General features: G+C 45.1%; 1 protein-coding gene across 2 annotated transcripts; it reads right to left on the reverse strand.

Annotated features, from left to right (window-relative positions):
* Positions 1 to 38,417: 38,417 nt before the first annotated feature.
* On the reverse strand, positions 38,418 to 109,229 carry RAP1B (RAP1B, member of RAS oncogene family). Of its 2 annotated transcripts, XM_040409633.1 has the most exons (9): positions 109,073 to 109,229; positions 100,329 to 100,508; positions 73,937 to 74,020; positions 53,879 to 53,947; positions 48,958 to 49,014; positions 48,524 to 48,664; positions 44,117 to 44,260; positions 42,523 to 42,638; positions 38,418 to 40,404 (listed from the first exon to the last, which is right to left on the reverse strand). In XM_040409633.1, the coding sequence occupies exons 3-8, from the start codon at positions 73,991 to 73,993 to the stop codon at positions 42,552 to 42,554; spliced, it is 555 nt and encodes a 184-aa protein (XP_040265567.1). In that variant the 5' UTR covers positions 73,994 to 74,020; positions 100,329 to 100,508; positions 109,073 to 109,229; the 3' UTR covers positions 38,418 to 40,404; positions 42,523 to 42,551. The 2 variants fall into 2 exon arrangements, with proteins under 2 accessions (XP_040265567.1, XP_040265560.1); XM_040409626.1 differs by lacking the exon at positions 100,329 to 100,508 and having other exon boundaries at positions 109,073 to 109,223.
* Positions 109,230 to 144,179: the final 34,950 nt, after the last annotated feature.

Raw genomic sequence — 144,179 nt, forward strand, 5'->3', positions numbered from 1 at the left:
TGTGGTCAGTGGGGTTAAACATTTTCAACTGTTTCTGTTCTACAGACTTCACTTTCATTGTATTTGCAGACTATTTTGCTTCCTGTTTTACAGAGAATTCAGAGCATTAAGGAGTCAGAAGAGATTACTGTAGGCCAAACAGGCATTCTGCCGGCATCTTTCTTTAGAGTATGGCCAGGCTAAGAGCAAATAAATCTATGTAACTCCATGTTGCCTAGGTGCAGTAAAGAAACCTCCCTCTATTGTAGTCTGACAGTGATGATTCAGTCAACGTAAATGCAAACATCCATCAGGGGAAATAATTTAGCATTTTCAGAGAATGACAGCAAAAATTTCAGATTACAAGGGTGACATGATAATGAATTCATAGGGTTTGGGAGAACAAATTCACCCCCTTATTTCCCATTTACCGTTTTCAGTGCATGCATATACATTACAGTTCATGATATCTCCTCAGCTTTTGGACCCCTGGAGAGAGGTTATGTAAATAGAGACCACCAAATAGGGAGGATTTACTTCTACACGCATATCCAACCCAATTATAACAGTAGTACATGAGAAATCAATACCCATTAACTGAATCTATCATAAAACATACATGTAGAAATTGAAGTAGATACTGTCACATCACATGAGCCTGCATAAACCCAAGAGGAAAAAGACACATGTAACATGAAATCAAACAGAGCACCGTCTCATGCAGATTGTCTGATGCTGATTCATTTTAATAAGTATGGGAGGGATCTGTGGCTGTGCGAGAGTCAATGTAGTTAACCTATGCGGCATCATTTTTATTAGTTCCCTAGAGGCTTAGACATTTTATTTCTCTTCCATTTGCTGCAGTGACTGGAGCAGTTTCGCCCACTATGATGCATGAAGGATTTAGCTCTGGGTTTCAAGATACTACCTCCTCTGAAGTAAAAATATGGCATTTAACTATGCTGCCCTAACATAGGAGAATCAATGTGGTGTTAATTGATTGGGAGTAATTCATAAATCATCCAGCGACACTAAATAATTTATTAAACCCTGACAGGTGGTGGAAACAAATAGCAAATAACTTAGAAGCTGGAAATACACACACGTGTTATCCTAGAACACATATTGAAGAACAATTATCAAGACTGGTGTTCTCACTCTCGATCCTGGAGTGAGATACCCCTAGTTTATGCCTCCTAATAAATTTGTCATATCTTTGGCAGTCCGGGCGCCAGAAACTGCAGTCTGTGGCAGCTAGCGGTTGGTAGAGATGTCGCGAACATAAAATTTTCAGTTCGCGAACGGCGAACGCGAATTTCCGCAAATGTTCGTTAACCGCCATAGACTTCAATAGGCAGGCGAATTTTAAAACCCACAGGGACTCTTTCTGGCCACAATAGTGATGGAAAAGTTGTTTCAAGGGGACTAACACCTGGACTGTGGCATGCCGGAGGGGGATCCATGGCAAAACTCCCATGGAAAATTACGTAGTTGACGCAGAGTCGGGTTTTAATCCATAAAGGGCATAAATCACCTAACATTCCTAAATTGCTTGGAATAACGTGCTTTAAAACATCCAGTGTGTGTATACGATCAGGTATGATGTTGTATCGATCAGGTAGTGTAAGGGTTACGCCCGCTTCACAGTGACAGACCAAACTCCCCGTTTAACGCACCGCAAACAACCGCAAACAGTCCATTTGCACAACCGCAAACTCCCCATTTGCACAAGGTTGGGACGCCTGCTGTGGTTGGTCTTCCACCTCCTCAAAGCCACCTTCCTCCTCTGACTCCTCTTCTTCAGACTCCTCTCTCTGCGTTGCCGCAGGTCCAGCAATCGACGACGACAAGGCTGCTTCTGGTGGTGATGGTGACCACAACTCTTCCTCTTCATGCTCATCTACGGCCTGATCCAGCACTCTTCGCAGGGCACGCTCCAGAAAAAACGCATATGGGATGAGGTCGATGATGTTGCCTTGGGTTTGACTGACCAGGTTTGTCACCTCCGCAAAAGGACGCATGAGCCTACAGCCATTGTGCATGAGCGTTCAGTAACGCGGCCAAAAAATACCCAGCTCCACAGAGGCTGTCCTCTTTTTTTTTAATTAAAAAAATCTGTTGTTACCAGTTTAATCTCTGTTTTGTCCCCTATCAGGGGCCGGTGTATGGAATAGATTTTAGGAACCGGGAGATGGAAAAAGATGGTTGGTCGGTCCTCTTACTTCCAATTTGGGGCACTGCGCGTGCGCCGTGCAATGTACTGTGCCACCCTATATGAGTGGTGGGCACTGGCAGTGGGCACAGTACAGTCAGTGGGCCTGACACACACTGTCAGGCAACTGCAATTATATTACAGAGAAAAAATTAAATGACTTTTTTATCTGCAAGGTACTGTGCCACCCGATATGAGTGATGGGCAGTGGGCACAGTACAGTCTGTGGGCCTGACACTCAATGGCAGGCAACTGCAATTATATTACAGAGAAAAAATGTAATTACTTTTTTTTATCTGCAAGGTACTGTGCCACCCGATATGAGTGGTGGGCACTGGCAGTGGGCACAGTACAGTCTGTGGGCCTGACACACACTGGCAGGCAACTGCAATTATATTACAGAGAAAAAATTAAATGACTTTTTTATCTGCAAGGTACTGTGCCACCCGATATGAGTGGTGGGCACTGGCAGTGGGCACAGTACAGTCAGTGGGCCTGACACACACTGGCAGGCAACTGCAATTATATTACAGAGAAAAAATTTAATGACTTTTTTATCTGCAAGGTACTGTGCCACCCGATATGAGTGGTGGGCACAGGCAGTGGGCACAGTACAGTCAGTGGGCCTGACACACACTGGCAGGTAACTGCAATTATATTAAAGGGTAAAAATGTAATGACTTTTTTATCTGCAAGGTACTTGTGCCACCCGATATGAGTGGTGGGCACTGGCAGTGGGCACAGTACAGTCTGTGGGCCTAACACACACTGGCAGGCAACTGCAATTATATTAAAGGGTAAAAATTTAATGATTTTTTTATCTGCAAGGTACTGTGCCTCCCGATATGAGTGGTGGGCAGTGGGCACAGTACAGTCTGTGGGCCTGACACTCACTGGCAGGCAACTGCAATTATATTACAGAGAAAAAATTAAATGACTTTTTTATCTGCAAGGTACTGTGCCACCCGATATGAGTGGTGGGCAGTGGGCACAGTACAGTCTGTGGGCCTGACACTCACTGGCAGGCAACTGCAATTATATTACAGAGAAAAAATTAAATGACTTTTTTATCTGCAAGGTACTGTGCCACCCGATATGAGTGGTGGGCAGTGGGCACAGTACAGTCTGTGGGCCTGACACTCACTGGCAGACAACTGCAATTATATTACAGAGGAAAAATGAAATGACTTTTTTTATCTGCAAGGTACTGTGCCACCCGATATGAGTGGTGGGCACTGGCAGTGGGCACTGTACAGTCAGTGGGCCTGACACACACTGGCAGGCAACTGCAATTATATTACAGAGAAAAAATTAAATGACTTTTTTATCTGCAAGGTACTGTGCCACCCAATATGAGTGGTGTGCACACAGTACAGTCTGTGGGCCTTGTGGCCTCTCACACACGGGCAGGCAACTGCAATATATATATATATATATATATATATAAATAAAAAATAAAGCAGACTGATGTACCAGCCCTAAAAAGGGCTTTTTGGGGTGTTGTCAGGACGCTGTCCTTACAGCAGATGAGTCTTTGAGGACTGGAGTGGACACAGAACACTGGCCTAGCTAACGATTTCCCTATTAATTCAGCAGCAGCAGCAGCACTCTCCCTGCTCTAACACTGCAGCTTCAGAATGAATCTAAGATGGATGCTGTCCTTGCTTTTTGATAGGAGGTGGGAGGGTCTGCAGATTGGCCGGAATGTGTCTGCTGACTGTGAGGTAGGGGGCAGACCGAACATCGCATATGTTCGCCCGCCGCGGCGAACGCGAACAAGCGATGTTTGCCGGGAACTGTTTGCCGGCGAATAGTTCGGGACATCTCTAGCGGTTGGCATAGACTTCAGCTATAACTTACATCAGTTTCTGGTGTAAGTTGCAGTAAATCTGGCGGGCCACACAAAGCCTCCCCCCCCCCCAATTAGCCACTCCCCTTTGCTCGCTACTTATAGAAAAGTGTTGAGAAGCTCAAAAAGTCACAAGTCATGTTGCTAATATGGCGTGTGCTTTAATTTGTTACTTTTATATGCTTATTGGTGTAAACACTTTAGTACATGCTCCTCATCAGTTATACATATTCATTACGTACACGCATTGAACCACATTTACTAATCCTAAAGATGGCGTAAGCTTAAACAAGCTGGATGATACATGTAGGGCAGGGATAGACACTTTTATCTGACTCTATACAAACTATTGGTTGGCTTACTTTGAGACAGGTTTATATGCCAGAATAGTAGTTCAATCTTGGTGCAAAATGGCTCATCTTAGGCCCTTCCCCTTTCTCTTAAAGCTCCACTTCCTTCTGCTAAGCCCCACCCCTTGTGGAGCACGTTGTAAAAAAAAAAGTTTACAAATTTGCCACTTTAGACAGATTTTTGGTGCAGACACACCCAGATAGAAATGTCGGATATGTTTCAGGCATAAAAGTGCTTCACCGCTTCTCTATAAAAAGGCTCTCAGAGGCTACTTTTTGGTAGTGTACCTACCTCTTGGTGAGAGATCATTGACTGCTCGACATACCTTTATGACAAAGACATTTTGCCCATTTGACAGACTTTGAGAGGGAATACATCAATGGACTGAGAGAAGCAGGATATTTGGTTTGATGAAATGTGCGCCATTTAGGCTGTTGTGACCTAGCGTTAGATAGTGTTGGGAGCAGTGGTTACATGAGAGCAGGCTCTGGATGGTCCAGACAGTAGAGAGGATCATTTGATCCGATGACAAGCACGAGCAGTTCCCAGTTTTGTTGGACCATTTCCAGGTACTTAGAAGAAGAAAATTTGGTGTCATTGTGCCCATTACGTGTCCTGCTATTAACAGCCAGCCACCGTACCTTTCATTTGCAGTGGTGTCATGAACGAGAAACCTGGACTGCTACTGACTGGAACCATATCGTCTTCAGTGACAAATCTAAGTTCGGTTTGGGATCCCACGACATTCGGGTTTAAAGGGAACCTGTCACCAGTTTTATGGTGTCCTAACTAAGGGCAACATAAATAAGTGACTGATTCTCTTAGCACAATGCTGGGTCACTTTCTTTAATTGACCCAGTCAATCTGCCAACATCTTGTATTGAAAAGCTCCAGCTGATAATGATGAGTCATGAATATTCATGAGCTCCTGACTCTCCCCGCCTACCTGCTGCTGATTGACAGTTATTTTCCATATGAATCAGCAGCAGGTGGGCAGGGGAGTGGCTATAGCTCTGAATTAAATATACGCTGGACTCCATGACATCACGCTGGACTCAAATCAGCTCATTAGCATGCGGCATCTTTGTATGTATATTATGAGATAACCATCTGTCACACCAGTAAGTGAATACATCTAAGGTACTTTTTAGTAGTTAATGATTGTATATAATTAGTTAGATTATAATCAAATATCCACATGACAGGTTTCCTTTAAGTATGGAGGCCTTGTGGTGAGCACTTCAATTTTGCCATTGCTCTGGAGTGACACACTGCCCCACCTGTGTGTGATGTTGATATGGAAGCCATCGCAGATGTCAGTCAGTCACCCCTAGTACTGAAATAAGGTTAATGCTCGCCCAAAGGGTGGGACCACGTGGGATGCCAGCTTCGGCAACCTGCGAGTGTATAGGGTACGGGGCCCCAAGTCTCGTGATCCTGTGGACAAGAGATAACTTGTTAGAAATTGAATTCCCTTTTAAGGACAGGTACAACCTTTCCTCTTTTTTGAATCCATGTCTGATTTTGGCTTCATAAAATGTATTAAAAAAATTGGAACCTGTGGCTGTACCCTAACAGGCAGTTGGATAGTTAGTACTCCTCATTTGTGAATCCACACCTGGTTTTAGCTTTGAAACTGTATCAGAAAACCTGAACAAAGCCTTCTCAAACCCTGAACGTGTACAGGCATGCTTACAGATCTTACACAGTTATCATTACTGTTAAATAAACTAGCATTGAAGTCAATTTACAGATCTTTAATTAGTGAGTCCCATGAATGATCTTATACTATCAAGAGCTAGTAAAAATGAATACATTAATGCAGTTTTGTTTGTTGGCAATATGATTTAGAAATTGCTTTACCAAAGCTTAATTAGAAAGATGTTTAATGTTTTACTGGTTTTACAATTGCTTATATTACTAAATGTGTCTGTGGCCGCTATATTTCTGAAAAAAAAATAAACCACTCATTGATATATGTTACAGTGGTCCCCTTCATAAATTAACAAATATATATACACAGCTCGGGGGACATGTCCTTTCTGCTGCAGCTGTAACTGCCACAGTGTCTATCAGTAGATACACCTGGTGACAGTAGGATGGAACTGAGCATGTGCATCCACATATTACTGAGACAGACAAATAAGGAAAAGAAAAAACAGCAGGTGGAGCTATACCAATTAATTTTTAGTGAATAATTCAGTGGCTAAGTATTCAGATCCAGGTGCTACTTTGAAAAAAATGAAGAATATTTTTCCTGGGACAACCCCTTTATGACCAGGAAATTTTCAAATTTTTAATTTTCATTTTTTACTCCCAGCCATCCCAAAGCCATAACGTTTCTTATTTTTCCATTCACATAGTCGTATGAGGACAAGTTGTACTTTCTATTGGTGCCATTTACTTTTGCATACAATGTAGTGGGAAGCAGAAAATAATTCCAAATTGGATTTTGTTTAAACAGTGTTTCCTATGTGGTAAAACTGACCAGTTATTTTCATTCTCTGTGTCAGTATGATTACACATGTATAGTTTTTCTTGTGTTTTAATACCCAAAAAAATAAAAACTGGAAAAAAATCTTTTTTTCTTTGCATCACCATCTCCATACACCCATAACTTGTTTACTTTTAATTGTACAATGCTGTGTGAGGGCTTATTTTTTGCAGGGCAATCTGTACTTTTTATTAATACAGTGTTGGGGTGTGTATGACTTTTTGATCACTTTTTATTAAATTTTCCGTTTTTTTTCTGTTCTGCCATTTTCCGTATGGAATAAATATTTGTATATGGGCATTTTCGCATGCAGCAATGCACATGATGTTTATTTTTTGTTTATGTACTTTTATTTTAATTTTGGGGAAAGAAAGGTGATTTTAACCCCTTAAGGACCGGGCTCATTTTCACCTTAAGGACCAGGCCATTTTTTGGAAATCTGACCAGTGTCACTTTAAGTGCTCATAACTTTAAAACGCTTTGACTTATCCAGGCCATTCTGAGATTGTTTTTTCGTCACATATTGTACTTCATGACACTGGTAAAATGAAGTCAAAAAAATTATTTTTTTTGCACAAAAAAAATACCTAATTTACCAAAAATTTGAAAAAAATTAGCAAATTTCAAAGTTTCAGTTTCTCTACTTCTGTAATACATAGTAATACCCCAAAAAATTGTGATGACTTTACATTCCCCATATGTCTACTTCATGTTTGAATTGTTTTGGGAATGATATTTTATTTTTTGGGGATGTTATAAGGCTTAGAAGTTTAGAAGCAAATCTTGAAATTTTTCAGAAATTTACAAAAACTCAATTTTTAGCGACCAGTTCAGGTCTGAAGTCACTTTGCGAGGCTTACATAATAGAAACCACCCAAAAATGACCCCATCTAAGAAACTAAACCCCTCAAGGTATTTAAAACTGATTTTGCATACATTGTTAACCCTTTAGGTGTTGCACAAGAGTTATTGGCAAATGGGGAGGAAATTTGAGAATTTCATATTTTTGTCAAATTTTTCATTTTAACCCATTTTTTCCACTAACAAAGCAAGGGTTAACAGCCAAACAAGATTGTATCTTTATTGCCCTGACTCTGCCGTTTACAGAAACACCCAATATGTGGCCGTAAACTACTGTACGGCCACACAGCGGGGCGTAGAGTGAAAGGTGCGCCGTTTGGTTTTTGGAAGGCTGATTTTTATGGACTGGTTTTTTGACACCATGTCGCATTTGAAGCCCCCTGATGCACCCCTAGAGGAGAAACTCCCTAAAAGGGACCCCATCTAAGAAACTACACCCCTCACGGTATTCAAAACTGATTTTACATACGTCGTTAACCCTTTAGGTGTTGCACAAGAGTTATTGGCAAATGGGGATGAAATTTGAGAATTTTATTTTTTTGCCTAATTTTCAATTTTAACCCATTTTTTCCACTAACAAAGCAAGGGTTAACAGCCAAACAAGATTGTATCTTTATTGCCCTGACTCTGCCGTTTACAGAAACACCCCATATGTGGCCGTAAACTACTGTACGGGCACACAGTAGGGCGTAGAGTGAAAGGTGCGTGGTTTGGTTTTTGGAAGCCAGATTTTGCTGGACTGGTTTTTTGACACCATGTCCCATTTGAAGCCCCCCTGATGCACCCCTAGATTAGAAATTCCATAAAAGTGACCCCATCTAAGAAACTACACCCCTCAAGCTATTCAAAACTGATTTTACAAACTTTGTTAACCCTTTAGGTGTTGCACAAGATTTAATGGAAAATAGAGACACAATTTCAAAATTTCATATTTTTGGCAGATTTTCCATTTTAATATTTTTTTTCCAGTTACAAAGCAAGGGTTAACAGCCAAACAAAACTCAATATTTATGGCCCTTATTCTGTAGTTTACAGAAACACCCCATATGTGGTTGTAAACCGCTGTACGGGCACACGGCAGAGCGCAGAAGGAAAGGAATTCCATACGGTTTTTGGAAGGCAGGTTTTGCTGGACTGTTTTTTTTTACACTATGTCCCATTTGAAGCCCCCCTGATGCACCCCAAGAGTAGAAACTCCAAAAAAGTGACTCCATTTTAGAAACTACGGGATAGGGTGGCAGTTTTGTTGGTACTAGTTTAGGGTACATATGATTTTTGGTTGCTCTATATTACACTTTTTGTGCAGCAAGGTAACAAGAAATAGCTTTTTTTTTTTTTTTTTTTTTTTTTTTTTTTTTTTTTTTTTTTTTTTTTGTTTGAAATCTCTTTTTTATTAGATAAGCAAATAAAATAAACAATCATCATGTCGCATGTAGCGCAGTACAGCGTATGTCACATCACATCAAGTCTAGTCATAGATCGTCAAAGGCAATGCCTAACAATACAGGTTAGGGTGTGACAACCACTTTCCTAGGGCTAAGGGCCCTTAAAATGATTGATCTTACAATGCGTCTGGGTAACGTTCATCACATAACACAACAGTAAGAGGGAGGGGAAGAAGGGAAATAACAGACCCAACAGTGTGTCGACCCAAAGCGGCATTTACATTCTGCTCGGGAATAGCTATAAAGGCAATATTGTTTACAATGCCAAAGGCATGGTATAGCATATCCGAACCCAATCGCCAGCAATGATCAGATTGAATGACGAATGGAAAACGAATGGAAAGAGAAGGGGGGAGGTGGAAGGAGTATTGTCTAGCTATTGTAAGGGGTGGCCATCTACCTGCATTTCTAATCAGATTCCCACAGTTGGGAATTGAGAAGGTTTGATCTATAATCTAGCCATGGTTGCCAAACCTGCAGAAATCTATTTCTGCTATGGTAAGTCCAGCCTATCAGCTCCTCCATCTGACATATTTGATGAACCCTGTTGCGCCACATCTTCAGTGTTGGTGGATCAACTGCTCTCCATTTAACTGGAATTAAAAGCTTTGCAGCCATAAGTAAGTGAGTAGCCAGATTATTTTTCCCGGGGCGAAAGTTGGGGGTTGGCATCCAGAGTAGTACTAACTGAGCTGAAAGCTTTAGGGTCAATGTACAGATCCTGTTAATGGCAGATTCTACATCTGCCCAGAAGGATTTGATGGCATGGCAAGACCACCAGATATGGGATATGGAACCTGTGGCAGCCGAACATCTCCAACAGAGATCCGTGGATAGCAGATGTATTTTAAAGAGGTACTCAGGGGTTCTATACCATCGCATCGCTGTTTTAACAGAATTTTCCTGGATTTTAATGCACTTGGAAAAACCGTGCGAGGATTTTTGAATCCAATTACTTTCAGCATTATTAAATTCAAGTTGGAGCTCTCTTCCCCACTCAGCGACCCATGGTGGTATGCTAGAGTCTCTCGCTTTTAGAATCTGTCTATAAATGAGGGTGGTACATTTATGGGGTAGGTGTGGGAGTAATACATAGTTCTCTAACCATGACGGGTCAGGCAATGGAATATACTTAGATGACATAAATTGTTTACAGGTATTCTCAAAGTCATTAATTTGGATAAAGTCTTTACCAAGAGCAGGTTCACCCGAGAGGGCAGAATAGAAGTTGGATGAGGGCTGTATCCCCTTCATGTCTCCTAATCTGTGATGTGACATTGATAACCAGATGTCTGATGGAGATTTAATTCGTGGAAATAATAATGTGGGGATGACTGAGATAGGGGCTAGTGGGGAAATCTTATCTTGAGTAGAAGTTGACCCCAAGAATTTATGGCAGATATGAAGCATTGCTTTGGTAAGCTCACTTACAATTTTGACTTCTTCTCCTGCTCTCTCGGGTGTCCACAGCCTATGAAATAGCTCCCTACCCAACAAGGCTAATTCAAGGTCTATATGCATACAGTGTATTTCTTTTCTGGCAAGTTTAAGCCATCTTTCCAAGCTAATGGCCTGTATGTAAGTCAATAGGTCAGGGAGGGAAATACCCCCACATTTTTTCCTTCGGGAAAGGAGGCGAAAGGACATTCTGGGGCGCTTCTTGTCCCATAAGTACCTGCTCATGATAGATTGTAGTTTATTGATAAAACTAATAGGTATCGAGATGGGTAAGGCTCTCAAAGTGTAGAGTATCAACGGCAGGATGTAGGTGGTGAGCACATTTTTCCTGCCTAGCCAGGTCAGGAATGGAGAACTGCTTCTGGAAAGGATTGAGGTAACTTTGGAGAGCAGTGGGGGAAAATTAAGACTGAACAGCAGCTTGGGATTCGTCGGAATCATCACTCCCAGATATTTTATCGCTTGCGCTGGCCACTTAAAGGGTGTGAGGGCTTTGACTTTAGTGCGCAGGGCAGTAGAAAGGGAGATTCCAAGGGCCTCCGACTTATCAAAGTTTATCTTAAAATTTGAGATGACCCCAAAAGACTCAAAAACCTGCATAACCTCCGGCAACGCCTCTACAGGATTAGATAGTAGGAGCAGCAAATCATCCGCAAAAGCGGCCATCTTGTGGACGAAATTTCCTAGCTTCACCCCTTGGATCACAGAGGATTGGCGGAATTTAAGCAGAAGTGTCTCTAGGGTGAGGACAAATAAGGTGGGAGATAATGGACATCCCTGACGGGTACCATTTCTAATTTGGAAGGCGTTCGACAGGGTGCCGTTGACTAATATTCTCGCTGATGGTGCAGAATAAAGTGTAAAAATAGCTCTGATAAAGTCCTCTGGGAAACCAAAGGCTTGTAATACTTTACCCATATAGGCCCAGCTGACCCTGTCGAACGCCTTTTCCGCATCAGTACCTAAAAGCACAAGGGGAGAATTGGATTTAATGGAGTGGGTAATCGTATGTATAACTCTACTGATGTTATGCCTGCCCTCTCTTCCTGCAACGAATCCTACCTGTTCTTCTCCCACAAGCCCAGGAAGCAACGCCGACATCCTACTGTTAAGCAATTTAGCCCACCATTTCAGGTCGGTATTCAACAGCGATATTGGCCTGTAACTTCCACAAGCCTCTTTATCCTTCCCTTCTTTATGGATAATCGTAATATGTGCTTCCTGAGCCTGTGGGGTCAGAGAGCCACCCCCAAGGAGGAGATTACAAGCTGAAGCAAAGTGTGGGATTAATATGTCTTTATACTTTTTATAATAAGAAATAGGAAACCCGTCAGGCCCCGGGCTCCTGCCTGAAGGGATGGACATAAGAACCTTTTCCACTTCTTCTATTGTGAATGGCTGAAGTAGCCGATGTATATTATCCGCAGTTAACCTTGGGATGTTGATGGAGCTGAGGAACTCAGATGAACGAGTCTCGATCTGCTGGCTAGTGAGGGGTACCGGGAGGTTATACAAGTTCGAATAAAAGGAGCAAAACTCCTGGGCTATCGCCGGGGTGTTGATGAGTCGGAGGCCCGAGGCGGATTTAATGGCTTGAATAAAGGATTTGTTCCTTTGGTTCTTAATAAGGTTGGAGACTAGTTTAGAACCTCTATTACCATGAAGATATTGTTTGAAGCGCAACCTCTTCAAGGCCCCAGCTGCCCTAATGTTCAAAAGGTCAATGACCTTATGCCTTAAACACTTAAGTGATACTAGGTCCTCCTCTGTTTTTGTTTTCTTGTGGAGAATTTCAAGTGTGGAGATTTGCTGAAGGAGGGAGTCTAATTGTTTCTGTCTCCGTTTCTTTGCATTAGAGCCTAGACTAATGAGTTCCCCTCTGATTACAACCTTATGAGCCTCCCATAGTAACGTCTCCTTAGTAAGGTCACTAGTGTTCTCTAGGAAGTAGTTTTTGAGGCACTGTTCAATGGCTTTTTTATGGGATTCCTCCTCTAGGAGCGTCTCATTCAACCTCCAGACCCAGGATCTCGGAGGCAGCTCATTGATTCTCACCCTCACACTCACCGGCGCATGGTCGGAAATGGTTATGTTACCGATCTTAGCCTCAGTGACTGAGGACAATAGGTGGTTTGCAAAGAAAATGTAGTCTAAGCGCTGATATGAATTGTGCGTCAGTGAGTGGAAAGTGTAATCCTTTCCCTCAGGATGGAGAATGCGCCAGACGTCCGAGACCCCTAAGTCCCTTAGAGTAATAAGTAATTTCCTCAGCTGTCTTCTTGAGGTAGGGCGACCTGTAGAGGTCGAGTCTATAGAAGGATCGAGTGTGAGGTTAAGATCCCCTCCCAGAATGAGGAATCCCTCTTTAAATGTTTTTAGGGCCTCCAGGGTGTGGAGCAACCAGGTGACCTGCTTGCTGTTTGGGGCATACAGGTTGGCTATAGTAAACATGGTGTTTGCAACTTTGCCTTTTAAGAAAAGAAAACGGCCATCAGGATCCGCTAGTTTGGCCCCTAGAGCAAAGGGAAAGCTCTGTCCTAGGGCTATAGAGGCGCCTCTGGCAGCCGAGGAATAAGAGGCATGATACCAAATAGGAAAATGTTTATTTTCTGTTTTGGGTATATGTAGGTGTCTAAAATGGGTCTCCTGCAACAGGACTAAGTCAGCTCCTTCTTTTCGGAGTGTATGGTATATTTGGCTCCTTTTCTGTGGTGTGTTCATGCCATTCACATTGAGGGATAGCACCTTTATGTCAGTCATGGTGAGAGTGAGCGGGCCTAAGCAGTAAAGCTAAGTGACCAAATGAGGGCGACACAGGGTAACAGTAGAACAATGAATATAAACATAACATTTAGAGAAGGGATTAAAGGTAAGTACTATACAGGTAACAATTACCTAGAGGGTCAGGGACCCCGGCGGGGGAAAACTAGTGTGTAAACACCCCAGAGCCAGAGCCCACACCCCAAACCCAACGTATTGAAATAAACAGTGGATTTGCATAGACCCTAAGGAAAGCATAATCAGCAGATTCTATATCATAAAAAACAACCAGACGGTGGCTTATAGACAAGGTGAGGGTAAGGGAAGAAAGCAAAAGGAGGAAAGGGAAGAGGCAAGACAAATAAGTAATGTAAAGTATACTAATGGCCCTTATGCCAGGTTAAGCAAGTTGAAGAGACAGTTATTAGATGCATTGGCACAATAATATAATAATCAGGTAGAGGGCATAAAACCTGAGTCCTGTATAACTGGAACACAGCAACAGTGGAGACCCAAAACAAAGGGCTCCGGTGATCCGGAACAATGTGAAATCCCAGGAAATGTCTCACAGGAGCAGGTTAGGGGATTCTTTTCTTTGGAGACTTCTTCTTTTGCGCCAAGCGCCAGCCCTCTGACTGCGGCAGATTTGGAAGCTCTGAAGTTGGATCGCAGGGGAGCCATGATTGTATATCAAGAGCTTCTGTACCTAGGGCCTCCCAAATAGGTGGCAGATCTTCAGGGAGTCTGACGGTGAATTGTTTACCTCCTATGGCGGTGCTGAGGCCGAAAGGGAACAGCCATCTGACAGGTAGCTTCTTTTCTCTGAGCATTGTGGTCAGTGGGCGCAGGTTTCTGCGCTTAGCTAACGTGCTAGCCGCCAGGTCTTGAAATAAAAGCACTTTATGGCCGTCTAAGGAGGCATCCCCCTTCTCCCTTGCTGCTCTCAAGACAGCAGCGGTATCTAGAAAGTTCATGAGGGCGCAAACCACATCTCTAGGCGGCTCACCTGCGGGCGGTTTTGGCCTGAGCGCTCTATGCGCTCTTTCTATAACAATGGCGGCGGCCTGTTCTTCTCCTATGAGGGAGGCAAATATACCGCGAACGGTGTCTGTCAGGTCCTCTGCTTGAACCATCTCAGGTATGCCTCTCAGACGGACGTTTTTCCTCCGACCCCTATTTTCCTGGTCTTCCAGGTTCAGGAAGGCTGTGTTAATCATTTTGGATACCATCTTCAGATGGTCTTGAACACCTGCTTCCCGCTGGATCATTTGATCATGGCTATCCTCCAGGCTTTCCACTCGATGGCCAAGTTGTAGAAACTCGGCCTTAATGTCCGATAGTTCCCTCATGACCGGAGTGAGGGCCTGAGTCAGAGATTTCTGGAGAAAGCTACGGGTGAGAGGTAGGGAGTCCGACTCACTTTTGCTGTATGTTTCGGCATCAGAGCTGTCTGCGTCCGAATCGGCTCCTTCCCGCTCAGAGAGGTTACGCGCCTCACGCGCCATCTTGCCACCATCGGGGTGCGACGTAGATCTCCTGTTAAGGAACTTATTCAAGTCCCCCTGGGTTTTCTTCGTCTTCAAAGTGGCCCCGGAGGCATTGTCTTTGTCTCTGAGAGTTTTCCCCATTTTGGGATCAGTTTCCACTGAATAAAGCTGAAGTAGCTGGGCTAGTGGTGTGGAGCTCAGGTGAAGACGTCCTACACCATGGCTTGCTGGCTCCGCCCCCTCGAAATAGCTTTTTTGCCACGTTTTTTTTTTTGTTATTTACAACATTCATCTGACAGGTTTTATCATGTGGTAATTTTATAGAGCAGGTTGTTACGGACGCGGCGATACCTAATATGTATACAATTTTTTTTATTTATGTAAGTTTTATACAATAACTTCATTTTTAAAACCAAAAAAATGTTTTAGTGTCTCCATAGTCTAAGAGCCATAGTTTTTTCAGTTTGTGGGCGATTATCTTGAGTAGGGTCTCATTTTTTGTGGGAGGAGATGACGGTTTGATTGGCACTATTTTGGGGTGCATATAACTTTTTGATCGCTCGCTATTACACTTTTTGTGACGTAAGATGGCAAAAAATGGCTTTTTTTACACCGTTTTTGTTTTTATTTTTTTACGGTGGTCACCTGATGGGTTAGGTCATGTTATATTTTTATAGAGCCGGTCAATACGGACGCGGCGATACCTAATATGTATACTTTTTATTTTATTTATGTAAGTTTTACACAATGATTTCATTTTTGAAACAAAAAAAATCATGTTTTAGTGTTTCCATAGTCTAAGAGCCATAGTTTTTTCAGTTTTTGGGTGATTATCTTGAGTAGGGTATGATTTTTTGCGGGATGAGATGACGGTTTGATTGGTACTATTTTGGCGTACATGCAACTTTTTTGATCACTTTTATTACCTTTTTTGGGAAGTAAGGTGGGCAAAATTTCAATTTTCTCATAGTTTTTATTTTTTTTATTTTTATGGCGTTCACCGTGCGAGGAAAGTAACATGACCGTTTTATAGATCAGGTCGTTACGGATGCGGCGATACCTAATATGTGTAGTGTATTTTATTTTTTTAATTTTTATTCAGTGATAAATGTTTTTTTTTTATCTTAACTTTTTTCACTTTTTTTTTACATTTTTGTGACCCAGACCCACTTGGTTCTTGAAGATCCAGTGGGTCTGATGTCTGTATAATACAGTACAGTACAATATATATTGTTCTGTACTGTATTTTACTTACACTGAACAGATCTATGCTTTTAGCACAGATCTGTTCAGCACCATGGACAGCAGGACGCCTGAGGCGTCCTGTTGCCATGGGAACCTTCCCCGTCTGCTCAGAACTTCGCAGACGGGGAAGGGTAAGCACGGGGCTGAGGGGGGCTCTCTGGGGGCTCTCTCCCTCTCCATCGGGGGGCTGCAAAGGCACAGCAGCCCCCCGATGGAGAGGGAGGGAGCTCCCTGACCGATGACAGTTAACTTTTTCCATACAGCGGTCCGTACGGACCGCGGTATGGAAAGGGTTAAACGGCTGACATCTTCACAGATGTCAGCCGTTTATACCAGGGTGCCAGCAATGTGCTGGCACCCTGGTATAACCACTAGAAGCCAACGATCATTCATGGGGAGGCGGGCGGGGGATCGCGATCCCGCCTGCCGCACCGCCCGCCTCCCGCAACGCCCCCACCGCATGCGACACCCCCCCCCGCACCACCCTCCGGCATAAAATCGTGCAGGGGTGCAGGGGGGGGGTGAAAAATATTTATTTTAGCCACTCTAAAGTTTCTGATCCCCGCGGTCAGGGACCGCGGCGATCAGAAACTGCAAAAAGCGCAGCAAACCGCAGGTCTGAATTGACCTGCGGTTTGCTGCGATCGCCGATACGGGGGGGTCAAATGACCCCCCCCTGCATTGTTACGGGATGCCGGCTGAATGATTTCAGCCGAAATCCCGTTCCAATTAACCCCTGGGGCGCCGGAATACAGATTTTAAGTCAGGACGTACCGGTACGTCCTGGGTCCTTAAGGACTCGGGAAATAGGGCGTACCGGTACGTCCTGGGTCCTTAAGGGGTTAATTTAAATATTTTTTTGTTTTTATTTTTAACCCCTTCCCGATTTTCCTACAATTTGACGTAATAGTACGAAGCGGTGAACGCGCGATCACTGCAGGGGCCCGGCAGTCCGTAGTAGCCGGGCCCCTGCTATATAAGCCGGCATCGCTGTAAAAGCCGGCTAAATTTTAGCATATAATTCATTCGTCCGTAGGACCTGCAGTACTTGTCTGACATGCACCTCATGTGTTCTCAGATCAGACGAATAAATTAAAATATCATCTAGGTATATTACCACAAACTTGCCGATTAGATGACTAAAAATGTCATTAACGAAATGTTGAAAGACGGCAGGAGCATTGGTCAGACCGAAAGGCATAACTAGATTTTCATAATGCCCCTCAGGGGTGTTAAAAGCTGTCTTCCACTCATCCCCCTCCTTGATACGAATCAGATTGTAGGCCCCCCTAAGATCGAGTTTGGAGAACCACCTAGCACCCGCAATCTGGTTAAACAGGTCAGGAATGAGAGGAAGAGGGTATGGGTCTCGGATGGTTATCCGATTTAATTCGTGAAAATCTAGGCAAGGACGCAGGCCCCATCTTTCTTTTTAACGAAGAAAAACCCTGCAGCCACGGGTGAAGAAGAGGGTCTGATGTGTCCTTTAGCCAAGCTCTCGGAGATATAATCCTTCATGGCTTGTCTCTCTGGACCCGAAAGATTATATAACCTGGTCTTGGGTAATTTTGCGCCGGGAATAAGGTTAACCGGGCAATCATAAGGACGGTGAGGTGGTAACTTCTGACAACCCTTTTCAGAAAAAACTTCCTCAAAGTCCGAAATAAATGTAGGTAGGGTAGTTATGGAGGCGACTAAGCAATTGCTATTTAAGCAATTTTCTCTGCAATGCTCACTCCATTCCGATATCTCCCTGGCCTGCCAATCCACCACTGGATTGTGCGCTACCAACCAGGGAAGGCCCAGCACTACCGGAGTGGGAAGCCCCTCCAGAACATAACATGAAAGCATCTCGTTATGGTGGTCCCCTACCCGAAGGTGTAAATTATGAACAATGTGGGTGAGGTTTCTCTGAGACAGAGGAGCAGAATCAATAGTGAATATGGGAATAGGTCTCTGTAGCGTACAGAGAGACCAAACCCATAGTGCGGGCAAAATGGGCATCTATCAAATTTACCCCTGCTCCACTGTCTAGAAAGAAAGAAATAGTCTCCGTCTTAACACCAAAAACAATAACTGCTGGCAACACAAATTGCGATGTACGTATGGAGGAAACATATACCCCCTGGCTGACATCCTCCACACAGCCTGGGGTTAGTAGTTTTCCGACGGTCTTTTGTTTCTGAGGAAAGAAGGACAGACATTAATGAAATGACCCCTCTCCCCACAAAAAAAACAAACCCCACGCCTACGGCGAGCCTCAGGAGGACGGACCTGACGAGTAGTTCCTCCTAGCTGCATAGGCTCATCTAAGTCTGTACAGACTAACTGCTGCTTGGAAGGGGTTACCAATTGCTCCGGTTTTTTCAACCTGTCCCTAAGGCGTCTGTCTATCTATTCGGATAGAAAGGGACATAACCGCATCAAGGGAAAAGGGGGTCTCATATAATGCAAGCGCATCCTTAACCCTTTCGGATAACCCAGAGCAGAACTGACTCCTGAGAGCCGGGTCGTTCCATTGGGTATCCGTAGCCCACCTACGGAAGTCAGAGCAATACTCCTCTACCGGCCGCTCTCCTTGTAGGAGTCTCCGTAAACTTGATTCAGCCAGTGCGACTCGGTCAGGGTCGTCATATATGAGACCCAAGGCCCCGAAAAACTCATCCACTGACCGAAGAGCCTGGGAATCAGAGGGTAAAGAGAATGACCAGGACTGCGGGTCCCCCTGCAGCAGGGAAATAACAACCCCCACCCGCTGTTCTTCATTACCAGAGGAGTAAGTGCGCAGTTTAAAATATAATTTACAGGCCTCACGGAATGTCAAAAACTTGTCCCTTCCCCCAGAAAATCTGTCAGGGAGAGGGACCTTGGGTTCCGCAACAACCTGGTTACCAGTAGCAACCGCTGGGCTTGCAGTCAGTTGTAATTGCTGCTGTTGCTGGAGGACCGACGCCTTCAATCCTGCCACCTCCAAAGACAGGCCATGAAAGTGTTTGGACAGAGCAGCAATTGGATCCATACTGGATTCTAAGTAGGTAAAAATTTTATTAGTTTTTTTACCTACACAAAATAAAGGTGGTGACCCCTGACTCAAATTGCGGCTGGCACCTGACTGCCCTGACGTCCCGAGACGGGTTCCTTACCCGTGCGGCGATCACGTGCCTAAACCCTGGCTTTCCCTAGAATGAGCCCTAGATAGTGAACGGGCCGGTGGGATCGCTAGTCCGCACCACTGACTCTAAGAGGGAAACACCAGGGAGAGGACAGACAATACAGACAAACACATACACCCAGGTGGGCAACCACAGCAGACCACAAAGGTCCAACAGGGATCCGGAGGGTAACGTTCTGGACCAACTACCAGAGAACGCAGCAACACAGCTCCAGAGGGTCAGTATAGAGTCCAGGCAGGAAGCTCTATATCTGGCAACCAGAGAAGTGTGAGAGGGGAATATAAGGAGGTTGGGAGTGCTGGACAAGGAACAGCTGAGGAGAAGGAGCTACGGATCCCTGAGTGAGCCAAAAAGGGTTGCAAAGCAAACCCAGAAAGCTACCATAAGGAAACAGCCCTATCTTACATAGAGCGCGCAGCCAACCGCCTTGACTTCCTGACCCCGGGTATAACGGAGTCAGGCGTGGGTCTTGACACCCTCGTGACAGCACGGCATCAGGAACTGCCTTCTACGGGAGCCGAGGAGATCCAGCCTCAGGCTGGGTCTCCTAGGCAACCTGTTAGTGTATGACTCAGTGTCATACACTAACAGGCAATGCATTACATTACAGATGTATTGTAATGCATTGCAGAGGGGATCAGACCCCCAAAAGTGAATGTCATAAATAAAGTAAAGTAAAAAAAAGTAAAGTGGTTTTAATCAAATTAATAAAGTAATAAAATTAATAAAGTAAAAAAGAAAAAAAGCCCCTTTCCCCTTATTTTATAATTAAAAACTGAAAAAAAAACTAAAAAAACACACATATTAGGTATTGCTGCGTCCGTAATGACCGGCTCTATAAATATATCACATCAGCCACCCTGTACAATAAACACCATAAAAAAGTAAAATAAAAAGAGTGTAAAAAAAAGCCATTTTTGTCACCTTACATCACAAAAAGTGCAACACCAAGCGATCAAAAAGGCGTATGCCCCCCAAAATGGTATCAATAAAACCGTCACCTCATCCCGCCACAAATGAGCCCCTACCTAAGACAATCGCCCAAAAAATAAAAAAACTATAGCTCTCAGAACATGGAGACACTAAAACATCATTTTTTTTGTCTCAAAACTGTGTGCTAAAGTGAAAAAAATAAAAAAAAGTATACATATTAGGTATCGCCACGTCCGTAACAAACAGCTCTATAAAAATATCACATGACCTAACCACTCAGGTGAATACCGTAAAAAAAAAATGTGTAAAAAAAAAGGCGTATGCCCACCAAACTAGTACCAATCAGACCGTCACCTCATCCTGCAAAAAATGAGACCCTACCTGAGAGAATTGGTCAAAAAATAAAAAAGCTATGGCTCTCAAACTATGAGACACTAAAATATTATTATTTCGGTTTCAAAAAAAGTATTGTGTAAAACTTAAATAAATAAGAAAAATTAGACATATTAGGTATTGCCACATGCGTAACGATCTGCTCTATAAAAGTCACATGACCTAATCCCTCGGTTAAACGCTGTAAAAATTTAAAAATTAAAACTGTGCCAAAACATCCATTTTTTTTGTTACCTTGCCTCACAAAAAACGTAATATAGAGCAATAAAAAATCATATGTACCCCAAAATAGTACCAATAAAACTGGCACGTTATCCCGTAGTTTCCAAAATGTGGTCACTTTTTTGAGTTTCTACTGTAGGGGTGCATCAGGGGAGCTTCAAATGGGACATGGCATCTAAAAACCAGTTCAGCTAAATTTGCCTTCCAAAAAACATATGGCGTTCCTTTCCTTCTGCGCCCTGCCGTGTGCCCGTACAGCAGTTTACGATCACATGTGGGGTGTTTTCTGTAAACCGCAGAATCAGGGTAATAAATATTGAGTTTTATTTGGTTGTTAACCCTTACTTTGCTACTGGAAAAAATGGATTAAAATGTAAAATCTGCCAAAAAAGTGAAATTCTTAAATTTCATCTCCATTTTCCATCAATTCTTGTGGAACACCTAAAAGGTTTAGAAAGTTTTGTATACCTTGAGGGGTGTAGTTTCTAAAATGGGGTCATTTTTGGGTGGTTTCTATTATATAAGCCTCACAAAGTGACTTCAGATCTGAACTGGTCCTTAAAAAGTGGGTTTTGGAAATTTTCCTAAAAATTTCAGGATTTGCTTCTATACTTCTAAGCCATCTAAATAAAATGTCATTTTAAAAATGATCCAAACATGAAGTAGACATATGGGGAATGTAAAGTAATTACTATTTTTGAAGGTATTACTATCTATTATAAAAGTAGAGAAATAGAAATTTGCAAATTTGCAAATTTTTCAAAATTTGGTAAATTTGGTATTTTATGAATACAAATGTTTTTTTTTTAACTTATTTTTACCACTGTCATGAAGTACAATATGTGACGAGAAAACAATCTTAGAATGACCTGTATAAGTAAAAGGGTTTTAAAGTTATCACCACATAAAGTGACACATGTCAGATTTGCAAACAATGGCCTGGGCAGGAAGGTGAAAACAGGCCCGGGGTTGAAGGGGTTAAAAACCATTTTTGTTTGTTTTTTACAGTTTTCCTAGGGAGCTATAGCAAGCAATCAGATTGCATTTCTCATCACCGGATCTGCAGAAAAAGCTGAAGCATGAAATGTTCAGATGCTCAACTCAGAGGGGCTGCCTTTAAGCTGTATAACCAAATAGAGTGGGTTGCACAGACTGGTACAGTGGTCATAAGGGGATATTCGAACTTCCCAGATATTGACTGGGGTCATGGTTCTGCCTCAACTGCAAAGGGGAGTACTGTGCAATCTGTGGAACATTTCCAAAAGCTACAAGCTGACTTGGACACTCTGAGTGTTTGGGCATCAACTTGGCAAATTAGGTTCAATGTGGATAAGTGTAAAGGTATGCTTTTGGGTACTAATAATCTCCATGCATCATATTTCCTAGGGGATGTAACACTGGGGGAGTCACTTGTAGAAAAGGATTTAGGTGTCCTTATAGATTATAGATAAATAACAGCATACAATGTCAATCAGCTAGTTCTATAGCTACCAGGATACTGTCGTACGTTAAACGAGCATGGATTCGTGGGGCAGGGATGTAATACTACCACTTTACAAAGCGTTGGTGTGGCCTCATCTGGAATATACAGTTCAGTTCTGGGCACCAGTCCATAAAATGCATGCCCCAGAGCTGGAAAAAGTACAAAGGAGAGCAACTAAACTGATAAGGGGCATGGAGGGTCTTAGTTATGAGGAAAGATTCAAATAATTAAATTTATGTAGTCTTGAGAAGAGACATCTAAGGGAGCACATGATTGACCTATCCACATATATAAATGGGTCAAACAAAAAATATGGCGCAAAGCGGTTCCATGTAAAATCCCCTCAATAGACAAGGGGGCACTGCTTCCATCTGGAGAAGAAAAAGTTCAGTCTCCAGAAGTCAAAGCTTCTTTATTGTAAGAACTGTAAATCTGTGGTATAGTCTACCTCAGCACGTGGTCACAGCTGGAGCGGAGGACAGTTTTAGATGAATTCTTAAAAGTAAATGACATTAATGCTTATAAAAATGTGTAGAAATCTGGGTCTTTTTTTCAACCGTATTAACTATAACATAGCAAGATATCATCGGTTTTGATTGTGGGGGGTCTGAATGCTAAGACCCACCTATCGCTAGAATGAGGAGAGAGAACCGCTCACATAGGGTGTTGTCTCTTCTTGCTGCAGGAGACAGAATCTAGATGGACCTATAGACTTTTTATAAAGCCCATCTCCTGCAGCGAGGAGAAACAATGCACTATGTGAGCACCTCTCTTCAGTCTAGCGATCGGAAGAGGTATCAGCGCTCAGACCCCCATCGATCAAAACCTTTTATATTTTGCTGATTTATCAAAAGTTTTTTCAAAGTGCATAGACACTTTAAGGATGCAGTTTTGTTGTTTTTTCATCTCCATTTCAAAAGCCCAAATTGTTTTTATTTTAACAGCCATATAAGCACTTGTTTTTCTTGCGGGATGAGTTGTATTTTTAATGGCACTGTTATGGGGCACCTCTTTGTATTGTATAAAAAAAAATTAAATTGGGGGGTGATGGTTTGAAAAAACACAATGCAGCCATTGTTTTTAGGGTTTTGTTTTTATGGTGTTCACTGCGCAGTATAAAAGGGATTATCTAATCTCAGACATTACTAGCATATGCCACCAATGTCAGATAGGTGCGAGTCTCATCTCTGGTACCCACTCCTATCTCCAGACTGGAACCCCTAAAGTGAAGGAGAGCACTCCACACAAGTAGGAGTTCTATAAATAGCAGAGTACCTGCTCAGCTATTTCCGGCAGTTCCATAGCAGTGAATGGAGAGGTGGCTGTGCATGCCTGGTGGGCTCTCCATTCACTTCTATGGGACTTCCAAAAATAGCTGAGTGAGCTTGCTCAACTGTTTTCAGAATTCACTTTAGAAGTTAATGGAGAGCATGCGCAGTGCGCTCTCATTCAATTCAGGGTCCCCATTCTGGAGGTGGAACCCGCACCTGACATTGGTGGTATATCCTAGCAATATGCCACCAATATCTGAGATGAGACAAGCCTTTTAACTTTATTCTACACGTCAGTGTTATTATGGAGATGCCAAGTTCATATGTTTTTTTTTTCTCATGCTTTATGCTTTTAAAATAAATTTGCCATCACTATATTCTGACAGCCATAACATAATAATAGTTTACTGCCAACAGAGCTTCTGTATGAGGGCTAGGATTTGGAGATACACGACTCACAAATAGTAAGGGATATTTGGCTTGAGGGTGAAATTTCATAATGAACCTAAAATGCACTCTAACCTTTATAGGTCATAGTATTGTGACCTTCTCTAAACCTTTGAATGCACATGTCCAACTGTTCGATGTTTCAGTACTTTTTGCACAACTTGCTGTTCTCTAACAAGGAGCTTAACGGCAAAATTGATAACAGGTGTTTGATCCATGAATTGCCCAATACATTTCCTAGTTCAATTAGAATTGGTATTTAAACTGTCCTCCTCATCATGCTGTTCACATTTTGACATCATGAGACCAAGACAACACCTAACAAATGATCAACAGTACCTCACCATTGTGAGGCATTAAGCAGGATGTTCTCAGACGAAAGTGGCCACTGAGCTTAGTGTGTCATCAGCAGGTTGCAACAGAGAAACAGAGACTGGAAGAGTCACAGAAATGCATCCTTTGGTCAAATCCCACAGTGATGACCTCTTCATTGTGAACAATGTCCTGCGGAACCAGATAATGAATGCCATACAACTCCAAGCACATTTAAGGGAGGCGAGAGGTAATGTCAGACCATTCCAAACTGTTTACATCAGAGTGCTCTGTGTGCTAGATGACCTGCAAGGGTACCTGACAACACCACCAGGCACAGGCGTCATGGTCTTGCATGGGACAGGGAGCATTCACGCTGGACGAAGGACCAGTGGGCCTCAGTGATGTTCACAGATGAAAGTCGATTCATGCTGAGCAGAAATTTTTATTGTTTGAGACATCATGAGGATGCATCAGCCACAGACGAGCCTTTGGTGGTGGTGTTACAGTGTGAACAGGTGTGTCTAGTCAATACAGAACTGCCCTACACTTTGTGAATGGTACAGTGACAAGCCAATACTACTTGAATAACATCATTAATCCAGTCATTGTGGAATGTGTCATCTTCATGGATGACAATGATCCAGCTCATCAAGGTCACATCATTAGGGAACCATTGCTGGAGACTGGGGTACCTCAAATGGAGTGGCCTGCACTTTCTCCAGACCCGAATCCCATTGAAAACCTATGGAATCAGCTGAGTCGCTGTGTAGAGGCTCGTAACTCTGTACCCCAGAACCTCAATGACCTGAGGGCCGCCCTTCAAGAAGAGTGGGATGCTATGCCTCAGCAAACAATAGGTCAACTTCTGAACAGCATGAGAGGTCGTTGTCAAGATGTAATTGATGCTCAAGGCCACAGGTCAAGATATTGAGACATTGACATTTTTTGTGGAGGTATACCCACCACTGTTGTTGGCTTTTGTTTCAATAAATTGTTTGAGATAAGGAAGTCACCATTGCATGCTTCTACCTAAATGTCCAACTTTCATGATATAATATCACTTTAGCAGGAAATTTTTACGTTTTCCATAAATTTCACCTGAAAGCTTTTTGGGAGGCGTGACCTCAAAACAACAAATCTGGCATTGAGGGTTCTTTTTTTATATGGCATTTACCATGTGACATAAATAACATGATGTTTTAATAATGTAGACATTTAAAAATGTGGAAATATGTTGAGGAAGGGTTGAGACATAGGCATATATATATATATATATATATATATATATATACAGTACAGACCAAAAGTTTGGACACACCTTCTCATTCAAAGAGTTTTCTTTATTTTCATGACTATGAAGGCATCAAAACTATGACTTAACACATGTGGAATTATATACATAACAAACAAGTGTGAAACAACTGAAAATATGTCATATTCTAGGTTCTTCAAAGTAGCCACCTTTTGCTTTGATTACTGCTTTGCACACTCTTGGCATTCTCTTGATGAGCTTCAAGAGGTAGTCCCCTGAAATGGTTTTCACTTCACAGGTGTGCCCTGTCAGGTTTAATAAGTGGGATTTCTTGCCTTATAAATGGGGTTGGGACTATCAGTTGCGTTGAGGAGAAGTCAGGTCCTACTGAATAGACTGTTAGAATTTGTATTATGGCAAGAAAAATGCAGCTAAGTAAGGAAAAACGAGTGGCCATCATTACTTTAAGAAATGAAGGTCAGTCAGTCAGCTGAAAAATTAGGAAAACTTTGAAAGTAAGGGCTATTTGACCATGAAGGAGAGTGATGGGGTGCTGTGCCAGATGACCTGGCCTCCACAGTCACCGGACCTGAACCCAATCGAGATGGTTTGGGTTGAGCTGGACCGCAGAGTGAAGGCAAAAGGGCCAACAAGTGCTAAGCATCTCTGGGAACTCCTTCAAGACTGTTGGAAGACCATTTCAGGGGACTACCTCTTGAAGCTCATCAAGAGAATGCCAAGAGTGTGCAAAGCAGTAATCAAAGCAAAAGGTGGCTACTTTGAAGAACCTAGAATATGACATATTTTCAGTTGTTTCACACTTGTTTGTTATGTATATAATTCCACATGTGATAATTCATAGTTTTGATGCCTTCATAGTCATGAAAATAAAGAAAACTCTTTGAATGAGAAGGTGTGTCCAAACTTTTGGTCTCTACTGTATATATACATTCAAAACACGTGCATGCATGTATAATATATATATGCATGCATTAACAGGCACATTATAGGATGATGTGCGCAGATGTGCTAAGCATCTGCGCACATCTGCACTTAGTAGTCCACAGGGGCTCATTGTGGCCCCTGTGGGGTATATGTGCCCCCTAATATGTATATATGTGCACCCATATGTGTCCCCTTATACTATATGTCCCCTTATAATCATTATCTCCTCATCAATAGGCCCCATTGATGGTAAATATGTCACCTAAAACCAGAGGTATCAGTGTGAATGTGACCCAAGCATTCACACTGATGCTGTCACAGCTGAGGATGGGGAAAACCCTCAGCCGTGTGATGGAAGAAGATGATGGTCGCTACTAGGCCAGGACAGGAATGTCACTTCCTATTACGTCCATAATTCTGACCCTGACTCCTAGCTGTATGAGCCGACCCTGATGGTAGGAGCGCTCATACTCCGGAACCTTGGGGTCCCTACTAGCCCTCAGGGTGGCCCTGAACTAGGAGCTGGGTAAGACGACCTATTCCTCCTGGAACCCATGTACAAGTGCTGCTGTCCACAACAATACAAACGGACACAGCACACAACACACATCACACAGGAACCCAAGAAACCATAGCTGCAATAAACAAAGAGACCAGAGAAACATCTTCAATACATCATAAATAACATAAACTTATGACCACAAGGGTGGCCCTCACTGGCAGATGGTATATACCTAGGAGGATGACTCCAGCTAACCATGGCTGAAGTACCCCTCAGAGTCTGGCATCCAACCGGAGCTAAATAGCCCCAAGTGGCCACACCAACACACAGACACACCCAGTGTGCACACACTAAGAAGGGAGTTAACCCTTCCTACACCAGGCCGGGTAGTGAAGCCACTTAAAGGGAAAAGCACATAAACAACACACTCACCTGTTACCGCCGGCAACGGCATGCGTGGCAACCATGTCCTGGGGAACAGCCAGCAGGCAGAGATACTACCACCACATGCACACAACACCACACGTTGCCGCGGACAACTGCAAGTAAAGGGAGGTGTCACAATGCATACAAACATAACCTCGTGCACAACAAACCCGGAAAATGCACACATACCGAGAGAGGTTGCCAGGTGAAACCGCATGCACTTGACAGCAAGCTGCCTAGCAACAGCTCAGGCTGCTATGCTGCCAAATACAAACATGTTGCCAGCGGCAACCACACATGAGGCAACATACAAGCAGCCCTCACCATGTGGTTGACAACAAAACCAAAACCGCAGGCAACTGCATGCGGATAAGGAGTCACAACCATAACCATGGTCGTGACAGATGCCATCTGGTTAATTGCATCAGAATGACCGGACAAGAGTCCGGTCATCCTGCATGCTTCAGCGCCGCTGGAGATAATTATGCATAATAGGAAGAGGGGAGAAACCTCCCCTCCTTCTATTATGTGCATTCCGGCAGCGCGATTACTATCGCACTGTCCGGAATGCAAAGTGTTACAGGCGGGAGATAAAAGGCTTCTCCCGCCTGTCAGGAAGTGGCGCGGCCCCAACGCGCTCGTGCAGGGGTGCGGGGGCTGGCGCAGTGACGTCATCTCACTGCACCGGCCCACGTGTCCCAGATGGTCCCAGACATAAATATCCGGCGGCCCCTGCACTGGGAAGAAGAGCCGAGCCCCCCCCCCCCCCCCCCGAAGAGGATCCCCCCTTGGACAACGAGCAATTCTCTGGATGGGCTGAGTATCCACTACCCCACCAACGATTAACCCCTACTACTTCCCCATATTACCCTATATACCTGTAGCCCCTACGGACCCCTATATTACCTGATTCATTAACCCTCCCTATACCCTATACCACCAACGATTTAACCCTCCCTATACCATACCCCTACCCCACCAACATACCCCTATAATCATCCCTCCATCACTCCCTGCTACACCCCTATCTATTAACCCCTACAATACTCCATTACTCCCTGCTACACCCCTATCCCACCGACGTACCCCTACAACCCCTATATCCTACCCTAACCCTGTAGGAGCATCCCTGCTCCCTATTCTGTACCCCAGTACCCTGTGTCTGTGGCCTGCATTTACCCTTGCAGTGCCACCGTTAACCCTTCATTTCCCTGTAGGGATAGTTTTTAGTCCAGGTTGGGTGGGCTGCTAATGTATGTGTGTGTGTACTGTATAGTTAGTTTGTGGGTGGAACTTAGGATTGAATAGTGTATTTAGTGCTGTATTTATGGTGCTGTATTGTGTGTATTGTGTACTGTAGGTTGCTAATAAATACTGTGTGTTATTTGTACTTACTGTGTAACGTGTGTTTACTAGCGGTAGTTAGTTCAGTAAGGTGCATGCAGATAGTTTAGTGATTAGCGTAAGGCAAGGTGAAAGTGTTATTCTTTACTTAAGGTATAAATAGGCGGAGTCATCACTAGACGATTCCTCCTATTTATGAATATTAATTATTGATATTTGCATAAATATTGGTAATTAATATTCTCCCTTTACATTGTCGAGCCAGGCCCACTGCTTAGATTTTGAAATCTGTATTTGGTCTTGAGGCTAGAGATCGCTTATACTGTGAATTGTCAGGCAAGAGAGACGCGGTCTACGGTCTGAGCGTCTCGGACCTGATAATTCGGACAGGTAACGCGATTCTTCCTTATAGTACCAAACGCAGATCAAAATCTCTAGCAGAGAATCTATAATCTATCTGTGTACTAATATTTTGCTGTTTGCTTTACACGGTCACTGCACCGCTCGAGTGTTGCAAGGGAGAAGAGGACACGTCACTGGAGGAGATCCATCTTCGTTGGAGCAGCGTACAAGTCCGGCTGGTCGGGAAGAATCGATCCGGGAGAAAAAGGACTTCTTCCAAGCAGCTGCGTAGGACGAAAAGGTACGGCATCAATGAGAAGATGGACGCTCAGCAAAAAGTGAGTATGGACTTCTCCACACTGCAACACTTGAGCAGACACAGCACTTTCAATCCCATCCTCCCCACCACATACAAGTCAGCAGAAATGCTGTGGTCCGATTTGTAGCTATGACAAGCTATGTGTTAACAAACGGACGGTGTTAAATAAATCCACAAAGCGACTTCAGATGCTAGCCAAACTGGTTCATACGTTTGAGGCTAGCATCTGCAAGCCAAAGTTAGTTGCGCTGGTGTCTCAGTCAACTGAGACAATTCCTCCGACCATTCACTGCCAGTGCTGTGCCAGTAATTCGAACCAGGTTTCGGCATTGCGGGCACAACTGGCAGAGAATGTACAGTCTACCGTTGACCAAGATGCGCAGGTGGCTAGGTTCGAGTCACAGTTAGTAGAGCTGCAGAGGCAGAAGGAGGAAATTGAGGCTAAATTGACTAAGTCTTATAGTGAGGTCAAGGCCTTCAAGGAGCGGACTGCCTCTACTGATGTGACGGTAGCCAAATTGAAAGCTCAGGTTGCTGTAAGCTCCCAGATAATGACTGGCATTCAACAGGTCATCACCAATTTGGTGCCGGCCCTTTCTTTTTCCGTAAAGTCAGGGCCGGAATCTCCCAAAACTTTGCCCTGTCTAGGGCAAAAAGAGGGGAGAGTAGTCTGTGACAGGCCAAATCACCAGACCAAGCCTGTCCAGACTAACAGAGATTTTTCCCTGACTTTAGGAAAAAGAAATATTGTGAAAAGTGCCTCCCTGAGGATGGAACAAATCAGGGAGCGCGGTTGCAGTGTGGACGGACCTAAGCCATGCCGAGCAAACATCAGATGCTTTGCATGTGGTGGCTTGGGTCATATAGCGAAGTACTGCAAAACAGGTAAGGAAAAAACACGAAGGATAGGAAGCCAGGTCAGGTGCTTCAGGTGTGGGAACAAGGGACACATTGCAAAGAACTGCCCTTGTGCAAGTAATTGCAATGTGTCCGATAGTGTTTGCCAGGTAACAAATCGTGCAGTGGGGTCTAGTCAGATTGGCCATAAAGGGGTTACCTCTCAGCGACACATGCCTCACCAGGCGCTGAGGGGTCAGAATGGCCAATCTAGGCTGGGCAACATTTGAAACCCCTGTACTATCTGTTACACCGTTTGTTCCCCGTGTATGTCCATGTTGTGTGTTTGTTACCTGTTTCTATGTTTTTTATGTGTACGGCAGAGGTCCTTGTCTATGAATGTGTCTCACCCTGCTGATTATTGTAGTTTACATTCCCCGCTGTGGGTCCGGTCGCTGCTGTTTTGTTTAATTCTTGTGTCCCCTTGGAGTGGGACAGTGTTATACTGTGGATCGGGAACATATAGGTTCGCGAGCAGATAATTTCACATGGGAATTCCTGCTGGTCGGGAGAAGGCGTTCCGGATTAAAGGACCTTCTCCATGCAGCACACAAAGGATGGTGTGATATTATTCTGGGCAACCAGGGTCTCAGATCGATACAGATAACACTGTTGTGCTCAAGGTTTTCGGTGGGGCTGTGCTATACTGGGGACTAGGGCGGACAGGCAACATTGGTGTAATGTTGCGCTGCGCACTTAATTCTGGTCCGATCAGGTGGCACAGCTCTGATTGGGATTGGGCGCAGGGTGATTGGCAGCGGAGTGTGGACTGTGTTCTTGTGTTGTGGAGTCCTGAAGAGTCTAGGCAGGACTTATGCCATGGATTCTGCTGGCCTCCACAAAACAGGATGACAGGGGGAAATCAGCTTGAGTACACATGAGTGGACAGGGATACAGGGCCATCAATTACTAGATGGTGCTTCATCCGCAGCTCCCCTCAGATGTCCTAACTTAGTAAGGTACCCATCCTGATCTGTTGGTGCAGAGGGATAGGGAGGTGCGGTAGGGTGTTCTCACACCAGTGTTAGGATAACGAGGGGTCCTGGGAGATGGAGGTCAGCCCAATGCCTTTCTCTTCTTGGGTCAAAGGTTTAGGGGCTGGGGTAGTGCAACTAACTGCACCGGAGGGGAGAAATCCCCCAAGAGCGCCTGGTATTTTCTTCTGTCATAGGTATATTTACTATGGAGCAGAGGAAAAACCCAGATGCCACAGAAGATACAGTCATCCGCCCCGACACTTGTGAGGTTCCTGAGGTAGAGGTGTTCGGGTGGAAGAACCTGCCCGGATCCACATGTTAATACTTAGAGGGGTTCGGGTGGAAGAACCGGTCCGGATCCACATTAGGTGTTCGGGTGGAAGAACCTGTCCGGATCCATCTCCGGGTTCTGGTCATCGTTATCCACATGGGACTATGCACCGGAGGGTCTAGAGACTGGTTGACCAACTGAACCAGACGGCACCTTACGAACTCAACCGCCGGAGGCTCAGGACTTAAACTCACCAAAGTCCTGAAGCCTAAGATCCAAGGGACATGTCAGTTCGTGTGGGAGTTCAGGATGAAAAATCAAATTATCCTGAGACCCCATGAAATGGATATTGAACTGGTTCATATGAGGTTTTGGGAGGTACATCCTATGCCTTCCTGAGACCTCATACTATTGTGTCATAAATGTTCTCGTGTTTAGGTGGGTTGGGGGAGGGGAACTGTGTAAATAGGATGTATTTTGTGTGAAAGGGGATAAGATTAGGGCACGATAGGGACAGGCCCCCTCTGTTTGCCATTTGCCACCTTGAACGGTGAAGTTCATAAGGGAAGGGCTGGATGAGTAGTGTGGCGGAAGTGTTCCCGCAGTTAGAATTTAGGTACCATGACATCACCACGCTTAAGGAAAAATCTGACCTGCCTTGTAAAGACCTATTCATCTGTCCATGGGAGAACCGTACTCACCCTTCAATCAAGTCGGAACAAGAGATGTCGGACGAAAGTCTTGCTTAAAGAAAGGTGGCACAGATGGAAAATTGAGACTGCGAGGGTGAACCCGTTCCAGGTTCCTTGGGGGTGGACGACACCTGAAGATCGGCATTAATACCGAGAGACTGTGGGGGTGGCCGACACCGGAAGATGGTTCCCTGAAAGAAAGGCCTGTCCTGTGAGGGTCAAGGCGCTCCAGAAGTCAGGAAACGACAGTAGGAGGGGCTGATACCGAAAGATGGAAGCAAAACATGTCAAGAAAGTTCCCGCGAGAAGAAGACTGTGTATCCTGTGGATGGAGGAGTGGGTTACGATGAAGGGCAGGTTGGAGGAAGCTGGATGGGGATGTCTAGGTACCTAAAGATCAGTGTGCACTACAGTTCTTCCTGAACTTCCACCAAGGATGGGGTTGAGGGGGACAAATATGTCTCAACCTTTTCCCCCAAAATATTGTCGTGTTTCCGACAACAGGGAGATTGTAGAGGAAGGGTTGATATATATATATATATATATATATATATATATATACACATACATGCATGCATGTATAATATATATGCATGCATTAACAGGCACATTATAGGATGTGCGCAGATGTGCCTAGCATCTGCCCTTAGTAGTCCACAGAGGCTCATTGTGGCCCCTTATAGTATATGTCCCCTTATAATCATTATCCCCCTCATCCATAGGCCCCATTGATGGGAAATGTCACCTAAAACCAGAGGTATCAGTGTGAATGTGCCCCAAGCATTCACACTGATGCCATCTGGTTAATTGTATCAGAATGACCGGTCATCCTGCATGCTTCAAAGAATTACGATTCAATAGAATCAGAGTCCTTTGTATTAATTATCTCCAGCGCCGCTGGAGATAATTAAGAGGGGAGAAACCTCCCCTCCTTCTATTATGTGCATTTCGGCAGCGCGATTACTATCGCACTGTCCGGAATGCAAAGTGTCACATGCGGGAGATCAAAGGCTTCTCCCGCCTGTCAGGAAGTGGCGCGGGCTGGCGCAGTGACGTCATCTCACTGCGCCGGCTCGCGCGCCACAGTGTGGGCGGTGCGGGCTGCCGGACATAAATATCCGACGGCCCCTGCACTGGGAAGAGCCGAGCCGAGCCGCCCCCTCCCCCCGAAGAGGATCCCCCCTTGGACAACGAGCAATTCCCTGGATGGGCTGAGTATTCACTACCCCACCAACGATTAACCCCTACTACTTCCCCATATTACCCTACATACCTGTAGCCCCTACGGACCCCTATATTACCTCTGATTCATTAAACCTCCCTTTACCATACCCCTACAATCATCCCACCATCACTCCCTGCTACACCCCTATCTATTATTAACCCCTACAATACTCCATCACTCCCTGCTACACCCCTATACCCTACCCTAACCCTGTAGGAGCATCCCTGCTCCCTATTCTGTACCCCAGTACCCTGTGGCCTGCATTTATCCTTACAGCGCCACCGTTAACCCTTCATTTCCCTGTAGGGATAGTTTTTAGTCCAGGTTGGGTGGGCTGCTAATGTATGTGTGTGTGTGTGTGTGTGTGTACTGTATAGTTAGTTTGTGGGTGGAACTTGGGATTGAATAGTGTATTTAGTGCTGTATTTATGGTGCTGTATTGTGTACTGTAGGTTGCTAATAAATACTGTGTTATTTGTACCTACTGTGTAACGTGTGGTTACTAGCGGTAGTTAGTTCAGTAAGGCGCATGCAGCTAGTTTAGTGATTAGCGTAAGGCAAGGTGAAAGTGTTATTCTTTACTTAAGGTATAAATAGGCAAAGTCATCACTAGACGATTCCTCCTATTTATGAATATTAATTATTGCTATTTGCATAAATATTGAAAATATTCCCACTTTACACAATACCAATTATTGTTTGCTTTTTTTATATCTATGAGTAATGAGGAAAGTGTTAAGAAGTTTTAATTTTCAAAAACTTTATTCAACTATTTATCTTTTTTTTTTTTAAGTCCATTCTGGAGACTTGTAATCATTTTATCTCCTGTACTATGCACTGCAATACCTCTGAATAGTTATTACTAGCAGCACATACAGGTGAAACTTGAAAAATGTGAATATCGTGCAAAAGTTCATTTATTTCAGTAATGAAACTTAAAAGGAGTTACATTAATGCAACTCAATATTAGAATATTGTGAAAAGGTTCAATATTCTAGCCTCAAAGTGTGACACTCTAGTCAGCTAATTAATCCATATCCCCTGAGCAAAGGGTACCTGAGATTGTGACTCTGGAGTTTGCATAAACTGTAAGCCATAATCATCCAAATTATAACAAATAAAGGCTTGAAATATCTTGCTTTGCATGTAATGAGTCTATCTCATATTAGTTTCACCTTTTAAGTTGCATTACTGAAATAAATGAACTTTGCATGATATTCAAATTTTTGGAGTTTCACCTGTACATACTAACATGGCATGTACACCTTGCTGCTCTGTTCATTTCTCACACCACCACCACATGGGCAACATTTGATGGAGGCTGGGTTGAAGACAAATCTGTGTCACTCTTCCTGATCTTGACACCACTCAGATGCATTATTATAAAGCTTTATCAGAATTAGCATACAGGGACATGTTTAGGAACTTTATGACTTAAAGGGTAACGTCACGTTTTCACCAAAAAATCTATTTTAGCAGATGTTACTGCTGCAGCAGCATTATGAATAAAACAATCTTTGGTTTCTTCACATATCCACTGTTTTCCTTGAGTTTTTCCCTTAGTTACGGCTTTTTAAACATTTACAATATGAGGACCTTCTCAAGATGGCTCCTCTGCCAGTTCTCTGAGGCCAAAACTGCTTCCCCTCACTTCCCATACACACTTGCTGTAGCCAGCAGCTCCCTGCCAGCCAATCAGATTGGATTACTGAGAGACACGCCTCCTCACTCTGAAGCCAAATGCAGGTATGCAGTGTGAAGGACTGTCCCTCAGTCTTCCTAGGCTAGTTTCACACTAGTTGCAAGGAACTCCGGCAGGCTGTTCTGGCATGTCGTACTTTTATTCCGGCCGCCTCTCGGCATGTTTGCCGTGCTACCGCCGGAACTCCGGCCCGCCCCCATTATAGTCAATGGGGCTGGAGCGGTAGTCCGGGGGCACGCGTGCACTAGCGGCAGCACGGATCCGACAGGCTGTTCACCTGCCAGAGTTCCTTGCCGCTAGTGTGAAAGTACCCTTAGCCAGAGACAGACAAGCCATAGCAACTGTCTTTTAAGGGAGCATTGGAAAGAGACAGAGAACATTAATGAAAGCCGTTATTACCGTATAAGGTAATTACAGATCTTTTGACAATCGTTGATAGACTAACTCAGGTATACATGCCTAGCTCTAATAAATGATCAAAAAAAAAAAATGACAGTTACACTTTAATGTAAAAGGGTATGGTGGGAGTTTAGGGGCAAAAGCAAAGCCGACAGTTTCCCTTTAATGTTCACGCAGATTTTATGCAGTGATAAAGTCACTACTATAACAGATTTCTGACAGCTCTGCAATGTGACTGGGTACAGTATGTTCATGTGTTTTTTGTACAATGCTAATTTTACACAAAGCACAATTAAAAGCACAAAAATCTAAACTGGAAAAAGACTACGGGCGAACATGCCCTGAAACCTCATGCAAGCATCTATATTAGGCTCCATCCACGCGTCAGTGGTGTGTTGCGAATCCGCAACACACCCGCCCGGCACCCCTATAGAAATGCCTATTCTTGTCCGCAAACTGCGGACAAGAATAGGACATGTTCTATCTTTTGCGGAGCTGCGGACCTGAAGATCGGGGCCGCACTCCGCAAATGCTGACACCACACTCTGTGCTGTCCGCATGCATTTCGTCCTCATAGAAAATGAATGGCTCTGCATCCGTTCCGCAAAATTGCGGAACGGATGCGGACCCATTTGCGGACGTGTGTATGGAGCCTTACAGTTCCCTTTTGTGTTGAGCCATAATAGGGCTTCCATAGAGGTGCATAATCCTTGGCAGTACCTTCTTAGGACTCCATTTTTTATGGAGTCACATGGAAGTTTCTTCTCTTAGATTCTGTGTAAATCTGACAAACAAATTGGACTCTGTCTCCATCCATGTGCACTCTATGCCGACAGAACCTGCATGACAGTGCATGGAAGCTCTACCACTCTGTACTAAAGGAGCTGTGCTTCGAGTGTACATGAACCCTTACAAAGAGTATTAGGTTATACTTGCCATTTTTTAGGAAAGACCATCAGGAAGATTCTGAAGCGGGGCATACAAAGCAGCGAGCTACTTCTGTCGCAACAAATTTTTGGCCTCATGTCCCCACCCATTTATATAGGATACATCTCCAACCTACAGCATTTGAATCACAAATAGTACATATGATTCTTTACATTAATGTTGCCCAAACTTTCTCTCTAGCTGATGCAAAATTAGAGCGGCAATCATGCCCTGACAGCTGACAACAGAACATAATGGAAGTTCTAGTTTTGCAACCGCTGGAAATCCACAAGTTGGAGATCTCTGCCTTACATCATACCTTAAAATGAATACAGTCAACACCTACTAAACAAATACAAACCTCACAAATACAGAACCCCATTTCAGACCTCACTTAAAGGGATTGTCTCACTTCAGCAAATAGCATTTATCATGTAGAGAAAGTTAATACAAGGCACTTACTAAATGTATGGTGATTGTCCATATTGCTTTCATTGCTGGCTTGATTAATTTTCCCATCAGATTATACACTGCTCATTCCAGGGGTTATGACCACCACTGCAGAGCAGATACGAGGTGGCCGGGACAGCAGTTGCTGCGCATACGTGCCCATGCTCGCTACAATGCTCCTGGCCTGTAGTGTACAAGCACGGCCACTGCTCCTGGATTGCAGGGTGATCGTAATCCCCGGATATGATCAGTGTATAATGTGATGGAAAAATGGATCAAGCCAGCAAAGGAGGCAATATGGACAATATATCAGTAAGTGTATTATGTGAAAGGGCATTTAGGCAGTTATTTTCTACACCGTTGTTTCTAAGTTCCAGTCCTCAGGCCCACCTGCCGATCATTATTTGAGAGTATCCCACAGAATGAATACCTGTGGTAAGTCCTGCTGCATTGACAATAACAATGTTACCTGCTCGATACTAAGGAAATCCTGAAAACATGACATGCTGGGGGGTCATGAGGACTGGGGTTGAGAAACACTGCTCTATACCATCTGAAAAATTCACCATCTAATCAGCTATTTTTTCCTCTTTCTATAAGGTATAAGCTCAAATGAGCAAAAAAAAAAAAAAAACTCCATTACTTCAAACGGCAGGAATTTACCTGGCTAGAAAGGAAATATTGCCACAAAACAGGACCACACAAGGCCGGCGATGCACAGAAAACGCCTATGGTCTATTTTTTTTTATTTTTTATGAATGTGTCTACACCCGATGCCGATTTGCGACTTTTTAAATGGCACTTTTGCAAAAATTGTGTGATCTTAAAAAAAAAAAAAAAGGCATAGTGAGGCGCGCCTGGTTAATATAGACCGGCGTACACCACCGAGTTATGATAAATCTGCCCCCTTGTCTGCAATGAAGGATTTAGAAATCTACATTTATGGTGATATTATACCACTATTTTTTATAGCAATTAAACCGATTGTGAAACCTATTTTTTTGCTGTTATTTGTACATGATTATGGAGGCTGCCAACGGTAGATGCAACAGACTGGAGAGGAATCATTGAGTACTGGATAGTTTTCTAGATACACTCTGTGACCTATGCAGAGGTCAATGTGCAGGGAGGGGGAGTAGATGATGAATGCTGACCATCATCTATTATGAATGGTGGATCCTGAAGTTATCTACACAGAGGTTTTATCAGTCACTGTAATCCTGCCTGTGATTTATTTTTATATTTTTTTTTTTAAGTGATCTTAAAACTACCCATGTGATCACTATACATTGTTCATGTTCAGGGGTTCATGTAGAGATTATAGACTGATATTTCCACCGATCCTGGTGTATCATAAATAAATTGCACATTAAATCCAAATGCATTTTATTTTGGTAGACAAGAGACTCTTTGCTTAGATGCTACAGATTTAGACATATGTTGTGGCTAGTTATCAGCAGATCTCAGAGGATAATGAAACAGATTTGCATACAAGAAAGTACAGCATTTTATTTCTGCCTGTGTATATTCAGAGTTCAATTCGCAAGGGGGGGGGGGGGGGGGGGGGAGAATAAACACAATCTGTAAGCAATGGGAAAAAAGGCGTTTGAGAACAGACTGCCACTGTGGCAAAGCAAATACAAGTCACATGAAATGGCGTTTGTCCTCAGCTGACTATAGCCTTCAGTTTGCTGCCTGAACAAAATAAGCAGAAGGAAAAGGATGAGATAATTAACCTTTAATGCACAATGTGAACAAAAACACCTGTAAGTAAACTCAAGAAAGTCATTTAACGGTTTATGCTTTCATTGCTATTTGTGATGGATTTCATACTGCTGTACGCATCTTCCAGAGCAAAGAATTAAATTGACTTTCACAAAATGTTCATGTATCATTCTGTAGAACCGGCCGTGACGCTCGAGGGCCCTATACGAAGTGTCTCCTAATTGGCACATAAGAGGGGAAGGCTGCAGGGTGTTTATGCAGTGATGCCGGAGCTAACAAGTGCTTTTAGTAGAAAGCACTAAAGTGGCAGATACTCATAACGAGAGCCCTTGCATGGCAATGCAAATTTATTGAATTGATGCTAAATTATACAAAATTGCACCACTTTATTTAAGGCTTTTAAGTTTTACATTTGGCCACCATAAAGCAGTTGTAGCATTAGGTTGGTCAATTGAATTACTGTGGTTCCCTGCTGGATATATACACAATTTGTACACCCTAACGTTAATGCATACAAAGCAACAAGGCATTGATAAATAAACCGGCAAAAAAAAAAAAAAAAAGATAATTACTGCAACGCAGGGCTTGTGACTGATAACACAGGATTTCAAATTACGTCCAACATTCACATCCACTGGACTCTTCCACCATTTAACAACGCAACCAAAACAATACACATGGGAAACAACCACTGACAGGAAAAAAGGGACTAAATCGGGATTATTTGGTATTGCAAATACACAAATGCATGAGCAAGCAAGGGGAAAGACAAGGGCTCACAGTGAGATTCTACAGTAGCAGAAGCCTGGAAATGATTTACAAAATATTGATAAATCATTAAAAAAAAAGAAAAAAAAAAGAAGAACTCTTAAAATATACACTTCTCATTGTAGACCCCCACTGTATACACATCTATAAACATTTGTCCCTATGTAAACGGACTGGGGAAATGGAAATACTTGACAACTCAGGAACGTCCCTTGAAAATGACATCAAAGGCAGACTGGTCAACCAAGACAGACTATAAGAAATAAATTTATTGTAATGACTCCTTTGCCTCCAGAAGGGTGCAATACAAGTCTCCACAGGATTCCCTAAAAATGAAGGAAGGAAGGAAGAAAGGCAAAAATCAGTTGTGAGAAGCACTTTGTACAACGCAATAGATGTTGCTCTTGTATTTCTTTTAAAGGAAGGGGAAAAAAATAGTTACAAGAAGCTACAAATACCAAAGATGCAAGGTCATCGGGAGTAGTCTATAGAGGAGCTCTTTGGACTTTCTCGTTTAGTAAGCTAAAATAGTGGTGCTATTCATTGTACACTCCGATAGAAGGGAAGGGCTTGTGAAAGAATACAGTACACGTTTTTTGGACGCATGAAAACATTGCTGAGTGAACAATGTCTCTGTTAGCAGTAATACTGGATGTGGGCTCTGTTCCCAGTTGCATACGTGAAGGACTTCTCAAAGCAGGAGTCTTTCTTGTGACTTTAGGAGGGGATCTGATGGTGCACAATCTGAGTTTGCAACTTCCATCCATATTGTAACGGGTACCACCACAGGAAAGTCCATTGGAGTTGTTGACGGGATAATTGGAGTTGGAATGCTGGCACTGTTGTTAAACAGTTCTTCAGACCTGCATTAAGGAACAGAACGACTGTTACTCTGAGATCTGTAACTGGTTATGCAGATTCTTTGCTATTACAGTCTAAGTTATTTATAATCTGAAAAAAGCAGAACACAAATTGGCTTCTTATACAAAACTATAGCATCCGTTCTAACCTGCACTGAACATATTTACATCTGGACTGCTTGGTTGTCATAACTAGGGATGAGCGAATAGACTTCAGATGCTTCATCCGAAGTCGATTCGCATCAAACTTCGTTGTAATACTGTACAGAGCGGGAACTCCGTACAGTGTTAAAATGTATTAGCTCCCATGAGCCAAAGTTGAGACTTTGTGTAATAACTTTGTGAATTAATTATTACTGTAAAAAAAAAACTTTATACCGAACCACCAGCTTTACTGCCCCCAGCTTTAATAATGCCCCTATGTAGGCCCACAGCTAAAATAATGTCCCCCACAGTGTAGGATTTTTTTTTTTGCTGCCCCCAGCTTTAATAATGCCCCAATGTAGAGCCCCATCTTAAATAATGTCCCCCATAGTGTGTTTTATTTAAAAAAAAAATTTTTTAGGGCCCCCATAGGTCCCACAGCCAAAAAAAAATGCTCACCTTATCCACTTGCTCGCGCTGCAGCAGTCTCTTCACAGAACGGGACCTGCCGAAGGTGCGCAATGACGTCACTGCGCGCTCCCACGTGGTTACGTCACCACGCAGATTGCAGGTCCCGCTCAATGAAAAGAGAAGAGACTGCTGCTCCGCAAGTGGATGAGGGGAGTTTATTTTTTTTAACCCCTAAATGGCCTGTGTACCCGTTTCTAACGGCCGTTAGACGGGTGCACTCCTGTCAATGGGCCGTTAAAAACGGTCCCATTGATTTCAATTGGGTCCGTCCGGCCGTGAAAACGGCCAAAGATAGGACATGTCCTATTTTTGGGCGGACACTATTCACCGGCTGTTAAAAAGAACGGCCATGTGAATAGCCCCACAGACTTTCACTGGTGCTAAAAAATAGCCGTGTGACGGTCGTTACTTAGACAGCTGTCACACGGCGATTTTTTTCCACTGTCGTGTGCATGTAGCCTTAAAGAGGACCTTTAACAGCTCCTGACATGCCTGTTTTAATAGCTTCATGCATTCCCGATGTTGGGGGGTGTACCTGCACAGACTCACTCTAGCCAAACAGTGCTGCCATTGTCAGACTGGGCAGGGACACACCTCCATCTGGTTACCACCCCTCGGCACCCTTACTGCTGACTGCTAGCAGTTCATTCATAACTTTTTATAGAAATAATAAATGAATGGCACAAGAGTCATAGAAATAGATGCTCCAGACTTGTTAGTACGTCGGGAATGCATGTAGATATTAAAACAGGCATGTGAGGAGTGGTGAGAGGTCCTTTTTAATGCTATTAAAGGGTTTCTGTCACCTGAAAAATGGGTATTAAGCTGGCTGACATTAGTGATGTGCTGATGTCAGCTGAACATAACTATATTAGTGCCATCTCACTGCCTGAAGCCTTTATTGTGAAAAAAAAAATTATATAATATGCTAATTAGCCTCTAGGAGCGGGGGGGAAGGCATTGCACCTGCTCCTGGAGGCTCTGTTTGCCCACCTCTTTTCACGCCCTTCTTCTCTTGATTGACAGGGCAGCGCTGCTCTTCTCCCACCGGCCATGTCTACTGCGAAAATCTCGCCTTCCCGTTCAGTATTTGGCGCAGTGAGGGCAGGACGCTCGGCGGCTGCTGGCTTCCACACTGCGCCGGTGCTGAATACGTCACAATGAGGAAGCCGGCTGCTGGAGAACTTCCTTCCCTCACTGCGCCAAATACTGAACGGGACAGCGCAGGTGCGAGATTTTCTTAATAGACAAGGCCGGCGGGAGGAGAGCAGCGCTGCCCTGTCAATCAAGAGAAGAAGAGCGTGAAAAGAGGTGGGCAAACGGAGCCTCTAGAAGCAGGTGCAACGCCCCCCTTCTCCCAGAGGCTAATTATCATATTATACATATTATCATATTATTTCTACAAAAGGAAGCAAATTACTGTGAAGTCAAATTTGGCAGGCATAGCTATGTAAATGGCTGAAATTGGTGGTGGTATATAGACTCATCAAATATCATGCTTGTTACCTGGCTCAGAGCTACAGCACATCTGTGTATTAAAGCAGCTGACATGTTGACTTTTTACGTGCCTTGCCCGGTACAGGAGTTTTTCTGTTTATTTGTCGCACAAGATCATAAAAAATCTGCAAATTAAAACATTCTAAATGTAAGGAAAATATAAACACATTGATAGGAAAAGATTGGATTGCGTTTACAATACGCCTATCTGGTTTAAAAGGAATCTAAAACTATAAAGATCACCAAAGGCTGGAAAACGTGGACCAAGCAGGTTTATTACAAAAATAATTTAAGATAATGGGGGGACATTTATCATTGTTTCTACGCCACAATTGTGGCGTAAAAAGGGCACAAATTAAGGTACACGGCATTCGTGCACCATAATTTGCGACTTTTTGAGGTTCTCTGCACTTTTCCGAAGCCCGCCGCATTTACTATAACTTTTACCAGAAAGTGGCGGAAGTCATAGCTGAAGTCTACACCAGCCTGTGGCTGGCGCAGACTTCAGTTTTTGGCGCACAGCAGGGCAGAAGTGCGCCTGATTTGTTAAGAGGCTTCTGCACATCTCACGCCAGTGCAGGGAGATCAAGGCTGACGGATGGATCTGCCAGCCTTGATACATCTTCCCCTACAGTGTGTAATGCTAGTGGATATATTGAAATGTAACACATAGACTGGAATACAAGCACGTTTGGTAAGTTTATTTTACATGTGAACAGAAGCCAACCATTATAAGTGGTGGCCTAACTGGAAGCTTATCAGATGAGTTCATACATTAACTGACCCTGTTCTCTTATAAACAGATTCTGGTCCTGGGTCACCCTGGACCCCCGCCAATCAGCAGTTAGAAGAGGCTGGGCTCTTCATCAGCGCGAAGGCCTCTTCCTAGGCCATGTGACATCACAATACATCAGTCACATAGCCTAGTTGCAGCCCAGCCCTATTCACTTCAATGGGCTGAGCTGCCATACCATACTGTATATACCATAATATACGATATATGGTACTGTGCTTGGTGAGGTGCCGGGAGCCTGCTGCAATCACCAGCGCTCCGGTAAGTACGTCGGCTCTCTGGTACAGCTGATTAGTGGGGGTGCCGGGACTCGGACCCCCGCCGATGTGATAATCATGATCTATCCTGACGATAGGTCATCATTATCAATTCCTGGAGGCCCCTATGCCAACAGCACTCCTCCTAAACATCCACCTGCCCCAAATGCCGAAGATCAATCAACAACTGATCCTTATGGACGAACTCCAGATCCTCTACCAAGTTCACTGCTTTGCACATGAAAACATCTCCATCTAATTTGAAACAATAGATGTCTGTCATCCCACCATTCCCTTCCCCTCTGTCTCCCTACCCTCTACCTCCACATACTTTATCTTCAGGTTCATTTTATTAATCCGTAACATATCCACAGTGCATATTCTTTAAAATGCTTGCAAAACCTTAACAATAAACATGGCCGACCAAAGCTAAATTGGTCATTTGATTCCTGTAATCATAGTAATTTTGTTCTTACGATCGTATAAACATTTTTTAATAAAAAGAAAATAGGTGAAAAAAAGAAAAATTTAAAAATAGTGATTTAATCCTTACCTCGTTGACATTAATCTTGGACTTGGCAGAAGACTCCAGGAATGCACAATTGTTCCACTGTCTTGCTAGATTCTGCCCCTGTTCCTTGCCAACAACCCTTTCGTCTTCCAAGTCACATTTGTTCCCAACCAATATCATTGGCACCTAGATATCAGAATTCAGGTTAGAAATTCCACCTCATACGTTTACAGCATCATGACAATAAAAACTGATCTTTATGCATTCCTAAGAAAGGGATGCAGAAGTGCTAAAACATGTCTAGCTGCTTTTTGTTGGTTAGATGCACGTCACATACACAGGCTCAAGGTTCAGTCCATACAGCTAATATGAGAACGGTATGGACGTGGTTTGAGAGGAGAATTGTGTCTTGATCTACATCAGTGCACGTTGAGGACCTTGACTTTGCTTTCTTTACTGCCCATTGCAAATAGAAAAAGCATCAGAACGCTGAAAGGTGTTCTTCTGCAGCTGGGCTAAATTCCTAGCATATGGTCATAGCAGGGAATCTCTACTTCCATGCAAAGTACAACGGCCTACATACAAGAGGAGGTGTAAAGTGCAACGCCAGGCAGTTACACGCTAACTAAGCTATTGAACGTCGCTGCTCTGTACAAGGAAAGACTTGTACTGCACATAGGCAGCCAAATTAAAAGATGGATGACCAACCCCTGCTCACCAGCCCATCATTCCCAGTTATCGTGGTGGATCTACAGGCACCATGAAATGCACTAGGCGTAGGTTATTTCCTGTCCCTGTGGTTGCTCTTTTACATGAAAGGAAATGACATAAGGGATAGAATTTTGCCAAAAGGTACACGTGTCCAGTATTGCTGATAGCTCATATACACGCCACTGATTATCTCATTATGCAAAGTGACTCAATATGTATATTTAACAATACCAGGAAATGAAACAGCATTACCAAGAAGAGTGCTCTGTGCATTCACTGTGCGTATGAAAGGATGTGGTGACACTAGCTGGAGGAAACGGTCTTATATGAGTATCACAAAACAAATATTTCTCTGCATTTTCAATGTAATGCAAACCTACCTGCAAATCTCTAATCATTAAATCTAATGATAATAACGTAAAAAAACAAACAAAAAAAAAAAAAAACACCCACAAAAGTGATCAGACCATGCCAACCCCCTGGAACACTCTGGAAACAAAGCCAAGGACCAGTTCCACGTGTCTAACCACGGATGAATACACGCTGCAGCAACGTCTACGGAAAGGGCACAGGTGCAATATGGCGTGAAGTGTGATGTGAAACAGAGCAGCCGCCTATTTACTCTAAACAGAATTATTAACGTTGTGCGTTCCTGTATGGCTGCACTCAAATAATCAAGTGGGGTTTGTGGGAGAATTAATTCTATCAGACATGTTGAGAACATAATTCTTGTGAGCAAAGCTGATGGGAGCAGCCAAGTGGAAAACACTTAAGTGCTTTACTGTACTAAATAAAGCTAGAGTACAAATGCTGAAAAGTAAATCTCATCACTGTGGAGAAAATTATGAAAAAAAAAAAAGTTCCTCCCACACAGCGCTTAGGTGCATTTGATATCTGCAGTTGGCTGCGGACTATGAAGAATAATATGCTGGGCAGTGATGAACTGATCCGTCAAGCCGATCTTTTGTCAAATAGGTCAGACCAAAAGTCCTTGCTGAATATTAAAAACAGATAATGTGACATCTGCAAACTTTTCATCTGATGAAAGAAAAACTGCCAAAATGACACTACAGGCTGATATGGATATGGACACAGCAAGAACTACAAGAGTGCAACATAAATGAAGGCATATTCACATCTGTACAACCGTATCTAGATCTATTGTATTCAACCAATACGTGCTATATCACGCATGTTCACATGGCCATTTTAGCACGTATTCTGCGCCAAAACCCAGACAGTCCCTGAAAGAGGCTAAAGCTGCAAGCAGATTTATGGCACACAAACTACAAAAATACTGAAGAATTGCCAGTGTCAGCCTCGGATTTCTACAATGCTTTAACAGCACATACACATTTGGTGAGATTTATCAAAACTGTTGTAAAGGGAAACTGGCTTGGGCCTCTTGCACACAACTGTGTGCCCCCCGTGGCAGTATTGCGGCCCACATACGGCGGGTTCGCAATACACAGGGCACTGGCCGTGTGCATTCCGCATCACAGATGCGGACCTATTCACTTGAATGGGTCTGCAAATCCGGATATGCGGAACGGAACCCTACGGAAGCACTACGGAGTGCTTTCGTGGGGTTCAGTGCTTCCTTACCGCAACTTGTCCTATGCTTTTGTGGGACGGACGGATCCACATGCGGCATACCCATGGTCGGTGCCCGTGCATTGAAGACCGCAATTTTGTGTGCAAGAGGACTTAGGGGGGGGGTTTACACTAGCGTCAACAGGAGTTTTTTTTCCCGTCCTGCATAACGGAAACCAGACGGATCCGTTATGCTTGCCCATAGACTTCTATTAGGACGGAGCAAAACGGAATACCTCTTAAAGGCTTCTGTTTTGCATTCCGTCTGGCCATTCAGTTATAAACGGAACCTATAACGGAATGGCTTAACTCTAGTGTAAACCCACCGTTAGTTGCCCATAGAAACCAATCACATCCCAACTTTCATTTTCCAAATTGGAATGGATTCTTTGGACATGTAGGTATTCTTTTTGTGAAAATCATTATGGTGCAGCGTCTACTCTATATTGGGTTCTTTCTCCACAATTTCAAGTCATTATATTAGCTGCTGGCTGTTTTATGCCAACTCCATGCCCGTGTAAACTCACCAGGTTTGCTGGAAAAGAAAACCTATGGTTTCACAAAATAGATCTAATGTCACATGAGATTTTCTGGGAGGTCTTAGGCTCTGGAGAAGGCCCTAATAAATCTACAAGTATTTCATTGCAGTTACCGGTTTAACATGTACATAAAAGGCCTAATATGCTTTATCATATAGTCTAAAAACCTGGTGTATAATATTTTTTATAATTATGTTGTAGTCAGTTTGAACTAAATGTGTTTTAAATATAAGCTGGCAATCAGTTGGCCGCTTCAGATTGGCTACTAAAAGCTCCGATGCTCAGTTGTAAGTGGCCAAAGAGGGAAAATGGTAATTGAATTGAAACGAGACATGTTCTTTGCTAACGGGTCTCTATGCTCTGGCTTCCAAAAAGGGGGACTAACCCCTCAGACATTCCTGGTAGTGCATATGGAAAATGGACTACAAAACCAACCCTAAAATCTGAGTGCCCACTAGAGGGAGTCAATTCTTTAACTTGTACCCCAATACCTACCAATTATTCTTCCTAGAGGGAGGGTACACCTTTTTAAAGCCGATATGTCACAAAAATAACCCCTATTAGGACACATGGATTTAATTGAGGGCCCCATTGTATGCCAAACCATACAGTATGAGCTTCATTTGAATGGCTAGCTTCCCCTCAAGGGTCAGAGAAGATGATGATCAGCTGACCTCTGCATCGCCTTAAGGAGTTTTCTTCATGAGACTTGGCATTTTGAGGTCCGTATGTAACAAATATAGCTCAAATTTGCAAAGAAAATATTTAGTTTCATGACCCAGTTATTAGAAGAAAAAAAATGTACATAGTTCCTGGAAGAGACCACAGGCAGCAGAAAGTCTGCAAAGAACCTAGAGAGATTGCTACAGGATGCCAATGGGTGATCGGCTAGGGCTACACAGCAACTCCAGGCACGACACGCGTCAGCAACCGAAGACCATAGTGTAGTGCTGTCTGCATCGCAACTAATGAAAGTAAATGAGGTTGCACTGAAACCCTTACGCTGGGTTCACACCAGAGCGTACTGAACGTACGCTCTGTATGCGCGATTGTACGGGCGTTTACAATCGCGCCGCGGAGACAAGCGAACGCCCATTGTCGCGCGTTCCCGGAAGTCTATGTACGGGAACGCGTGACACTACGCCCCAAAGAAGCTCCTGAACTTCTTGGGGCGTCGGGCGTTTTACAGTGCGATCGTACGTGCTGGAAAACGCCCAGGTGAGAACCATGCCGATAGGGAAGCATTGGTCTGTCCTTGTTGAGCGTTTTACAGCGCGTAGGAACGCGCTGTAAAACGCTCAGGTGTGAACCGGCTGTTAAGTAGCAGTACAACACCAAACCATACCCGCTGGATTTCTTGTGACCATTGTGTCTAAGTCACAGCCCCTTGCTGATCACAACACAACCCCATTCACTTTCATTAGTTGCAATACAGGTATGGCTACACAGGTGTATCCTACCTATTTTATTTTGGATGCTGAATAAAAGTTACTGTAAGCTGTATGTGAAACTGTATGTGACTCTCAATGACACAGGTACTTCTGAAATATGCTAGAAAGAGCTTTGAGGCTAATATGTCCCCAAGTGTCAACAGAACAGCACTTACATCATCAGTGTCTTTGACTCGGAGGATCTGTTCTCTGAGGTCCTGTAAATCATTAAATGTAGACTGTGCAGTTATGGAGTACACTAATGCAAAGCCTTGCCCATTCTTCATATAAAGATCACGCATTGCTGTGAATTGTTCCTGTAGAAAAGCAAAAATAAAAAAATTTGTATGCCGCCTCACTATATTTAATCTTCTATGATGCCAGACTGACTATGCATATAATACAAAGCATCCCGTTTAACAAGTTCAGGCTGCCAGACCACTAGCCTTTGTCACTGTCAAACACGAGAGGACTGGAGCTCGACCACAAATATGTCAATGACCAATAAGGTATCCCATAAGTAAACTTTTCATGGTGACATTGGCTTGTTTGGATTAAGAATAGGATTGTGACATTGTGTAAATGACTGTACACATTAGATATAACATACCGTTCCTGCCGTGTCTAAAATTTCGAGCATACATTGTTGGCCGTCAACTTCAACTTGCTGTAAAAAGAAAAAAGGTAAAAATATTAATGACAACCAATCAGACGTAAAATACAAAAAGTCTCTATGGATGAGTATGTGTAGACAGCAATGCTTGAGAAATTACCGATAAGACGACACATCTTACTATTGTGTCCAAAGTAATTCCACCCAGGGAACACAGGGACGTCATCCATGCGTTTTGAAGGTTGTACGCTTTGCAGCCTCTTCCTTATTTACATCAGTCCCTTAACCGTCCAACGTAAAATTTACGTAGGCGAGTGGGCGGCACCCGGGACTACTGTATGTGATCAACGATAACGTCAATCACAAACATTTAACTCCTCAGATGCATCTGGGAAGTTAAAGACCGGGAGTGCGCCCTCCCGGCCGTGAGAGGATGGGGGGAGCCGGAAGTAACGTACAGGAGCCCCTGTACTCAAGAGAGATACAAGGCTGATGCACACTAGTTCCTATGAACAGCCTGTCTGTAGCAGGGCTCCAAAAGAGCTAAGGGTACTTTCACACTAGCGTCGCTGGATTCCGGCAGGCAGTTCAGTCGTTGCAATCTCCGGTTGTCATCTGGAAAAACGGATCCGGTATTTATCTTTTTCACATTTATAAAGGTCTGCACATCTGTTTTTTCCGAAACACTTAGGGCCGGATCCGGCATTAATGCATTTCAATGTAAAATAATGCCGGATCCGTCAATCCGACAAGTGTTCCGGAATTTTGGACGGAGAAAATACTGCAGCAGGCTGCAGTATTTTCTCCATCCAAAAACCGTACAGTGACTGAACTGAAGACATACTGATGCATACTGAACGGATTGTTCTCCATTCAGAATGCATTAGGATAAAACTGATCAGTTTTTTTCCAGTATTGAGCCCCTAGGATAGAACTCAATACCATAAAAGAAAAAGTACCCTTAGTATAATTCTTGGGTCACTTCACATGCCATAAAAAATTTAATAAAAAAAGCGATGAATGGTATCAATGAGGCCTTAGTCCACAGTTTCCAGTGCCGTAGCAAACTGCTGGCTTGGTGGGGGTGCAGGGGGTCTGATCTGATCCTGATCACTTATCCTGAGGACAGGTCATCAATATCTAAAAAGGTGGAAAACTCCTTTATTCTTATGTGTATGATAAGGGTACGTTCACACTAGCGTTTTTCTTTTCCAGCATAGAGTTCCATCCTAGGGGCTCAATACCGGAAAAGAACTGATCAGTTTTATCCTAATGCATTCTGAATGGAGAGCAATCCGTTCAGGATGCATCAGGATGTCTTCAGTTCAGTCTTTTTGACTGATCAGGCAAAAAATAAAACCGCAGCATGCTACGGTTTTATCTCAGTCGGAAAAAACTGAAGACTTGCCTGAATGTTGGATCCGGCATTTTTTCCCATAGGAATGTATTAGTGCCGGCATTCAAAATACCGGACTCATCCGCAGACCGAAAAAAAAAAGGTGAAAAAAAATAAATGCCGGATCCGTTTTGCCGGATGCGGCATTTCAAAGCATTTTTCTGACTGATCAGGCATTTTTTAAGACTGATCAGGATCCTGCCGCAAGTGTGAAACTAGCCTAACCTTTAGAACAAATAGGAAGTGTCAGCTTAGGGTAAATATACATATTAACATGAAAGATATATAAATAAATTAAAGGGAACCTGTCACCTGGATTTTGTGTAGAGAGATGAGGACATGGGTTGCTAGAAGGCCACTAGCACATCCGCAATACCCAGTCCCCATAGCTCTGTGTGCTTTTATTGTGAACGATTTAATACATATGCAAATTAACCTGAGATGAGTCCTGTCCCTCACTAATCTCACGTACAGGACTCATCTCAGGTTAATTTGCATATGTATAAAATCAGTTTTTTTTTTACACAATAAAAGCACACAGAGCTATGGGGACTGGGTATTGCGGATGTGCTAGCGGCCATCTAGCAACCGATGTCCTCATCTCTATACCCAAAATCCTGGTGACAGGTTCCCTTTAAACATAAAACCTTGATTCAAACTATAAGTCATAGCTTTTCCTCCTTTATAACAGCAGCAGTGTGATCATGGAGTCAGACGAGTGTATAAAACCACGGCTCTAGGGACTTTTAGCCCCGACCATTTAATTTTTTTTTTTTTTGTACAGCCTTGCAGAAAATAGGATTTTCAGGACATGAAGATGGCTGGATTTGTATTACAAATCTGAACAATAAAAGATTATTTGATGAACATCTACTAAGCCGTTAGACGCGAGTTTCCATTTAATACTGCCGTTTTGTAGATAAGTTTTGAGAACACTAAAATGGTACAAAAAGTGCATTTTATTTAAAAAACAACAACGGTTATTTATTAGGGGAAACTCCGCTATGAGCTAGGACTCCCGATTACCTGATTTTTGAAGTCTATCACCTGATTGAATATCCCTATTCACACCCAAAGGACTGATGCTTTAGAAGCCAATAATTACAGCCATCACACGGTCAGAACATTTTTTTTCTTTAGATACGGTTTGTTCTTACATAAGCCAACGTCAGTCTAGCGGATGTCCAGCAACAGCACATGACACTTCTATTGAGGAAGAATAAAATGTCACTTGCAGTCAGGCTGCCGGCTATGGAAGGCCAACGCAATACTGTGCAGGAACTGCTGACAGTATCCAATGCTGACTGACTGTGTGCTTGTGCAGTGGAGCTTGAATGGAAACTAAACAAAACGATTACTCTTCATTACATCTATATATACACTAAAATATTACACTAAATCTACGTGTTGAATTTATTGGGTGCTTTTCTGCAAAATGGAGCTGTAAGTCTAGGGCTACAAAGAAAGTTGAACGAGTCACATGACATGGAAACCTGCACTACCATATCACATCAGTTCACTGCGTAGATCAAACAAGCCCAATATTTGAAGTCAGTTTTGCATTAGTCTGCATTGGAGTACTTTATGCCACAGGTTGTTTGATAAATGTGTCTCATCCTTAAAGGGGTTGTCTCATCTCAGACAATGGGGCATATCACTAGGATATACCCCATTGTCTGATAGGTGCAGGTCCTGCACCTATATCGCGAACAGAGCCCCAAAAGTGGTAGAGCATGCGCAGCCGCCCTCCAATCATTTCTATGGGGCGCTGGCTAAGCTATTTCCGTCAGGCCCATAGAAGAGAATGGGAGCGGTGGCCAGTCATGCGCTGTGCGCTCCCATTCACTTCTATGGGGAGAGCACTTGGTGGTGGACGGACCAGAGTCCTCCAGTCACCATTTTGCTGGGCTCCATTTAGGAGATAGGTGCAGGTCCCACCGCTGGGATCCGCACCTATCAGACAATGGGGGCAGATCCTAGCGATATGCCCCCATTGTCTGAGATGAGACAACCCCTTTAAACCTAACACTTGTCTAGGAAAGCTACTCCAGTTTTTCTACCCCATATCCCTACTGGAGTGAGATTGCGATAAATCTGGAGTCAGACTAATTTACATAGCTAAACACACCCACTTTCCCACCTAAACTTCAAAACTGGGTTAATCAGTGTAAAAATGCAAAAAGTCACAAAATTTTCTCACAAGTCAGTCCAAAAAGTCACAAAAGGCCCATTTTGTGACTTTTTAAAGACAGAATTCTGGAGTAAAGGCATAATAAATCAGGGCTAAAGTACTTTAGCAAATGCTTCCTATTGTACTTTGGGTCACACACACTCAAAGGCATTTACTAAAGTGTTTACGCCACTATTACGGTGTAAAAATGTGGATCACACCATATTTGCTACATAAATGGCAACTTTTTGAGCTTTAGAAAAGTGCTGAGAAAAGGGGTGGGGCTTAGCAGAACCCACCAGATTCACTAACTTTATTATACCCCTGGTTGGCATAGACTTCAACTTCTGGTGACTAATTTATTACGTGGCAGTCTCTTACTGTATTGAGACATATGAGTAATGTGCTCTAGCTATTTATTATTCATTTCTCTTGCTTATATAGCGCTGACATATTCCGCAACGCTTTACAGACATTAGCATCCAACTGTCCCCAATGGGGCTCACAATCTAAGGTCCCTATCAGTATGTCTTTGTAGTGTTGGAGGAAACCGGAGTACACGGAGGAAACCCACACAAACATGTGAAGAACTTACAAACTCCACGCAGATGTTGTCCTTGGTCAGATTCGAACCTAGGACCTCAGCAGGTGTGAAGAGGCCCAACTGTGTGGTGGTACAATTGTCAAAGAACATGGAGGTCCAGTAAGAGCTCATACATGGATGCTGTATTGATTTAGTAAAACACAGATGTTGAACAGAGCCATAGGGCAGCAGTATGAATGAGACCTTGGGAATGGACATTAAGTAAAACATAGCTGATCAGGGAACTGTGGCCCACTGTTCTGAATTATGTGCAATTTTCTAAATGATAAAGTATCTCCTCCCATACTACCTGTTTCTAAAGCAGCCCCATCGATCTAGGGATCGGTGGTCCTAGAATTCGAACCCCACCAATAAGACAATGATGACATATCTTACCAACATGCCATGATTGTCTATGATGGACAAACACTTTAACCTTTATTTAAATAAACCTGGAAATTCCCAAGAAAGCTGCTGTGCCATGGCATAATGTATATAAATATATAAACAGCTCCTCATCACACCCCATGGACACTGGCCCTGGTCACCAATTTGGACATCAGGAACACATTTCCTGGTAATAGCAGACAACTGGTATGGTTATGTGATCAGTCCACTGTAGTGGACATTTGTACCAGGCTGACCGCCACTTTACAGGATGCCCAAAGATGCCACCACAGTTCCTCTGTAAAAGCACTCTTTTCTGTGCTGCAAATACAAAGAATCTCTATTATGTACACCATCGGACACGCTCATCATGCATACCAACCTTTCTGTAAGAGTCTTCTATTGTGGGGTCATATTTTTCGACAAAAATTCCTTGGACAAACTGGACAGTCTGTAAAAGAACACAGAAGAATGGCTATCAATGGCATTTATGAAATGTCAAGGGTTAAGAGGAGCAAACCACATAAGAGAGACAAAAAAAAGCATCAGAACTGGCATTATATATTTTGAGCGCGAGATCTTTCCAGTTTTGTCCATGGGCTGTATCTGTATCTTGCAGATGAACTCTACTGAAGTCATAGAGGATTAGCTGCAATACCACACACAACCTGTGGACAGGCATGGCACTGGTTTTAAAGAAAAGTAGCTTTTCTTTATAATCCCTTTTAGGGGAATCTGTCACCAGCGGCCTACCTATCCAACTGTTAGGCTACTTTCACACTAGCGTTTTTGCTGGATCCGGCAGGGTTAAGGAAAAACACTTCTGTTACTGATAATACAACCATCTGCATCCGTTATGAACGGATCCGGTTATATTATCTCTAACATAGCCAAGACGGATCCGTCATGAACTCCACTGAAAGTCAATGGGGGATGGATCAGTTTTCTATTATGGCAGAGAAATCGGATCTGTCCCCATTGACTTGCATTGGGGGTCATGCCGGATCAGTCTTGCTCCGCATCCCAGGACAGAAAGCAAACTACAGCATGTTGCGGTTTGCTCTCCGGTCTGGGAACGCAACTAAACGGAACGGAATGCATTTTGGAGCATACCGTTCTGTTCAGTTCAGTTTTGTCCCTATTGACAATGAATGGGGACAAAACTGAAGTGTTTTTTTCCGGTATTCAGCCCCTATGACGGATCTCAATACCAGAAAACTAAAACACTAGTGTGAAAGTAGCCTTACAAAGTTATGGTTCACCTGATTAAACCGCTGCTTTTCTTTTGTTGATCTGAGGCTTCATTCCTGAATTATACTTTTTCTTCACATGCAAATTAGGCCTCATCATTGCTCTTGCTGCACCAAAACTCTGCTCCTTTCTGTGGCCAGCCCCTTCCCGGCTGTTTTGCAACAGCTATGTGCCTATGTAAACAATTGTATAGGGAGGTCCCTGGTGACAGATTTCTTTAACCTCCAAACGGTCACGCTAAAATTGAAAAAAAACTTCCAAAAAATGTCACTTTTTTATTGTAGATTTTCAATGCGTGGTAAATATGGTTAGCGCACAACTCAGGGGACACTATTGCATTTTTAACCCCTTAGTGACATAATTTTAGCCTTGAGGACCAATAATGTTTTTCCTCTTTGTGTTATAGCAGTCATAACTTTTTTTTTTTTTTTTGGCGGAACTAGTTGTAGTTTTTTTTAGGAATCATTTTGGGGTATATATAGTGTATTAAATAACTTATTGTATTTTTAGGGGGAAAGATGAAAAAGAGCAATTTTTACTTTACCTGGTAAAAATAATTTGATTACGTGGGTCAATATGTTGATCAGAGGTCGCGCTACATTTTTTCTGGAAGAGTAAAAATACTCCTCTTACCATTTTTGAGGAGTATTTTCGGCCGATGAGTACGAAAGTTACAGTAATTCAGATAGTTAATACGAAGGCCTTAACTAGGGGTTTCTATTTATGCAGGGAAACCATTACTAGTACTCTAGAACTGTCTTCCATGCATAAATAGCAAATTTAGACAATTTTTTATTTAGCTGAGGTCACTGTTGCTCTGGAGGGTCGGTACCACTGAGGACACTGTTGCGCTGAAGGGTCTGCACCATTGAGGTCACTGTTGCAGTGATTTTATGAGGTTTAATGGGTTTGTCCTAAGATCGCTATTTATCACATGTCGTTAAAGAGGACCCCTCACCTCTCCTGACTTGTCTGTTTTGGTAACAACTTGCACCACTCCATGTAATAACAATCCTGGAGGATCTATTCTTATGACCTTATGTTGCACCATTCCTCTGTTATTCCTGTTATTAGTTATGAATGACTTGCTAGCAGTTTGCAGTGAATGTCCAGATGGGGGTGTCCCTGTATAGCTTGACATTATTCAATCAGTGCTGTCAACCGGTAACATCCAGCTGGACCCTTATTGCAGACTACTAGCAACTCGTTCATAAGTTCTAGTAGGAATAATAAAGGAATGGTACAATATAGAGTCACAAGAATTGATTCCCCAGAATTGTTATTGCATGGGAAATGCAAGTCGTTACTAAAACAGACATGTCCCCTTCAAGTACATGATCGCTGGGGGTCCCACCATCGGGTCTTACCATGTTCTAGTGTTCTCTGGTTCAAGTATGGACAGGTAAATAGTGTTGATCTTGGGACAATCACTTTAAATTTTTGCTGCTGTTTCTGTGCCGCTGGTCACGTGGCCATTGCTGCCCAGTGCCCACCAAAGTTACGTCCTTGTAGATGAGCTCTCAGGTGGGTATGTTGTTGCCACCGGGGCTGTTGGTAGACTCTGAAGAGACCTGAGGCACTGGCGGAGCAGGACACAGGCACAATGGATGGTGGTGCATGCTGGTGCCAAGGACACAAGCGAAAGACCCGGGCACATACCTTGCAGGGCCACAGTCACATGTTGTGGATCTGGATGATGACATCACGCAGTGATAACCACTGATCTAGGGAGCAGCAACCTTTGGCACTCCAGCACTGCTGTGAAACTACAACTCCCAGCATGCACACTTGCTCAGCTGTTCTTGTAACTCCCAAAGAAGTGAAAGGAGGATACTGGGAGTTGTAGTTTCAGAAAAGCTGGAGTGCCAGAGGTTGCTGATCCCTGATCTAGAGGCTGTCATTTTGTCTTATGCTTGATCTCGCTATAAAGGGGAGTTTGTCTTCCATGGCCAGGTTGCCCTATCTCATTCCACAAAAGTGCCACCACCGCTGTGGTTATTGCATTATACAGTCTTACAGCAAAGACTTCATGCGCTTGGCATGTCCTGGAGGCTGCAAATGGCCACATGCAGTCCTTGTAGCACCATGTGCCGCCGCATTACAGAAGAAATCCTTATAGCAGCGTCTGGTGGAACATGCTGCAATAAATCCTTGATAGATTCATAAGAAAGTTGACAGGTCTCTTGTTGACGTGTCCAGCGCTAGGACCCCCGCTGACTTCTATTAGCAGGAGTCTAAAGCGCTCAGCCACTTGTCCAGGTTTGTCCTCACTGCTGAGCGCGGTAGTGAAGACGGTCCCGTAGACCTTCTATTGAGGCCGTCTTCAGTACTGCGCTCAGCATGGAGGAGAGACCGCGCTCGGCTGAGCGCTTCAGAATGATCATTCTAGGGGAAAAACAAGGCGCTCAGATCCCCACAAAATCTCACAGACCACCACTAACCCCACCAGTGAGGATCGCGCGCGTCCTTCCTCCCTTCAGAGCGGTCTGCCATAAGCTCCGGCAGCCGCTCAACCTGACCAATCACAAAGCTCCTCACTGTAAGGAGCCTTGTTATTGGTTGTTTCAGGCAGCAGCCACATCGCTGCGCTGCCTGCGCCGTTCACAGCATTCACTGCGCTGTTGAATAGCAGGGAAAAGTCTAAGGCGTATCGGTACGCATTAGACTTTTTCCAGGGAGTAAAATGGCCTGAACAGGCGTCTATGACGCTTGTACAGGCGTTATTGCGACCACTGATGTTGATGATAATACCACATTTCTATATATTTTTTTTTTACTATTTTTCTGCAACTGCACACCCTCCTCCAGACTGGTTGGGTACCAGGTAGAGATATGGGCTTTGTCTTGTTTGAAAGCTGACATTCCAAGCTTTCAAACAGTACCGCAATGACAGCAATAGGTACATGGGAAGATATCACTGTTAGAAATCAGGATGCAGTGAATGCAGCTGAAAGTGACAGTCAAAGCAGGTTTCACCTGCGATTATTCCCGAGTCGATTTCTAACAGTGATACCTGCTGTTGGACTAATGCTATCATTTTGATCATCTAGCCGCTACCATTCAGGAGATAGCAGCAGCTAAAGCAGCCCTCCCCCTTCACTTCTGCCCGAGCTCATCTTGGGCACAACAGTTGTTAAAGGTGGTTAAAGGGGTTGTCCCAGGAGGACAACCTGTCCCCCCAGCACAGGGAGACCGTTCTGAAAGGCGTGGCGGATTCAACTGCCCATTCAAGTGCGGAGCACGAGCGCCTGTTCTTGTGATCGGCAGGGCCCCACTGGTCAGACACATCCCCTACCATGAGGATAGGAGATGAGCTGTCTTCATGGGAAACCTCTTTAAAGAGCATCTGTCAGCAGATTTGTACCTATGAAACTGGCTGACCTGTTACATGTGCACTTGGCAGCTGAAGGCACCTGTGTTGATTCCATGTTCATATATGCCCACATTGCCGAGAAAAATCATGTTTTAAAATATGCAAATAAGCCTCTAGGAGCAACGGGGCATTGCCGTTACACCTAGAGCCTCAGCAACTCCCTCTGCAGTTTGATTGACAGGGCCAGGCAGACATGATCACATGTACACTGCCTGGCCCCGTTAAGGTGCAGAGCGAGCAGTGGCAGAGCGAGCAGAGCCTCTAGGTGTAGTGGCAACACCCCCGCACAAATTTGCTGACAGATGCCCTTTAAATGACCACTTATAGAGGACAAACATTTGCAGTCAGCGACGCGACACAAGTACATACGACTTTAGCAGTGCAGAAACCAATGTATCCTAATGATTTTCAGGCAGAATAACATTATATGCCATTTCACAAAGCATGTAAACTACCAAGGATTCTTCACACATGGTCTCGTGGGGCATGTTGCACACTTGGAAAGGAAGGTATAAAAATGCTATATGAACCTGTATGCCTCATTCGGTAACACAACAGCAGACTACCGTGCTGCATGAGGCAAGTGATAAATAGCTCATGTGCCACTTTCCCCATTATAAAGAGTCACAGTCTGGGGTTATCCAATAGTCTGCCTTTCCTGTCCATTGAACGCCCACCAGGAAGCCTTGGAGACTAGTACAAACAGATAAAGTACATTAATGGTGTCACATACTGTTCTATGCTTATCTAAATGTCTCTGGAAAAAGCAGTGCAACATCTGCCTATCCCCATTAGCAGTGCAGCCGTAATAGGCAATATAATGGTATTGATCCATGTAGTCAGAATCAGTCGGTCAGAAACACACACACAGTGGTTGTAATTCATTTCATATAGATACACAGGTCACTATTCAGATAGTTACTGTATATATAATGACCTTTGGTTCACCAGAGCAGTTCTTGGTCATATACGTGGATATGCAACAACGCAAGGGAGACAGGAGAAAAGGAAAAAGGGATATGCTGCAGTATAATTTCTGCTCCATGGCCACACCATGATCTATACAGTTAAAGGGAACCTGTCATCAACTTTATGCTGTCCATACTAACAACAACATAAAGTAGAGACAGGTGAGTTGATTTCAGCGGTCTGTCATTTATAAGTTAAGTTAAAAGTAAGTGGTTGCCAAGAACCAACATCACAACCATTGCAGACTGGGCCTGGAAAAGAGTCCCGGCCACCTGAGAAGAGTCCTGGTTATTCATGAAATCCTGCTCTCCCTGCCCACCTGCTGATGACTGACAGTCTTCTACCTAGTTTTCTCTCTTTCTATCTAGGAGAGAACTGCCAATCATCAGCAGATGGGTGGGGAGGGCAGGAGATCATCAATAACCAGGACTCTTCTCAGGTAGATCTGACTCTTCTCAAAGCCTGGGCTGCAATGATTATGATGCTGGTTCTCGGCAACCACTTACATTTAGCTCATGAGTGGCACACCGCTGACATCAGCATTTCTGTCACTAATTTATGCTGCCCTCAGTGAGATCAGCATAAAGTTAATGACAGGTTCCCTTTAAAGCAGGGGTGCACAACCCACGGGCCACAGAGCCAAGGTTTGGAGCCATTGTTCTGCTGGACAGAAACACAGTGCAGCACAGCGCTTCATACGTTGCGAATTTTGTTGCAGAAATTTACACAACTGAAAATCAGCTCCACTCACCTGCTGGGTGTCGCTGGAGCAGAACTGAGCTGAAGGGTCTGAATAGACCCTGATCAGCTCTGCCTTGTATAAAGCACCCACAGGAGGCTGGTTTCATCTGTAACTGGGGCTCCTTGGATGCCCCAGTTCCAGTGGTAATAGTGCAAAATAAAAAACTAAAAGTCTCAGTGTCCCCCGAAGGTCTTTCAGTGACCTCTGGGGGGGCAAATTATGTGGCTAAAAAAATACAAATTATATAACAAAATGACCAACACAAAATAGAGAACTTATTCTGCATATTTAAAGAGTAAGGTATAGTTTGAAAAAAATAAAAAATAAATATATATTTTGCAGTTCCCCTAAATAAAAAAATTAAAAAATTCTATTTAAAAGACCTATGTATCAAGTATCAAGTAAAAAAATGTTACAAAAATCATATTGGTAGTCCAACAAAAAAGTTACAACCATTTAAACCACTACGTGCAGTACGGTAAATCACAAAAAGGTGTCTGGTCATTCTGGCCTTTACAGGCCTCATCATTAAAGGGGTTGTCCGGGATTAGGGACCATTGTTTAATAAAATTGCACATGCACACACTTTACATACACCCATGTCCTACCTTTTCAGCATGTTTCTAAAGTACCCTTTTTACCAAAAACCTTTATGGCAGGAAGTAACAGATTTCTTTCAGTCAGTGACCTACCGGGTCCCTTGCAGAGGAGGAAAGCTTCCTCTTCCGCTGCTCCGGGAGCCCGGTGACGTCACTGACAGCCTCATTAATTATTCAAAAGTCTAGGAGGGGCAGTAACTCTCCTGGCCAAGATTGCGCTAAGCTCCGCCCCTCCAGTCCGGTGCCGATATTGATGGCAGCGGCTCAGGAACGGAGCCGCTGCCATCAGCAGAGAGCGTTAGCTGTAACTGTAACAGCTAACACCCGCGGCATCCAGATCTATGTGGTTGAGAAGGAGGGAGCTCCCTCTCTCTACCATCGCGCCCCTGCTGCTGCTATTGCAATGACGCCTAACAAAGGCGTCCTGGTTGCTATGGACCTAAGTCTCTCTCTCCCTCTGTGCTGCTGCCCTCGCCGCTGCCAATAAGAAGAGACGGGAGGGGAGGGGGGGGGGGGGGGGCTGTGACCACTGCGCCACCAATGAAGAAAAATGACCTGTAATACAAATACAGGAGGCGGGTGCCGGAATCAAATAGCCGGCACCCGACCTCTGTGACAGGGAGCTGCGATCAGCTGCAGTTGAGTTAACCCTTCAGGTGCGGTACCTGAGGGGTTAATTGTAGCTGATCGCAGCTCCCTGTCATAGAGGTCGGGTGCCGGCTATTTGATTCTGGCACCCGCCTCCTGTATTTGTATAAGAAACATTGGTGGCACAGTGCGCCGCCCCCCCCCCCCCAGTATAATAAACGTTAGTGGCACAGTGCGCCCCCCCCCCAGTGTAATAAACGTTGGTGGCACAGTGCGCGCCCCCTCCCCAGTATAATAAACGTTGGTGGCACAGTGCGCCCCCCCAGTATAATAAACGTTGGTGGCACAGTGCGCCCCCCCCCCCAGTATAATAAACGTTGGTGGCACAGTGCGCCCCCCCCCCCAGTATAATAAACGTTGGTGGCACAGTGCGCCCCCCCCCCAGTGTAATAAACGTTGGTGGCACAGTGGGAAGTGCCAATGAGGGTTAAAAAAAAATTAACTCACCTCCTCCAGTTGATCGCGTAGCTGCCGATCTCCTGTTTTTTTCTTCAGGACCTGTGGTGACGTCATTGACCTCATCACATGGTCCATTACCATGGTGATGGATCATGTGATGAGCACAGTGATGTCACCACAGGTCCTTTGACAGGTTCTAGAGAAAGACCAGGAGACGATCAATTGGAGGAGGTGAGTGAATTATTTTTTTATTTTTTAACCCTCATTGGCACTGCCCACTGCGCCACCAATGTTTATTCTATTGAGGGGGGGCGCACTGCGCCACCAATGTTTATTCTATTGAGGGGGGGCGCACTGCGCCACCAATGTTTATTCTATTGAGGGGGGGCGCACTGCGCCACCAATGTTTATTCTATTGAGGGGGGGCGCACTGCGCCACCAATGTTTATTCTATTGAGGGGGGCGCACTGCGCCACCAATGTTTATTCTATTGAGGGGGGGCGCACTGCGCCACCAATGTTTATTCTATTGAGGGGGGGCGCACTGCGCCACCAATGTTTATTCTATTGAGGGGGGGCGCACTGCGCCACCAATGTTTATTCTATTGAGGGGGGGGCGCACTGCGCCACCAATGTTTATTCTATTGAGGGGGGGGGCGCACTGCGCCACCAATGTTTATTCTATTGAGGGGGGGCGCACTGCACCACCAATGTTTATTCTATTGAGGGGGGGCGCACTGCACCACCAATGTTTATTCTATTGAGGGGGGGCGCACTGCGCCACCAATGTTTATTCTATTGAGGGGGGGGCGCACTGCGCCACCAATGTTTATTCTATTGAGGGGGGGGCGCACTGCGCCACCAATGTTTATTATATTGAGGGGGGGGGCGCACTGCGCCACCAATGTTTATTCTATTGAGGGGGGGCGCACTGCGCCACCAATGTTTATTCTATTGAGGGGGGGTGCACTGCGCCACCAATGTTTATTATATTGAGGGGGGGGCGCACTGCGCCACCAATGTTTATTATATTGAGGGGGGGGCGCACTGCGCCACCAATGTTTATTATATTGAGGGGGGGGCGCACTGCGCCACCAATGTTTATTATATTGAGGGGGGGTGCACTGAGCCACCAATGTTTATCATACTGGGTTGTTGGGGGGGGCGCACTGCGCCACCAATGTTTATTATATTGAGGGGGGGTGCACTGAGCCACCAATGTTTATTATATTGAGGGGGGGCGCACTGCGCCACCAATGTTTATTATATTGAGGGGGGGGGGGCGCACTGAGCCACCAATGTTTATTATATTGAGGGGGGGTGCACTGCGCCACCAATGTTTATTATATTGAGGGGGGGCGCACTGAGCCACCAATGTTTATTATATTGAGGGGGGGCGCACTGCGCCACCAATGTTTATTATATAGAGGGGGGGTGCACTGAGCCACCAATGTTTATCATACTGGGTTGTTGGGGGGGGGCGCACTGCGCCACCAATGTTTATTATATTGAGGGGGGGTGCACTGAGCCACCAATGTTTATTATATTGAGGGGGGGCGCACTGCGCCACCAATGTTTATTATATGTACTGTTTTTTTAGACAAATTTATGACAGCACACAGGCAGCATTCGTGTTTTTTAACTGCCGCAAAAGGGCTTATTCACGTGCCCGTGCTGTTGACCGCAAATTGAGGTCCACAATGCACGTGCACCGACCGTGGGCCAGCCACATACAGATCATGGACCCATTCACTTGAATGGGTCCAAGATTCATCCGTTCAGCAAAAAGATAGAGCAAGTTCTATCCTTTTTCTGTGCAGAGGAATCGAATGGAACCCCAGGAAACACTCCGTAGTGCCCCATTCCAAATCTCATGATTTGCGGATTGGGTCTGCATCGGTGAATCATAATGCAAATGGAACAGTGCACATATATTGCGGATCCACCAATGCGATCCTCAATAAGGCTACTTTCACACCTGCGTTCAGGTGTCCACTCGTGAGCTCCGTTTGAAGGGGCTCACAAGCGGCCCCGAACGCAGCCGTCCGGCCCTAATGCATTCTCAGTGGAGGCGGATCCGCTCAGAATGCATCAGTCTGCCAGCGTTCAGCCTCCGCTCCGCTCAGCAAGTGGACACCTGAACGCTGCTTGCAGCGTTCGGGTGTCCGCCTGGCCGTGCGGAGGCGAGCGGATCCGTCCAGACTTACAATGGAAGTCAATGGGGACGGATCCGTTTGAAGATGACACTATATGGCTCAATCTTCAAGCGGATCCGTCCCCATTGACTTTCAATGTAAAGTCTGGACGGATCCGCTCAGGCTACTTTCACACTTAGAAATTTTTCTAAGTTATAATGCAGACGGATCTGTTCTGAACGGATGCAAACGTCTGCATTATCGGAGCGGATCCGTCTGAGCAGACATCAGACGGACCCGCTCCGAACGCTAGTGTGAAAGTAGCCTAAGACTTCTTTCAGACAGGAGATTTAGATCTCACAAGAGGTCTCCAAAACAGATCAGTTTTGCCCTACTGCATTCTGAATTGATCTGCTCAGAATGCATCAGTTTGGCTCCGTTCTGCCTCCATTTCACATTAGAGGCAGACAACAAAACGCTGCTGGCCGTGTTTTGGTGTCCGCATAACCAAACTGAGCCAGACGGATCCGTCCTGACACACAATGTTAGGCCTTCCTCACATCACTTTTCTCAGCAATGCGGGCACATATGAACATGGGACCAACAGAGATGTCTACAGCTGCCAAGTGCTCAAGTCAATGGGGACAGATCTGTTTTTTATGACACAATCTGGCACAATAGAAAATGGATCCATCTCCCAATGACTTTTAATGGTGTTCAAGATGGATCCATATTGGCTAAGGTAAAGATAATACAAACTGATCCATTCTGAGCAGATGCAGAAATTTGTATTATCAGTGCGGATCCATCCATGATGGATCCACACCAAACGTGAGTGTGAAAATAGCCTTACTGTGTAGCAGAGCAAAACTAGGGAAATTGTAAAACATTAGCAATGCTAAGATATATTACTAATAATTGGTTATTGTAATGATGAATGTACACATAAAACTAAAAATGAGATACCATTGTGGAAAGATGGAGCTGCTCCCTGTGTGTTCGTTCACTGTCTGCAAACACTGAGCACATGACATGTGCAAGAGACAGAGGGGGGAGGAGATTATGGGGGAGGAATATGTAAGAGGGGGGCGGATCTATGGAGGAGTGAATAATGTACAGGAGGCTGAATATGTATGAGGGGGGCGGATCTATGGAGGAGTGAATAAGGTGCAGGAGGCTGAATATGTAAGAGGGGGGCGGATCTATGGAGGAGTGAATAATGTACAGGAGGCTGAATATGTATGAGGGGGCGGATCTATGGAGGAGTGAATAAGGTGCAGGAGGCTGAATATGTATGAGGGGGGCAGGTCTATGGAGGAGTGTATAATGTGCAGGAGGCTGAATATGTATGAGGGGGCGGATCTATGGAGGAGTGAATAAGGTGCAGGAGGCTGAATATGTATGAGGGGGGCAGGTCAATGGAGGAGTGAATAATGTGCAGGAGGCTGAATATGTAAGAGGGGGCGGATCTATGGAGGAGTGAATAAGGTGCAGGAGGCTGAATATGTAAGAGGGGGCGGATCTATGGAGGAGTGAATAAGGTGCAGGAGGCTGAATATGTAAGAGGGGGCGGATCTATGGAGGAGTGAATAAGGTGCAGGAGGCTGAATATGTATGAGGGGGCGGATCTATGGAGGAGTGAATAATGTGCAGGAGGCTGAATATGTAAGAGGGGGAGGATATATGGAGGAGTGAATAAGGTGCAGGAGGCTGAATATGTATGAGGGGGCGGATCTATGGAGGAGTGAATAATGTGCAGGAGGCTGAAAATGTAAGAGGGGGCGGATCTATGGAGGATTGAATAAGGTGCAGGAGGCTGAATATGTATGAGGGGGCGGATCTATGGAGGAGTGAATAATGTGCAGGAGGCTGAATATATAAGAGGTGGGCGGATCTATGGAGGAGTGAATAATGTGCAGGAGGCTGAATATGTATGAGGGGGCGGATCTATGGAGGAGTGAATAATGTGCAGGAGGCTGAATATGTAAGAGGGGGCGGATCTATGGAGGAGTGAATAATGTGCAGGAGGCTGAATATGTAAGAGTGGGGCGGATCTATGGAGGAGTGAATAATGTGCAGGAGGCTGAATATGTAAGAGGGGGCAGATCTATGGAGGAGTGAATAAGGTGCAGGAGGCTGAATATGTATGAGGGGGGCGGATCTATGGAGGAGTGAATAATGTGCAGGAGGCTGAATATGTAAGAGGGGGCAGATCTATGGAGGAGTGAATAAGGTGCAGGAGGCTGAATATGTAAGAGGGGGCGGATCTATGGAGGAGTGAATAAGGTGCAGGAGGCTGAATATGTAAGAGGGGGCGGATCTATGGAGGAGTGAATAAGGTGCAGGAGGCTGAATATGTATGAGGGGGGCGGATCTATGGAGGAGTGAATAATGTGCAGGAGGCTGAATATGTATGAGGGGGCGGATCTATGGAGGAGTGAATAATGTGCAGGAGGCTGAATATGTAAGAGGGGGGCGGATCTATGGAGGAGTGAATAATGTGCAGGAGGCTGAATATGTAAGAGGGGGCGGATCTATGGAGGAGTGAATAAGGTGCAGGAGGCTGAATATGTATGAGGGGGCGGATCTATGGAGGAGTGAATAATGTGCAGGAGGCTGAATATGTAAGAGGGGGGCGGATCTATGGAGGAGTGAATAAGGTGCAGGAGGCTGAATATGTAAGAGGGGGGCGGATCTATGGAGGAGTGAATAAGGTGCAGGAGGCTGAATATGTAAGAGGGGGCAGGTCTATGGAGGAGTGAATAAGGTGCAGGAGGCTGAATATGTAAGAGGGGGCGGATCTATGGAGGAGTGAATAAGGTGCAGGAGGCTGAATATGTAAGAGGGGGGCGGATCTATGGAGGAGTGAATAAGGTGCAGGAGGCTGAATATGTAAGAGGGGGCGGATCTATGGAGGAGTGAATAATGTGCAGGAGGCTGAATATGTAAGAGGGGGGCGGATCTATGGAGGAGTGAATAATGTGCAGGAGGCTGAATATGTATGAGGGGGCAGATCTATGGAGGAGTGAATAATGTGCAGGAGGCTGAATATGTATGAGGGGGGCGGATCTATGGAGGAGTGAATAATGTGCAGGAGGCTGAATATGTATGAGGGGGCGGATGCAGGGAGGTGATCTTACACTGTAGAAACCACCTGCTGCTGAGCTGCACTGGGACACACAATGCTTTGCAGCAGGAAGTGATGGCATACATAAACAGATATGTAAACAGTCTGTTGGGGACTGTAGGAGCAATGCAGCAGTGTCAAAGCTACCTAAAAACATCTTAGGAAGATAGATTTGGCTACTAACAGTGAGTAAGCAGTTTTAAAAAAAAAATGTTTGATCCCGGACAACCCCTTTAAAAGGGTTCTAAAGGAGGTGGTAAAAACCAGTGAACGGCATCCTCTGCAGTGAAGGAAAGCACTCATTTATGAATAGGAGGCAGGATGGAAGGAAATTTCACCACTTTAAGGGGTTTTCCAGTAAAAAGTATTTTTTAACAAGTTCCTGCATCATTGCCCCTACTGCCCTGCTCCATAACACGCCTGCTGTCTCCATGCTGGTCCCGGTGTAGTTTACACTCTGCTGGCTTTACACCACTTCATTCAACGATTGGCTTCAGCGTTGACATGCTGCTTGTGACCACATCACCGCTGAAGCCAGTCACTGGCTGGAGAAGTGCATGGGGACAGGAAGATGGAGAGAGCGGGGGCAATGGGGAGCAGGTAAGTATGAATCTTCTGTTTCAGGGGCCTTGCTGCAGGAACTTTAATCCCCTATTACACTGCATGATATTCGGGTCAATTAGGCTACTTTCACACTAGCGTTAATATTTTCCGATATTGAGATCCGTCATATGGTCTCAATACTGGAAAAAAACGCTTCCGTTTCGTCTCCAATCATTGTGAATGAGGACAAAATGTAATTGAACAAAACGGAATGCTCCAAAATGCATTCCGTTCCGTTCTCATACTGGAGAACAAACCGCAGCATGCTGCGGTTTGTTCTCAGTCCTGGGATGTGGAGCAAGACGTCAAGACCCCCAATGTAAGTCAATGGGGACGGATCCGTTTTCTATGACACAATCTGCCACAATAGAAAACGGATCCGTCCTCCATTGACTTTCAATTGAGCTCATGACGGAGAACTGCCAATCATGAGGCTATATTCAGTGTTATGAAATCCGGAAGGCTGTTCCGGCTATGCCAGATATGGTAAACTCCGGCAGGCTGTTCCTCTGCTACATTTCATAATGCTGATGGGAACGCAGCGACAGACGGTAGGTAGGGAGAGAAGGAAATCCAGGGAGTAAGCCAGGCTCTTTGGCAAACTATGACTGACTCTTATTGGGCATGCTCTTCCAGCATTAGGCTGCATTCACACGTCCGTGGTGTGTTGCAGACCCGCGAATTGCAGGTCCGCAACACACCAGCCCGTCACCCCCCAAGCTGCGGACAAGAATAGGACATGCTCTATCTTTTTGCGGAGTTGCGGACCTAAAGATCGGGGCCGCGCACTGCAAATGCGGATGCTGACAGCACACTGTGTGCTGTCCGCATCCATTCCGTCCCCATAGAGAATGAATGGGTCCGCAGCTGTTCCGCAAAATTGCGGAACGGATGCGGACCCATTTTGCGGACGTGTGAATGGAGCCTTAAAAAGGGTGTTACGAGACTTTTTAACTGATGAGCTATCCTCTGGATAGGTCATCCGTATTTGATCGGTGGGGGTCCGTCAACCGAACCACATTGAACAGCTGTTTGAGAAGGCAATGTGTGTGCTGCGGCTTTCTCGCTGCTTGCCAAGCAAAGCACCATACATTGTACAGAGGCTGTGCTTGTTATCACAGCTCAGCCCCATTCATTTGAATGAGACTAAACTGCACCTAGGCAGAGTGAGAACAGGTGCCTTTCAAATTATTGATCAGCAAGGGGTCTTGGGTGTCGGACCCTCACTGATCAGATACTGATTACCTATCCAGAGGATAGGTCATCCAGAACCCATAGGTCAAATAAAACTAGAGAGAGTCTTTATTCAAAGTCTATTAAAACCATAATGTGCACAACTCCCAGAATCCACTTACGCATTTCGAAACTTGGCAACAACCTGATTAAGGACTCACACGGCCATATGAACGGATCCGCACCCATTCTGCAATTTCGCAGAAGGTCTGCAGATCCATTCATTTCTATGGGCCCTCAAAAGATGTGGACAGCGGACCGTGTGCTGTCCACATCCGTTATTGCGTACCGCGGCTCCGCAGAAAAGAATAGGCATTTTCTTTTATGGTTGCGGCCATGTGCTTTAAACTATGCAAATCAGACACAAGGTGCCTAAACCTCAGGAGTGTTCCTCCCCTCTCACTTGGCATTACTGTTGTGCTCTGTGCATGAGCAGTAGAAACTGTGAGGCCAATATAAAGGTTTGTTGGCACAGTATACTACAGTGCATTGCCGGTAGCATAAAATGTTTAGTGTAGGTGATAAACTTCCTTTAATCTCCATATACTACTCCTTTTCCTCCATGTTCTAGTCAGAAACAGGAAGCTGAGATACAGAGAAACATTTGGCAGGGTCCTAACACTGGAGCATCTAGCAAAATTAAAGTATCAATTCACGTGCAATATAAAAACTCAGGTTCAGCTAAAAAAAAAACTACTTCCATGTAACACAGTGACCTAGGATGGTCAGATAAAGGGAGGTGTTTGGGAAAGAGGAAGCAAAGAGTCAAGGCTGCATCAGTAGCAGGCTAAGCACAGTTGAGAGGCTGTCACATGAGGAATATATTAGCATCGGCAGAAGAAGACAGCAGTAGAATGATGAAGGTGTGCTAGTATATGAGTGTTAGTGAAGGCAGCAGCATCCTGGACACACACATCACACATCCAACATGTATTGCTGAGAGGGACATGACCACAAGTAGACTAGGAGTAAGTTGCCAACTACGTATCAAGGAGTCCGAACATGAATGAGGAAATAAAGACTGCATCGTAAAGCTAAGGCTACTTTCACATTATCTTCAAAAAACGCTTCTGTTACTATAATACAACCGCATGCATCAGTCATGAACGGATCCGGTTGTATTATGTTTTCTAGAGCCGTGACTGATCCATTTTGCATTTTGGTGCATTCCGCTACGTTCAGTTCAGTCCCCATTGACAATGGATGGGGACAAAACTGAAGCGTTTTCTTCCGCTATTGAGATCTCATAAGAGGATCTCAATAGCAGAATTGAAAACGCAGACGTGAAAGTAGCCTTAGTAAAACTTTAAAGCAAAGTAACCACTAACATATGTCCATAGTCATTACAATTTGACAGTGTAAGGGTACTTTCCCACTTGCGGCAGAGGATTCCGGCAAACGACGCACACGGGTGGCATTTGTCAGACGGATCCGGATCCGTCTGACAAATGCATTAAAATACCGGATCCGTCTCTCCGGTGTCATCCGGAAAAACTGATCCGGTATTTATTTATTTTTTCACAGACTTAAAGGTCTGCGCATGCGCGGACTGGAAGAACGGATCCGTCAATGCGGCAAATTTTTATACATTTCAATGGAAATTAATGCCGGCATTCTGGAAAGTGTTCAGGATTTTTGGCCGGAGAGAAAAATAAGAACTGTATACTGAACGGAATGCTCTCCTTTTAGAATGCATTAATGCATAAAAATTATCATTTTTTTTTCCGGTATTGAGCTCCTAGGACGGAACTCAATACCGGAAAAGAAAAACGCTAGTGTGAAAGTACCCTTAGTATACATATAAGTAGCATCACATTCTTCCACATTAATCGAATTCAAAGAAAGCTAATTTCAGGTCAGAAGAAAGCAAAACAGAATCTGAAATATAAACCAAATGTTACGTTTCAGTGGAAGTGGCAATACTTGTAGGTATTAGGGATCGACCGATTATCGGTTTTGCCGATATTCAGGATTTTGAACGTTATCGGCATCTATTTTGCCGATATACCGATAACATATTGGGAACACAGAACGCGCTGCTCTCAGCGCTCTCCGTGTTCCCTCTGCAGCACAGGGGAGAAGGAAGCAGTGTCTCCCTCCCCCTTTGCTGCCGCTGCCGCCAATTAGAGGAGAGAAGACAAGAGAAGGGGAGGGGCTGTGGCCATCGCTCCACCAATGAAGATAAGTCTTTCATTAATTCATATACAGGAGGCAGGAGCTGGCTGCAGAATCACATAGCCGGCTCCCGACCTCTATGAGCGGTAGCTGCGGTCCGCGGTAGTTAACCCCTTAGGTGCCGCGGATCGCAGCTACCGCTCATAGAGGTCGGGAGCCGGCTATGTGATTCTGCAGCCAGCTCCCGCCTCCTGTATATGAATTAATGAAAGACTTATCTTCATTGGTGGCGCAGTGCTCCCCCCACCCCCATCCCAGTATTAAAAACGTTGGTGGCACAGTGCGCCCCCCCCCCCCCCCCCCCCCCCCCCCCCCCCCAGTATTAATCATTGGTGGCAGTGGCCAAAGGATCCCCTCTCTCCTGCTCCTCCGATCGGAGCCCCAGCAGTGTAAGCCTGGGGTTCCGATCGGTTACCACGGCAGCCAGGACGCTATTGAAGCCCTGGCTGCCATGATAAGCTCCATGCTGCTGTGTGCACAAAGCACAGAGCAGCAGGGACAGTGTGAGGTCCTATTCACCCTGATAGAGCTCTATCAGGGTGAATAGGACAAGGGTTCTAGTCCCTAAGGGGGCTAAAAGTTAGTAAAAAAAATATATAAATATTAAGTATAAATGAAAAAAAGATTTACAAAAAAAAAAAAAAAAATACACGTTAACAATAAACATTAATTTTCAGCAAATTTGTGTAGGAAATATTTTTTTTTTTAAAAATGAAAATTCCCAGAATATCGGTATAAATTATCAGCTATCGGCCTGAAAGTTCACAAATTATCGGCCCTAAAAAAAAATCAATATCGGTCGATCCCTAGTAGGTATGAAATAAAATTCAGTTTTAGAACATAGGTTTACAGTTGACCAAAAAGCCAGTTAGCTGAACTTTCCCATCCCTTAGCAGTAGTAACAGCCACTCCCATCAGCATTCAGCTCACCATGCTAGCCTAAAAACTAATAAATCAGAGTGCCAGAACAAACAGACAAGAGGCATCTGACACAGGAAAGAACAGGGAACAGAGCTGACTACAGGAAACAAGTGACACCATTCTCTCTAAACGTCACTATTATAATACTATTCTCTATCGGTTTCACAAAAGGTTTCAGCACTTTTTTTTTATACTCCTGTCCTAGTTTAGCTGCTCAATTTGAGCCGTTTTGCTAAGCGGATAAAAGCAAAATCAGTACAGAGAATAAAAATGTAAATCTAGTAAGTAAAAGTTCAAACTGCAGTCAACCCTTCTTACAATCTATGCTTTTCAGAGATCCGTTACCATATCATACTTTTTTTTAAATGATGAACTGTTTCACAAACAGTGGGGTCCCAGAGCATGACGCCCCCCACCGATAATTAGAACAGTGGGGCAGTGTGTTTAGCTGAAAGCTCAGACTTTTTTTTAGCTTACATTGGAATCTGTCATCTCTCCAAACACTTCTGCCTGGACCAACGTTTATGACATGTTTGCTGACAGTTTTATTATGGATTTCAATACGTAAACCATAAGCAGTAAGCTCCTCCTAATGGCGCAGCAGGTAGCAGGATTTTATTATTTCAATCTATGACTAAGAAGACAACCTTCAAAAAGGACCTGTCAGCACTCCAGACCTGTCTGTTTTAGTACAGATTTAGCAGGTTTTTAAGTAATTCCTGGCGCATTAACACACAAGCTTAATTTGGCTTAAATTTAACAACGTGCAATGCTTCTAAAGCTTAAAGGGGGACTGTACCTTTTGATTACTGATAATCAACATCTGATTGGCAGGGGTCCAATGCCCAGAATTCCCGCCAATCAGCTATTTGAGAAAGCAGTGGCGCACACAGTAGCGCCACAGCCTTCTCGCCGTTTCCCGCAGGCCCAGTGACATCACGACTATGATGACAGGCCTGGGTGCAGCTCAGCCCCATTGAAGTGAACGGGGTTGAGTCGTGCCCAGCCAAGTGATCATAGTCGTGACATCACTGGGCCTGCGGGAAACAGTGAGAAGACTGTGGTGCTATCTTCTCAAACAACTGATTGGCGGGGGTCCCGGGTGTCGGACCGCCACGATCAGATGCTGATGATCTATCCAAAGGTGTAGAACCCTTTTAAAGTTGGTATAGACTTACACTGTTGGGATAATTGCCGATTGCTACATCTATAAATTATGGTCATATGGACCATGGCAGCCATTCACTAGCATCAGGTTGACATGTCCCTGAGCTGCAAGTGACCACTCAGCCTCGGAGCGTGTTTGAACAGGTGAGTGGCTCTCTCTCCCTCTCACACTTTCTAGTCTTAGATTAGTCAGACAACCCTTTTAAGTCTACTTTCACATTCGTGTTTTGGCTTTCCATTTGTGAGATCCATTCAGGGCTCTCACAAGCGGTCCAAACGGATCAGTTTGCATTCTAATGCATTCTGAATGGAAAAGGATCCGCTCAGAATGCATCTTTGCCTCTGATCAGTCTCCATTCCGCGCTGGAGGCCAACACCAAAACACTGCTTGCAGCGTTTTGGTGCCTGCTTTACGAAACTGAGCCAAACGGATCGGTCCTGGCATATAATGTAAGTCAATGGGGATGGATCCTTTTTCTCTGACACAATCTGCCACAATAGAAAACGGATCTGTCTCCCATTGACTTTCAATGGAGTTCATGACTGATCCGTCTTGGCTATGTTACAGATAATACAAACTGATCCGTTCATGACAGATGCATGCGGTTGTATTATTGTAATGGATCAGTTTTTGAAGATCCATGACGGATGCGCCGAAAACACGAGTGTGAAAGTAGCCTTAGTCATTCATTTCCAGAGTTCTAAGAAAAGTTATTTCATGGGAAAACAAGTGGGTAAAGGGGTTATCCAGGAAAATATATTTTGGACTTATCCTCAGGAAAAGTAGTCAGTATTGGATCTCCAGGGGTGCAACACCCAGGTCTCCAGTCTCTTCCTAGACCAGTGACATCACTGTACATTGGAAACAGTTCAGGCTATTCACTAGCTGCTACAAATTCCAAAATAATATATCATTAGAATACGTAAATCGACCACCACTGTACTTTTGATGGTGGCCCTTTCAGTCAGACGATCCACAAGGGTGCTGGGAGTCCGATCCCCACAATATAAGGATAGCATTTCAATATGGTAGCCTTGGAAAACCCTGATAACAGCAAGATCAGATCATACACAGAAAGAAAAAACAAAAACTACTTACCAGCGCTGACTTCCCGACACCACCTGAGCCCAGGACAACTAGTTTGTATTCACGCATGATGCAGGCTTTGACTTAACTCCACAGCTAAAAAAAATAATAATTACAAATTAAAAAAAAAAACAAAAAAAACACCATATTAAATAAGTTTCAATTCTGTAACCGTTCAACAAACATAATAGCAACTGTGGCATACCTCATACAAAGGACAAGAAATGAAAGCTGCTGTAGATTGCTTCTGCATGTAAAGTGATTGATTCTGATATTATATTAGGTCACTGCTAATAAACCAGTTCCCTAATACAATCTCTAAAGTGTCTCCAAGGATTTTTTTTCAGTACGAGCACATGCAACAAGACAACACAGTCTGTTAGAGTCACTCTTAGAATTAAAGGGGATGTCCATCTTTGAAGTGATGGCGTATCCTCAGGATAGGCCATCACTAGCTGATTGAAAGGGGATCCAACACTCCGCTGAACAGCTGTTCGTCAATAGCTCCGGCACTGGAAGCAGAGAGCTCCTACTTTCTAATGGAATGAGCTCAACACTGCAGCACTGCTCCCACTACCTTCATTGGGAGAAATGCTGCAGTGACAAGGTCATTCAACTAAAACGTAGACCATGCTGTCCACTTCCAGTGCCACGGGCAAATTGTTGGGGGTGCAGGTTGTCGGGCAACGTCTTTAAATGCTTTAAAGGCTATGTACACCTTTGAGGGCAGCTTTTTTTTATTATTGCATTGTACTCATTTTGAGATAAAATAATTTAATTGGCTAAAAATGTCTGTTTTCTGTACAGAGCTGAGATACTCTATTAGCAGCTTCTGATTTTCTCTCTTTTCCGTCATTTGGGGAGTCGAAGGGCTCCTCATCTCTGCTCTCTGACATTATAAACACTCATTATAGCTCAGTTCTTATCTTGCTGATAAGAATGTGGCTTAAATAAGTGTTTATGACCTCTTAGTAGTTTAGAGATGAGGTTTATTAGATGACAGGCACAAAGTGAAAGTACCAATCACATAGAAAAACAGTTAACCCTTTGTAACAGAAAGGCTCAATATTTTTAATAAAAGCCAATCGAAAATATGATTTTTAGCCAAAAATGAATAAAATGCAGTGATTAAAAAAAATTGCCTCCAAAAGGTGTACATAGCCTTTAAGAAACCTGAAAGGGTTAATATAGATACTATAGTAAGTAGCTCACCGGTATCCTACAGCTTAAAGCAATTCTAGAATTACCCTACAATAAGTTCTTTTAACTACACCCGACATAATCAGCCTTATTTTTTTTAAACTAAGAGCCAGGTACAAATCCATTATAACTACTGCTAAGAAGAAACAAACAGTATGACACTTGCACAGCTTGCATAAGCAACTGGGCTAAAAAAAAAAAAAAAAAAAAAAAAATCATAAGAAGCTTAAAAGGAACAAAGAAAGTTTCCTACAATAAAAGGCTTTCTTAAGTCGGGGAAAAAAAAAAAAAAAAAAAAAAAGGAGTAGTGCCGCATCGTGAACTATTAAATTATATTAGGTAACCATCAAGGTGAATGCCATAAAAATGTTTATTGTACCTCCCCAAAAAAAGCTAAACAAACATCATAAGGCTAGTTTCACACTTGCGGCAGGACGGATCCGACATGCTGTTTACCATGTCGGATCCGTCCTGTGGCTGTTCGCCGTGCCCCCGCTCCGTCCCCATTGACTATAATGGGGATGGGGGCGGAGCTCCGGCGCAGCACGGCGGTGCACGGAGAAAGCCGCCGGACTAAAAAACCTGACATGCAGTAATTTTAGTCCGGCGGCCTTAAGCCGTGCACCGCCGAGCTGCGCGGGAGCTCCACCCCCATCCCCATTATAGTCAATGGGGACGGAGCGGCGGCCCGGGGGCACGGCGAAACAGCCGCAGGACGGATCCGACATGGTGAACAGCCTGTCGGATCCGTCCTGCCGCAAGTGTGAAAATACCCTAAGTCATGTGTACCCTAAAACATTAAAGATAAAAATATCAAATCATCCTGCAAAAAAAAACAAAAAACCTTCACACACAGTTACATTGATGGAAAAAGAAAAAGGGTATGGTGCTCAGAAATATGGCGACACAAACATATACTATAGTAGCATTTCTCAGGCTTTAAGATGACTCTGCTTAGTTGGACAATGTTTGTCGATTCAGAAATAGAAATTTGAAAGATCTGAAAAATGAAGCTGTGTGCTCCCGATCAATGCTGCTCCGGGACATATGACCTGCTTATGGGCCGTATGTCTTGGACGGTATAGGGTCGTGTGCAAGGGACCTAATTCAGTGAAATTCACCTGTATAGTGCACATGCTCAGTTCCATCCTTCAACTTTCAGCAGCTGCAGCAGAAAAGACCCTCTCCCGAGCTACCAGCTAGATATAAATCTAACACAACCATTGGAGCAATGTATGTGGAGATCTGTGGATCCATCCACGTGAGGTACAGGCCTGGTTTTAGCTTTGTCATGTACTAGATTACGTATAATTTTCATTTTTACATTATTTATAGGATAATGCCTTTAAAAAAAAAGGGAAGATACAGAAACAGCCACACTAGCTCACCAGTATAGCACAGGAAATTAGGTCTGATGCAAATACTGGCCGCGATAGTTGAGGGTCTCAAATCAGCCATAACTGGGGATATAAAAAAAGGCTTCCCATTTTAAGATCATAAAGTGTTACCCCAATAAATGAAACATTTTATTCAAATCATCAGCAGATAAAATAAAAACCAATATAATAAAATACAGTGAGTGAATTTAGTACAAGGTCACAAACAGTGTTAGATCGTGGTAATATATGATGCTTTTAACTGGAATTTACCGCTTGTGGTACAGCGGATTAAAAACTTCACTAAATGAGCAGGGAAACGCTGCGCACAGGCACTCACAGATACATGCAGTACAATACCAGAAGGTCGATGTACATCAGTCTGTTATAGAAACCAGTGGCATCAGGTTTTATTCTTTGTATCATCCTATTCATTACACTACACTACTCAGATCCACCCTGTATGTCAATGACATTTATTAAAACGCTTCCAAGCCTATCAAAATCTCTTACTGTCCATGTACAAAATGACACAGAAAAGCATTGTATGAGTACAGCTCTTGTAAAAAAAAAAAAAAAGCTGGATGGGGCTACCTATAAATATATTTTATCAGAACTGGCTTAACTTTCGTATTGGGATCACTCTAAAATTATAATTACTTCCCAAGTATGCAGCTCAGGATACTTTTTACAATCTATACCTTTGCATGGAATAGTGTAGTCTATTACACTATTCTATAGCACAGAAAAAAGGTATACCGGGCCGACAGAGAACAAAGGGACACTCTTTTGGCCTCCATCAAGTGAATGGAGTCCTAGGGATACATTTGGCATTTCCCAGTGTAGTATATGCCAAATGCAGGCCAAACTAGTATTTGGCTCTGCAGAACTGGACGATTCATACCGAAACTTAGAGGTTGTGCAGTGCTAGGATACTGAAGGCCTATTGTAAGGATAAGTTCTGAATATCAGATCGGCAGCTGGTTGAAGATAAGGCAGTGCATGTACGATTGCTGCCTTCTCTTCTCTGTTACCTGCTCGCCTTCGCAGTAGCAGCAGTGAGCAGGTGCAATTACATCTCTGCCGTCCGATTCACTTCAACAGGACGGCTCCGTTCTATACGCTTGACTAGGAGGACATTGAAGAGAATGGGACGACTTGTAATTACACCTGCTCACTGCTGCTACTGCGAAGGCGAGCAGGTAAACAAAGAGAAGGCAGCACTGGCACGGCGCATGGCTTTCTCTTCAACCCGATGATCGGCGGGGGTACCGGGTGTCAGACCCCTGACGATCTGATATTGATGACTTATACTGAGGAGAGGTCATCAATATAGCAAAAGTGAACAACCCCTTTAAATAACTAGCTGGCTGTGTGGAAAAGGAACAGCATGGAGACCAAAATGTACTCAATGTGCCTCAATGATTATTAAATAGAGGAGGCTCCAAAAAAACAACTCCTACACTTGTTGATAGGTATTGGTTGCTCTTCTAACCTTTTGTTCCAAATAATAAAAGTAATTTGCTTCAAAAACATGGCTGGAAAAACCTCCCTCTCCATGGAGATTATGAAATCTCAGGCCTCCTACAAAAAGCAGAGTGCAAGGAGTCCATGCGTTCTACAGAGCCACCTCCATACTGCCATCTTTTTGCTCAGTTCAGATCTTTTTCACAGGGAAACAATTTACCACTGCAGTATAAAATCATGTAGTTTAATAACATTTTATTAAGAAAAAAAACATGAGAAAGTTTGATTGACCAGGGAAAAATCTTCTCATCTACTGAACATACCAGCTCGGGTATGTGTGAATGTCTTCCCTGCAGACAGCCCTGGGAAAACAGTGCAGGCGCTATACAAAGTGAACTACTGCACCAAACAGAAGTCGGTTTATTTTAAGGTCATCTTAGAAGCCTTTGACAGATTATTACTGAAGATCTTTAGATAAGACTTGGCTTCCAGTGAGAAGATGTTACAAATGAATTCTGCGTGCAGCCAACACCCAGTGTTTCAGGAAATCGCCCTGTAGATTAAGAAATAAATTGCTATATTTAAATGTGTGTACAGTTTTCCGGTTTCAGACTGGTTAAAATGATTGTTAGAAAACAGCGCTTATTACAGAGAGTAGGCGCTAACAGCTCATTTCCAACTAATATCAGAAAACGGGTCAATGCGTCGCCCTCTTGTGTGAAGCAGCTACAATGACTATTCAGGTGTTTTTAAGCTGGCCATACATTAACCTCTTCAGGACACATGACGTACCGGTACGTCACGTAGGGTGGTGATCGGAACCCGGTGCCTGCTCAAATCATTGAGCAGGCACCTTGGCTAGATGCGTCCTGTGAGTTTTGTTTAGCTGTTAACCCTTGCTTTGTAACTGGAAAAAATTATTAAAATGGAAAATCTGCCAAAAAAGTGAAATTTTGAAATTGTATCTCTATTTTCCATTAAATCTTGTGGAACACCTAAAGGGTTAACAAAGTTTCTAAAACCAGTTTTGAATACCTTGAGGGGTGTAGTTTATAGAATGGGGTCACTTTTATGGAGTTTCCACTCTAGGGGTGTATCAGGAAGGCTTCAAATGGGACATGGTGTAAAAAAAAACAAAAAAAAAAAAAAAACAGTTTAGCAAAATCTGCCTTCCAAAAACCATACGGCGCACCTTTCCCTCTACGCCCTACTGTGTGCCCGTACAGTAGTTTACGGCCACATATGGGGCATTTCTGCAAACTAAAGAATCGGGGCAATAAATATAGCATTTTGTTTGGCTGTTAACCCTTGCTTTGTTACTGGAAAAAATTGATTAAAATGGAAAATGTGCCAAAAAATCTAAATTCTGAAATATTATCACCATTTGCCATTAACTTCTGTGGAATACCTAAAGGGTTAATGACGTTTGTAAAATCAGTTTTGAATACCTTGAGGGGTGCCGTTTCTAGAATGGGGTCATTTTTGGGTGGTTTCTATTATGTAAGCCTCACAAAGTGACTTCAGACCTGAACTGGTCCCTAAAAAGTGGGTTTCTTGAAGTGGGTTCAAGATTTGCCTCTAAACTTCTAAGCCTTGTAACGTCCCCCAAAAATAAAATATCAATCCCAAATTGATCCAAACATGAAGTAGACATATAGGGAATGTAAAGTAATAACTATTTTTGTAGGTATTACTATGTATTATAGAAGTAGAGAAATTTGTATAGATGGCCTGCAATTTCGCGGATCCGCAAAACACATACGGACGTGTGAATGGACCCATAAGCTGACACTGCCTTTTTTCTCCAGCTCACTTATTAGCTTTGCTGTATAGATTGGGAGAGGATGAGCATTTGTTATTTTCCCATAAAAGGGTTCCCCAGTTTCATAATGACAGTTTTTTAATCTGGCCAGAGAACTTCTTCAAACACTTCATATTTTTGGCCCATATAAATGTAGTTCATGCTAGCACTTTCCTTTACCTTTCCTCAGCAACACTGCATTCTGGCAGGATGTTTACATGCAGAACTGACTGTTTTCTAACAAAACCCAAAATTCTCTGCTCTGCAATGTTTCACAGGGATTGTCCCACCTAACTAACACCGAGAGGAGGTGTAGGGGGCATGACTACTGCAGAAAGATCAGTATGGCAGGTGGAACAAGGCCTGTAAAAGCATGCTGAGCTTGGTTACAAAACCCACCAGGAAGCTCTGAATGTAAATATCCTGCCAGGATGCACTCATGCTGAGTGAAAACCGGGTATATGGGGTAAAATAAGCAGAACCCTGTTATAGAGTGATATTTAATGATAGCTCTATCATACTATGCGAGGCCAAGACAAGGAAGGAGAGTAACACCACACACACACACAGTTGAAGGGGTTTTCCGGGTTCAGAGCTGAACCCGGACATACCCTTATTTCCACCCAGGCAGCCCCCCTGAGGCTAGCATCAGAGCATCTCATGCTCCGATGCACTCCCTTGCCCTGCACTAGATCGTGCAGGGCACAAGCTCTTTTGTTTATCATAACACACTTCCGGGCAGAAACTTCCGCCCGGTAGTGTGTTCGGTGACGTCACCGGCTCTGATGGGCGGGCTTTAGTGCTGCACTAGCCGTTTTACTGGCTAGGGCAGTGCTTAATCCCACCCATCAGTGCCGGTGACATCACCGGGCTTCCTGGCAGCCCCATGGAGAGCCGCGATACGTCACCAGATCTCCAAAAAATGCCTTTGCCCTGCGCGATGTAGCGCAGGGCAAAGGAGAGCATCGGAGCATGAACTGCTCCAATGCTCAAGTCAGGGGGGCTGCCGGGGTGAAAATGGAGGTATGTCCGGGTTCAGCTCTGAACCCGGACAACCCCTTTAAGGCTATGTATGCAGCTGCCCTGTCACTCCCTTTATAGAGACTTCATGCAAAATCTATGATACTCCTCTGTCACCTGCCATAAAGCACACACACACAAGTATACAGACAACACAGGCAGGAAGGAACATCTGAAGAGGACCTGTCATAGTCTGAAAGAACTGAAACTGGCGGCACAATTTTACAGCAGTCTCTTCACTAGTTCTGCCAGCATTTGCCTGAAAATTGGTGCTGTTAGTTTTGGCCGTCAGGTGGGTGGTCTCTACTATTCGTTGTCAATGGTTGAGGTAACAGTCCAAAGACACTGAGCGGTAGAGATCACCCACCCGACAATTAACAAATTAAAGGTGCTGATTGCAGGAAAAATCAGTGAAGAGACAGTTAAACAGATATGCTGCCATTTTGACTGCTGTGAAAAAATATACAGTACAGACCAAAAGTTTGGACACACCTTCTCATTCAAAGAGTTTTCTTTATTTTCATGGCTATGAAAATTGTAGAGTCACACTGAAGGCATTAAAACTATGAATTAACACATGTGGAATTATATACATAACAAGCAAGTGAGAAACAACAGAAAATGTGTCATATTCTAGGTTCTTCAAAGTAGCCACCTTTTGCTTTGATTACTGCCTTGCACACTCTTGGAATTCTCTTGATGAGCTTCAAGAGGTTGTCCCCTGAAATGGTCTTCCAACAGTCTTGAAGGAGTTCCCAGAGATGCTTAACACTTGTTGGCCCTTTTGCCTTCACTCTGCGGTCCAGCTCACCCCAAACCATCTCGATTGGGTTCAGGTCCGGTGACTGTGGAGGCCAGGTCATCTGGCACAGCACCCCATCACTCTCCTTCATGGTCAAATAGCCCTTACTTTCAAAGTTTTCCCAATTTTTCGGCTGACTGACTGACCTTCATTTCTTAAAGTAATGATGGCCACTCGTTTTTCTTTACTTAGCTGCTTTTTTCTTGCCATATTACAAATTCTAACAGTCTATTCAGTAGGACTATAAGCTGTGTATCCACCTGACTTCTCCTCAACGCAACTGATGGTCCCAACCCCATTTATAAGGCAAGAAATCCCACTTATTAAACCTGACAGGGCACACCTGTGAAGTGAAAACCATTTCAGGGGACTACCTCTTGAAGCTCATCAAGAGAATGCCAAGAGTGTGCAAAGCAGTAATCAAAGCAAAAGGTGGCTACCTTGAAGAACCTAGAATATGACATATTTTCAGTTGTTTCACACTTGTTTGTTATGTATATAATTCCACATGTGTAAATTCATAGTTTTGATGCCTTCAGTGTGAATCTACAATTTTCATAGTCATGAAAATAAAGAAAACTCTTTGAATGAGAAGGTGTGTCCAAACTTTTGGTCTGTACTGTACATGACTTAAGCAACTACAAGAGCATGTCTGTTAAAAACCATAGTAATCCCGGAAAACCCCCTTCAAACCAAATTAAGAAAACTACAATTAAAGGGGTTCTGCACTTTCATTTAACTGATGATCTATCCTCTGGATAGATCATCAGCTTCTGATCGGCGGGGGTCCGACACCCGGGACCCCCGCCGATCAGCTGTTTCAGAAGGCAGCGGCGCTCCAGCAGCGCCGCGGCCCTCTCACTGTTTACCGCCGGGCCACTGACGTCACGACTAGTATCAACTAGTGTGGGCGCGGCTAAGCTACATTCAAGTGAACAGAGCTTAGCCGCACCCACGCTAGTTGATACTAGTCGTGACGTCAGTTGGCCGGCGGCAAACAGTGAGAAGGCCGCGCCGCTGCTGGAGTGCCGCTGCCTTCTCAAACAGCTGATCGGCGGGGGTCCCGGGTGTCGGACCCCCGCCGATCAGAAGCTGATGATCTATCCAGAGGATAGATCATCAGTTAAATGAAAGTGCAGAACCCCTTTAAATAAATATGTTCCCTTGAAGAAGATTCAGCTCACTATATAAATGCTTTGACAGCCAAAAAGCAGCTGACACACAATTTCTTGCTTGTGCCGTTCCAGCCAGGTAGTATCTGCAATGATGACAGTCAAAGCTCAGAGTCAGTCACTTCCCAGACCCTCCAGCCGATTGCATAGTACCTCATTAACCTTCTATATATAGAAGCACTTACTCAGGACTGGGAATAAATGAACCCATCCATTGCTCCGAGGGCATGTTAACTATTCCTCTGGATGCAGATGTGGCTCAGGAATTACAGCCTTGCAAATCTTCCCATTAAAAAATGTAATCAGAGCATCATTAAAAGGAAAAGCAGTCCTTCCGATTTTCTGGACAGTGCCATACCCATTCTGAATCACTGGGACCATTCATTACCATCCCAGCAGACAAGTACAACTTATGTCAACGCTGGGAATTGCTTCAGGAAGTAAAACCCCCCCTTGTGACCTTCATTCTGTACGATTAATTTTCTAAGAACATACTAGCCCGTCATTTAACCACCAATTGGAGAACAGAATATAGTGTACATGAGGTCTAATGGAAACATGCTCAGAAATGCAAGCCCTGCTTCTAGGACCACAAATGGCACTAGGGCTGCAACGATTAATCGACGTTATCGATAATATTCGATAACGGGATTCGTTGTCAACGAATAATCGGCCGATTCGTTGCTATGCGGGCGGTCAGGCACTATGCCTGCGGGTCCTTGAACTTTAGATCACCGCATCTTTATTACCTTACAATGAAGCTCCAGTAACAGGCAGAGCGGGCGGCGGCGTAACGTCACTTACTCACGTGACGCGCATGCTCCGTCTGCTTCATTCATAAAGTAGGTGGAGCAGGCGCATCACGTGAGTGACGTTACGCCGCCGCCCGCTCTGCCTGTTACTGGAGCTTCATTGTAAGGTAAAAGAAGATGCGCTGATTTAAAGTAAAAGTTACTGCCGGTTAATGAATACTGCTGTGAGCGGCGGGGCCAGGGCTGTTATGGGGAGGGGGATCTGTGTATGACACATAGCATAAGATGCTATATAGTGCCATCCACAGATCCCCCCCCATAACAGTGCCATCCACAGATCCCCCCCCCATAACAGTGCCATCCACAGATCCCCCCCCCATAACAGTGCCATCCACAGATCCCCCCCCATAACAGTGCCATCCACAGATCCCCCCCCCATAACAGTGCCATCCACAGATCCCCCCCCCATAACAGTGCCATCCACAGATCCCCCCCCCATAACAGTGCCATCCACAGATCCCCCCCATAACAGTGCCATCCACAGATCCCCCCCATAACAGTGCCATCCACAGATCCCCCCCATAACAGTGCCATCCACAGATCCCCCCCCATAACAGTGCCATCCACAGATCCCCCCCCATAACAGTGCCATCCACAGATCCCCCCCATAACAGTGCCATCCACAGATCCCCCCCATAACAGTGCCATCCACAGATCCCCCCCATAACAGTGCCATCCACAGATCCCCCCCATAACAGTGCCATCCACAGATCCCCCCCATAACAGTGCCATCCACAGATCCCCCCCATAACAGTGCCATCCACAGATCCCCCTCATAACAGTGCCATCCACAGATCCCCCCCATAACAGTGCCATCCACAGATCCCCCCCATAACAGTGCCATCCACAGATCCCCCCCATAACAGTGCCATCCACAGATCCCCCCCATAACAGTGCCATCCACAGATCCCCCCATAACAGTGCCATTCACAATTTGTTTTAATATGGCCTTTGAACATAATTTTTCAAGTAAAATCATATAAACCCCTTTTTTTGTCATTTTGGTGTTTTTTCCCCGATTAATCGATGAAATTATCGACAACTAATTGATTATTTAAATAATCGTTAGCTGCAGCCCTAAATTGCACGAAAACACTGCAGACTCTGTGTACCATATCCCCCCTATCAAACATTGGGCCATAGTAGTGGAAAGAGCACGTAAAAAGCTGTAGAAAGCAAAGCGAAATTACTAATGTCTGAAAATCCGCAGCCGTACCAGCTACAAAATCTCATGTACACGCTTTGAAACGTTTACGCACGAAAATTGACCTGTGGTGTGGATTTTGAAATCCAATCTTGTATGCACCATTTATCACATGCCCCGGATGCATAGTCACCATTTATCACATAACCCAGACATATGAGCACTGTTTATCACAGAACCAAGAGGCACATACCTGTATGCACTATCACATACCCAAGATGCACGTACACCCATCATGTATGCACTATTCATTACATGCAACAGATGCATAGCCACCATATATCACATATCCCTGTCATATATACACCTATATATTAATGCCAAGAATGGCCTAGACCTATCTTGACCCAGGTATAAAGTGTGTATTAAAACTTCACTTTTAATTCGACATAATGATAAAACGGCTTTGAGCCATAAACAATTAAAACACTTTGTTTACACCCCAAGGAGTTGACGACTTAGGCTACTTTCACACTTGCGTTCAGGGTTCCGCTTGTGAGCTCCGTTTGAAGGCTCTCACAAGCGGCCCCGAACGCATCCGTCCAGCCCTAATGCATTCTGAGTGGATGCGGATCCGCTCAGAATGCCTCAGTCTGGCTCCGCTTGGCCTCCGTTTCGCTCAGCAGGCGGACCCCTGAACGCAGCTTGCAGCGTTCGGGTGTCCGCCTGGCAGTGCGGAGCCAAACGGATCCGTCCAGACTTACAATGTAAGTCAATGGGGACGGATCCGTTTGAAGTTGACACAATATGGTGCAATTTCAAACGGATCCGTCCCCCATTGACTTTCAATGCAAAGTCTGGACGGATCCGTCTGACTAACTTTCACACTTAGATTTTTTTGGGGAAATATAATGCAGAGTAGACGGATCCGTTCTGAACGGATACCATCGTTTGCATTACAGGAGCGGATCCGTCTGTGCAGACACCAGACGGATCCGCTCCAAACGCAAGTGTGAAAGTAGCCTTAGGCTACTTTCACACTACCGTTCAGAGCGGGTCCGTCTGATGTCTGCACAGACGGATCCGCTCCTATAATGCAGATGTTTGGATCCGTTCAGAACGGATCCGTCTGCATTATAGTTGAAAAAAATTTCTAAGTGTGAAAGTAGCCTGAACGGATCCGTCCAGACTTTACATTGAAAGTCAATGGGGGACGGATCCGTTTGAAGATTGAGCCATATGGTGTCATCTTCAAGCGGATCCGTCCCCATTGACTTACATTGTAAGTCTGGATGGATCCGCTTGCCTCCGCACGGCCAGGCGGACACCCGAACGCTGCAAGCAGCGTTCAGGTGTCCGCCTGCTGAGCGGAGCGGAGGCTGAACGCTGCCAGACTGATGCATTCTCAGCGGATCCGCGTCCACTGAGAATGCATTGGGGCTGTACGGATGCGTTGGGGGCCGCTTGTGAGAGCCTTCAAACAGAACTCACAAGCGGACACCCGAACGCAGGTGTGAAAGTAGCCTTAGTTGCTGCCAAGGTGAGAGAGATGTGCACTATCTCCGATTCATCCACAACTATATCTGCAGGGCTTGAACATAGGGGGGAAATGTGTGGATAGACTAATGTAAGCAAACTACCTGTAGTTGCCTGCAAAAACTGATTAACTGGAATAGGTGACTGTGCTCCTACACACAAACCTTCACAGCACACTTGTCTGACACTACGTCAGTAGCTGTCAAGACGCATTCACACACTGCACACACGCTGCTAAGCGCTCTACCTAGCCCTAATGCATTCTGAATGGATAAGGATCAGCTCAGAATGCATCAGTTTGCCTCCGTTCCGTCTCCATTCCGCTTTGGAGGCAGACACCAAAACACTGCTTGCAGAGTTTTGGTGTCCATCTGATGAAACTGAGCCAAACGGATCCGTTCTGGCACACAAGGTAAGTCAATGGGGACGAATCAGTTTTCACTGACACAATCTGGCACAATAGAAAACGGATCCGTCCTATATTGACTTTCAATGGTGTTAAAGACGGATCCGTCTTGGCTATGTTAAAGATAATACAAACGGATCCGTTCTGAACGGATGCAGACGGTCGTATTATCTGAACGGATCAGTCTGTGCAGATCCATGAAGGATCCGCACCAAACGAGAGTGTGAAAGTAGCCTTAGGTCCCCTCCCCCTTTTTTGTGAACGATGTATACACCTATGCACCATTTATCACATAACCAGGAAGCATAGTCACCATATATCACATATCCCAGTCATGTATGCACCATTTATCACACACCTAAGATGCAGACACCCTATATCACATACCCCAGGCATGTGTGCACCATTTATTATTTTCCCCCAGGGCAGGCTCCACATTTTCATTGGCGACAGTGGCCGCTGATGAGAACATGGCGTGTTCTCCAATCAGAATTTCTACTAACGTGCACAATACCACAACTTGGTATCGAAAAAAATGACAGTTTTAAACTGAACAAGGCATTAAAATATTGAAAAAGTATCGACGCTTCGATAACCGATGCGTCCCTAGTGAGATCTGGGGCAAATCCTCAATGCTTTCTTTTGTCTGTATGTTCAATTGTTGCCGAGATATCTACGTTTTATTTATATGCAAATAAGAAAGTTTGGGCACTAAGAAACTGGCTGGAGTCCTTGGAGAACCATTTTTGTAATGCCCCTTGTGATCTGCACACTCCCCCCCCCCCCTCCTTGACTGAAGCAACATGTCATTGGTTGCAGAGGAGCATGTGACCATGCCCATGCTGCCACAGAAGAAAAAGATGGCAGCGACTGGAGCGGTGAGGAGCAGTAAGTATGAATCCTTGGCTAAGTGGTACAGGCTGCTGGCACTTGATAAAATGTCATTATTACTGGGGAACCCCTTTAAGGCAACTGGTAACCATCTAATCAAAATGTGTAACCTAAAGTTCTTGATCTGGCATGAAAAAGAATCCTGTAAATTTAAACACGTTAATAAAAAAAAGCAGCAGTTTATTACACTGCATACTGCTGCATACTTCAAAGGAGCTACCGCGATATAGCTGCTAAGTGCCCTTCTCACATAAGGCTGCAGGAGCTTTACAGATTAGTTATGGCGGCTGAATAAAGAAGTTATGGGAAGTTCGGGTCTGACGATTCTGATTTATTTGTCCGCTCTGGCCGCACTGACACATAGCCCTTAGCGGCGTGTTTCACGGCCTTTTTGTTTTCTAGGTTTGTTTTTTGGCCGAAAGTCTATAGCAACCGTTGAAAAGTTGACACATACAGCATTTTTGTCTTTTGGCGTTTGTGTGGTTTCTGAAGTTTTAAGTGCTTTTTTTTTCAAAGCATGATTTATGCATGCCATTTTTTGTCAGAAGGCTTCTTTATAGGACTCGAAAAATGCTGGAAAAACTCATGTTTCTATTGTAAAGATAAGATAAAAAGATCACAAAAACGACTTTGAAAAACACGGAAAAAAAAAAAGCACAAAATTCATAGTATTTTCTTAGAAGTGCTGAAAATATAGTGTATGTGAAAATTTCCACGTTCTCGTTTTATAGTCATATATAGGGTAAAATAAATTATGCAGGGTCATAACATAAGTAAAGATGTGTTCAATTTATGAGGAAAATGAACACTTTTCTTATAAAAACTCATCCTCAGAGCATACACCGAGCAGATGACTAGCTGGGACACTGCGCAGGCTGCCTGAGCTCTTACTATGGACCCTGCCTTATATGGTCATGTACAGCCAAATCCTGAATTCCTCTTCTGTGGAGGGCTCGCTAACCACTCACCCCAAGCGCGTGCACATTTCTTCAATGTCATGCTCACTTCCCAGAAATTCTAAGCATTTTCCTACGTCTGGAGAATAGAAAGACATATGTTGACCACTGGCCATTTAAATAGAATCTCAAACTAAAAAAGCATGAGAAAATACTGGTCCAGTACAACGTACCACCAAGGCTGAAAACGCTTCATGCATGGCTGCCCTAACATACAGAGCTGGTGGTGTGACTTCTGGTCCCTGATGTCAGGAAGGAAGATGGAGGGAGGTCTATGGTCACGCCCTAAGATCTCCATCACACTTTTTTTTTTTTGCATATTCAAAATGCATTTAAACAGTGCAGTTGTTAAAACTGAGGTCTGAGGGTAGAGAAAAGCCACGAATGTAAAGAATGTAGAGAAATAGGGAAGTGTGCAGAATCCCTACCCTTGGGGTATATGAAAATGGAACAGATTACAAAGAGTTTCAGACAAAATATCCACAGAGTAAAAGCTCATGCACACTAGGGATCGACCGATTATCGGTTTTTCCGATATTATCGGCCGATAGTCAGGATTTTGAACGTTATCGGCATCTATTTTGCCGATATACCGATAACATATCGGGAACAAGGATCACGCTGCTGACAGCGCTCTCCGTGTTCCCTCAGCAGCACAGGGGAGAAGGAAGCAGCATCTCCCTCCCCCTGTGCTGCTGCCAATGACAGGAGAGGGCACAAGAGGGGCGGGGCTGTGGCCACTGCGTCACCAATGAAGATAACTCATGAATTCATATACAGGAGGCGGGAGCTGGCTGCAGAATCACATAGCCGGCTCCCGACCTCTATGACAAGTAGCTGCGATCCGCGGTAGTTAACCCCACGCAGCTACTGCTCATAGAGGCCGGGAGCCGGCTATGTGATTCTGCAGCCAGCTCCCGCCTCCTGTATATGAATTAATGAGAGTTATCTTCATTGGTGGCGCAGTGCGCCCCCCAACCCCAGTATGAATCATTGGTGGTGCAGTGCGCCCCCCCCCAACCCCAGTATTAAAGACATTGGTGGTGCAGTGCGCCCACCCACCCAAGCCCCCCAGTATTAATCATTGGTGGCAGTGGCAATGTGGTCCCCTCTCCCCTCCTCCTCAGTGGAAGTTCTGATCGGAGCCCCAGCAGTGTAATCCTGGGGCGCCGATCGGTTACCATGGCAGCCAGGACGCTATTGAATCCCAGGCTGCCATAGTTAGCTCCCTGCTGCTGTGTGCACAAAGCACAGGGCAGCAGGGAGAGTGTGAGGTCCTATTCACCCCGATAGAGCTCCTTTTTTTTTCTCCAAAAATGAAAATTCACACAATATCGGTATAAATTATCGGCTATCGGCCTGATAGTTCACAGATTATCGGTATCGGCCCTAAAAAAAAATCTATATTGGTCGATCCTTAATGCACACGACCCTATCTGTTTTGTGGTCTGCAAATTGCGGGTCCTGGCCATGTGCATGCTGCCATTTTTTTACTTCAACAGAAATGTCTGCAAAACAGACAAGAATAGGGCAGGTGCTATCTTTTTTGCATGGCTGCGGAACAGACGTGCGGATGCCCCATTGAAATGAATAGGTTCGCATTCAATCAGTAATTGGATACGGAACAAACATATGGTCATGTGCACGAGCCCTAAACAGTACAAGCTAAATCAGCGAGATTTACAAAATCACATAAATGGTGTGGAAAAAACCTGAGGTGCAGATTTCCAGTGCAGATTTCACTTTTTGCAGTGCAAAAGTTAAGATCTGGGGCAAATCCACAAACAAAATCCAGAAATACTACATGCCGATTTTGGCTTGGATTTGGTGTGGAAAAGCAGCGAAAAACCTTGTGGAAAATCTGCATAAACTACACTGTGCATATACCCTTAAAGGGGTTGTCTCTCACTTCAGCAAACAGCAATTATTATGTAGAGAAAGTTAACACAAGGCACTTACTAATGTATTGTGATTGTACATATTGCCTCCCTTTGCTGGCTGGATTCATTTTTCTCATCACATTATACACAGCTCGTTTCCATGGTTACGACCACCCTGCAATCCAGTAGGAAATATGGACAATCGCTTTACATGTATGGCAGCATCAGGCGGGCCCCGTGTATGGCAGCGGCAGGCGGGCCCCGTTATCTTATGTTTAGTGTTTGATGTTGGATAAATGTAAAATTGTCTATTTATTTCTGCATTGGAGACTAGCAATGGTTTCCCTGCAGAAATATCAGCCTCATAACGTTATGTGGGCCTATGCATTATATATATGAATTACCGCAAAATTCCTACTCCTCCTCGGCTAAAAATACTCCTCAAAATTGTTAAGAGGGGTATTTTTATACTTCTGGAAAAAATGTAGTGCGACCTGTGGCCATAGTTTGGTGGCTTGTAAGAAACACCATGAATTTTATGCATTTTTTACAAATAGTTTTTGGGTGCTCTTTTTCAGTCATTATTCAAAGTCCTATACAAAGCATTAAAGGTAACTTCTGAAAAAAGGTATACCTAAAGCAGGCATGCTCAACCTGCGGCCCTCCAGCTGTTGCAAAACTACAACTCCCAGCATGCCCGGACAGCTTACAGCTATCGGCCTACAGCAGGGCATGCTGGGAGTTGCAGTTTTGCAACAGCTGGAGGGCCACAGGTTGAGCCTCCCTGAGGTCCTAGAGCATGCTGCATCTTGAAAAAAAAAAAAAGAAAAAAAAGAAAGCGAAGAAATCACAAATAGCGCATTTTATATGTTACTAGTAGCTTTCAGCAAAGCTGGGAAAATGCTGCGTGTGAAATGTATACATGTAGCAGATATTCTGAGGATAGTATTATGTACAGAGAATCTGAGGTGTATTACAGTATCAGCAAATCTCTCCCATACACTGAGATAAAGATCTGCAGTAGAAAATCGACCTGCATTGCAGACTTTAAATTCACAGCATTTCAATTTATGCTTCGGATTCCTACCAGGGCATATGGTGAAACCTGCGCCACATCCTCTGCAAAATCAGGGCAAAATTTGTGGTGGCAATTCTTCCCCATGTCGGGACAGGTGGGTGAAGTAAATTAGGACGCTTAGAACTTATAAGTATTATAATGTATTACTGAAGTATGTTCAACCCCAGTTGCAAACTTCTACAACATTCACTTAACGCTGATCCATTCTCTCCTAAATTTCAATTAAGCAATTCCCGCAGCATCATTACTGGGGACATGCACTAGTGATGCACAGATAAAAGGCATTACATTGTGTGCCGGGGGGCTGACTGTACGCTGGAAGTGTTGGATATCTCATCACTGAAATGATGCTGCATTAGAAAAACTTGCATATTACACTAACAAACGTCCAAATAATACATTAGGTAGCACTTAAGAACTATTTAGAACCATCTTATTTCCATTAATAACACTATATGAGATGTTACAATACACAATCTGAATTCACCCTAGACTGGACTGATCGGCGGCAGCATTCACCCTAGACACTGGACTGATCGGCGGCAGCATTCACCCTAGACACTGGACTGATCGGCGGCAGCATTCACCCTAGACACTGGACTGATCGGCGCCTGCATTCACCCTAGACTGGACTGATCGGTGGCAGCATTCACCCTAGACACTGGACTGATCGGCGGCAGCATTCACCCTAGACACTGGACTGATCGGCGCCTGCATTCACCCTAGACTGAACTGATCGGCGGCAGCATTCACCCTAGACACTGGACTGATCGGCGGCAGCATTCACCCTAGACACTGGACTGATCGGCGGCAGCATTCACCCTAGACACTGGACTGATCGGCGGCAGCATTCACCCTAGACACTGGACTGATCGGCGCCTGCATTCACCCTAGACTGGACTGATCGGTGGCAGCATTCACCCTAGACACTGGACTGATCGGCGGCAGCATTCACCCTAGACACTGGACTGATCGGCGCCTGCATTCACCCTAGACTGAACTGATCGGCGGCAGCATTCACCCTAGACACTGGACTGATCGGCGGCAGCATTCACCCTAGACACTGGACTGATCGGCGCCTGCATTCACCCTAGACTGGACTGATCGGCGGCAGCATTCACCCTAGACACTGGACTGATCGGCGGCAGCATTCACCCTAGACACTGGACTGATCGGCGGCAGCATTCACCCTAGACTGGACTGATCGGCGGCAGCATTCACCCTAGACACTGGACTGATCGGCGGCAGCATTCACCCTAGACACTGGACTGATCGGCGCCTGCATTCACCCTAGACACTGGACTGATCGGCGGCAGCATTCACCCTAGACTGGACTGATCGGCGGCAGCATTCACCCTAGACACTGGACTGATCGGCGGCAGCATTCACCCTAGACACTGGACTGATCGGCGGCAGCATTCACCCTAGACTGGACTGATCGGCGGCAGCATTCACCCTAGACTGGACTGATCGGCGGCAGCATTCACCCTAGACTGGACTGATCGGCGGCAGCATTCACCCTAGACTGGACTGATCGGCGGCAGCATTCACCCTAGACTGGACTGATCGGTGGCAGCATTCACCCTAGACACTGGACTGATCGGCGGCAGCATTCACCCTAGACACTGGACTGATCGGCGGCAGCATTCACCCTAGACTGGACTGATCGGCGGCAGCATTCACCCTAGACTGGACTGATCGGCGGCAGCATTCACCCTAGACACTGGACTGATCGGCGGCAGCATTCACCCTAGACTGGACTGATCGGCGGCAGCATTCACCCTAGACTGGACTGATCGGCGGCAGCATTCACCCTAGACACTGGACTGATCGGCGCCTGCATTCACCCTAGACTGGACTGATCGGCGGCAGCATTCACCCTAGACTGGACTGATCGGCGGCAGCATTCACCCTAGACTGGACTGATCGGCGGCAGCATTCACCCTAGACTGGACTGATCGGCGGCAGCATTCACCCTAGACTGGACTGATCGGCGGCAGCATTCACCCTAGACTGAACTGATCGGCGGCAGCATTCACCCTAGACACTGGAGGGATCAGCGGCAGCATTCACCCTAGACACTGGACTGATCGGCGGCAGCATTCACCCTAGACTGGACTGATCAGCGGCAGCATTCACCCTAGACTGGACTGATCGGCGGCAACATTCACCCTAGACTGGACTGATCGGCGGCAGCATTCACCCTAGACTGAACTGATTGGTGTAAATTCTACACTCACAAAACCGCCTCAGCAGCAAATAACAAACAGGGAAGTATACGTTAGTAGTAAACAAAAACTCCTTCCCATAAATCTAAAATATACCTTTTATTAATCATTTAAAAATAACCTCAAACCGGGCTGAGATCTCCAGGATCAAGATAACAAATATATATATATATATACACACAATATACTATGTATGCTATTTGACTCAGTATACAAGATACTCCATGGTTACTCACGGTTAGCTGAAATCACACCAAATCCGAGACACCTGACATTTTAAGCCTGTATCCTGTATTTTTTCTCCTAGAGCAGTGGTGGCGAACCTATGGCACGGGTGCCAGAGGTGGCACTCAGAGCCCTCTCTGTGGGCACCCACACCCTATGGTGTACCAATATGCCTTAGACTTCTCCTGCCATTTATCAGCACAGGGCGCACTATGAACGGCACAGGCAGCGCACTGAATGTAGGCAGGATATTATAGCTAAGTGATAAAGTACATGGAAGATATACTATACTGGTATTCACTTTAAATCGCCGTGTTGGCACTTTGCGATAAATAAGTGGGTTTTGTGTTGCAGTTTGGGCACTGGATCTCTAAAAGGTTCACCATCACTGTCCTAGAGGGTCTCGATTGAGGGGCACTGAATGATAGTCTCCACCGTGAGACTCTTGGTTTAAGTATATTTTTTCTCCCCTGACGAACCAGTTGTGATCTATACCAACTGGGGAAACGTAAGGAATTTATGTTGTTTGTCCGTTTCATGTATGTCTATGTACTCAGCTTGTCCTTTTCCACAGTATAGGGAATTATAGGGGATATTAGATTAGGTACGAGGACAGGGAACCCCTACCTTCAAGGGGTGTCCCTGGGCTTAGACAAGTAAGGGACATATAGGGAATTTGTAGGTTGTTGTCATCTAACACATAACTTGTGGTTTTTCCACCATTTTTAAACCACCTGCAAACTCCTGGACATTATCCAAGTTCCTGAACAAGATCTCTGAATTGATCCCCATCCTACCTGTTGAGAAAGGATTTGGTGTGATTTCAGCTAACCGTGAGTAACCATGGAGTATCTTGTATACTGAGTCAAATAGCATACATGTTATATTGTATATATATATATATATATATATATATATATATATATATATACACATACATACACACACACACACACACACTCACCTAAAGAATTATTAGGAACACCATACTAATAAGGTGTTAGACCCCCTTTTGCCTTCAGAACTGCCTTAATTCTACGTGGCATTGATTCAACAAGTTGCTGATAGCATTCTTTAGAAATGTTGGCCCATATTGATAGGATAGCATCTTGCAGTTGATGGAAATTTGAGGGATGCACATCCAGGGCACGAAGCTCCCGTTCCACCACATCCCAAAGATGCTCTATTGGGTTGAGATCTGGTGACTGTGGGGGCCATTTTAGTACAGTGAACTCCAATGAAATTATTTGAGCTTTGTGACATGGTGCATTATCCTGCTGGAAGTAGCCATCAGAGGATGGATACATGTTCTCATTCTGTTTACGCCAAATTCGGACTCTACCATTTGAATGTCTCAACAGAAATCGAGACTCATCAGACCAGGCAACATTTTTCCAGTCTTCAACAGTCCAATTTTGGTGAGCTTGTGCAAATTGTCGCCTCTTTTTCCTATTTGTAGTGGAGATGAGTGGTACCCGGTGGGGTCTTCTGCTGTTGTAGCCCATCCGCCTCAAGGTTGTGCGTGTTGTGGCTTCACAAATGCTTTGCTGCATACCTCGGTTGTAACGAGTGGTTATTTCAGTCAACGTTGCTCTTCTATCAGCTTGAATCAGTCGGCCCATTCTCCTCTGACCTCTAGCATCCACAAGGCATTTTCGCCCACAGGACTGCCGCATACTGGATGTTTTTCCCTTTTCACACCATTCTTTGTAAACCCTAGAAATGGTTGTGAGTGAAAATCCCAGTAACTGAGCAGATGTGAAATACTCAGACCGGCCCATCTGGCACCAACAACCATGCCACGCTCAAAATGGCTTAAATCACCTTTCTTTCCCATTCTGACATTCAGTTTGGAGTTCAGGAGATTGTCTTGACCAGGAGCACCCTCCTAAATGCATTGAAGCAACTGCCATGTGATTGGTTGACTAGATAATTGCATTAATGAGAAATAGAACAGGTGTTCCTAATAATTCTTTAGGCGAGTGTATATTTGTTATCTTGATCCTGGAGATCTCAGCCCGGTTTGAGGTTATTTTTAAATGATTAATAAAAGGTATGGCTTCTGGGACGAATGCACAGGAGACAGTCTTGTACACAATATATCGGACTGTTACACAGTATAGTGTACCCTATAGTCCTCTCTGTGATCTGTGGGCAGTGCGCTCCATACAAAAACCATACAGCAAAATAGACCTCTGGTCCAGGGTAATTACATAGAAAAACTAATAGTCAAGAGGCTAAAGAAAACCCCGTTTCTGAGCCTTATGTTAAAACATAACTTTCATTTGATTGCTCTAATACCTAAACACCTACAGGAAAAAAAGAATTTGAAAAACCTGCTGTTTCTCTAGATGACCTTATGTTGATAGTAGTGTTAATAGAGTAGGTACCCTACTTTTATAGGCCTTTGAGACTCTATTAACACCACTATCAACATAAGGTCACAATCTAGAGAAACAGCAGCAGATAGAAGCCTGCAGGGATTGCTGGGACTTCTGGTGCGACATCACCTGGGCACATGGTCTTTGCTCAGCAGAGGCTCCGTTTCTGCCATGCTTTCCCTTCATCAGTAGTACTTCATCCGCAGCCCGCAATGGAGCAGGGATGGCGCCCTCTCCCCATTTTCATAATAACTGAAAAGGAAGCTGCTGTTGTGTTTAGCGTGCGGGTGAATGGGGGTGTAAGAGGAGCAGACAATGGCAAATCAGCAGCCTCCTTCCTAATAACAAAGCTCTGTACTGTACGGAGCTCTGCTATTGGAGCTTTCAGGTAACAGCTGTATTGTATTGTTGTGCTGCCTGCGCCGTTCACAGCGCTCACGAATGGCAGTGAAATCATTGTGTGTACTCATACGCATTAGACATTTTTTAGGGAGTAAAACTGCCTGTACAGGCATCTATGACGCTTGTACAGGCATTATTGCGTACTCTGCACACCAGACTGTGGACTGATCAGTGGCAGCATTTACCCTGGACTGATCAGTGAAAGTGTTCACCTAAGGCCTCATGCACACGACCGTGGTGTGTTTTGCGGTCCGCAAATCGCGGATCCGCAAAACACGGATGGCGTCCGTGAGCGTTCCGTAATTTGCCGAAGGGCACAAACCGCCTTCAAAATAAATGCCTATTCTTGTCCGCAAAGTGCGGACAAGAATAGGACAGGTTATATATTTTTTTTTTGCAGACTACGGAACGGATGCGGACCAAAACAACGGCCTGTGGACTGATCAGTGGCAGCATTTACAGTGAAAAAGTATTCATATCCCTTGAACCTTTCCACATTTTTTCACGTTACACCCACAAACAAAATGTATTTTATTGGGATTTTAGGTGATAGACCAACACAAAATAACACGTGTGTGTGAAGTGAAACTACTACATTTGTACTCGTCCCTCCTGAGTCAGTACTTTGTAGGACCACCTTTCACTGCAATTACAGCTGCAAGTCTTTGCACATCTAGAGGCTGAAAGTTTTGCCCATTCTTTGCAAAATAGCTTAAGCTCAGCCAGATTGGGTGGAGAGCATCGGTCAACAGCAATTATCCAGTCTGGCCACAGATTCTCAATGGGATTTAGGTCTGGACTTTGACTGGGCCATTCTAACACATGACTATGCTTTGATCTAAACCGTTCCATTGTAGCTCCTGCTGTATGTTTAGGGTCCTCATCAACATCAGATTGGCGGTTGTCCATCACCCGGCCGATCAGCTGTTTATAGAGGAGGTGCTCCATGTGAGCGCTGCTTCCTGTTCATTACACTGCCTGCCGTCTCGGAAGCGAGTGTAGTCCACTTGAATGGAGCGAGCACTTGTAATTTACATTACACCACAGCATTTCTTGCTGGTTACTAATTAAACTACAGTCAAACAAACAACTGCACAACCCTTTCCATCATGGCAGAGATTTTACAATGTACCGTTTTTGATCCTAACCATCTCAATGTCAACTTTGCGTGTGGATTCACTGCAGAATCCACACCAAGAATGAACATGTCACTTCTTTACTCCAAGCAGTTTTCCCATTACTATCAGTAGGAGGTGGATCTGCACCAAAATCTACGTTGGAACTACGTGAACCCACCCTAATTAGGGCCCATTTACATGGCGGATTCTGACAGCGTCAAAATCTGTATACAGTGGCAAAAACTACAACCACTTAATTTGCGGTTGTTCACTTTGAATTCCGCTGAACAGCTTCATTGAATAGAGCTAAATCACAAGCAGAGACCAGATGTGGCTGTCCAAACACCAGGGAAAGAAGGGATGGCGTTAAACCACCGTGCCGCAAACTGTAGCGTTGACTTCCATTGAAAACAATGAGGGGCAGATACTACAGGGATCTTGCAGCAATCTGCAAAATATGGATGATGTCCGTGTTTCATCCTTTTTTTGCAAACCCATTGTAACAATGCCTATTCTTGTCCGCAAAATGGACAAGAATAGGACATGTTCTGTCTTTTTTGCGGGGCTGCGGAATGGACATATGGATGTGGACAGTGCTCTCCGCACTTTTTGCAGCATTCAAATTAATGGGTCCGCATCCGATCTGACGCACAAAAAAGGCAGATTGGATGCAGACCAAAAGAACAGTTGTTTGAATAGGGCCTGTAACTGTCACTTCAAAAAGATTTGACGTCAAGAAGAATGTACGTTTGTTCCTAAAAACTTTTGCACTGGTCCAATCCTTGGCCAAAGGGCACCAATAAAAAGCTTCATTAGCTTGCTAACCTGCTGCAGAGTAAGAGACCGTATGTCTTTTTCAGTGTTTTGCGGGTGTTTTTCCTGGATTTTTTTATTGCAGAAAAGCTGTTTGACACAGATTTTCCTCTTTGTATTACTATGGATGAAATCTGCAGCATAAATTGACAGGCTGCATATTTCAAATCTACATCACAGGTGAATTTCCTCTGTGGATTTTTCCAGCAGTGTGTGGATGAGAATTGTTAAAACCTCATTCACTTTGCTGGTACTATACATAATCTGCCACACAACGGCAAATCCACAGCACTGCAGTCTCATGTGGACCTACCCTAAGGCAATGTCCACAAGGGCCTAAAAGTACAGCAGAAAAGTCAGAAGCAATTTGTGCATTTTAATTTTTTCATTGCAAAGGGCGAAATCCGCAGGGGAGATCCATATTACAAATTGGCATACTACAGATTTCAAATCCGTACAGCGAGTCAATATTCTAAATGCCAGGAAGAGGGTACACAAATGAGCACCTAGTAAGCTCTGCCGCTAATGCCACCAGATGTAAGGCAGCTATCGTATAAGTCAATGTTCAAGCTTTTAAAGGGCCTTTAGACATGACTTAGCCGTTTCGGGTTGATTGCGCCTCATCAGTGCAGAGTAGGGTTGTCACGATACCAACATTTTGATTTGACACCCGAGGGGTTAATTGCCAGGGATCGCAGCGCCATGTCATAGAAGGTGGGTGCCGGGTATGTGATACCTCTGCCGGCACCCGCTGCCTACACTTAAATTAATGTGTTAATTATATTCATTGGTGGCGCAGTGGCCACAGCCCATCTCTCTTATTTGCAGCAGCCCACTACCTCAGCGCAATAACGGCCAGGCCATACACAGCGCCTCTTCGGAGGACAGTGTGGGGGATGTGGATGGTAACCTGCACAAGCCACCCCAGGGTGAAGCTGCTGCTCCGGCCACCCAGGACCCCTATGACTGGAGGGCATATATGCGCTTGCTTCCTACAAAGCATGAAATGGAGAAATATGTGGAAAGTTTGGAAGCTACATATAAGAAAGAAATAAGCACACTACAAGCCGAGGTATCCACTCTGGGCAACAAGGTGGTTGAGGTGGAGAGGAAACAAGACGCTGCTTCAGTGAAGTTAGATGCGTGAATTTGCAACTTAATGACCACGAGCACCATATTAAGCAGCTTTACCATTTACATGACACTGAACAGAAATCATCGAAATGACATTCCGTGTGCTGTCCGCATCCCTGGCTCCGTTCCGCTGCCCCGCTAAAAAAAATATAACATGTCCTATTCTTGTCCGTGCTTTGCGGACAAGAATAGACATTTATATTGCTGGCGCCGGTTCCATTCCGCAAATTGCGGAAGGCAACACGGGTGGCTTCCGCAGTTTGCGGACCGCAAAAAACGGCACAGTCGTGTGCATGAGGCTTTAAGCAGAGATCATGAAGAAGTCAAGAAATGTGGCTCATTGGGACTTCAATGGAGCCCAAGTGCAAATTCTGCAACATCTTTCCCGCTCTACACTAACCCAACGCAAAACTTTGTGGCCTCTCCTAGACATTTTAAGGAAACAAGGCACCCCTTATACTTAGGGTTTTCCCTTCCACCTTGTGGTCCGTAAAGATGCGAAGAGATATGTACTACGAGATCAAGAGGACCTCCCGAACTTCCTATCTAGCCTTGCTCTTCCCTCTGTTTTTTTACTGGACTCGAACCCCATTCCTCTAATCGCGCCACGGTCGAGCCCTTGGGGTCCCAGGAGAGGACAAACCTCCGATGCCGAGAGCCGATGGACCAGGATACCCGAAACACCCGAGAGGGACTCTTGGAACTCTGTAGCTGTAGCTAGTTCTTCTACACCAGCCACGTGCTGTTTGAAAAATGCAGGCCCTGGTTAACAGGGACCCCTTTAAGCCCCTCTCCCCTATATAGCTCCCTTCTACATACTATAAGGCTTTATTGTTGCATTTTTTATTTCTGATTTATTTTTGCTCTGTTCTTATTTGCCACTTTATTATTCTCTCGAATGCTGTCATCGTCCGTCATCCTCTAGTTAGTTCGGCGTCTAGTGACGTTGAGTTTTGCCATATAGGGGATACCTTACTGTAGGGATCAGCTCCCTGACAGCAGTGGGGGGGGGGGGGGGGCTGCATTAGTTCCCCCATAACATAGATCTCTGCACAACACTTAGTCTTGTTATTTGATCACTCACTGCAGGCTTTTTACCCTGCTATGTGATCTTTATTGACCTTTCTTTTCTCTACTTCTTTCTGTACCCTACACTTTTCTCTTTTTCCTTTCTCCCCCCCCCCCCCTTTTCTTTTTTTTTTGATAACATGTCTGGATCCACAATCAAACTGGCATCGCTCAACGTGCGGGGCTTCAATGTGCCTGAAAAGAGATCACAAATCACCTACGCCATGCATAGAGAGAGGGTACAGATGTTACTCTTACAGGAAAAGAACATAAGAGTTGCAACTGAAAGGCGTGGTTGTTTTTTTCTTTTTCTTCCCCTTTTCTCTCCTCCTTCATCCCCACTCTGTACTATTCTCTGTATCCCTTTCCATTTCTCATACCTATACATTATGAACTGTTCACTTTGTTCATACTCCTTCTCCGAGACCCCCTCCTGTCCTAATTCTCCAATCTAAAGTAGATAACAGATGTATTATATACCAAACTTAGACGGGAGACTGTCCCCATTCTATGCAAATGGGCTAGATTTTGTGACAACCAGACCGTCCATACAGTTTTCAGATACAGTAGTTTGGTCAACATAGGGTTGATAACCCGCACTGTTTAGTTTAATATGTCCATTGAGATGCTCAGAAATAGATGTACTAGGATTTAAGTACTATACTATATAATGTTATTCTTTGCCTGATTGTACTTGAACGACATTGTGAATCCTCTGGATAGATCATCAGAATCTGATCGGTGGGGGTCAGACACCCGGGACCCCTGCCGATCAGCTGTTTGAGAAGGCAGCGACGCTGGCAGTAGTGCCTCGGCCTTCTCGCTGTTTACCACAGGCCCAGTGACGTCACGACTAGTATCAATGGCCTGGGTGGGACTAAGCTCCACTGGGGAACACAGAACCCCTTTAACATGGCCACACACATCACATTGCTATCAGTCAACAACTCTCTAGACTTCCCCATAAATATGCAGAGTTGGATCGGCTATGCATACATTATTACTTCCATAGATGGATGGCAGCCAAACCTACCAATTCGGTAAAGATCAGCCAACAATCTAATGTATATGAGGGGTTTCCTGACTCTCACACGGGCGAGTATTCCGCGCGGATGCGATGAGTGAGGGGAACGCATTGCACCCGCACTGAATACCGACCTATTCATTTTTATGGGGCTGTTCAGATGAGCGGTGATTTTCACGCATCACTTATGCGTTGCGTGAAAATCGCAGCATGCTCTATATTCTGCGTTTTTCACGCAACGCAGGCTCCATAGAAGTGAATGGGGCTGCGTGAAAATCGCAAGCATCCGCAAGCAAATGCGGTGCAATTTTCACGCACGGTTGCTAGGAGACGTTCGGGATGGAGAGCCGATCATTATTATTTTCCCCTTATAACATGGTTATAAGGGAAAATAATAGCATTCTGAATACAGAATGCTAAGTAAAATAGGGCTGGAGGGGTTAAAAAAACAAACAAACTCACCTTAGTCCACTTGATCGCGTAGCCGGCATCTCCTTGTGTCTCCTTTGTTGAATAGGACCTGTGGTGAGCATTAAATACAGTTACAGGACCTTTGATGACGTCACTTCGGTCATCACATGATCTTTTACCATGGTGATGGATCATGTGATGACCGGAGTGACGTCATCAAAGGTCCTGTAACTGTATTTAATGCTCACCACAGGTCCTATTCAACAAAGGAGACAGAAGTAGATGCCGGGCCGCGATCACGTGGACTAAGGTGAATTAAATTATTTTTTTATTTTTTTTAACCCCTCCAGCGCTGTTTTACTTTGCATTCTGTATTCAGAATGCTATTATTTTCGCTTATAACCACGTTATAAGGGAAAATAATACAATCTACAGAACACCGATCCCAAGCCTGAACTTCTGTGAAGAAGTTCGGGTACCAAACATGCGCGATTTTTCTCACGCGCGTGCAAAACGCATTACAATGTTTTGCACTCGCGCGGAAAAATCGCGGGTGTTCCCGCAACGCCCGTGTGAAACCAGCCTAACAGAGAGGAAAAATGGTAAGGCGGTTGGAGTTCAACACGCCCGATCCCTTTGTTCTCAAGGGAGATGATAAAAGGAGAACACATGCACGCTCAGCCAAGCTGACATACACGTGTTGGGGGAGCAGAAAGAATGGCTGTCGGCTGAAAAAGCACTTTGCCAACAGCAATCACATCTGCTTTACTGTTTCCATCCTTCTGTTCAACAGTGCGCAGTAGACCTCTCTGACTATAATGGACTCCATCAGGTTTCCGTCAGGGAGTCTTGCACTTTCTAAAACAAAATAATTAAGCTTTCAGAACAGAAGTGCAATAGTCTCCTACACATAGGAAGTCCAAGGTGTCTGACCACCTATATTTCACAGCAGAACCAAGGATCGAGCATACTGAAATCCTCCACACACGTTAGGGGCCCTTTACATGGGCCAAGGATGAACGTTTGGAGAAACACTCGTTCCCGATACATGCCAAGTGTAAATGAGCTGCCAATCTCCCGATCAGTGATCAAATGCTGGTTCAACAGGTAATCACACCTTTTATGCAGCACAGAAAATCCTCGTTTGCTGGCAGCAGACCGTCCTGTGTAATGTGGGACCTGCTGACCAGAAACACGGATTATGTAAAAGGTATGAGCGATCGCAGTAGACATCACTCATCCCAATAGGGCGGAGGTGATTGCTGCATATAGCAATCACCACCGCCAAAGATCACGTAATTACCAGGAACCTTCTGTTCCTAACTTATAATTGCCTGGGCATCAGCCCATATAAAAGGGCCTTAAAGGGAGTGTTTTACGCAGAATTACCCTATTAACCTAATAACAGTTATGTCCACGGCATCCCCCCTATTAAAACTGTGCTTACCGTTAGTTCCTTGCTAGCATCGTTGTGCAGAAAAACACTTTTAATCCGTATGCAAATGAGGCTGTGAAGGTGCGAACGGGTCATTTTCATACGAAGCCACTGCCCCTCCACCACGTCGGTCCGCCCTTAGTCTCTGCTCTAACCTCCCTCCGCCCGTAATCCCGCGCATGCGCCGATGAACGCGATAACGCACGGTAAACTGCGATGCCCCGGCCCGACTGTGCTCGTTCATCGGCGCATGCACGGGATTACGGACGGGAGGAGGGAGGTTAGAGCAGAGACTAAGGGCGGGCAGACGCGGTGGAGGGGGAGTGGCTTCATATGAAAATGACCCAGGGGCGTGGGCACCGGCCGTTGTAACGCCGCCCCTCGGCACCTTCACAGCCTCATTTGCATACGGATTAAAAGTGTTTTTCTGCACAACGATGCTAGCAAGGAACGGTAAGCACCGTTTTAATAGGGGGGATGCCGTGGACTTAACACTGTTATTAGGTTAATAGGGTGAATCTGCGTAAAAGACTCCCTTTAAGAACTGCTAAATCTAGTCAGTTTGCGGTTCTTAAAAGGGGTTTTCAGACTTTTAACCGATGACCTACCCTGGATAGGTCATTCACAAAGGTGCTGAGCTGTGGCTAGGCCACTTGGCCGATGAAGGTGACATCACTGGCCTAGGAAAAGCTGTTAGAAAGCTGCAGCGCTCCTGTGAAAGTCTTGGCCTTCTCAAACAGCTGATCGGCGGAGGTCCCTGATGTCGGACCAGACCGTTCAGATACTGATGACCTATCCAGAGGATAGGTTATCAGTTTAAAAAAAAATTGGGAAACCGCTCTAAGTTGTTTTTTTTTCTAAAAAAAATGGCATAAAAAAAATAAAACAAGTGCTACTCACCTCACTGATCCCCCACCACTCCCATTCCAACAATCCCCTGCCTGTCCCTTCATCCTGGTCTCTGGACACACAGGAAGTGCTGGTAAGTGGTGACCGCTCAGTGATTTGCTAAGCTGCCATTTCCTGTGTGCGGAGACGTACCAGGAAGTGGAGACCTGAAAGAACTTGGTATGGTGGGTGGAGGGGGCGAAGTAATGTACAATTTTTTTATATTCTCATGCCATTCTGACCCTATAAAAAATGATATATTATCACCCAGACAACCTATTTAACAGCCACTGTATTCTCCGATTGATAGCCTTTGGGGACAGGGAAGTGGCACTTCTGGACAGTGCCTGGAACATCTAGAACTGAGGACACTTGTTTGTACTGACATATACATGAAAAAGAAAAAAACAGCGAGCTACAATAAAAAGGATCACATCTCGGTAATAAAATCAGCTATATTCTCCTACAAGGACACATTCATGGCTCCATAATGCTACATTCACAGTAGCGTTATAAAATCAGGCAGAGGAACGGCCTACTGGAGTTCATTGTATCCGATATAGCCAGAAAATGCCGGTTTCCCTCTGACTACAATGTCAGGGATCAATCCCACCAAAGGGCTTTGTGGTGCTTCTGATCCATGCCTCCGCTCCTTGAGGATTGTGGACCCATTCAAGTCAATAGGTCCGCATCCGTGATACGGAGTGCACATGGCCGCCGCTCGTATACTGCGGACCTGCTGTTTGCGGTCCACAATACGGGCACAGGCCACACACATGAGCCCTTATCCGATGGGGATCCAACCACTTTCTGGCTTTCAGCCAGACAATCAGTCATGCATTCATGACTTTTTTTTTTTTACGGCTGAAAGTCAGCATTCATGTATGCTGGAAAGTGGCCGGATCCCCGTTGGATCCCATTGTAGTCAGAGGGGATTCGGCGATTCCCGGCATTATCTGGCTATACCGGATATGGTGAACTCCAGCATGCTTTTCCCCTGCCTGATTTCATAACGCTACTGTGAACATAGCCTCGCCCAAATGCACAAGTAAAATACAAGGGGTATTCTCCGGTTATGTAAGTTATCCCATATCCACAAGTCCCCCACAATCAGAAGAACAGAGACTCTGTACCCCGTGCATCCCCGTGAAATAAACGGAGCGGTTGGCTGGGCATGCATGCAGCTGTTCCTTTCAATGGGAGATCCAGAGATACTGTTACCAGTCGCTGTACTGAGCTATCTCCAAAACTCCTATAGAAATGAATAGGGAGGCTGCACCCATGCCTGACCGGCAGCTCCATTTTGGGGGGCTCCAAGTGGTCCCTGTTCTTGAGATCATGGGGGTCCCAGCAGTAGGACCCCACTGATCCTCATCTTTTGGATAGGGAATAACTTTACATAGCCGGAATACCCTTGTAAAGAGGACCAGTCACGGGGGCCGCTGCAATTGGACCGCGCTGCAGCCAGGGAGAAGGAAACGCCCACCGAGAAACGTGGCCGTCTCCTCCCCCCTGTACCTTTGCTCAGCATTAACATACTGGGCACCAAAACTTTGGGGGATCACAGCGAGGAAAATGTGAGGTCTTTCAAAAAAATATAAATTCGGGCAGCATCAGCGGAAAGTACTCTCCATGTACAGGTACGGACTGGAGTATAAAAAAAACAAAACTGTGAAAGGTCCTCCTTAAGGGCTCATTCACAGCTCAGAATTTGATCAGCATCAGTGGATTTAAAGGAGCTGTCGGGTGTCAGATGGAAACCGGAAAACACAAGGCACACATGACCGCTGCAGCCAATCACTGGCCTCTTTGGTGAATATGTTGCTGATGAGTCGTCACCACTGCAGCCAGGTAAACAGAACCGAGCCAGGAGAACAGGTGTGGTGGCATGGGATCTGCCAAGTAAAGCCTCATGCAGACGTCCGTGGAACACGGTCCGTGAGATATCGGACTGGCATTGCAGGAGCGCACGGAGTCATTGGTTGCTATGACGCCGTGCGCTCCTGCAATGCCAGTCCGGTATCTCACGGACCGTGTTCCACGGACGCCTGCATGAGGCTTAAGTAACGATAAGATCTTTTTTTGCAGGCGGATCACTTGTGCTGTTTAGTTTCCTCCTGAAACCGGACAACCAATTTAATCCATGTAAATCTGCCGCTCATCGTATTCTACAGGAAAACACGCCACAGTCTACACAACACTCATTTTTCAGAATGCAGTTTAGGCTACTTTCCCACCTGCGTTAGGTGCGGATCCGTCTGGTATCTGCACAGACGGATCCGCACCGATAATGCAAACACCAGTGTGAAAGTAGCCTTATATAATCACATCGCAAGAAAGAAAAAGTGACAACTCTTCCATGCGCAGCTTCTGCATGCAGATTAGCCAGGCTGAATGGGGCTAATCTACGGTATGACAATCTCCAAATCCACAGCGGAAACCTGAGGTTCAGCCTTGGATTTCTGACACAAATACATGTCGGATTAAAACTTTCATTACTGTGTCAGGCAACCTGCATTTCCATTAGGTTTGTCTTGCTCTCCTTGTCACCTATAGAGAACTACAGGCAGTTTTAGCGGCAAAAAAACCCAAAAAACTGCCTTTAAAGGGTTAATTCCATCTTGCCGTTTATGGCAAATGTTGGGTCCTAGAGGGCCGTGTGTCTTACTGCCACTGTTAATGCAGAGGTCTGTGTAAAAAGGAATGTGTTACAAAAAAAAGACAAATGTATGGGGAATCGGGGATGAACAATCGTAGTAGTGATCATCCTTCATCGCGATACAGAAGGGAAGATTGCTGCATGTAAATGCAACTCTACTGCTGCTGAACGATCAGGCAATGATCGGGAGTGAACGGTTTGTTCCTGATCATTACCCTGTGTATCGACCCAAGTAAATGGGCGCTAACGCAGTAAAAATGTCAACTGTATTGTAGATTCCCCATCCTAAAGGGCACGCACTTTACTAGGCTTCCCGCCATGATTACCAGGCCTCTGTTAATTTAATTAGTCCTACGAGTTATGAATATCCCTCAGCTATATCTAGTAGGATGATGTCAAACTCATCTGGAACAAGCATGGTAGATCTTGACATACCATACTAGATACACCAAGATGACCTATATAGCAGGGATGGCCAACCTGCGGCTCTCCAGCTGTTGTAAAACTACGATTCCCACCATGCCCTGCTGTAGGCTGATAGTTGTAGGCAGTCTAGGTATGCTGGGAGTTGTAGTTTTGTACCAGCTGGAGAGCCGCAGGTTGGTATATATAGACATCCCACAGCCATGAACGTGCATTACTTGGTCGTATAAATTTACAAATGTAAGGGGGAAATATATATATATATATATATATATATATATATATATATATAATTATTTTTTTGCCTGGCTCCTTTTTTTTCCCAAGAAAAAAAATATGTTGTTTTTTCTTTTCATGAAGAACATAATGATCTAAGGAATGACACAAGCTCCATCGGAGGAGAAGACATGGCAAGTGACACACATCATCTAATACAATCTGGCATTAATCAGCCCCCTTCCCTCCCTTGCTTTCTACAAGCTAGCCCCACTGAGCCATCCCCTGCCAGTGTCACAATTCCTTCACTAGCCTAAACCAAAGACATGGACCATACCAAGTGAGATTTACTCCACCCCGATCACAGCTGAAATATAGGGACATCCATTTATTACTGAATAGCAGCAGGAGCTGACATTCTTTCCAAGACACTGGCAGGCCAAAAAGGGGAGGAGACCCTCCGCTCAGTAACCTCTTTCCGTTCATGGTTTAGGTGGGGCTCAGTTCTCTCGCTCAATGTTATATGTCCATACGGCGCCTATTGTAGCGCTGCTCGCCATAGGTCCCCTGGCACGTCTCACTAATGAGTCCCTAGTACCTGACCTGGGCTGCCCTGCATGAAGTGGTTAATAAGTGATAATGGCAGACACCGCTGCCTGCCGCATGAGACATTTTACAATACAGGAACTTTCAGAGGGCAGCCCCAAGCAAAGCGCCAGTGACAGCAGCTGCCCCCTGAAACACTGCTACCCACCTAAGTACCTGGTACTCATGCAAGCCAGGGAGACAAGAGAATAGAAAAAGCCCCCATGACACAAAGCCTGCCCAAGGTGTGCACCCAGGGAGGACAGCTGGCACTGTGCATGCTCACATAAAGGAGTGCCATGGCAAACATTACAAGTATGCAGAAAATGGCAAGCATTGCTAGAGTGGGCAGCCCCTGCATAGCCACATCTCCTGTCACGTCAAGCTATTGTCTGACCACGGAGATGCGCTGCCCACACCCATGGTCACAAAGAGTTACCCTTTAAGTCCCCGATTCCGGCATCACAGCTGGATACTGCAGGCAGCCCCTGTAACACAATTCCTGGGCCCTGCCTTCACTCCACCACCCCATCCTGAAGCCCAAAAGGGCGGCCCCTTTCCCCCGGCCCATGTGAAAGCGAAGCCTGAGACACTTACCCCGCTGTCCTCCCTCTCCTGGATGGGCCCGGGCGCTGCCTGGGATCCCCGCCGCCTCCCGCTTGTCCTCCTCCGCTCGGGACACACAGCGCCACCAACCCAGCCTGGGTGAGGCTCCCAGCTCTCCCCCCCTCCCGTGACGTCACCGCGCCAGTCTCCCTCAGCCCGTGCGCGCTCCCGAGCATCAGCTTGCGATAGGAGACCAGCGGCCACTGTCTGCGCGCGTCCGCGGCGCACGCCACCGGCTCTGAGGAGGGAGAGTGCTGCGCGCGAGTCCCACAAGTGTTACCAGTTCACTGCAAGGGGTGGGGCACATTGCAGCCCTTATTCTGCCGGTGTACAGTGTGAAAATCCCCGGTACATTCCCGCATATGAGCCGTGTCAACGTAAAAGAACATTCACAATTCTTTTCCTCCCGTGTGTGCCTATTAGAAGAGAAGCCCCTACAGGGATACATAAAGTCGCACCACGTGTCACAACTGCAGACTGAAACTTTAGGAATGGATTCCATTCCAGTCTGCAACCAGAAAAATGCAATGGTGACTTAGCCCTGGCCATACCCTTTACATCAGGGATTAGAAACCTCCAGCACTCTGTTCTGAGACTACAACTCCCAGAATCCTACTTTCACTGCTATGGGAGTTACTGGAACAGCCTTGCAAGTGTGCATGCTGGGAGTTGTAGTTTCACATCCCTTCTGCAGATGTATATGTATGTGGTCGTTTTGACTCTTCTATGATGGCAGATGTAGGGGAAAAACGGTTCGCGGACCCATTCAAGTCAATGGGACCGCCAAAAATGCGGATGCACAACCGTCTGTCGTCCACATCCATTTTTGTAGAATCAGTATCCTGGGTGGGGATATTAAAATTACACTTTTTTTTGGCGGTCCACCCAAAAAAAAACGGAAGACACACAGAAACACAACGGGGAAAAAAAACAGCAACGAACAACGGATCCCCAATTTGCGGAACGGAAAACAACGGTCGTGTGCATGAGGCCTTAGGAGGATAAGCGTTCTCTCCTGTCCCATTCACAACACATGCATGCACTTGTATAGAGGGCTCTGGAGAGATAGCTCTCAGTCACATAGGCCTTCGGCCAACAGTTAGGCCTCATGTACACGACCATAGTTTCGGTCCGCATCTGATCCGCATTTTTAGCGGAAAGGATGGGCATCTATTCATTTTAATTGGGCCGCAAAAGATGTGGACAGTACACCGTGTGCTGTCCGTTCCGTGGCCCCGCAAAAAAGATAGAACATGTTCTATTCTTGTCAGTTTTGCGGACAAGGAGAGGACATTTCTATTGAAGTGAAACAAAAAAATGTTTTGAGGATCTGCCATTTGCTAGTTTATTAGCGCTAGGCATGTATACCTGAGTTAGTCTGTCAAAGATTATCAATTCATATTTGTCTGTTTCAGACTTGCTTTAGGCAAATATAAAGGGGTTGAACAGTCTACAGATTTATTTATTTTACTCACATAGCGCTGACATATTCCGCAGCGCTTTACAGATATTATCATCACTCACCGTCCCCACTGGGGCTCACAATCTCAGGTCCCTATCAGTATGTCTTTGTAGTGTTGGAGGAAGCGGGAGTACCCGGAGGATACCCACACAAACATGTGAAGAACTTACAAACTCCATGCGGATGGTGACCTTGGTTGGATTCAAGCGTTGGACCCCAGCGCTGCAAGTCCCTCTGTCCCTCTTTGCTCCATAAATATTCCTCTTGGATCTGAGGTAAAGATTTTCATTACTGCATTTACAATATTGATCCAGAAAGTGTTTGGTTTCTTTCTGTATATTAGAGACCACTTTGTATATTATTTCATTAGTTGATGCAATTTTGATTTTAGAAATTTCTATATTCTGATCATTTTTGCCCTATTGTGTAAAAGAAAACTATTGAAGTGTATGAACATGCAGGAAAAATGGATCTTTCACGCAATCAACCATAAGTGTCCCCCTCTGAACGTCCAAAAAGTTGATATGTCTGCGCTGAGCATCTCCATTCCACCTTGTATTCTAAAGACTGATCAATCTGTGTATTAGGCGAAACAATTCAGTCATCTCTACTTGCAACTGTAAGGCCACTTTCACAGGTCAGTATTTGGCTTCAGACGGCCACGATCCATGTGACGGTGACATTTCCAGGACGCCTGTGCATCTTCTGACTCCATCTCATAGCGATACATGATGCGGTGAGCTCCAGCCTGCCTGTACTGACAGCATCATTTCAGGACAGGAGACCTGTGGTTGGGCTGAACAGTTAATGGGGTTGTCCACGTGTTTAATATTGATATCCTATCCTCAGGATAGGTCATCAATATCATATCAGTGGGGTTCTCAAAGGTAGATACGGCGCAGCACTTGGTCCTAACTCCACTGCTACAAAGGCAAAGGCTAGGACGGGCCGAAACGCGTCCTGTTTGTATGTTTTTTGAAGAATGAAATAAAAACCATTGAAGAATCCAAGAAACACTGCTATCAGTGGGGTTCTGACACCCAGGACTCCCTCTGTTTAGCTGTTTGAAGCGGCCACAGCGCTCCAGTGAGCGCCAAAAGCCTTTTCCTAGACCAGTGACATCATGTTCATAGGTCACATGGCCTAGGCGCAGCCAGCCCCATTCATGTGACCAAAACAGTGCATGCTGTGAATAGACTGATGATCTGTGAAGAAAACAGGACATGTGAATTGATCCACTTTAACGTGTCAGTGTTCAGTCTGTGTACTGACCCTCCAGCCAACGCTTATTCGGATCATCTATTACCTCAGCAAAAGCCGATGTTTGACCTGTTGCTTAGCAACACAATCAGCCATGCACAGGTGACACATAAACTTCTCCATGCTCTTGTGAGGAGAAGACTGTCGCCCACAGTTTAGAGCGGGTTGGGAATATATATATTGATACGTACCAGCAGCGCTTCGGCTTCAGTGCCTCAATATGACAGAGTTGGATACTAATTTAGTCTAAGTACATAAACCATGGGTAATAAGAAATTGCTATAATTTGTTTGCTTTGCTTTTGACCTGAACAAATGTGATATTTTACATTAAAGGGAATCTGTCACCTGGTTTGAGCATATTAAAGTGTTACTACTGCCATGTACAATAAAATACCTTATTTCTTGCTGTAGTCTTCTTTTTTTTGTTTCACGGCTTCATTAGCGATAAAATCCACTTTTTCTGTTATGCAAATGAGTGTCCAAGGTGCCCAGAGGGGCGTTATTATCCTTCTCTGGAGCCCAGTAACTCCCCCCTACAGTGCCCAGCCCGCCTTCCTGTAGAGCCCAAGCACGCCTCTTCCAGCATAAGTAACTGCCCACACCCGAACTCTTTGCCGCCGCCCCCCTCCGATATGTGAAATCTCACGCAGGCGCAGTACCGCAGACTGCCTGCGCGATGTAGAAGCTCCTGAGGGCAACAGCTTCAAATGTGTCACAGGGGCCCAGTGACACATTTGAAGCTGTTGCCCTCAGGAGCTTCTAAATCGCGTAGGCAGTCCACGGAACTGCGCCTGCGTGAGATTTTACCGAGCAGACGCAAGGAATCTATGGGCGTAGTTACATCCAAATAATCACATAGCGGAGGGGGGGCGTCTGCAAAGAATTCGGGTGTGGGCAGTTACTTATGCTGGAAGAGGCGTGCTTGGGCTCTAAGGCCTCTTTCACACAGGCGAGATTTCCGCGCGGGTGCAATGCGTGAGGTGAACGCATTGCACCCGCACTGAATCCGGACCCATTCATTTCTATGGGGCTGTGCACATGAGCGGTGATTTTCACGCAATGCAGACCCCATAGAAGTGAATGGGGCTGCGTGAAAATCGCAAGCAAGTGCGGATGCGGTGCGATTTTCACGCATGGTTGCTAGGATGAAAGTCTATTCACTGCATTCTGAGCGGATCCTTTTCCAATCAGAATGCATTAGGGCAAAACTGATCCTTTTTGGACTGCTTGTGAGAGCCCATGACGGATCTCACAAACGGAAAGCCAAAACGCGAGTGTGAAAGTAGACTTAGACGATTGTTTTCTGTCTGGCCTGGTCACTGACTCCTGCACCATATGCTGGCCATTGCACCCTACACCCCCTGCTTTACACCCGCCTCAAACCTAAAATATCAAGGGCACCCCAACTACCATCAAGCCGGAGCCCCAACATCAGGGTGTGCCCCAAGTAATGAAGGGTGCACCCTACTTTTACTGCTCTAGACCAAACAAACATCGGTGTAAGGATTGCCACTGCGATTGACTGTTACAGACAAAGCTACTACCTCTCCCATCTCCCTCTATGCTCCTCCTACGCCGCTTGGCTTATCCTACAATATGCCTTCATTGTCCCAGATGGACCAACCACTTAGGCTGCGTTCACACGGGCGAGTATTCCGCGCGGGTGCAATGCGGTAGGTGAACGTATTGCACCCGCACTGAATCCCGACCCATTCATTTCTATGGGGCTGTTCAGATGAGCGGTGATTTTCACGCATCACTTGTGCGTTGCGTGAAAATCGCAGCATGCTCTATATTCTGCGTTTTTCACGCAACGCAGGCCCCTTAGAAGTGAATGGGGTTGCGTGAAAATCGCAAGCAAGTGCGGATGCGGTGCGATTTTCACGCATGGTTGCTAGGTGACAGTCTATTCACTGTATTATTTTCCCTTATAACATGGTTATAAGGGAAAATAATAGCATTCTGAATACAGAATGCATAGTAGGTGGTCAATTGAGGGTTAAAAAAAATTAAAAAAAATAAACTCACCTTCTCCTCTTGTTCGCGTAGTTCCCGGTCTCTTCTTTACTTCTTAAAAGATGAACTACCGGCTAGGACCTGTGGTGACGTCAGATCACATGGTCCATTACCACGGTGAAGTACCATGTGATTGGAGCATGTGATCTGACGTCACCAAAGGTCCTTTAGCCCACAGCTCATCATTAAAGAAGTAAAGAAGAGACCAGGAACTACGCGAACAAGAGGAGAAGGTGAGTTAATTTTTTTTATTTTTTTCAACCCTCAATTGATCACCTACGAAGAATTCTGTATTCAGAATGCTATTATTTTCCCTTATAACCATGTTATAAGGGGAAATAATACAATCTACAGAAGACCTAACCCAAACCCAACCCGAACTTCTGTGAAGAAGTTCGGGTCTGGGTACCACAGTCGGTTTTTTATCACGCGCGTGCAAAACACATTGCACCCGCGTGATAAAAACTGAACATCGGAACGCAATCGCAGTCAAAACTGACTGCAATTGCGTTCCTACTCGCGCGGGTTTGCCGCAATACACCGGGACGCATCCGAACCTAATCCAGACACGCTCGTGTGAACCCAGCCTTACACTTCTGTTCTGAGAAATGCCTGGCTAGTTGTAGATTCCTTTGGCCAAATCAGCTGTTTGGTGCTGAGAGCAGGACCTGGAGCAAATAGATGATCATCTAGATGGCCTCATTTTGAAAGGGTCAACCCTTAGGTTGAGTTCACACGGGCGAGTATTCCGCGCGGATGCGATGCGTGAGTTGAACGCATTGTACCCGCACTGAATCCGGACCCATTCATTTCTATGGGGCTGTTCACATGAGCGGTGATTTTTACGCATCACTTGTGCGTTGCGTGAAAATCGCAGCATGCTCTATATTCTGCGTTTTTCACGCAACGCAGGGCCCATAGAAGTGAATGGGGTTGCGTGAAAATCGCAAGCATCCGCAAGCAAGTACGGATGCGGTGCGATTTTAACGCACGGTTGCTAGGAGACGATCAGGATGGAGACCCAATCATTATTATTTTCCCTTATAACATGGTTAGAAAGGAAAATAATAGCATTCTGAATACAGCCCGGCATTGCTTCTGTCTTCATCTTAGCTGTGTGGAGGAACAGGACCTGTGGTGACGTCACTCCGGTCATCACATGATCTTTTACCATGGAGTGACGTCACCACAGGTCCTGTTCCTCCACACAGCTAAGATGAAGACAGAAGGAGATGCCGGTCTGCGCGAGCAAGTGGATTAAGGTGAGTTACATTTTTTTTTTTAACCCCTCCAGCGCTATTTTACTATGCATTCTGTATTCAGAATGCTATTATTTTCCCTTATAACCATGTTATAAGGGAAAATAATACAATCTACAAAACACCGATCCCAAGCCCGAACTTCTGTGAAGAAGTTCGGGTTTGGGTACCAAACATGCACGATTTTTCTCACGAGCGTGCAAAACGCATTACAATGTTTTGCACTCGCGCGGAAAAATTGTGCGTGTTCCCGCAACGCACCCGCACCTTTTCCCGCAACGCCCGTGTGAACTCAGACTCAGGCCTCATGCACACGACCGTTGTGTGCATCCGCAGCCGTTGTTCCGTTTTCCGTTTTTATTTTGCGGACCCATTGACTTTCAATGGGTCCATGGAAAAATCGGAAAATGCACCGTTTTGCAGCCGCATCCGTGATCCGTGTTTCCTGTCCGTTAAAAAAATAGGACCTGTCCTATTTTTTTGACGGACAACGGTTCACGGACCCATTCAAGTCAATGGGTCCGTGAAAAAACACGGATGCACACAAGATTGCCATCCGCGTCCGTCATCCTTGTCCGTAGGCTACTTTCACACAGACGGATCCGCTGATCCGTCTGCATAAAGCTTTTTAGATCTGATTTTTCACTTTGTGAAAACTCAGATCCGACAGTACACTGCGTGCAGAATTATTAGGCAAATGAGTATTTTGACCACATCATCCTCTTTATGCATGTTGTCTTACTCCAAGCTGTATAGGCTCGAAAGCCTACTACCAATTAAGAATATTAAGTGATGTGCATCTCTGTAATGAGAAGGGGTGTGGTCTAATGACATCAACACCCTATATTAGGTGTGCATAATTATTAGGCAACTTCCTTTCCTTTGGCAAAATGGGTCAAAAGAAGGACTTGACAGGCTCAGAAAAGTCAAAAATAGTGAGATATCTTGCAGAGGGATGCAGCACTCTTAAAATTGCAAAGCTTCTGAAGCGTGATCATCGAACAATCAAGCGTTTCATTCAAAATAGTCAACAGGGTCGCAAGAAGCGTGTGGAAAAACCAAGGCGCAAAATAACTGCCCATGAACTGAGAAAAGTCAAGCGTGCAGCTGCCAAGATGCCACTTGCCACCAGTTTGGCCATATTTCAGAGCTGCAACATCACTGGTGTGCCCAAAAGCACAAGGTGTGCAATACTCAGAGACATGGCCAAGGTAAGAAAGGCTGAAAGACGACCACCACTGAACAAGACGCACAAGCTGAAACGTCAAGACTGATTTTTCTAAGGTTTTATGGACTGATGAAATGAGAGTGAGTCTTGATGGGCCAGATGGATGGGCCCGTGGCTGGATTGGTAAAGGGCAGAGAGCTCCAGTCCGACTCAGACGCCAGCAAGGTGGAGGTGGAGTACTGGTTTGGGCTGCTATCATCAAAGATGAGCTTGTGGGGCCTTTTCGGGTTGAGGATGGAGTCAAGCTCAACTCCCAGTCCTACTGCCAGTTTCTGGAAGACACCTTCTTCAAGCAGTGGTACAGGAAGAAGTCTGCATCCTTCAAGAAAAACATGATTTTCATGCAGGACAATGCTCCATCACACGCGTCCAAGTACTCCACAGCGTGGCTGGCAAGAAAGGGTATAAAAGAAGAAAATCTAATGACATGGCCTCCTTGTTCACCTGATCTGAACCCCATTGAGAACCTGTGGTCCATCATCAAATGTGAGATTTACAAGGAGGGAAAACAGTACACCTCTCTGAACAGTGTCTGGGAGGTAGTGGTTGCTGCTGCACGCAATGTTGATGGTGAACAGATCAAAACACTGACAGAATCCATGGATGGCAGGCTTTTGAGTGTCCTTGCAAAGAAAGGTGGCTATATTGGTCACTGATTTGTTTTTGTTTTGTTTTTGAATGTCAGAAATGTATATTTGTTAATGTTGAGATGTTATATTGGTTTCACTGGTAAAAATAAATAATTGAAATGGGTATATATTTGTTTTTTGTTAAGTTGCCTAATAATTATGCACAGTAATAGTCACCTGCACACACAGATATCCCCCTAAAATAGCTAAAACTAAAAACAAACTAAAAACTACTTCCAAAAATATTCAGCTTTGATATTAATGAGTTTTTTGGGTTCATTGAGAACATGAATGTTGTTCAATAATAAAATTAATCCTCAAAAATACAACTTGCCTAATAATTCTGCACTCCCTGTATATTCTAACACAGAGGCGTTCCCATGGTGATGGGGACGCTTCAGGTTAGAATATACTAAAAGAACTGTGTACATGACTGCCCCCTGCTGCCTGGCAGGTGCTGCCAGGCAGCAGGGGTCAGACCCCCCCTCCCTCCCCCCCTGTATTTAACTCATTGGTGGACAGTGCAGCCCCTCCTCCCTCCCCTGTATTTAACTCATTGGTGGCCAGTGCGGCCGCCCCCCCCTCCCTTGTATTTACACATTGGTGGCCAGTGCGGCCGGCAACCCCTCCCTCCATTGTATTTAACACATTGGTAGCGAGTGCGGCCGGCCCTCCTCCCTCCCTTGTATTTAACACATTGGTGGCCAGTGTGGCCGCCCCCCCCCCTCCCTCCCCCCCCTAATTAAAATGACAGACCCCCCATCATTGGTGGCAGCGGAGATGTCACGGCTGTATGTGAGCAACAATAGTATACACAGTTAAAAGAGCTACTGACCGGACCCAAACTAGGGAGGATAAAGGGTGACCCCTGTCAGACCCTCAGAGCTCTCCCTATTCTGCTAAAGCACATGCCCGGATCCAAATGGCGGAACGAGGCATGCCCACGTGCCTAAGACTAATGACCACTGTAGCCCCTACAATAGTGGAAGGGGCACGGCCACTGGTGCCCTACTCAGTATATGGAGGGAACCGTGGCCACCTCAGATCCAGTCAGAAAATAATAAGGTACACAACAAAGTCTGTACACTTAGCTGAAGGTGTTGCAGCCGCAGAGAAGACGGATCCAAGGACAGCTGGCAATATCCGGAGTGCTTGCTGCAGCAGAACACAGGTCCAGTGAACTGATAGCTACAAGTGAAGATACTAAAGCAAGAGCTACAACTGAAATGATAACTATAATCCATGCCCTACAATAGGAGGAGGGGTGATATAAAGAGAGGGAAATCAAACGCATGAGGAACAGCTGGGAGGAAGGAAACCAAAAGTAAACAGAGCAGTGAGAACTCCTCCCAGCTCTAGTAGTGACATCATCACAGGGGTGGAGAAACAGAGCTGTGAGAACGTCCCAAAGCTCTGGTAGTGACAGTACCCCCCCCCCCCCTCTACGGGTGGACTCCGGACACCCAGGACTCACCTTCTCAGGATGAGCCCTATGAAATGCCCTGATGAGGCGAGTGGCTTTAATGTCCGACACCGGAACCCACATCCTCTCCTCAGGACCATAACCCTTCCAATGAACGAGGTACTGAAGAGAACCGCGGACAATGCGAGAGTCCACAATTCTGGAAACCTCAAACTCCAGATTGCCATCAACCAAAATCGGAGGAGGAGGCAAAGAGGAGGGTACCGTGGGCTGGACATATGGTTTTAAGAGAGATCTGTGAAATACATTATGTATCTTCCAAACCCGTGGAAGATCAAGACGGAAGGCAACAGGATTGATGACTGACAAGATTTTATAAGGCCCAATAAACTTGGGACCCAATTTCCAGGAGGGAACCTTCAGTTTAATATTTCTTGTAGACAACCACACCAGATCACCCACATTCAGGTCCGGACCAGGCACACGTCTCTTATCAGCCACACGCCTATACCTCTAACTCATCTTTTTAAGATTACTCTGAATCTTTTGCCAAATGGTAGACAAAGACGAGGAAAATCTCTCCTCCTCAGGTAAACCAGAAAGAGCCCCTCCCGAGAATGTCCCAAACTGCGGATGGAACCCATATGCACCAAAGAATGGTGACTTATCAGAAGATTCCTGACGACGGTTGTTCAGAGCAAACTCAGCAAGAGGGAGAAATGAACACCAATCCTCCTGGTTCTCTGCCACAAAACAGCGCAAATATGTCTCCAGATTCTGATTGAGGCGCTCAGTCTGACCATTCGACTGCGGGTGAAAAGCAGAAGAGAAGGACAGCCGAACCCCCAGGCGAGAACAGAAAGCCTTCCAGAACCTGGACACAAACTGCGTGCCTCTATCGGAAACAATATCAGAGGGAATGCCGTGCAATTTAACAATATGGTCGACAAAAGCTTGCGCCAACATTTTAGCATTGGGTAAACCAGGGAAAGGTACGAAATGAGCCATCTTGCTAAAACGGTCCACCACCACCAGGATCACCGACTTCCCCGAGGAACGAGGAAGATCCGTGATAAAGTCCATGGACAGGTGTGTCCAAGGACGGGAAGGTATAGGTAACGGGAGAAGGGAACCTGAAGGCCGTGAACGAGGGACCTTAGCGCGAGTGCACGTCTCACAAGCAGCCACAAAACCCTCCACCGACTTACGAAGAGCCGGTTACCAAAATCTCCGAGCAATGAGATCTACCGTGGCTCTACTCCCGGGGTGACCAGCAAGAACCGTATCATGATGCTCCTTAAAGAGTTTGTGACGTAGCTCAGGAGGCACGAACAACTTCCCAGAAGGACAACGGGCAGGTGCCTCAGTCTGGGCAGCCTGGACCTCGGCCTCCAAATCGGAATATAGAGCAGAAACAACTACCCCCTCCGCCAAAATGGGACCCGGGTCCTCGGAGTTTCCTCCTCCCGGAAAACAGCGAGAGAGAGCATCAGCCTTCACATTTTTTATCCCAGGTCGGAATGTAACAACAAAATTGAATCTGGAGAAGAACAGAGACCATCTGGCCTGTCTCGGATTCATACGCCTGGCCGACTCCAAGTATGCCAGATTCTTATGGTCGGTAAAAACGGTGATAGGGTGCCTGGCCCCCTCCAACCAATGGCGCCATTCCTCGAAAGCCAACTTGATGGCCAACAACTCCCTATCTCCCACATCATAGTTTCTCTCTGCCGGGGAGAGTTTTCTAGAGAAAAAGGCACAGGGTCGCCATTTGGCAGGAGAAGGGCCCTGGGACAAAACCGCACCCACACCCACCTCGGAAGCATCCACCTCAACAATAAAAGGTAAGGAAACATCGGGATGCACCAAGACGGGAGCAGACGCAAAACTCTCTTTAATCTTAGAAAAGGCTGCAAGCGCCTCCTCCGACCAAGAGGAAAAATCCGCCCCCTTTTTTGTCATGTCAGTAAGGGGTTTGACAACAGAGGAATAATTCAAAATGAACTTTCTGTAATAGTTCGCAAAACCCAGAAAGCGCATCAATGCCTTCTGATTCTCAGGAAGCTCCCACTCAAGTACAGCACGGACCTTCTCCGGATCCATGCGAAAACCAGAAGCAGAGAGGAGAAAACCCAGAAATTGAATCTCCGATACCATAAAAAGACATTTCTCCAGCTTGGCGTACAATTTATTTTCCCGCAGAATCTGCAGAACCTGAAAAAGATGATCCTGATGGGTCTGAACATCAGGGGAAAAAATCAAAATATCATCAAGATACACCAATACAAATTTCCCCATTAAATGGTAGAAAATACTATTAACAAAATGCTGAAAGACTGCCGGAGCATTCATCAGGCCGAAAGGCATAACGAGATTCTCGAAATGCCCGTTAGGGGTATTAAAGGCCGTTTTCCATTCATCCCCCTCTCTGACCCTGACCAGGTTGTACGCGCCTCTCAAATCCAATTTGGAAAACACCTTGGCCCCAACAATTTGGTTGAACAGGTCCGGGATCAGAGGAAGGGAATAGGGATCGCGAATCGTGATACGGTTCAGCTCCCTAAAATCTAGGCAAGGTCTCAGAGAGCCATCTTTTTTTTTAACAAAAAAAAAAACTCGCGGCCACAGGTGACTTTGAGGGACGAATATGCCCCTTCTCGAGACTCTCGGAGATATAAGTTCGCATTGCGATTCTTTCCGGTTGTGAGAGATTGTAGAGGCGTGCTTTTGGCAGCTTGGCGCTGGGAATGAGGTTAATGGGACAGTCAAACTCCCGGTGAGGAGGTAGCTCCAGAACACCGCTCTCGGAAAACACGTCCGAGAAATCAGAGAGAAATGATGGCACAGTTTTAGTAGACACCTCTGCAAAAGTCGCTGTAAGACAATTCTCTCTACAAAAGTCACTCCACTCATTTATTTGCCTTCCTTGCCAATCAATAGTGGGGTTATGTCTAGTGAGCCAGGGTAACCCCAAAACTAGAGGAGAAGGCAATCCGTTAAGGACAAAACAAGATATATCCTCCACATAAGTGTCACCTGCAGCTAGCCGGATATTGTGAACAATGCCCTTCAGAGATCTCTGTGAGAGTGGAGCAGAGTCAATAGCAAAAACAGGTATATCCTTTTCTAATGTGCAAACCTGAAAACCATGCATGGCTACAAATTGAGTGTCAATAAGATTGACGGCCGCTCCACTATGGACAAAAATCTCACAAGAAATGACTTTGCTCTCTAGCGCCACCCTGGCAGACAGGAGAAAATGGGAACTGCAGGTCAGAGGAAAAGCATCAATTCCTACATCAACTTTGCCCAAAGTAGCAGATGAAGCAGAATTTGATGATTTACCTTTTGAGGTTTTTCTCTTATTATCACTCTTAGTACAGTTCAAGAATCTCCTAGAGGGACAAACATTTGCCAAATGACCTATGCCCCCACAACAAAAACACACCATACTCTGAGGACTAAATCCTCTTTTATCAGGGGCAAGTCGACCTAGCTGCATGGGCTCCTCCTCAGAGGGGAGCGAGACAGGATGAGGCCCCTGCACACTGAATGAGTCCGCACCACTGCCCCTAGACTGACAATGGCTGGACAGAGAGGTCTCGTTTCTTTCTCTTAGACGCCTGTCAAGGCGTACCGCCAATGACATGGCAGACTCTAAGGACGTTGGTCTCTCATGGAAAGCAAACGCATCTTTCAATCTCCCTGAGAGACCATGACAGAACTGACTCCGGAGTGCAGCATCATTCCAACCCGAATCAGCTGCCCATCTCCGAAATTCAGAACAATAAAGCTCCGCAGACAGTTTGTTCTGGCATAAAACACGTAAGTTAGATTCGGCCAGAGCAACACGATCCGGGTCATCATAAATCTGCCCCAGGGCCACAAAAAATCTTTCCACGGATCGAAGGGAGGGATCCCCTGATGGCAGCGAAAAAGCCCAAGTCTGAGCATTACCCCTGAGCAGGGAGATGACAATCCTCACCCTCTGCTCCTCCTTATCAGAGGAGTGGGGACACAAGCAAAAATGGAGTTTGCATGCCTCTCTGAAGCGAAGAAAATTCTCACTGCCCCCGGAGAACGTTTCCGAAAGTGAGACCTTTGGCTCGCAACAGACTCCATGAGCCGGAGCAGAGCCCTATGCTTAAAGCTGAGTCATAGATTGACGGAGATCCGCTACTTCCAAAGAAAGACCCTGCATGCGGTCAACCAGGACAGAAAGCGGATCCATGTCAAAAAAGGACGGTTTTGGTGGATTATAATGTCACGGCTGTATGTGAGCAACAATAGTATACACAGTTAAAAGAGCTACTGACCGGACCCAAACTAGGGAGGATAAAGGGTGACCCCTGTCAGACCCTCAGAGCTCTCCCTATTCTGCTAAAGCACATGCCCGGATCCAAATGGCGGAACGAGGCATGCCCACGTGCCTAAGACTGATGACCACTGTAACCCCTACAATAGTGGAAGGGGCACGGCCACCGGTGCCCTACTCAGTATATGGAGGGAACCGTGGCCACCTCAGATCCAGTCAGAAAATAATAAGGTACACAACAAAGTCTGTACACTTAGCTGAAGGTGTTGCAGCCGCAGAGAAGACGGATCCAAGGACAGCTGGCAATATCCGGAGTGCTTGCTGCAGCAGAACACAGGTCCAGTGAACTGATAGCTACAAGTGAAGATACTAAAGCAAGAGCTACAACTGAAATGATAACTATAATCCACGCCCTACAATAGGAGGAGGGGTGATATAAAGAGAGGGAAATCAAACGCATGAGGAACAGCTGGGAGGAAGGAAACCAAAAGTAAACAGAGCAGTGAGAACTCCTCCCAGCTCTAGTAGTGACATCATCACAGGGGTGGAGAAACAGAGCTGTGAGAACGTCCCAAAGCTCTGGTAGTGACAGGAGAGTTCCGATCGGAGTCCCAGTTTAATCGCTGGGGCTCCGTTCGGTTACCATGGCAGCCAAGACGCTACTGCAGTCCTGGCTGCCATGGTTACTTAGCAATTTTAGAAGCATTATACTTAGCTGCGATGTCTGTGACCGGCCGGGCGCCCCTCCTACTGGTAAGTGAAAGGTCTGTGCGGCGCATTGCTTATAGCACAGACCTGTCACTTACCAGTAGGAGGAGCGCCCGGCCGGTCACAGACATCGCAGGCAAGTATAATGCTTCTAAAATTGCTAAGTAACCATGGCAGCCAAGACTGCAGTAGCGTCCTGGTTGCCATGGTTACCAATCGGAGTCCCAGAGATTAAACTGGGACTCCGATCGGAACTCTCCGCTGCCACCAATGATGGGGGGTCGGCCATTTTAATTAGGGGGGGGCGGCCGCACTGGCCACCAATGTGTTAAATACAAGGGAGGGGGGCCGGCCGCACTGGCCACCAATGTGTTAAATACAAGGGAGGGAGGGAGGGGGGCCGGCCGCACTGGCCACTAATGAGTTAAATACAGGGGAGGGAGGGGGGGCCACACTGGCCACCAATGAGTTAAATACAGGGGAGGGAGGGGGGGGGGGTCTGCCCCCTGCTGCCTGGCAGCACCTGCTAGGCAGCAGGGGGCAGTCATGTACACAGTTCTTTTAGTATATTCTAACCTGAAGCGTCCCCATCACCATGGGAACGCCTCTGTGTTAGAATATACCGTCGGATCTGAGTTTCACGATGTAACTCAAATCCGATGGTATATTCTAACATAGAGGCGTTCCCATGGTGATGGGGATGCTTCAAGTTAAAATATACCATCGGATTGGAGAAAACTCCGATCCGATGGTATAAAAGGGACTCCTGACTTTACATTGAAAGTCAATGGGGGACGGATCCGTTTGCAATTGCACCATATTGTGTCAACGTCAAATGGATCCGTCCCTATTGACTTGCATTGTCCGTGGATCCTCCAAAAATCAAGGAAGACCCACGGAAGAAAAAACGGTCACGGAACAACGGAAATCCGTTTTGCGGACCGCAAAAAAAACCGGTTGTGTGCATGAGGCCTTACTCACAGATTCCCTTTTCAGTCTCCCTCCTTTGGATCAGAACTCAGCTTTGGTTTCCGAGGTACTACTGTGAACCGAAGCTGAGTTTGGATCCAAGTTTTAAAGTGGTTTTCCACTTTAAAAAATCAAGTACTGAAGTCATTCACCGAAGTCTTGCGATCCTTCTCAAATAATTGACTTTGCCTCATCGGAGGCCATCCATTTTAATGCTGTATGGAGACAGATCTTCGTACAGCATTAACCCAAAGTTTTGAGTTAAGCAACTTCGGATCTAGGATCTAAAGCTTGCTTCGCTCATCACTAATTGTGAGCCAAAACAAGGATTGAAGCTTCCACAGAGAGAAAGTATATGGGAAAGATCTGCACCTGTTCTGTGTTTAAAGCCACTCCTAGTTTTGTCTCAAAGTCACTTATGGTAATCACTGACCAGGGGCGCAACTACCATAGTGGCAGACCATGCGACTGCTATGGGGCCCAGGGCAAAAGGGGGCCCAGCTGGGATCATCTCCTCTTCTACTGGGGGTAAAAACTTGATTAGGACTCTACCCTCTAAAGAAACAACTTTTAGCAAATGAGGCAGTGGAAAAATAGCCCATGGGTCACTGAAAGGGATTTAGGCAGAAACCCTTCTGTCCTGTGTGGGGGGCCTGGTTTGATCCTTGCTATGGGGCCCTTACTTCTCTATGTACGCCACTGTCACTAACCCAAACACTGATGTGTGAATGAGGCATTATTCTGGTACACACAGTTCCTGCAAGCGTCCCAAGGGCGAGCACTTCAGCATGAGGGAATGTTTTCAGGACCCTTGCAGTGTTGGAATAAAATTCTGTTGCACAGTGCCGCTTCTAATAAAAGTATCTATAAAGGTAAGCTTAACCAGCTATCCACGGCCCCTCCCTAGCATTGTCAGGAGTTTTTCCAGGGTCAAAACTGCTGACAGACTCCCTTTAAGGGCTGTTTCACACGAGCGGATGCCGTGCCTGGCATCCGCTCCGTGAAAGAGTGCCAAGACCCGATGCAGACTGCAGAGGCACGGAGCATTAACATGACTGATAATGCTCTTTGCCTCTCTGTGATCTCTTTACTACGAAATCACAGTGACAACTTTATCTCACTGTTATTTCGTAGTAAAGAGATCACAGAGAGGCACGGAGCATTATCAGTCATGTTAATGCTCCGTGCCTCTGCAGTCTGCATCGGGTCTTGGCACTCTTTCCCGGAGCGGATGCCACGCACAGCATCCGCTCGTGTGAAACAGCTCTAAGACCCAGAAAAAGGGTATTATCAACTGTGTTAGCAAGGGTTAGTCTTACGTTAATTTTAAACCCTTCGTGACCTCCTCTGTATATGCACGGCGGAAGTCGTGTCTTTAAACGTGGCGCCTGCTCGCGCATGCAGCGGGCGGCATAGCTGCGGGGTTTCTGCTGTGTCAAACAGAAGAGACCTGCAGCACATACATTCAATCAGCCATAAGACCTCAGATGCTGTGGTCAAACGTGACCATGGCATCTGAGCAGTCCGGAAGCGGGAGCCGCATGCTTCTGCTCCGGTAACTGCGTTTCCCGGATAAGATCAGGGAACCTGTTACACTGCTCTAAAAGTAAAGGCACAGACACTTCCAAATGGTATAATAAAAAATTACAGAACTTCCACGCAAAAAATTAGCCTTCACACAGCTTCGTATGCATAACTACAAAAAAGTTATAGGGGTCAGAATATTTTTTTCAAGGTTTTTAATATTTTTTCAGTATTAAAACACAAGAAAAACTATACAAGTGTGGTATCATTGCAATCGTACTAAACTGGAGGTGAATGAAGGTTAATGGTCAATTTTACCACATAATGAATACTGTAAAAAAATAAATAAATGGCAGAATTGCCTTTTTTTTTTCTGTTTAGACAGCACAATCTGCTGCCAGCAAAAGACAATTTAGGTGACTGCATGAATGATGTGATTACCAGTTCATTGGGTAATCGGCGGCACCTCCAGATAATCGCTAACAAACATTCCTATGAGGGCCCTTAAACTTACTGCTGGGGCTGTGTCAGAGTTAATTAACTCTATCATTTCCATATATAACCATACTGGGACTATACATGACATAACATTAAATAACCATGCAATTTTGCAAGTACCCTGTTCTGGGGTACTGCACCATCAATGTCAAATAGGTGCAAGTCCCACCTGTAGTGGGGCTATGGTCATTCCGAAAAAAGCTGAGTGGTTTCACTGCTATTCACTGCTAGCAGTGAATGGAGAGCGTGCCTGCCTCCCCATTCATCCAGTCATGGGGCTGCTGCTTGGCTATTTTAGAACTCCCTCAATAGTGAACGGAGGATGGCCGCCTATGCGTGGCTGCTCCCTGTTCGCTTCGCAGGCCCTGTTCAGGAGATAAGAGCGGGTCTCAGATGTGGCACCTATCTGACATTGATGGTATATCCTAGCAATATGACTTCAATAGCCAAGATGGGCCAACCCCTTTGAGGCTCATAGAAGGGGGTTCTATTCAGGATCCTCTCTAAGATTTCTATATGCCCTAATAGGACATATGGACAGGGGCTGTCTAAATTAGAACGTGCCTTTAAAGGGGTTGTCTGGTTCAGGAGGAAACTGTACAACACTCATGGTGTGCTTACAATAAAGAATAGAACATTAGTTGTCTAGCAGATCCCATGTCAACACATGATGTCACCGCTGCAGCCAATCCCTGGCCTCAGCAGTGCACTGCTTGAGGTCAGTGATTGACTACAGCAGTCACATGTTTTTGACATGTCAGGATCTGCTAGGTAAGTAATGGTCTATTCTTTATTGCAAGAAAACCATGAGTGTTGTGCAGTTTTCTCCTGAAACCAGACAACCCCTTTAAATGGGTTTTCCAGGATTTTGATACTGGTGACCTATCCTCAGGATAGGCGATCAGTATCTGATCGGTGGGGGCCGACACCCGGGACCCTGCCGACCAGCTGTTTGAGAAAGGATCGTCGCTCCTGTGAGCAGCGCTGCCTTCTCGCAGCTTACCAAGCACAGCTCCATACATTGTATAGCGACTGTGCTTGGTATCGCGCTCAGCCCCATTGAAGTGAATGAGGCTGAGCGCGATACCAAGCACATCCGCTATACAATGTACAGCACTGTGCTCAGTAAGCACAGAGAAAGCCGTAGCACTCACAGGAGCTCCAATGGTTTCTCAAACAGCTGGGCGGCAGGGGTCCAAATTGTTGGACCCCCACCGATCATATACTGATCACCTATCCTGAGGATAGGTCACCAGTATCAAAATCCCGGAAAACCCATTTAAACTACTATTTTTTCCACAGTTAGATAACAACAGAAAACTCTGCTACTAAAAATCAGTTCCATTCACCTTAATGGGGCCTGCAGAAATCCATTTGTTTGCTCCCCCATTCAAATGAAAGGAACTAATTTAAAGTTGCAGAATTTTCTGCCACAAAATCTGCCGTGTGTGAAGGCACCCTAAATGTCTATACAAAGCTTACAGCTAACATAAAGGAAATACAAGCAAATGGGATTAACTGGTTTACAAACATTATTAAGAAAAGTGCTTAGCTTCCAACAAAAGCCGTCATTAACCAGGCAGCCATTAACTAAACAGGATAATGAAAAAAGATTTGTTACAAATCGTAGACATCACTAAATAATCAAAAAGAGGAAAAGCCTGAAAGGTTGGTCATGTTTGTCAAGCCCAATTAACTAATGATATACTCACATGAAGCAATACACAATTGGCTCTACAGAGGTCAAGCTCATGGCATACAATCTGTTTTGTGTACATTGTACTGCTGTTTTCATGGCTAAAGCAGTATGCAATCATGAATTGCTATAACATTTTGTCATTTACCATCAATAAGTAGGACTTTAGGACATAGGGGCTAATGTATTAATGTATGACAGTTTTCTGGCATCAAAAATTTGCAAATTTTGGCATAGGCCTCACTTAGGACCCTTTCACACGAGCGAGTTTTCAATGCGGGTGCAATGCGTGATGCGAACGCATAGCACCCGTACTGAATTCTGACCCATTCATTTCAATGGGGCTGTGTACATGAGCGCTTTTTTTCACGCATCAGTTCTGCGTTGCATGAAAATCGCAGCAGGTTCTATATTCTGTGTTTTTCATGCAGCCCTGGCCCCATAGAAGTGAATGGGGCTGCATGAAAAACACATTGCATCCGGAAGCAAGTGCGGGTACAATGCGTTTTTCACTGATGGTTGCTAAGAGATGTTTGTAAACCTTAAGTTTTTTATCACACGCGTGGAAAACACATCAAAACGCATTGCACCCGCGCAGAAAAAACTGAACAACGGAACGCAATCGCAGACAAAACTGACTGAACTTGCTTGCAAAATGGTGCGAGTTTCACTGAACGCATCTGGACCTAATCCATCACGCTCGTGTGAAAGGGGCCTAAGCCTTCAGTTTTTTATCACGCACGTGAAAAACGCATCAAAAACTGAACAACTGAACGCAATTGCAGACAAACACGGTGCCTAAGGCCCCTTTCACATGGGCGAGAATTCCTCGCGGGTGCAATGCATGAGGCGAACGCATTGCACCCGCACTGAATCCGGACCCATTCACTTCTATGGGGCTGTGCAGATGAGTGGTGATTTTCACGCATCACTTGTGCGTTGCGTGAAAATCGCAGCATGCTCTATATTCTGCGTTTTTCACGCAACGCAGGCCCCATAGAAATGAATGGGGCTGCGTGAAAATCGGAAGCAAGTGCGGATGCGGTGCGATTTTCACACATGGTTGCTATTAGATGATAGGAATGAGTAACCCTATTAAAGTCTAATCACTGTATTATTTTCCCTTATAACATGGTTATAAGGGAAAATAATAGCATTCTTAATACAGAATACTTACTAAAATGTGGCTTGAGGGGTTAAACAATAAAAATTAAAAAAAACTCACCTCATCCACTTGTTCGCACAGCCGGCATCGTCTTCTTTCTTCTTCTTTCAGGACCTGCAAAAGGGCCTTTGATGACGTAATCCGGCTCACCACGTGGTGAGCGTGGAGACATCAGCGCAGGTCCTGCTGAATGAAGATAGTAAGCATTCTGTATTAAGAATGCTATTATTTTCCTTTATAACCATGTTATAAGGGAAAATAATAAAATGAATAGAACACCTAACCCAAACCCGAACTTCAGTGAAGAATTTCGGGTTCGGGTCTGGGTACCACATTCAGTTTTTTCTCACGCGCGTGCAAATACATTGCACTCACGTGGAAAAGACTGAACATCGGAACGCAATCGCAGTCAAAACTGGCTGCAATTGCGTGCCTACTCGGGTGGGTTTCCCGCAATGCACACGCAACCCATCCGGAGTAAATCCGGGACGCCCGTGTGCAAGAGGCCTAACACTGCATTTTAAAAATAAAAAGTCAGTAGGGCCTTGAGTAGATGACATGGGGGAGAACCAAGGTGGCATGGCACATTTATTATAATTTATGGCAAAAGAAATTATACCTATGGTGGCATAACTATGGTTAGTCAACATCACTATTTAAGAAGAGGCTGCTCCGTCCGTTTCCAACAGTGACTCTGTATATAAGGCTTCATGCACACGAACGTTCCGTTTTTTGCGGTCCGCAAACAGCGGATCTGCAAAAAACGGAAGCCGCCCGTGTGCCAATTTGCAGAACGGAACGGACGGCTGTCAATATAAATGCCTATTCTTGTCCGCATAGCACGGACAAGAATAGGACATGTTATATTTTTTTAGCGGGGCAGCGGAACGGAGCAACGGATGCAGACAGCACACGGAGTGCTGTCCACATATTTTGCGGCCCCATTGAAGTGAATGGGTCCGCATCCGAGCCAAAACGGACCCAAACAACGACCGTGTGCATGAGGCCTAAATTCATTGTATAATACTGATAATAAAATCTTTTAGTCCTCCTCTTGGATGGGCCCCTTTTGAGTTCAGGCTCCAAAGCAGCCGCTTCCCTTGCTTGGCCTATAGTACGTCCCTGTATACCTGCAATCTAGATTTAACCCCTTCAGGGCCAAGCCATTTTTCACCTTAACCATTTCACATCTGCCTATAGGATATAAATGTCCTCTGGGTGAATGTTTATCTCTGAATGGACGTTCTGGAATGTCCATTCAGAGATGGCAGCTGCACGCGGGGGGCCCTATCAACGAGCGCTGTGTATACAGATCAGGAAGCACTATGCTCTTCCTGTCCCGGCCGGGTAGTCATGTGACCGCAGAGGCTGGGAGAGTGCAGGAGCTGTCGGGTCTTTCACAGACCTCGATCAGCACTGCACTGAGGCTGTACAGCGTTGTATTCTGCTGTACAGCCTCTCTGGGGGGTATATTTCCCTTGTAACTGGGGCTACTATGTCAGCCCCAGTTACAGGAGAAATCAATGGTGAAAAAAAAAGTGAAGTTAAATGTCCCCCAGAGGTCCTGTATGACCTTATGGGGGACGCAAAGTGTAGAATAAAAAATAAAACAATAAACAGTTTTTAAAAAAAAAAGAAAAAAAAACTGGTTTCACATGTAAAAAAAAAAAATCCCCAATTAAGTAATAAAAAAAATAGGTTAAAAATAGAAATAAATAAATAAAATAGGCATATTTTGTATTGCCGTGTCCATAACGACCCGCTCTGTAAATATATCACATGAACCACCCCGTCCGATAAACACCCTAAAAAAAAAAGACTGTGTAAAAAAAGCTATTTTTGTCACCTTACATCACAAAAAGTGCAACTCCAAGTGATTTAAAAGGCATATTTCCCACAAAATGGTACCAATAAAACCGTCACCTCATCCCACAAAAAATGAGCCCCTACATAAGAAAATCGCTCCAAAAAAACTACAGCTTTCAGAACATGGAGACGTTAAAACATAATTTTTTTGTTTAAAAAATGCTATTATTGTGTTAAAGTGAAATAAAAAAAAAAAGTAGACATATTAGGTATCGCCGCATCCGTAAAAAACAGCTCTATAAAAATATCACATGACCTAACCCCTCAGGTGCACACTGTAAAAAAATACAAATAAAAACTGTGTCAAAAATAATTTTTTTTGGTTACCTTGCCTCACAAAAAATGTAATATACAGCAATTAAAAATTATATTTACCCCAAAATAGTACCAATAAAACTGGCACCTTAACCCCTAGTTTCCAAAAATGGGGTCACTTTTTGGGTGTTTCTACTGTAAGGTTGCATCAGGGGGGCTTCAAATGGGACATGGCATCTAAAAACCAGTTCAGGTAAATCTGCCTTCCAAAAACTATACGGCGCTCCTTTTCTTCTGCGCCCTGCCGTGTGCCCTTACATCAGTTTACGACCACATGTGAGGTGTTTCTGTAAACCGCAGAACCAGGGTAAAATATTGTGTCACAGGAAGGGGGTGGGGAAAGGTGCAAAACTGAATCCACCCACACCTCTGTCCCTGCCTACTTGCACTTACCCATCCTAGGTAACGGAGCGCAACTGGGAGGTGATCCCTAACCTGAGTGAGTGCGGGATAGACAAACAAGACAGACAAACACAGAGTAGTCTTGAGTATGACGCCTGTTAGTGAAGGTGACAGTTAGTTTCCAATGCAAGGTAGTTGAGGGTGATTTAGCATATTAGCTACAGTGTTGAGGCTTTATTTCATTTATTAGCCTCATTGTAGCTGGTGCGCTGTGTGCTGTTAATAGGGGCTTTTTGCTTACTTGCTTCAGCCCCATTTTTTAAACCCAGCGGCACACTTTTTTTCACCCCATCTGGTTGGTGTCCTATTATCTATGCTGTGAATATAGGGGTTGTAATCACATCTCTCAGGTATTTCACTGGTTTAAGCCTTTTTGGATGATAGGTACACACCAGTGTATGTTTGCACCCTCTGGGGAGCAGTAACCTGAGAGTCAATCTATTACATCTGCGGTCTCAGGTGTCTACTCAAGATATATTTGGTTATTATTCTCTGGGCAGATCATCTCTCCCTCCGGTGGCTACAATTTTATATTTAACCTTTTGTCTGCAGATTAGTGACCCTTTCCCCAAGTACTGTTTTTAGATTTTCATAATAAAGTTATTTTTAGTGTTTCTCTCACCTCTGTGATCTATATTCAATTTTCCTGTAAAAAAATATATTTTTATAAAACATTTTTTTTATTTTTTTACTTTTTTTACTTTTTTTTTTTGTCCTAGTACAGGGACTTTAACATTTCAGGGTCTGATTCCTGTATTAATGTGGTACACTCAAATCCGCACGCAATCCTGATCGTGTGCATTTACCCTTAAGCACCATTCCAAGTCACACACCCAAGGACTGTACTCAAACGCCAACTGGTTGAGATGTTTTTGTAACGTTATAAGCCAGCACCCCAAGGAATAGACTCAAACCTTGTGACCTCATGTATGATTGTGGGACTCTAGGCTGTTAGAGCTGCAAGTTGGGGCTCTCTCATTGCACTTGTTTTTTGAAACGTTTACAAGCACCTTACCCTCTGCCATGGACTCTAATGGATCTGAATTGGAAAAAAATTGTGATGGCACACTCGCATTTGGTTTAAATTAAGAGATATTTAAAGTTATTTAAAATAAAATATTCGATTATGGATGATATTTGTTTAAGTCTAGAAAAAAATATATAAGAAGAAAGTTGATAAAGAATAAAATAAATGAATAAAAAAATGATGAGATAAAAATATATAAAAATATATGATAAGGTAGAGTGACTACTCAAGGTGTTATTTGATATAAAGTCTATTGGACAAAGGTGTATATTCCAATGGGTAATGTTGGACGGGATCTAGGTTTCCCTAGGATTGGAGCTGGTGTCCAAATGTTCAAAGAGTTCTTTCAAAAGGTCCTGGAATCAGTAAGTATACAGTCCAATAAGCTGAACAGTATATGTTGATTCATTTCTGTGAAGTAGTGCTGTTCTTGAAAGGTGTGCAGTATATTCGCATAAAAGATCCAATAAGATATAGGACAAAATGCTGTGCAAAAAAAAATAGGAAAAAGTGCTCAGTTGAGTAAAATACGTTGTGCACAACAAAAAATATACATTTTTTAGCATACAAGTGTTCTTAAAAACGTGTTCTTAAAAACGTGAATCATACACCATATAGCTGCTGATGTGGATACAACAGTATTAAGTCCTGTATTCACCGGTTTCTCAAGTGTTAGAGTGTCCGCCCTTTAAAGAGAGAGCGACTCTCCTGGCAGATTTCTAATTCACTTGAATTTAGATGTAAATTCTCCCGATATTCTTATTACATATAGCCGTTATTGTTGGCAAAGTACATATGTTATAATACGGAGGAACAGTAAAAGGTGTAATTTACTTTACCCCTCTTCAATCTGTTACGGTGTCTTCCGTTCTGTAAGGACCTGCGTGGCGTCCCACGTGATCACTTGCCTTACCATGTGATGCTGCACGTGATGGTGATGCAGCCTGACGTCACACGGTAGTTGGTTCCTGATTGGCCAATCTTCTTAGCTGTGGAAAATTTGAAAGAATATCGCGGTGGCGAATATTTTTATCCGATGATTTTCAGTTCAATATAGTTGCTTTCCTTATGGTCCTCACTGCTTCCTCAGATCAGACGCGTTTCGGGACACTTTCTGGTCCCTTCCTCAGTGGTCAAGTAATGTGATTGAGCACCTCTATCCATACTGACCGACTGGTGAGCCCCAGAGACACTTTTATTTATATCTAATGGATCTGAGCCACAGTGTGGCCTGGCTTTGTGTTTCTGGGACTATTGTATCAATTTAGCCACAAGTCCAGGACTTACTTGTGTTTGCACTTTAAGTGGACTTACATCCATTTTAGTCTAGGATAGTTAGCACCCCTCCTTGGCATCATCAACTTATCCTTGGGACTCTAGCCTTTTATGTCCCCCCTGGTAGTCAGGATTGTTAGCCTAGGCCAGTGGTGGCAAACCTATGGCACGGGTGCCAGAGGCGGCACTCAGGGCCCTCTCTATGAGCACCTGCACCCTGGGAAAAGTCTAAGGCATACCAATATGCCTTAGACTTTTCCTGCCATTCATCAGTGCAGGGCGCACTATGAACTGCACAGGCAGCACATTAAATGTAGGCAGGCTATTATAGCTAAATGATAAAGCACATGGAAGATATACTATATTGGACTGTAGTATTCAGGTTAAATTTCCATGTAGGCACGTTTCGAAAAATACGTGGATTTTGGGTTGCAGTTTGGTCACTCGGTCTGTAAAAGGTTCGCCATCACTGGCCTAGGCAATGTACACTGCTCAAAAAAATAAAGGGAACACAAAAATAACACATCCTAGATCTGAATTAATTAAATATTCTTCTGAAATACTTTGTTCTTTACATAGTTGAATGTGCTGACAACAAAATCACACAAAAAGAAAAAAAATGGAAAGTCACACTCAAAATTAAAGTGGAGAAACACACTACAGGCTGATCCAACTTTGATGTTATTTCCTTAAAACAAGTCAAAATGAGGCTCAGTAGTGTGTGTGGCCTCCACGTGCCTGTATGACCTCCCTACAATGCCTGTGCATGCTCCTGATGAGGTGGCGGACGGTCTCCTGAGGGATCTCCTCCCAGACCTGGACTAAAGCATCTGCCAACTCCTGGACAGTCTGTGCTGCAACGTGACGTTGGTGGATAGAGCGAGACGTGATGTCCCAGATGTGCTCAATTGGATTCAGGTCTGGGAAACGGGCGGGCCAGTCCATAGCATCAATGCCTTCGTCTTGCAGGAACTGCTGACACACTCCAGCCACATGAGGTCTAGCATTGTCTTGCATTATGAGGAACCCAAGGCCAACCGCACCAGCATATGGTCTCACAAGGGGTCTGAGGATCTCAGACGGGCTCACATTTGCAAGCCCGTGTGTGTCAGGCCCACACAGACTGTGTTGTGACCACTGGCTAGTGACTAGGCCTCCACTCATACCGTTACAGGGTGTCACTCACTCACAAATACCTCGCAGATAAATAAAAATTCTATTTAATATTTTTCTGTGATATAATCACATTTGCAAGCCCGTGTGTGTCAGGCCCACACAGACTCTATTGTGGCCACTGGCTAGGCCTCCACTCATACCGTTACAGGGTGTCACTCACCTTTCAGATAAAAAAAAATTATATTTAATCTTTTTCTGTGATATAATCACAGTTGCAAGCCAGTGTGCGTCAGGCCCACACAGACTGTACTGTGCTCACTGCCCACCACTTATATAGGGTGGCACAGTACCTTGCACGCATAGTAACACTTATCTAATATAAAATGACAGGCAGAGGCAGGCCACGCCGCAGGGGCCGTCGTGGTCGTAGTGCTGCGATTTCCACTGGCCCTGGAATAATGCCCAGTGTTCAGATTTGTGCCAAAAGAAACTGAGTTGTGGGAAATCCAACACCCACCTAGGTACAACTGCTTTGCGAAGGCACATGATCGCACATCACAAACGCCTATGGGATCAACACATGATGACGAATAGAAGCAGCACACAAGCTCAAAGCCACCATCCTCCTCCTGGTCCAGCATCTTCAGCCACGTCAACCACTGCTGTCCTCCTTGCCCCCTCTCAACCACCCGCCACTCCGCCTCTCACCTTCAGCAGTTCCATCTCATCTGCCCACAGTCAGGTGTCTGTAAAGGAAATGTTTGAGCGTAGGAAGCCAATGTCACAGAGTCACCCCCTTGCCCGGCGTCTGACAGCTGGCTTGATGGAACACTTAGCCCGCCAGCTTTTACCATACCAGCTGGTGGAGTCTGAGGCCTTCAAAAAATTTGTCGCTATTGGGACACCACAGTGAAAGGTACCCAGATGAAAAGGCAATCCCAAACCTCTACTCAGTGATTGAAAAGGAAGTCATGGCATCTCAGCCATACAGTGTTGGGTCAAGGGTCCATCTGACCACTGATACCTGGTCTGTAAAGCACGGTCAGGGCAGGTATATCACCTACACTGCGCATTGGGTCAACCTGCTGACAGCTGCCAAGCATGGAATGCGTGGCTCTGCAGCGGAGTTGGTGACTCCGCCACGACTTGCAGGCAGGCCTACTGCCACCTCCTCTACTCCTCCTACTCCATCCTCTTCCATAACCTCCTCGGCTGAGTCCTCTTCTGCTACGGCGTCTGGCTGCACATCAACTGAATCCCCCCAGCTCCCCAGGGGCTATTCCACATCCCGGATACGAGCGTGTCACGCTGTCTTCTGGTTGACTTGCCTGAAAGCAGAGAGCCACACCGGACCAGCACTCCTGTCCGCCCTGAATGCACAGGTGGATCAGTGGCTGACCCCGCACCAACTGGAGAACGGCAAAGTGGTGTGTGACAACGGAAGCAATTTGTTGGCGGCATTGAATTTGGGCAAGTTGTCACATGTGCCATGCATGGCACATGTGTTGAATCTCATCGTACAACGCTTTGTGTCTAAGTACCCAGGCTTACAGGACGTCCTCAAGCAGGCCAGGAAGGTGTGTGGCCATTTCAGGCGTTCCTACACGGCCATGGCGCACTTTTCAGACATTCAGCGCCGAAACAACATGCCAGTGAGGCGCTTGATTTGCGACAGCACGACACGTTGGAATTCAACACTCCTAATGTTCGACCGCCTGTTCCAACAAGAAAAAGCCGTCAACGAGTATTTGTATGACCAGGGTGCTAGGACAGCCTCTGCGGAGCTGGGAATTTTTTTGCCACGTTACTGGACACTCATGCGCAATGCCTGTAGGCTCATGCGTCCTTTTGAGGAGGTGACAAACCTAGTCAGTCGCACCGAAGGCACCATCAGCGACCTCATCCCATTTGTTTTCTTCCTGGAGCGTGCCCTGCGAAGAGTGCTGGATCAGGCTGTAGATGAGCGTGAAGAGGAAGAAGAAGAGTTGTGGTCACCATCACCCCCAGAAACAGCCTTGTCATCATCGCTTGCCGGACCTGCGGCAACGCTGCAAGAGGAGTATGAGGAAGAGGAGTCAGAGGAGGAATGTGGCTTTGAGGAGGAGGAAGACCAACCACAGCAGGCATCCCAGGGTGCTCGTTGTTGTCACCTATCTGGGACCCGTGGTGTTGTACGTGGCTGGGGTGAAGAACAGACCGTCAATGACATCAGTGAGGACGAGGAACGGGAAATGAGTAGCTCGGCATCCAACCTTGTGCAAATGGGGTCTTTCATGCTGTCATGTCTGTTGAGGGACCCTCGTATAAAAAGGATGAAGGAGAACGACCTGTACTGGGTGGCCATGCTACTAGACCCCCGGTATAAGCAGAAAGTGGCGGAAATGTTACCAAATTACCGAAAGTCAGAAAGGATGCAGAAGTTCAAAACAAAACTAAAAAATATGCTTTACACAGCTTATAAGGGGGATGTCACAGCACAACGGGAATCTAACAGGGGAAGAGGTGAAAGTAATCCTCCTCCTACCACGACCATGGCGGCAAGGACAGGACGCTTTACAGATGTGTTGTTGATGGAGGACATGCAGAGCTTTTTCAGTCCTACACATCGCCACAGCCCTTCGGGATCCAGCCCTTAGAGAACGACTCGACCGACAGGTAGCAGACTACCTCGCCTTAACTGCAGATAGCGACACTCTGAGGAGCGATGAACCCCTTGACTACTGGGTGTGCAGGCTTGACCTGTGGCCTGAGCTATCCCAGTTTGCGATAGAACTTCTGGCCTGCCCCGCTTCAAGTGTCCTGTCAGAAAGGACCTTCAGTGCAGCAGGAGGCATTGTCACTGACAAAAGAAGTCACCTCGCTCAAAAAAGTGTTGATTACCTCACCTTCATTAAGATGAATGAGGCATAGATTCCGAAGGGACTGACAGTGGGCGATACGTTTGACTAACAAAAGGCCTGATGACATGCCTTGGCCTCAAAATGGTCCCCACGCTGCTGTATTTAATATCTGCATACCGGATGACTTTCGTGAATTCTCCGCCACCCACTAGGGTTCAAGCCGCAATGTTTTAGTCACCTTTCTGCCTTGAAAACATCAATTTTTCCGGCCTCTGCTACAACAGCGGCTGCAACAATAACATTATTTTTCAGGCATGTGTACATGCCTAATTTTTCTGGCCTCTGGTGCTGCAAAACAAAAAAAAAAGGCACATACAAGTGTCAATTCCCCTTCGTGATCGTTACCTTGTTGTGGTGAAGGGGCTTGCGTATCACAATGAAGCGATCATCACCTCTATGAGTGTGTTGGCAATGTTGCCACACCCCAGATGATAAGGCTGTTGCTTCATTATGATCAGACCAAAAGCGATCGGCTGGATAATTTTTCATAGAAAAAACCTACATTTTTTATTATTTTTTTTAAGTTGTATGGGTGGGTTTTTAATACATAAAATAAAAAAATCATAATAAAGTCTCTTAATAGTTTATTAGAAATAATGCAGACAATTTAAAAAATCCCATTAATTCCAATACAAAGCAAGTACAAAGCTCAGAACTAAATTATTCCAGGATGTCGTAATGGTTCGTTAATTCGACAATGGTTAATCAATTCGACACACGTCCCCGGATAGGGGACGTAACAGGGATTAAACTGATAGGAATAGTGCTAGTTAAGACACCACTCATATAGGGTGTCACAGCACATTGCTCCGTGCAACTTGGGAGTAAGAGGACCGACCAAGCTGCTTTTTCCATCTCCCGGTTCCTAAAATCAATTCAGTTTGGTGTATCAGAGTTTGGTCTGTCACTGTGAAGGCAGTCGAAGGTACCCGGCCTAAATTTTTTTTCACAAAAGGCAATCCCATTCTGATATGGGACGTAACAGGGATTAAACTGATGAGAATAGTACTACAGAAAATACCACTTATATCGGGTGTGACAGTAAATTGCACGGCGCAGACGCAGTGACCGTGGCGTGGATTCAAACAAAGGGGAGGGAGCCAGCGTTTTTTTAACCACCCCCCCCTGTTCGAAAAATCAATTTAATAAATGGACCCCAGATTGGGGACGTAACAGGGATTAAACTGATGAGAAGAGAGAAGAGAGAACTACAGAAAATACCACTCATATCGGGTGTGAGAGTAAATTGCACGGTGCAGACGCAGTGACCGTGGCGTGGATTCAAACAAAGGGGAGGGAGCCAGCGTTTTTTTAACCATCTCCCCGTTCGAAAAATCTATTTAATAAATGGATCCCAGATTGGGGACCATACAGGGATTAAACTGATGAGAATAGTACTACAGAAAATACCACTCACGGGTGTGACAGTAAATTGCACGGTGCAGACGCAGTGACCGTGGCGTGGATTCAAACAAAAGGGAGGGAGCCAGCGTTTTTTAACCATCTCGAAAAAATCAATTCAATTCACCTTTCGGGGACCCTTGGTGCTGTACGTGGCTGGGTGGAGGAAGAAACCTTCAATGACATTGACGGGACATGGCTAGCTTGATATCCAACCTTGTGCAAATGGGAAGTTTGCGGTTGGGCAAATGGACTGTTTGCGGTTGTTTGCGGTGCATTAAAAGGGGAATTTGGTCTGTCAATGTCTGTGAAGCGGGCGTAACCCTTACACTACCTGATCGATACAACATCATACCTGATCGTATAGACACTGGATGTTTTAAACCACGTTGTTCAAAAAAAAATTGAATTGTTAGGTGATTTATGCCCTTTATGGATTAAAATCCAACTCTGCGTCAACTATGTAATTTTCCATGGGAGTTTTGCCATGGATCCCCCTCCGGCATGCCACAGTCCAGGTGTTAGTCCCCTTGAAACAACTTTTACATCACTACTGTGGCTAGAAAGAGTCCCTGTGGGTTTTAAAGTTCGCCTGCCTATTAAAATCTATGGCGGTTCGCCCGTTTGCGAACATTTGCAGAAAATGGCGTTCGCCGTCCGCAAACGGAAAATTTTATGTTCGCGACATCTCTACATGGGAATGTGTAGTACTCTAAACCTCGGGATACTCCAAATTGATTATTTTTATGCATTGCATTTTACTGTTTGATTCCTGGCTATTACTTCTAGCAAGGAAGGTAAGGCAAAGCTTGTCAGGAAAAGGATTAACCACCCTGAACCCCCCTCTTGATAGGAGTGGGCTGGTCCTGCTTCCTGCCAGGAGGAGGAGTAGTTCCTATCTAGAGACAGAGGGAGAAGGACACAGACTGCCGGGCTCCTTCTGAAAAAAATCACAGAAAACAGATGCACTAACACAATACATGTTTTGATCAAAATACTGTATATTGGCTGAGAGTCTCGGATTTTATCATATCAGAGTGAGGGCTTAGTCCATATATAATGCTTGCATCTATTGTGTTAGTGCATTATTATCTGTTTTCTGTGATTTTTTTCCTCATAAATGTAGCCATGAGCATCCACATATTTATTTATCATATCGTGCAGGATATTTTTATCTTTGCTTTTTATCTTTTCTCTTCTATTTCTTTTCACTTGAGGGAGTGGCACCTTCAAGTGTGAATGCGCTTCTATTTTATCCTGGGAGTAGCATTCTTGTGCACTTTTGCCCCTCCTATCAAACAGGCCGCCTTGATTAGGTGGTACATATAGGTGTGCTTGCTCCTCCGCTCATTGGTTGCTGGATGCACCTATAGGTGACTAGGAGCAGCACACTATATGTGCAGGGTCTGCTCTCCTGAACATAGATGCCCAATGGCATAGGTAGGTTTAGAGTAGGACTTGCCTGACTGAGACCACCTTAGCGCGGGTGGCCGGGCACAGATGTGTTTTCATCAAAATATATTGGCTGAGAGTCTCAGATTTTTTCATATCAGAGTGAGGGCTTAGTCCATATATAATGCGTGCATCTATTGTGTTAGTGCATTATCATTTGTTTTTTGTGATTTTCCTCATAAATGTAGCCATGGACATCCGCATATTTATCATATCGTGCAGGATGTTTTTATCTTTGTTTTTTATCTTTTCTCTGTAATTTTTGCAGTTCTCCAGAGACAACATTACTAAATTGCCTCAAGTAAAGCCTTGAGAAGAGGTGACTGCTATATTCAGCTTCTTCTGACACTGCTATGAAGTGAGGGAATACGGCTAAAGACACCCTCATCACCAAACAACCACTAGGCTAGTATCATCTAAGTACTGAATTGCCACCAACCAACCTGCCTCAATATCCTTGCTGGTGCTAGAGAAGAATTGCACTAAAGCTTGCTGCTACTGTATGTATTTTCAAGTTCTATTTTGCACTTAGTAAAACTTTATGTTCAACTCTGGTCTCATTCTTCAGTGCTACAACTTTCACTGCAACAAACCCCAGGGAGGGTAGGACACCATGACATAACTACACTACATTAGGGCCACTACCACTCCCGTCCTCTATACTGGCTTCCATGGGGGGGCTCACTGCATTAGAATTAATTCCTTCACTAGCATAGACCACCTCAGATGTTGGTATTAACTTCTTCACTTCAATACTAGGACCAACCATAATCAGCTTTTATCTGCTGTTCTACACAAAAAGTGACTGCTTTGTAAGCCACTGCTGAAGTTAGTCTAGGTAACTAGTAAGAAACCACAAAGAAGTGGGCACCACAAAGTGTAAAGAAGAAGGTGCTACCTATGTTGAAGACCAACAGTTAATTATACATGAAAATACACATGTAAAGAAATAGAGCACATCTACAATATACAAAATAATGACATGATTTTATTGATATCCACAACCTGGTCACCAAGGATTAAAACAATTAAAAACAAATTTCATAAGAAGTTTGATTAATAATACATAGACTCCCACTCCAAAACACTAGCCCATGATAAGGCCCCAATTCATGTGTGAGATCTCATACCTCCAAAAATAAGTGTCCATAAAAAATTGTCTAGTGCATAAAGTGCTAAAGAAATGCCCAAGGACAATGCTCAATGCAACATTAAAGGGGTTCTGCTCTAAACCCAGACATACCCATATTTTCACCTAGGCAGCCCCCCTGATGTTAGCATCGGAGCATCTCATGCTCCGATGCGCTCCCTTGCCCTGTGCTAGATCGCGCAGGGCAAGGCTCTTTTGTTTACAATAACACACCACCCGGCAGTGTGTTCGGTGACGTCACCGGCTCTGATGGGCGTGCATTAGCACTCCCTAGCCGTTTTACTCGCTAGAGCAGTGCTAAAGCCCGCCCATCAATGCCAGTGACATCACCAGGCTTCTTGGCAGCCCCATGAAGAGCCCGGTTAGTCACCAGAACTCCTGAAAATGCCTCTGCCCTGCGCGATTTAGCGCAGGGCAAAGGAGAGCATCGGAGCATGAACTGCTCCGATGCTAAAGTCAGGGGGGACTGCCTGGGTGAAAATGGAGGTATGTCCGGGTTCAGCTCTGAACCCGGACAATACCTTTAAATATCAGAAAAATGAATAACTACAACAATGAGAAATGCACCTATAAAAGAAAAGATTAAATCAAATGTTAATTAAGATTATGAAAATCTGTGGACCCATAGAAAGCGGTGAAAAGATCTCACATACAAAGTGTTGTGGGAGCAAAGCCCAGGGCTCGAGTCCTGCAGGAACGTGTGGGAACGGCATTCCTGCACTTTTTTCATAGCAGGAATGCCGTTCCCTTTCAGGGCCGCCCGTCTTTAACGCTGGGCAAAGGGACCAGGAAGCGGTGAAGGCTTTGTACTCACCGCTTCCTGGTTCTTGGCTGTCGGCTTTGCAGGGCTACGCACAGCCTTCACAGCACAGCTGACAGCAGGATCATCCGTAGGAGGAGAGGAGCAGCGGCGTCCAGGAGCAGGAGAGGGTAAGTGTTTTTTTTATTTTATGAGGCTGATGGAGAGGCACGGACTGGGGGCTGATGGAGAGGCACTGACTGGGGGCCGATGGAGAGGCACTGGTGGGCCGCTGGTGAGAGACACTGGGGGGCCGCTGGTGAGAGGCACTGGGGGGGCGCTGGTGAGAGGCACTGGGGGGCCGCTGGTGAGAGGCACTGGGGGGCCGCTGGTGAGAGGCACTGGGGGGCCGCTGGTGAGAGGCACTGGGGGGCCGCTGGCGAGAGGCACTGGGGGGCCGCTGGTGAGAGGCACTGGGGGGCCGCTGGAGAGAGGCACTGGGGGGCCGCTGGCGAGAGGCACTGGGGGGCCGCTGGGGAGAGGCACTGGGGGGCTGCTGGGGAGAGGCACTGGGGGCTGATGGAGAGGCACTGGGGGCTGGTGAGGGGCACTGGGGGCTGGTGAGAGGCACTGGGGGCTGATGAAGAGGCTACTGGGGGCTGATATAAGGCTACTGGGGGCTGCTATGAGGCATGATGCTCTTATCTGAGGTGTGATTGGGTGTCATTCATATTGGGATCTGAGGTGTGATCTGAGGTCTTATTGGGGTCTTATTAACATTGGGGATCTTATTGGGGCTGTTAGCTGACATCTGATTAACATTGGGGGTCTGATTGGTGGTCTGACCTGAGGTGTAATGAAAAATATTTTTTTTCCGGAGCAGCTTGGAGAAAAAAGGCCTCACAGTCTCCCACACTCCTTCTGCCTGGCCAAGCCTGCCAGCACCCCTGAGGCCAAGCCTGCTAGCACCCCTGAGGCTAAGCCAGCCAGCACCCCTGAGTCTTCAGAACTGTAAGTAAATTATATATAAGGGGAGCTTATAATATGAAAGAGACGAATTACGCCTGAACAGACATATAGCGCAAATTCCAGTTTTTGTTTACGTTTTGTTTTTTTGTTGGGGTGGTCGGGGTGGCAGTGGATCTTGGGTGAGTTCCCAAACTTTTTTTCGCCAGGACTTGACCCCTGGCAAAGCCCCATGTGTATCGTCGCCCCTGCAGGTTCTGCATTGGAACATGACAAAACACAAAAGATCTCAAAGAACTTTGAAAGCCATATTCGTTCATCCTGGTCCGGATTTT

This window comes from Bufo bufo, chromosome 1 (genome assembly GCF_905171765.1).
Source record: "Bufo bufo chromosome 1, aBufBuf1.1, whole genome shotgun sequence".
NCBI classification, from domain to species: Eukaryota; Metazoa; Chordata; class Amphibia; order Anura; family Bufonidae; genus Bufo; species Bufo bufo.

Bases quoted from the DNA above. Each gene is read 5' to 3' on its own strand.
- RAP1B (XM_040409633.1), bottom strand. From the start codon at position 73,993: ATGCGTGAATACAAACTAGTTGTCCTGGGCTCAGGTGGTGTCGGGAAG. The intron at 44,261-48,523 runs GTAAGTGCTGTT...TCTGATATCTAG, and splicing joins GAGTCAAAGACACTGATGAT to GTGCCAATGATATTGGTTGG. The intron at 42,639-44,116 runs GTAAGGATTAAA...TTTAATTTGCAG, and splicing joins CCAAGATTAATGTCAACGAG to ATTTTTTATGATCTTGTGCG.